The sequence below is a fragment of the Archocentrus centrarchus genome, chromosome 1 (genome assembly GCF_007364275.1).
Source record: "Archocentrus centrarchus isolate MPI-CPG fArcCen1 chromosome 1, fArcCen1, whole genome shotgun sequence".
Taxonomy (NCBI): Eukaryota; Metazoa; Chordata; class Actinopteri; order Cichliformes; family Cichlidae; genus Archocentrus; species Archocentrus centrarchus.
Window position 1 is genome coordinate 3,311,110 of NC_044346.1, and position 139,585 is coordinate 3,450,694.

The following is a 139,585-nucleotide window of genomic DNA, read 5'->3' on the forward strand; positions in this document are numbered from 1 at the left end:
ACTTTGTACATCTTTCAGTACAACTCCAGGTCAAACATCACTGGTTATCAGTGATGAGCAGGAGAAGTACAGCACACTATAGTGGATGATTTATTTATGTAGCGCCAAATTACAAGAAAGAGTCGACTCAAGGCAAATCATCTACTTCTGAACACAAATAAGACCACAGAGATGATCAACTTCAGAAGGAAGACGATGACTACGTGGTCTGTGTCTGTCCTGGGACTCGATATTGATGTGGTGGACGAGTGCAAGTACCTGGGTGTCCACATCAGCAACAGACCAACACAGAAGCTGCATTTCCAAAGGAAGCTGTGATGTTGGAGACTGACTATCGCTCAGTTGACAAGCACAGTAGACTTTACTGTGGTCTGCTGGGGGAGCAGCATCAGAGCTGGTGTCACCAACAGACTGAATAAACTGATCAGGAGGCCTGGCTTTGTGATTGGCTGGAAACTGGATACTTTTGAAGCTGTGGTGAAGAGGAGGTCACTGAACAAACTGTTATCCATCACGGGTAATCCTGACCACCCTCTGCACCACTTACTGGCAGCAGAGCATGATTCAGCTCTGCTGCCCCAAGGACAGATACAAAAAATCTTTATACTGCATGTAATAACTCTCTACAATGTAACACATCCAACAGAGAAAAATCACAACACTAAGACACTATTAATATTTTATATTTATTTTACTGCCTTTATTTTAATTAGGGTTTAGTCAGACTACTTTATTTGATTGAGGTAAATATCCTGCTGCTTGTTATGTTTAATTTTAAACTGCTGTAACAATGGAACTTCCCAATGGTGGGATAAATAAACTATGCAGTCCTAAAGCTGTGGCAAAACTGTAACCTGTACCAGGCTGAAACGTTTCAGAGTCGAGGATGACCTTATCACTCCATTATCAGTCTTTTATTGCACGCTAGATAGAAAAAAAACACCCTCCACCTTTGAAGTAGTTTCCTTCCTAAACACTGTTGGATGACATACAAGATGAGGGATTGTTTACTGACGATCGCATTACCTTCACCTCTTGAGACACTCGAGGCTGCATGAAGGTAACTGATATGAAAGAATATGAGCCCACGTAGAACAGATAAGACAACAGGAAGAATGGCAAACGCTAAACTAGCTCCACCATACTCTAGATTATTCCTGATCTCTATTATAATACTGCAGTGCAAGCCTGAATAGACCAATGGGTAGTGTTGTAGTCAAGACCACCTAACCCGAGACCGAGACAAGACCAAGACCAGAGGGTATCGAGACCGAGACAAGACCAAGACTTTTAGGGTCCGAGACCAGTCGAGACCAAGACCGAGGGGGGGCGAGACCGAGACAAGACCAAGACCAGTGCCTGACACTACATGACACAATAAAATGTGAAACATGATCAAAATCACTTCTCAAATTGATCTGAAAGATCCGCATTCCCATAAAATCACCCTGATATTAAACACTCACAGCTCAAATAAATATAACCATCTTTATTTAATACTCCTGGGTGACTTCCATCATTTATCACAGAATGTAAAACAATTATTCATAGTTCATCACAATAGTCTTAACTTTTCTCTGCCTTTCATAAACTATGCATAAAGTTGTGTTGTTTTTAAACCAACAACCTTTGTAAAAATGGGTGCTTTTTCAAAACCACATAGCTAAATGTGTAAAACTGAAAAAATGGCAAACACTCATCAACAGTAAGAACTAAAGCCTTTAATCTTATACAGATTAAAGCTGCAGGATGTAACTTTTATAAAAAATCTGGTTTTTACATATTTGTTAAAACTGTCACCATGTCAGACAGTATGAGACCGATAATCTGCGAAAAAAATGGAGCTCCTCCACCTCCTCCCTGAACCGCTCCCAGTCAAAAACAACCAGTCAGAGCCAGGAGGAGGGTCTTAGCACTGTCAATCACTCCTGGTGTATGCTGCTCAGTGTAGTTGTGTGCAACACTTCATAATTTGGTATCGATCCTTTGCCAAGTAAACACAGGGCCATTATCACCGATACTGATACCAATACTTTTTAATAATTATGAAGAATTTCCATGAAGTTTAACTGGTTTGAGATTTTTTTCCTTTGGATCATTAATTAGTTAAAACCCAGGATAGAATTGGGCAAAGTTTATATGTAAGTAGAAAATACTTTATCAAAATAAAAGTTATTGTTCTGAAACAATAGAACAAAACAATTTTCCCCATACATTGATGTCTGGATTTTTTTTTCATAAATTAAGTGTACAAAATCACTCAAGAACAAATGCAAACTTTTTTCCAGGTAGATTTTTCATAAAGTATAATAAAAAAATTTAATAAAAAATGTTCCTTCTTTTTTTTTTTTTTTTTTTTTTTTTTTTTTTTTTTTTTTTTTAATTAAAAAAAAAAATGTTCCTTCATTCACTAATTTTCTACAAATTTAAATTTAAATTTGATTTAAATGTTTCATAGCAAAATCCTTTTTTTTCCCAAATAAAATATGTTATGCATCACATGACAGTATAACAAAACACTGTGGGGAGGGGAGGAGCAAAGTGCTCTGTGCTGTGACAGGAGCGACACTTAGTCAGCTCGCATCTTTGATGAAACCTCAGCACTGCATACAGGAGAGAAACTGAAGCCAAAGTATCGATCTCATTACACTGAAATTGATCAATACCAATACCAACATTGTCATCCATATTATTGATATCAGGATCAATCTGCCCACCACTAGCTCAATGTATGAATGGCGGAGAAACAACTTACTTACTTCTCTGCTGTTACCATTGGTGGTGGCCATGGTAACTTCCGGGTTCTAGCAAGAAATATTCCTCACCCCAGCACTAATGCTAATGCTAATTAGTAAGCTAATACTAACCACCAAATGCCGCTCCCACTTGTTAATTGAGTGATGGGGCCTAAGACATAACCAGAAAGCAGTAATCAGTTTTTTTGGACGTGTAGTTACATTTCTCGAGGTGCATGTCAGGTTTGCTTCAGAGAGGATTTTCAGTTATACACAAAGGATCAATGCAGAACTCTAAATCAGGCCTTATTAGATCGATAGAATGATCATTTTTGCATATAATCCAGAAAAGTTACATTTATACATCAAGCATTTAATGTGTCCCAGAGTGCCGTTTCCTTCCACTGTGTTTGCAGAAATCACATAAAAAAATACACAACAAAAACATAATCCAGATTCCTCAGCTGCTAATAGCATTTCCTACATTTGAATATCAGCCACCATATTGTGAGCATAAACTATCACGTTTTTAATGCAACAATAGGAAGTGACATCATCTTGCTGGGAACTGTAGTATTTTATTCTTGAAGGCCTCTCATAGCTCTACTGGTGCTGAAAACTAATGTTTGACTATGGCTTTCTGAATACAAGTAGGGCTGCAACTATCAATTATTTTAGTAATCAAGTATTCAATTGATTACTCCGTCAATTAATCAAGTAATTGGATAAGAAATAATTTTTCATTTTAACAACTCATCAGCTTATTTTAACTTCCGTACTGCAGATGTTTCTCTGTGTGAAACAAACAGGGTGGATGGAACAGCTACAAAGTTCTCTGTTCTTCATGTTGCTGATCAGGTGGTTGATAAAAACATTTTGAAGGAGCCCCTCTGTACTGAAGGGGGTGGAGGGGGCACCGAACGATTGCTAGTGCTAATGGCAGCCCCCCTTTCCCCAGTACACTGTGGTTATAGATCTGTTCTGGTGGCTACAGCTGACGTAAAGAAAAAAATAACAGCTGACATCCTCTGCACAACACGTGCGCACATTCAAACATGCGCACTCACAGCACAGAGAAGTGGGGGCGTGAAAAAACATCTCAGGGATCCACTCGTGTTAAAGGGTCGTTTTTGTTTTTTTTGGAAATGCTCCGCATACACGGAGACACCTGAGCTGCAGAGCTGAAACGAAACATCAAAGCAACAAATTTGTGTCGAGGATTTTTAATAATCGAATTGCGTTATTCCAAGAATCGTTGCAGCCCTGAAACTTGCATTAAATTTTTAGTTTGTGTATCAAAATACATGAAGGTTGGTATTTACCTTTCATGCTGGGATTTTTTTGTTGAATCGGAAGCCTGAAATTTTCCTTTGATCTTCATTTTCCCTCTTACTTCTCTTCGTGTTCATGCGGTTATTTCGATTTATGCAGCACACGCGTGACCATAGTGAGATCAAACGTACACATTGTGAATGAAACTGTCCGTGCTCTGTGGTAGATTGCAAACTGCGGTGAAATGATACAGGCGTAAGCAGCGATAATAGCAGCGACCTAGCCGGGGCGGAGTCTGTGAGGTGCGCTCCTTTGAGAGGCAGAGGAGCGCAATATTTGTTGGATTTGAATCAGTACGTTTTGCATCCAATAAAAGCAAAGATGTTAACAAATAAATTGGACAGTATTCTGGCAATTTAGTGATATTTCCACAGCTGTGGTCTTGACTGGTCTTGAAATAAAATCCCGAGTCCGCAAGGTCCGAGTCCATGACAAGACCGAGACCAAATGCGGTCGAGTCCATGACAAGACCGAGACCATCAAAAAGCGGTCTCGAGACCGGTCTCGAGACCAAGACCGATCTCGAGTACTACAACACTACCAATGGGTGATACATTCACTGGGAGAAAAGAGCAGTATCCAAGCCACACTGCTGGTTTTTAATCATCTTAATACTTTGAATTGCTTTCTATATGTCTTAGTATGGATTCTTTTATAAATGCACATTAATATAAAGACATGTTTGCGTGTTTACATATATAATGTGTAGTCAGAGGCCTTTATCATGTCTTACATGCTCATGTTTTTAAGTACCGCTTTATATTTTACAAACAGCCGCAGGTGTGCCTGTGATCTTCTCTTTCTTATCGTTCATGTCTAATAGATCTTAGAACTACACACAACACTGCTCCCCTTGAGGACAGTGTTTTACTTGATTGAAATGTTTCCCATGCAGCTACTGCAGCTGTATCCAGTGTGTAGTGCACGGAAACACTATAGTTTTTCTCCATTATTCAGCTACTACGAACGCAAGGCTTCATTAGCTCCTTACAGCACAACTCTAACAGTGAACTGCATTTGTGATGTGACAGTGGTACAAAAACACTGACATCCTGAAGGTTTTTGCTCCTTTTAAGAGTGAACGAAACACCAGATCTGCTCAGGACTGGAGTCTGTCAGCCACGTTCTGAAGAGGCAGCACAATCTGAACTCATTAAAAGAGCTCAGCTCTTATCAGTAACCTGGACTTTACCCTTTACTCGAGGACTCTTCTGTGTTACTGTAGATAACAAACGATCCCATCTCATATATTTTACATGGATTATAAAAACTCTACTGCAGTCATTTTAATTGTCAGGGATGTGCTAATGTTTTATTACATGTTTTGCTCCAGTTGTTTGTTTGCAGTCAAAGAGCCATGAGAGAACAGCAAAGTAGTGGGAAAACATCCTCCTTGCTGACAGCTACAATAAATTATCACATTCATTCATGTCAACACTGAATCCATCTGAGGAAGTGGGACGTTTGCTGTTTAGTTCTGTCTTCACAACACAGCTGATAGATTTATTAAGCAGTTCTGATTTCTGCAGGATAAAAACCTGCCAGCTATCGTCTGATGACTCAGCCTCTGGCAGCAATAGTTTAAGCTCTATATTACACTTGGTGATACTGGGTAACACTGGTCAACAACAAAAAAAAAAACTTTTTGTCTGCTACCTGAGGAAAAACTGATTTTTACTCATTTGGGTATGCCGATTCCAAATATGCAAACAGAATTTCTCCAGCACATCAGGATCTTGAGTTACGTTATAAATGCCAATCGCCAAACTCGACATCAATGATTTTATTAGAAAAGTACACCATAAACATACAACTGGTTAAAAAAAAGACACAGATACTGGCGCCCAGGTGGCTGATTATAGATTTGGACTCAGCATACCTGAAATGTCAGGTATTTTTCTCCCAGTAGCAAAATCATTGTTGACCAGTGCAATTGATCATTAACAGTCACTCTATGGAAAAAGATGCATTTTTAAAAAAAGTCAAAATAAAATCATATTATCATCAGGCTATTTCCACAATCTGTTTTTCTGTTTACTTGTGTTGGATTTTGTGCAGTTGGTCCCATCCAGTTATTACCTCACATTTAGCTTAAACACACATTTATCCATGAGAATGATGATGGGGGGGTTCAACTCATAGGGTCCCTGGAAATAAAACAACAACCTACTCTTTCTAAATAATAATAATTACACACGGGAGACTTTTTATTTTGTTTTGCAATATCTAAAATGATGTCGCATTATATTGCGATGCTTTTTTTCACCTTTAATTTCATCGGGTTGTGTTTTTTGTTCATAATCATAATCCCTGGTTACGTTTCGCAGACACTGCAGAGGTCAAGATGCTTATTTCCTTTCTCTCAGCGCTATAATGGAAAAACAGAATCCTCCATCCGGTGGAAAAACCACGTCTGATGGATGTCAGCGAGCCCAGATCTGAGCCACTCCTGCTCAGAGGAGAGCAGGCTCCCCGTCACTGTTCCGTCTCTGCTGTTTGAGACAAGCTCTCAGGAAGAGTTTCAAGTGCTGTGAACAATTCTGTCGATGCTCTCCTGGATGTCGGCCATCTTCTTCAACACCTGGTTGACTCTGGTTTCATCGAACTCAAGACACACGAACTCTGAGTCCTGAGAGAGACAAAGGAAGGCAGCTTTTAGATTCTGGGTCAGTGAGTAATGAGATTTCCACGATCAATTTGATATTAATCAATTATTCAGTCTACAACTGTGGACAAAGAGGAAAACAAACAGTTACACTCACCAAACCAAACTAACTATACTGCACTTAAATGTCGAGGATCCAGATAATGGTGAAAAGCCTTTTTGCCCTGAGTGGAATGAATAAAATGGTATCTGAATTATCAATGAGTAATTTGATTAACTGATTAATCACTAAATAACTGTGTGAGGTGGAAGAAAAACAGGGTGTTGCACTGTGATGAAGGACATCCTGTCATTAGTCCTCTTAAGGACACCTTAAAATTCACCACCTACTTCTTCAGCCTGAACTGAATGGACTAATAATAGTGCTGAAAAGTAGTTCAATGGCACACTGAGGGAATGTGCTGCTCTGGTCTGCTGACCTGCCTCCTCTGAGCTTTGGGACCTGCAGACTGGGTCAGATTCATGGAGAGAAAAAAAATGACACCATGAGACTCCTCAGTGTCAGAACCCCCCCCCCCCCCCCCCCCAATCCTTCATCCAAATGACATGACACTCATGTAGGAATCATCGCTGATTCATATTAAAGTGTGCCAATAACACTTTTCCTACTGCATTACACAAGTCAGGCTGGGATTCATGCTGTTTATACCAAATTATGAGTTATTGTAGCTTATTGTTGTCTTCTGTACAGCAATGGGGACACAGCACACTTAGATTGGTGCCAAATGTAACAAAAACTATACCTAGACAGGTACTTGATACAATAAATAAATAAAGATTTTTAAAAATTCTTGCAGGTAGAAGAATCATAGCTGCAGTTAAAAAAACAAAACAAAAGCAGTATATAATAATGTATATTTTACAGAAACTCTGCAGACAGGAAATCCTGCTAGTCTGGACATCGCTGATTAAGGCCAGAGCACGGGGGGGAGGGTTGACATACACAAGCAATACACAATACACACACACAGACAGACAACCAGACAACAAAGGTTAATCTACTTTGGACATCTGGGCTCATAGCGTCCACATTATTTTTAAAACCAAAACAATGAAAATGTGATTTCCAATGATTTTTACTAACAAATGGATTTTTTCACAGAGCATTTGGCTGTGTCATAACACAAAAATAGCTTTTTTGTTCAAAAATCCATCAACGTGATCCGATGTTTAGAGTTTCTTGGTGTAGTGGAAGGACCGCCTGTGGCAGTATAGATTTGGGATTTTTCCATTATTACAGGACTGATTAAAAATAATTCAAAATGTTTCACTCTCTGTGTGTTTATCCAATTAACTGCATTTAATCTGCATGGTGGGCTTCCTGGCTGAATAGGCCTGATCTACTGACATCTTCTGTAGTAGAAGCAGAGTCTGGGGACGACTCGCCCATCACTGGGGCTGAGGTCACTGAGGTACTTAAACAGCTCCTTGGTGGCAGGGCCCTGGGGTTGGTAAGGGTTGGTATAACAACAAAATAATTATGCAATATTCTACACAAATCTACAAAAACATCATAATATCTGTGCAGCTTAAGAACCCCTACAATACAATACAAGACCCTACAATAACACAGAGAGAACCCCAGAAATCACATGACCCCCTATGAACAAGCACTTGGCAACAGCAGGAAGGAACAAACTCCCTTTTAACAGGAAGAACCAGGAAGAACCAGGAAGAACCAGGAAGAACCAGGAAGAACCAGGCTCGGGGAGGGGCAGTCATCCACCGTGACCGGATGGGAGTGAGGGAAACGAGAAGAGAGCAGAGAGATGAGACAAAAGACACACTGTGGGAGAAAGAGTCAAAAAGCAGGAATTAAGAGTTTATTCCTTGCACAGTTGTGCCAGTGTGTGTCTATTCTACTTATTTTTCTATTTGAATACAGCACGGTGGCGCGGTGATTAGCACTGTTGCCTCAGAGCTAGAATGACGTCTAGAAGGTCTGGGATAGGCTCCAGCCCCCCCAACCTTGAACAGAATAAGCGGAAGAGAATGGATGGATGGATGGATGGATGGATGGATGGATGGATGGATGGATGGATGGATGGATGGATGGAGTTTCAATTGAATTAATTAGCTTCTGATTTGCTTTACTCCACTCTGAGCAGATTCTTCTCCCCGAGTTAGGTTACTTCCGCTGTTCCATTCAGATACAGTAATACGACTTGGTTATCCAGATAATTCAGATCCTTAATTCAGATAAACATGATAAACAAAATGGGTTTTATTTTGAAATACTTTACCAGGAAAAAGCCTTAGTGTTTTCTATTAAAAGGAAACACTGAGGAGGAGGAGGAGGAGGAGCTCTGAAGCTGTTTTGAGCTCCGGGCACAGATTGAGTAAAATTAATCCTCTCATGAGACTGGGGCTCATTAAAACCAGTCAGCAATCTGGCCACATCCAGACCCGGGCCTGTGGCCACATTTAAATCTGCTCTGTTTCCAGCAGTGGTTAATGCAACTTAGACAGTATAATACCACACAGGTGGTTAGTTTAAAAATTGCCACACTGTTTCACCCCAAAGGGTCCACAGCATCACTTAAGGAATGGATATCAGTCCAATCATGAATGGGGATTTGGAGCCAATGTTGCACAACAGTAAGTGACAAAGCTAGAGCTGTGAAACTGCACAGAGACAGAGTCCAGTTACGTTCCATCCATATCAGAGGGAGGAAACAATTCCTGGCTTTGTTTGTGTGTAAATGTGCTTCCATGTCCAGTCTGTCTGCTGGCAAGAAAAACTCATAAATGTGTGGAGGGATGCATTAATGGTGGTGTGCTGGTTAGAGCCGTAGCCTCACAGCAAGAAGGGTCCAAATCCAGTGTGAGGCCTTTCTGTGTGGTGCTTGTTTTGAGCTCCCGTGTCCCCAGAGTTTTCTGGTTTCCTCCCACAGTCCAAAGACATCTGTGGGGTTAGGTTAGTTAAATTAACCACAGGTGTGAATGTGAGCGTGAATGGCTGTCTCTCTCTCTCTGTGGTAGTCCTGTGGCAGGCAGGCACACTGTTCAGGTGTACCCTGCCTCTTGCTGTATGACAGCTGGGATAGGCTGCAGCCTCTGAATTGGATAAGTGGAGAAAATGGATGGCTGGGATCCTCTAACAGCAAGGTAAAGCACCCAGAACTAAGTAAAAAAAAAAAAAAAGGCCTCGACTGCAGACACTCAGTATGCCTATAGTTACACCAGGCATAGTATGCCAGCCTGCCACAGGACTACCACTACCCTTAGTAACGTATCACAGGGCTCACTGTTTCCCCCTTGAGGTGGGAATATGATCATTTGTGTACCTGAAACATCATTAATTGGCACATAAAACATTTTGGTGTAAAGCTCACCAGTAAGATAGTTGGTTTATTTTATGCTTAATCTATATTTAATGTCACTATTAGCATTTAGGAAAATGAAAACAGGTGAATGTAAATGAGGAGCTCAGCTTAGAAGCTACTGTTATTACTCTCTTGAGCAAGGCACTGATCCCTCTTACTGCTTCAGTGGCAGACTTTGTTTGCACAGAGTTTGTGTTAGAGAAAACACTGGTCTTACTTGTCCAGCTCGGCCGAGCTCCAGCTCCACCAGAGTGACCGGGCCGCTGTAAGCTGCGTCCCCCCGGCTGGCTGCGGCCTGGAGATCCACCCTCCAGGAAAGGCCTCTGAGGCTGGGCTCCCAGCGGCTCTGAGCCACCAAGCTCTCCTTCACCCGAACTCGTTGGCTCTTCCAGAAGCGAGAGAGGGCAGCGGCCTGCTCAGCGCTCACTCCGCCACCACCCTGCTTCTTGGTCTGAGCTGTAAGGAAGGCCTCGAGCTGGGCGTGGTCCATGTCTGCTGTGGCGATGGACTGAGAGATGGATGAAGAGATCATGAAGGTTCAGTTTATTTTTTACCACCTGATATGTAAAACCTTAGAATTTAAAGAGGGTGTACTTTCTGACTGTACACAATACAAATAGTATTTTCCCCAATAGATCTATTTGGAAGCTGAGTGTAACCAAAGTAAGACTAAACTCTCGGTGTCTGGGTGCATTTTAACAAGCCAATGTAGATGGTCTTTCTATATAGTATGAATGCTGTCTGTATTATTGCCATTTGTAGTTTTCCTGACCAAATTTTACCTGAAAATTTTATTCCACAGGTACTTTAGTCTTAAAAAAAATAAAAAAGAGGAAGAAAGCAGAGTTCTTATTTTAGGCACTGCAGGCACTGAGCAGGTGAGTAGGATATTCATGTTAGTGCTGCCCCCTACTGACAACAGAGCAGAACCAGTGGAAAAAAGTTCTAGAGCAGGGATCCCCAAATCCAGGCCTCGAGGTCCGGTGTCCTGCAGGTTTTAGATGTGTCTCTGCTTCAACACACCTGAATCAAATATAGAAGTCATTAGCAGGACTCTGAAGAACTTGACTGCATCCTGAGGGGGTAATTCAGCCATTTGAATCAGGTGTGTTGGATCAGGGACACATCTAAAACCTGCAGGACACCGGACCTCGAGGCCTGGATTTGAGGATCCCTGTTCTAGAGGAAATCCCTGATTTGTTCCCTCTTGTCTTTAACATTTAAGACAGTCCAGCCAGGATTTAGCTCTGAAATCACTGTTGTTAGTTGTTATTTAATGGAACATTTCTGCCTAATGTAGAGTCCAAATCTTTCAAGTCTTTAAAGACACGGATACATGGATACAAACAGAACAAGATTCACGTGTTCCACGCTCACCATTATCACAGGGGGACAGAAAGAGCAACGACAATAGTCCACGCTGCAGTTTGTTTAAACTGAATTTGTGCTGCTCATGAGGAGGCCGGAGCGCCACCTTGTGTGAAGGATCGAGAACACATGAAAGATTCAGAGGCTCTAAAAATGTTTCCTGCCACTGAATGCAGAAGGTCATCACTTTGGGGAAGCTTTTAATTTGTAATAATGGTCTGATTATTATTATATCCAGCATGTGATTTGTCCAGTGGGGATAAAAAAAAAAAAAACTACAGTTGTAGTCAGAAGTTTCCAGCCACTCATCACGGACATGGATAACATGCCATTTCCCATTTATGATCATGACTGACTACAACTGGTAGTTTCTCTTTGGGAAATGGGAAACAATGGGATAATAAATAGATTTAATAATAAACTCTGCCAAGAAGAGTGGTCAAATACTCAGACAGAGCTTGGCCAGAAGCTTGTTGATGGCTACCAAAAAGCATGTTTTTAAGCTGCACTTTGCTAAGGGACATTTAGCCAAATCTTAGTTTGGTGAGGTATATATTTGATGTATGTATTATTTTGGCCCTGCGTGGATTAAAAAAAATTCTAAATAAGTTCAAACTTGTGCACTCAATTCTTATTTTTTAAAGTCATTAATGATATATGCTGTATAATAATTCCAGCCTGGAAAAAGAACTCATTAAAAGCCCAAAATGATCATGATATTCATGCCTGTGATGAGTGGATGGAAACTTCTGACCACAATTGTATCTGATTTTCCGCACTGGTACTGCTTTCAGTCTGAAAACTACCGTTAACTAAATGAAAGAGAAAAACGACCCAGATTCAGAGCATCAGGAGACTCACACACCTCTACATATAAGCCTGCTGTGTGCCGACCACTTGCCTGATTGTTGGCACCAGAATTCCCTACAAAGGTGAACTGTGCAGCTTCTTCTTTCAATTTGCTAAATTGCAGCTATGCACCAGGACTGCTGTCTGTGGCGTTCTGCAGCTATGAAAGTGATGGGCTGATAGTGAAGAACAGCCACAGTACTGCGTGTAAAGATCAGCCCTAACAAGACCATAATTAACTGCATCATTCACAAATTAGACCTTGTGGTCCAAGATGCCGTAGAATATGTTACAGAGATGCTGACAGAGAGACCCGAGGCCAAAATACCAGAACTACAGAACACCGGATCGTAGGCCCTACTTTAAATGTTGGGAGCCTGAGGTTTCCACATTTAAATATAAAAACAGTGAAAGCCTACAGCCCAGAGGGGGTCCAGTTCAGATCTTCTTCTTTCGGCTGCTCCCTTTAGGGGGCGCCACAGCGGATCATCTGCCTCCATCTCACCCTATCCCCAGTATCCTCCTCTGTCACACCAGCCCCCTGCAGGTACTCAAGAAATCACCTGAGAAGGTCGTGTTAAATTCATAGAAGGTGCGCGGCTCTTACTTGTGTCCTGGTGCCTCAGTGCAGCATTTAAGAGGGCAGCTGTAGCGTCCTCTGTTCCTGACTTTCCCCTGTAAGTAATACAGACTTCTCCGTGCCTTTAATACGACCAAGAGCCTCAGCTACAACCCCTTAATCAGTGCTAACCGTACAGCCTCCTTCTCTTATACTAAAGGGTTTATTAGTGAACTCAAAGATCTCAAAGCAGAATGTCTTTTTCTCTTTTGCCAGTTCAGCATCAGGATCTACAGGGTGAAGAGCTGTGTTACCTTTAACAGGCCTTTCATTTTATGGTGCAAAGCTGTGAACTCGTCCTGCGACAGCTCGGGGTACAGCTCACTTTTCAGCAGCTCCTCTGTGATCTCGCTGTTGCCGTAATACACCTTCTGAGCGATCCCGTTTAACAAACCGCTCAAAGACTTCACCGCGTCTGCTTCCGCCATATTGGCTCTTCTGATCACGTGAAGGGTGGATCACGTGTCATGTGAACTCCGGTGTAACACGGCATTGTGGGACTTGTAGTTTCAGCTTTACTCGATGTTCCTCTTTCGACATTTCATGTTTTTTTTTGTTTTTTTTTCTTTTTCGTTATTTTTCTACTATAAACTACGAGGTGTTTTTATCCTTCAGTGGGCCCAATACACAGTCGGACAAAATCAGTAAGTACTAATTTGTTTAAATGAATAGATGGTCCCACACAATCCCTTGTGAGCCAGGAGAGAAGAGAAAGCAAAGGAAGGAGACAGAAAGGATGTCTGCAGGAGTGGACAAAAAAAAAGTCAATTTTAATTATAATGGGCTCGACACACGGGGAGCGACAAACGACAGCGACAAATGGGCCGCATCGCCACTGGGGTGAAACCGAACACACGGGAGGCGATAGCGACGGCAGCTTTGCGAATCGCGCTCTCATGTCACTCATCTCCAAGAAATGTGATTGGTTAGACATTTTCAAAGCAGTCCGTGTCAGACACGGCAATAAAGATGAGTCCGAAGATTTTATTGGAACTGACAGAAATCTTGCTGTTAAGTCTCCTCTACAAAAGAAAAAGACAACCTTGGGTTCATCCTATATTAGCACAAAAGTCCTCTCTATGCGTCTGTTTAACGTTGGTCTTGAGCCAACACGTTCCCATACGGCTGCCTTTTGTGTGCAAGTCGATAATCACTGTGTGAAGTGTCATATAACATAGGAAAGTCAAACACAGATAAAATGATGCTTTCCTTTGTGCTGAAAGTGGTTGCAGACTGCAACATGTAGCATTCTCTCCGCTCATTGGTCAGTCAATGAAACCCTCGCTGATTGGTTTAGTGCCACGCGACAGCGACAAAAGTAGAACATTTTTCAACTTTGTTGTGTCGCGTCGCCTGGTCGCGTGTGCACGTCTACGTGTACGAGCTCGAAATTTCACATGCACGAATGTCGCCGGTCGCTTAGCTGGAGGAGGGCAAGCGATTGTCGCCTCATCGCACAAGCTCCATAGGAAATGAATGGAGAGCGAGCGACGTCGCTCCCCGTGTGTCGAGCCCCTAAGAATGCAGATACATGTGATACGTGTTTTTTTTTTCTTAGTGTCCCAAATGATTAATCAAGAAGGGGCCCAACCTACCCGAGTTCACCCTGCTGTACACTAAACCTGGAACTTTAGCCGCTGTATGTCATGAGCAAAAGTTCAGAGAATTTGGTTTGTGGATATACAGGAGGTTCTAGCCTGTGCGCTCCTTTATTAAACTGAGTCTAAATAATGAAATGTAAATCAGAATAAACGCAAATAATAGTGAGACAAAATGATTGACACAGAGAGCAGAATGCATGCCAAGCCAAGCTTTAATCAGGAAGATCATAACAATAAATGTTTGATAATATTTCATCTTTGCCACTGAATTAAAAGTTCAAACTCCCTGCAGTCGGTCAGGTGACTGTGATTCAGGAGAAGACACAAGTCCCAGTTTCAATGTTTCTACTACAGATTTCTAAGAATGCTTTTATATATATATATATATATATATATATATATATATATATATATATATATATATATATATATATATATATATATATATATATATATATATATATATATATATGCACACACAAACACACATACATTCTTTAAATGCCACAATTATAGAATTATGCTAGCATTAAAATAAAAGAAACCCAGAGCAGGGCCTCATCAAATCTATGAAAAGGAAAAGCATTAAAGGCATTTTAACTTCACAGAGGACCTTTTGTTTGTAATCTTCATTGGGTTGCTGGTCTGATTCTCCGGTTGTGACAGACAACTGTTCTACCTGAATCACGCCATTCCCCACCTTTTCTTCCACCTGCGTCTCCCTGCGTGTCTTCTACGCTTGTTGCGTCTTTTACCCCTGCTTCCTCTACGAGTCTTACTCCGTTTACGTCCTCCTCTAAACTTACGTTTACCTCCTCTCCTAAGCTTGTTGCCTTTCTTACGTTTACCTCCTCCTCTCCTAAGCTTGTTGCCTTTCTTACGTTTACCTCCTCCTCTCCTAAGCTTGTTGCCTTTCTTACGTTTACCTCCTCCTCTCTTAAGCTTGTTGCCTTTCTTACGTTTACCTCCTCCTCTCCTAAGCTTGTTGCCTTTCTTACGTTTACCTCCTCCTCTCTTAAGCTTGTTGCCTTTCTTACGTTTACCTCCTCCTCTCCTAAGCTTGTTGCCTTTCTTACGTTTACCTCCTCCTCTCTTAAGCTTGTTGCCTTTCTTACGTTTACCTCCTCCTCTCCTAAGCTTGTTGCCTTTCTTACGTTTACCTCCTCCTCTCCTAAGCTTGCTGCCTCCCCTGCGCCTGCAGCTTCCTCTGCGACGTCCTTTGCACTCGCTCATTCGTCCCCCTTTCTCTTTTGGCCTATCTGAGCCTGCAGTTATCTCACTGCCTATGCCAGTGTCTATGTCATTACCTATGTCAGTGCCTATGTCATTGCCTATGTCAGTGCCTATGTCATTGCCTATGTGGGTGCCTATACCAGCACCTATACCAGCGCCTATACCAGTGCCTATACCATAGCCTAGACCAGTGCCAAGGCCTGATTTAGGTGTTTCTGCTCGTGTACCTTGTTCTTGACTTGATAGGGCCGTGTTTTGAACACATGAGGGGGCAACATCTCCACCTGAGGAGCATGTGGTACACTGAAAAGTATCATCTCCAGGTTCATAACAACGAAATATGTTGTTAAGCCCAAGTTTGGCAATATGAAGACGTTTAAAGGATTGGGTGAGCTGAGATGTGTCTGAAGCAGGAACATCAGCTACATTAGAAAACGCAAACGCATAACCGCCCCAGTTGTGTGTGATATCGTTAATGCTCGAAGTGATTCCATTATCATTTGAACCTGGGGATCCTTCAGAGTAGATGACGAGGACATTACCATCACTGCTTTTTATGAGCGGCCGTATGTTTTGAAGAACACGAGTCAGCGCGTGCGGCTGTGTTGCTGCTACCACCCTGGTGCCTTTGTACATGCTGGCCTGTGAAATGGCTTCTTTCACTCGGTCTGCTGGGTCGTTCTGAAGGACTTGTTGGAGACTGTCTGGATCTTGATTCCGTGGGATGTTCACAGCCACACTGAAGCTGTCACCTAGTTCATACCTGTCGATGGCAAACATTACATTCATTTACACTATTTTGAATTCATTTCCAAATTTAGGTTGCAGATGATATTGCAGAGTGGATTGCATTGTCTAGAACAGTGGTTCCCAAAGTGTGGGCCGTGGTTTCCTGGTGGGCCGTGACAGTACTGCAGGGGGCCACAGTAATAACAGACACTCAGTTTGAAATTACTCATAAGTATATACAGTTACATGTTTATAAAAATGTATTTATTTATATGAAAAGTGAATTAAAACTGGTAATAGGAGGTGGTTAGTTTGTGATACTGGTCATTACTCTGACCTAAATTTAATGCTCTTGTATTGAAGTTTGTGTCCCAGTCGCAAGTGGGTCACATATAGACATTAGCACTTTACATAAGACTGGGTAGCTGCCACTATCAGATGACAGAGGGGTGGGTGTTTCCGTTTCTGCTTTCTGGTCTAGATTATGTGTACATGTTACAAAGGAAATTTAAGAAGTATTTAGACAGCGCAGTGAGTTTTGAATATGACCTGATGATCTTGTCAGTGGGTGGTAATAATACATTTGAGTGATACTTTGTATCAAATTAGAAAACAAGCAGTCGAAGACTCGTTATACCTAAATGATTGTCTAATTAGAAACTGCCTATTGTGCTGTTAGGTTAAATTTTTTAATAAAATACTGTGAACTTGGGCAAAGTACTATTGCAAATTATACTGCAATTATATTATTACTACTATTATTATTAGTAGTAGTAATTGCAATTATTAATTATAATAATTAATCATTTATAATAGCAGCCAAAATACTAAATTTAGAGGCTCATTAGAGGAATGCTGTACCATAAATTCATATACTACTACACGTGTCTCTGGATCTGCCTATCGCTCACAGTCCTGTTATCTAGTCCTGTTTTTAGGCAGCAGGCTGCCTCCTCAATGCTCAGCTACTGCAGGTTAAGCTATATTATATCACTAGCCTAACATCAGCTTAGTATTATGCTACAAAAGCAGCCAGAACATTAGCTCTTTATTTCTCACTATTTAAAGCTCACTACAATTTAGACAACAACAAACTGCACTGTAAAATAAAGTCACACCATTTGTATTCTTCACCAGTATCACATTCACAGGTATCACATGAGTGAACACTAGCAGGTTAGTAGAGCTGAGATGAGATACAAGACGACCAAACAACAAAAAAACAAAAAACACAAACTTTTTGTGGACTCACTCGTTCTTGATGCCTGCAACGATGCTTGTGAGCCAGCTCTGGTCTACAGCAGCCAAAATGTTTGGAGGAGACGGGAACAAGGCCAGCACCAACAGCAGCCAGCACAGGCCGCCCATCTGATCAGATTTAACAACAGAGTGGTTTTCATGCTGTGAATTATCCAATAAACTGTGGAAATCGTAAGAATTAAACCAAGTGCGCTAAACTTCAAATGCAAAGTTTAAAGATGTTAGGTTTCAAATTTAAAGTTTAAACAGCTCCAACATTTAACCTAACATCAAGATGACTGACCTTCACATGTATTCCCAGCTGGATCTGCTGGTTCTAAACCCTGCAGAAATAACACAAATAGGCCTTTTTATGTATGTAAAATGCAAAAATTAACAACTGATTCATTGTTCAAATCCATCTTTATGCAGAAATACAAAGCATTCAGTCTTTCATCTTCTTAAAGATGGGATTTATCAAATTACTGTTCAGATTTTGGACTGTCTTTGGCGGTTTATTTATAAAACTGTTACTCAAGGAAATTAGAAGTAGCCCCACGATTTATTAATTTTCCCCAGCAAAAATTCATGAAAAATTATTATAAATTAGCAGCTTAATTGCTTTTACCTTTTTCATAAAAAGATGTGAGAAGCTGCCGACTCCTCCGGGTTTATTTAAGCGCGTGGACGGAAGAAGCTGCTACTGTTGATCCCAGGGAAGCTTTTGATTTTTATAGAGAACAGAGTGCCCCCCCACCCCCACCCCCAGAAGACACACCATAACCATATTTGAACATGTCTTCAGAAAACGATTAAACTAGTGAGTGGTGATAGATACTAAAGATAACAGTAATTTGTCATCTTTGTTGGGGAGAAAAAGCAGAAGAAACCATTTAACTTTGACCACATCGTGACTAAGATGTTTGTACAGATGCAGAGAATAATGTACAGTAGATACAGAGCATCTTTTTTCAAGAAACATTTATTTTATATAAAGCTTACTGAAGTCATTTGCACAAATGTTTTAAAACTATGCAGTTCAGGAATAGCAAGGGAAAAGTTTAGTTTCAGAGAGAAACAGAAACGTAATCAGCCAGTATTTTTATACAGTAACAAAATCATTTAGCAAACTGGAGCTATATAACTGAAAAATTGCCTGTTGGCACCACTGCCCTCAAACCGCTTGTTAGACTGTTTGTTCATAATACAGCCCATAAACAGAAGAACCTGATTAGGAGAATACCTACACTAACCAGCACGTAATAAACCTCAGTGACCAATATTCTGTTGGATGCAGACTGATTTTCAGACATGAATGGAAACCAGATAAATGAATAAAGGAGACAAAACTTAAGTAGATGTGCTAAATATTAATGTGTTTTACAATATGTTTATGTGTTTAGGGGAAACAAACTGCTGGGTGAGCTGAAGCTTGCTCAGTCATTTAGAGATGAAGATAAGATGAAGACTTCTGCTTGATTGCTGACTAGTTCCTCTTTTCATTTTGCCTTTTCACAGCTTCATCAAATAAAGAAAAATAAAGAAGTGTGCTTTGGGCACAAGTTATATGCTACAGTTTTATGCTGCTGGATCTCATCAAAGCATCCAGAGCGAGCTGCAGATCACTCCTTACAGGAACATTTTGTAGTGAAAACTCTGATGTTCTCTGTAAATGGAAAACAAACACCTCAATCAGGAATACATGAAGAAACTTTGATCGGTGCCTCTGAGCTCCCACTTCCACCTTCTGTACCCATTTATTCAAGTTCAAAGTTAGACATTACAGGCACACTGGTATATTTCTCCAAAGGTTATTATTTTCAACCAGAATTTGGCAGACAACAATGCAAAAAGATCTCTCCTGGAAGATTTAGTCAGAAGCAGCTTGTGGCTGGGGAGGTGAGAAATGAAAGTATCCAGAATTGTTGATGGTAGCCTGCCAGATGATACATTGCAAAGTGCAGGGCTCCAGACCAGTGACGTGTGGTGAGGTTTGTGGCGGGTGAGGCACTGACTCGTCTGGAGTCGGATGTTCACATTAGGGATGCGCCGATCCAATATTCAGTATCGGTATTGGTCCGATACTGGCCTAAATTACTGGATCGGATATCGGAAAGAAATAAAAAAATGTAATCCGATACATTAAATAACGTTTCGCTCACATTAGCTGCATTACAGGGCTCAGTCGTCTTCTTCTTCTTGTGGGTTTGCAGTTGACCAAACCAGCTTAGAGCTGCATTACCACCACCTACTGGAATGGAGTGGATCAGGAGTTAGAAAACAACCCCCTCAGATGCTCCGTCGCTGCGATGGATTCCCTTTGACACTGAGTGATCATCGCTGACATGTTTTTCCGCCTCCACCGCTCTCTGCTGTGTTCCTGTGTTGTGCTCGCGGTGCTGAGAATCAGCTGTTATTTTTTTCTCTATGTCAGCTCCCGGACTTACTGCTAGCGAGCGAAGCTATTAGCACTGGTGACTGTCCGGTACCGGAAGAACCCCTTCCCCGTCAAAATATTTTTGATACTTTAATCCCTGATTTGTGACTAAATATAGACCTGCAGTAGAAACGTATTTAGGAGAATGATTGTAAATATAAAGCATTACAAGATTGCGCTCACGCAGCTCCTAGTTTTTCACGTGAACACTGATGAGGCAACAGCAGCAGTCAGCTGATTTAGGTGCAGTCTGTCTGCACAAGCGGAAAGAGGCGGAGCCGGTGAGCTCAGATGGAGCAGAAGGAAATGATTTTCTAGTGTCCAAAAGAAGCCTTTTCGTCCCTGTAACCTCCATTAAACCTTTACTGGGAAACAGCTGGAGGTCCTTCATCAACCACCTGATCAGTAAGTGAAGAAATCCACCCTGTTTGTTTCACACAGGGAAAAACTGCAGTACGGAAGTTAAAATATGCAGATGAACTGTTAATATGAAAAAAAGTATTTCCTATCCAGTTACTTGGGTAATCAATATAAATAGAATACACCATTGCTAAAATAATCGATAGTTACAGCCCTAATGAAATTTGCAACATGCTTCTCACACAGAAGCAACAGGATTCAGGTGATAGTTATTGTTGTAAGTAAGTAAAGTTTATTTATATAGCGGTTTTCAGAGACAGAAAAGTGCTGTACAATAATTAAAACACAATATCACCCCCACCCCACCCCCAGAAAACACTATGTTAAAAACATAACATTACCATATTAAAAGAAAAAGAATAAAAATAAAGTCGGAAACCAGAAAGACTGGTTAAACAGAAAAGTTTTCAACTATTTTTAAATGACACCACAGAGTCAGCTAAATGGAGCTGGAGTGGTAAACAGTTCCAGAGCTTTGGTGCCACTGCCTAAAAAGCTCTGCCTGCCCTGGTCCTTAGTCTTGTGGGACAACTAAAAGACTTTGATTTTGTTGTGTGAGACTGTTGACTTCTTTTTTTTTTTTTATGTTTTTTTAAATGCCTGGATCAATTTTAAATATCGGATTTATATCGGTATCGGCCGATATCCAAATGTAAACTATCGGTATCGGACATAAAAAAGTGGTATCGTGCCATCCCTAGTTCACATATATGAACCCAAAATAGAAGCTTAATTAATTAATAATTAATAATTAATTATGCTTTAATCAACTGCATACTGTTCAACAATGATGGCAAGAAAAACAAAATATTTAATGTAAGGTCAAAAAAAAAAAGATGTATTACCTTACCTTTATTTGAAGATGAAGTCCATGCGCCTGTTCTTCTCCCTATGGGGCAGCGCTGCTGCAGCACTGCCCCCTATCAGTGCGGCACGGTACTTTCTGCCTCCCTCTGTGTATTTTCACCGTGCATTTATGGCCGATCACAAAGAATAAACATGTCACACACATTCATTCAGTGTATTAGACAAACTGTGGAACATCAGCATGTGCAACACGTGTAATCAAACATGTATATTGGCGATATAAAGAGAGACAGCATGCGCCAACCGCCTGCTTCATTTACTGTATGTGACACAGCACCACCAGAGGTGAGCCGCAGCACTGCACTGCCTCTCACCGCATTTCTTACATGTGTTTGAACAGGCAAATACCTAAATTCCCCGATTTTGACCATTAAAGTGTTGAAATAATTCAGAAAACAGTTTTATAAAACAGTTTTATAGAACAGTCAAGTGGACAAATGTATTTTCTCTTATCACTGTTAGCATTTTACTTGTCATGATAACAGGGAGGCACTGCCTCACCTGCCTCCCTGACTGCACGTCACTGCTCCAGACAGATACTGAGCTGGAACCTGTTAGAAGGGACTTCAAAACCCAAAGCACTCTTATGCAGGTACATAGTTTAATGCTGTTTTGTCACTGAACTATGTCTTCTCCCTATTACGCACAAGGTGCTTTTTACTATAAGCCTCATTCACCCAATCACACACATTCATGCAAGCACTTTTTTCCATACCTAAGCACAGAGCCGGCCCAAGCCTTGAAGGGGCCCTAAGCAAGATTTAAGGGGCACCCTTCAAACCATTTCACTGTCCCCTGAACTTACTTGTTATTAATCCTGGAGTGTTAAAGTTGATTATTAATTTTTTTAGGATTTATTACTGTTTCAGCCTTTTCAATTCAATTTTTCAATTCAATTCCATTTTATTCATACAGAGCCAACTCACAACAAACAGTCGCCTCAAAGCATTTTATACTGTAAGGTCTTTACCCCATAATAATTACAGAGAACCACAAGTAAGTCAGCAGTCTGAGAGCAAAGTGCTCTATTCAGGTGATACGGTACTATGAGCCAGTGAAGAGAAGCCAATATGGGAGAAATCTGCTCTCTCTTTCTAGTCCCTGTCAGTACTCTAGCTGCAGCATTTTGGATCAGCTGAAGGCTTTTCAGAGAGCTTCTAGGACAGCCTGAAAATAACAAATTGCAATAGTCCAACCTAGAAGTATTAAATGGACGAATTAGCTTTTTAGCATCAGTCTGAGACAGAAATATTAGCGTGTAGCCTACTCATTAAATTAGTGTTGTTACAAGTGTACAAATCTGGACAGTTAGAATAGTCTGTTCTTTCTTTTAGGAAATTGGCATTTGTAAAAAATTAAAACAAACCATAAAAGTTTCATGACAAATGTGGGCGAGCTTGGGGACCCCCTGGTGGTCAGGGGGCCCAATGCAGCCGCATATGTCGCCTATGCCTCGGGCCGGCTCTGCCTAAGCACCTTGTCTAACATTCTCACACACACACACACACACACACACACACACACACACACACACACACACACACACACACACACACACACACACAGACAGACAGACAGACAGACAGTGGGCAACACAGGGTTTAGCATTTTGCCCAAAGATACTTCAAGAGACTGGAGGAAATTCCAACTGGTAGTCAGTCTACTCAACCTTACTGTGAAATCAAAGTGCAGTCACAGGATGGATAACAATGAGCTTTGAAATGAAATAGACACACTGTCCTCACTTCACTTTCTTCTCATGAATATCAAATCAGCTCCGTTGGTTTCTTTTCTGACTGTGGTTTCAGCACTTCCAGGAGGATGGAGGTCTTTCTCTCTGAGAGCTTCATGAACCAGACTGCAGGAGCTGACTGGAAAACTGATGGTAATGATAAATGGATGCTTTGGCCTGTCTGAGTCTCACAGTCCTTCACATGGGAGTACAGACCCAACAGGAAATCACTCTGATATTTGTGATCATAATCATCATGAAGAGGAAATGTTGGCTAAGAAGAGACCAATGATAACATCTTTAGCATTTTCTCTCCTGTCTTCTGTCCTCTCTCTGCTGCTCCAATGATGAGATTCATCAAGACGTTTGATCTGAGAGGTTTTCTGACCAACAGAAATTGGAGAATGAGAAGAAAACATGATGTAATGTTTTGATCTGAGCACAATAAACCGAAACCAGCAGCAAAACAAACAAAACATACAAACTGGAGGAGCCGGGAAGCAAACCTCCTCCTTCCAACTGGTAGGCAACCCACTCAACCTTCTGAGCCACAGCCGCCTCCTGAGGCTTTAATTGTGGTACACCTAGCAGTGTATGACAATTGCTATTTAATATGAGCTGATTCTTCTCTGCAGATCAGATGTTTTGGTGGACCTCCTGACTTTGGCAAAGACTCACATAACTGGATGGATTAATCTCTGAGTCTTACCTTTTACAGTTTTTTGTCTGAATGGATATAGGCAAACTGCTTATTGAAGTTTCTCACATGACTTCACATGCATATTGTTCAACAGTTGTCTGCCATATTGGATGTGATACAACCACCATTTGCTAAAGACTGGTTGGCAGTCCTTAGCTGGCAGTAGATCCTGGTTTCTGGCTATTGGTGGATGAAATCAGTTTAAAAAAAGGTGCTGCACCACAAACCTCATAGTGATTTCTGTGGTTGCTAGTGGATTGCCATGATTGTAATTTTTCATGTTTGTCTGCAAATACTAACTACTGGCCCTGCGGTAGTAAAACTTTAAAACATGTGACACAAACCAGAAATAGGGAAGGTTCACCTTTGAAGTAAAAGTTATGCCTCAGCGCTGCAGCTAATGTGTTTCAAACGGTGCAACTTTTACTTTGAAGACAAATGGTTCTCCATTTCCAGTTTGTGTTGCACTTTTCATGCTTCCTTTAGGCAGTATACTCAGAATGCATAAGATACTCTTTCATTGCTATGCAGATGATACCCAGCTTTATTTAACTATGAGGTCAAATGACCAGGATCAATTAGTTAAACTGCAGGAATATCTTAAAGACATATGGACCTGGATGACCTCTAATTTCCTGCTTCTAAATTCAAATAAAACTGAGGTTATTATACTCGACCCTAAAAATCTTAGAAATGTGGCGTCTAACCGGAACTCTGGATGGCATTAACCTGGCCACCAGTAACACTATGAGGAATCTTGGAGTCATTCTTGACCAGGATATGTCCTTTAATGTACATATTAAACAAATATGTAGGACTGCTTTCTTGCGTTTGTGCAATATGTCACCCCCAACCAGATGACTCCCCCTCCCTGAGCCTGGATCTGCTGGAGGTTTCTTGCTGTTAAAAGGGAGATTTTTCCTTCCTGCTGTCACCAAGTGCTGCTCATAGGAGTCCTGTGATCGTTGGAGTTTTTTTTCTCTAATATTGTAAGGTATTTACCTTACAATATAAAGTGTCTTGAGGTGATTTTTGTTGTGATTTGGTGCTCTGTAAATAAAACTGAATTTAACTTAACCGTGTTTCTGAGCTCAGATAGTAGCTAACCAGGGTTTGGAGACAAATTAAGTAATTTCCATTCAAACTATGACTGCAGCATATGCCATCAACCAAAGCAATCACAAGGAGGCTTTTGCCAACTTGTTGGAGAATACACATTTTTCCCTACAGACAGATGGTCACTATGGGTTCACTAACCAGTCTGTAGGCCTGCATCACTGGGCTTAAGCAATTATTTTCCAGAGACAAGAGATTAATGTCTCATCTCTGTCATTTTCCAAGCAACTACCATCCAGCTCCAGCAGCCACTCACGATTCACCTTGACATTATCAAAGAGTTAGTGTATGTGCAGTTTCTGGGACCTCATTGTGTTTTCAATTCATTCAGAAAACAAGATTTATTTCAGAGTAGGATCTGCCCCCTCTCTGATTACTGTAACTGTAATCAAAATAACTAATGGATAGAAAACTCAGGCTCACATCTTTCTTCAGTTTGAGTCCCCTGGAAGTTCCAGGGCTGGACTGGGACAAAAAAATCAGCCCTGGCATTTTTGGCTTAGACCAGCCCGCAACTATGTCTTTGAAGCATTTGACACTGTTTTACTCTTATTCAGTGTGGGTATACCTTTTGCTAATATTTTTTTTTTAACTTACTTTAGTAATGCTTAAATTGCAAAGTTTTGACATATCATTTAGTTTTTTAAAATCTGTTATTTCACCTGCTTGAGTGCTTTTTAAAACATGTTTAACCAGCACAGAGGCTACAAATTCAAACTACTGTGCAGCCTTTCAACACACCTTTAACCTAAATATCTAAAATGCTATGATGCAGCCTAAAATGGACACTTGCTGCTCATCCAACACTTCTTGGCCTTGACCGTTTGCTATTTTATCAGATTAAGGTGCCATGGCTGCCAGATTTGGGGAAGTATGCAAATGTAAATAAATATTGATATTAATCAATCGCCATTGCTCATCACACTGCTGCTGTCTTCACCTACAGCAGAGTCTGCCCAAGCCTTGAAGGGGACCTAAGCAATATTTGATTTGGGGCCCCCTTCATACCACTTCATTGTCCTGGGACTTAATTGTTATTAATGCTGGAGGGTTAAAGTTGATTTTTTTTTTTTTTAGGATATATTACAGTTTCAGCCTTTTCAATTCAATTTTTCAATTCAGTTACATTTTATTTATACAGTGCCAACTCACAAAAAACAGACATCTCAAGGCACTTTATACTGTAAGGTAAAGACCCCACAATAATTACAGAGAAAACCCATCGTTCATCCTAATCTTAAAAATAGAGAGGGTGTCTGTCTCCTGAATCCAAACTAGGAGCTGGTTCCACAGAAGAAGGGCCTGAAAGCTGAAGGCTCTGCCTCCCATTCTACTCTTAAGTATCCTAGTAAGTAAGCCAGCAGTCTGAGAGCAAAGTGCTCTATTGGGGTGATATGGTACTATGAGCCAATGAAAAGTAGCCAATATGGGAGAAATCGGCTCTCTTTCTAGTCCCTGTCAGTACTCTAGCTGCAGGATCTTGGATCAGCTGAAGGCTTTCAGGGAGCTTTTAAGACAGCCTGATAATAATGAATTACAATAGTCCATCCTAGAAGTAACAGATGCATTAATTAGCTTTTTAGCATCAGTCTGAGACAGAAATATTAGAGTGTAGTCTACTCATTAAATTAGTGTTGCTACAAGTGTATCTGGACAGTTAGAATAGTCTCTTCTTTCTTTTAGGAAATTGGCATTTGTAAAAAATTAAAACAAACCAAAAAAGTTTCATGACAAATGTGGGCGAGCTTGGGGGCCCCCTGGTGGTCAGGGGGCCCTATGCAGCCGCATATGTCGCCTATGCCTCTGGCCGGCTCTGCCTACAGCCTGCGGTTGCTGCAGCGTTACAGAGGACGTGGAGGCTACAGCAGCGAACATGTCTGTGATCTTTACACATTTTGTAGCATCTACAGTGACACGCTTCAATTTCTTCGCATGTAACTTCTCCGCACCTCCTTTCTGCCGCTTCGGTTTCTCCATATTGCCTCTCCTTTAACACACGCGCTCAAAACTACTCCCGCTAGTAGTTTCAGTGTTCTGCACCACGCAGAGAAAGGGCGGGGCCGCTTTCATCCTATATCCTGATTGGTTCTGTCCACTGTCTATATTGAAGATGGGCCAATGGGCCGCCCCCTCTAAATTGCGGGCCGGTCTCTTACAGAAAAAAAAAAAAGCAAAGAAAAAAAAAGATCCAACAGCATCGGCCCCTGAGGACTGTCGGCCCACCGGGCAAACGCCCGGTACGCCCGATTGCCAGTCCAGCCCTGCCTGGAACTCATTCGTTCAGTGGAAAAATCATCGCCTGTTAGAGCAACGGGGACAATGGTACCACAAGAGGTCACTAAAGGCCTTCGCAACACACAGCATATAGTATGTGAACACAAACTAACATTTTGAAAAGGACATATCCTCAAATTTAACCGGGACTTTACTAATGGCTGCTACTTTGCACTGCTGCCTGAAGTCAGTGAACACACTGAGAGTCAGAGAATTATTGGTGTACATTAAATCCCCCACGTAGAAGAGGTCCAAAGGGTGCAAGTGAGCTGGGCTCAAATACTGGCTCAGGAATAGAGAAAAGAATGATCAGCAGTGATACTGTTTTTAGAAATATTATTACGGACATGAAGAGAAGGAAAACTACTGCACAGACGAATAACAGCCCTCTTCCCTAGAGCCTTTAAACATTTTAAATATAATGTAATGTGTTGATGTGTTTTATGTTTGTGTGCCAAATATTAATAAAGGCTTTAAAAAAAAGAAACAATGAAGCTTCACAGATTCAACAATGATCCATCTGTGAGTCAAACTCTGCGCTGTTGCTCCTCTTGAAGGGAGCAGCTCTCACGCAGGTCTGGCTGCTGCTCCAGCAGCATCGCTGTGCTTGCTGCCAGCTCCACAGCTTCACTTTGCTCCACAGCTGCCTTCATCACATGCGGCTTTGAACTCGGACTGTGTCAACAAACATGCGGCTCAGCTGGAAAACGTCTTTTCACGGCGCTCTGCGGCGCCGCCGTCTTTTTAGCGGACAAAAGAGCGGAAGAAGCCGCCGAGCAGCGCTGAGCTCCGCGCTGAGCCGCTCAGCTTCGGAGGCTCCAGCAACAAAGCGCACAGAGCCGCAGAGCTCTACATGAGGCCCACACGAGGAGACACCAGTCCGCTGTGGACCGCTTCACTGTCGCCCTGCAGCGCCGCTCACACGCTCACTTTCAGCTCTTTGATCCCGGACACAAAACACAAAACGGACACACGTTGACGCCGCACAAGCGAGCCCCGCGACACGCCTTCACTCTCCACGGTTCTCATGGTGTGTTCAAGTGCAGCGTCTGGCTCCGAGCTTCCGTCATTGCGCTGTCACTCTCACTGCACTCAGATCAGAGCTCAAAGCTAAGCAGAAAATGTCGGAAGAAGCTCCAGCACCTGCTGCCGCTCCGGCCAAAGCGGCCAAGAAGAAGGCTTCCAAGCCCAAGAAGGTCGGCCCCAGCGTCGGCGAGCTCATTGTCAAAACTGTGGCCGCCTCCAAGGAGCGCAGCGGCGTGTCCGCAGCCGCTCTCAAGAAGGCTCTGGCCGCCGGAGGCTACGATGTGGACAAGAACAAGGTTCGCGTCAAGACCGCCATCAAGAGCCTGGTGGCTAAAGGCACTCTGGTCCAGACCAAGGGCACCGGGGCCTCCGGATCCTTCAAGATGAGCAAGAAGGCCGCCGAGACCAAGGACAAGAAGCCCGCAAAGAAAGCCGCTCCCAAAGCCAAGAAGCCCGCAGCGGCCAAGAAACCCGCCGCAGCAGCAGCGGCCAAAAAGCCCAAGAAGACGGCGGCAGCCAAGAAGGCCGCCGCAGCCGCTAAGAAGTCCCCCAAGAAGGCCAAGAGCCCCAAGAAAGCGGCCGCAGCCAAGAAGCCCGCCAAGAGCCCCAAGAAAGCGCCCGCCAAGAGCCCCAAAAAGGCGCCCAAGAAGGCCCCCGCAGCAGCCAAGAAAGCCCCCGCTAAGAAAGCAGCCAAGCCCAAAGTCAAGAAGGCCGCGCCAGCCAAGAAGAAGTGAGCTCCCCTCACATTCAACCTCCACAAAGGCTCTTCTCAGAGCCACCACACCATCACACAAGAGCTACATCCTCAACAGCATTATTAGTAAGAGTGGAACGATAGTTTAGACTGATTTTTACATTTTAAACGGATTAATAATTACAAAATCTCAGTCATACTTCATGAAACTCAAGGGAGACTAAACATGAACAAAGCTTTCATACAAAGCACTTACACAGCACCAATAATGCTATTACACATCTTTCAGAAAGCAACCATTTCTTCTCATCGCGCTCTGAACAGGAAACATTGTCCAACTACATCATATCAAAGGTGAGGAGAAACTTGAGTGAACAGTACACAAAACATTGATACTGACCACCTCATTCAGAGTGGTCAGAAACATTTTTCACACTTCAAACTCTCACTCAGGAATCTGGTGCTTGAGGCAGCAAATCTCTTGGAATAAATGCAATCAATCCCATGGAGGACTACAGGAATTAGCCTGTAATCAAGTCCTTGATAAGTTTATGAAGCTTAAAACCAGCTGATGAAGTATTTTAATGCTGCTACAAGTGAGATGGTGCTTTGTCATGAATGTTTAGCCAGGATAATTGGTGTGTGAGCATTTAATCAATTTGATCTCTGAAATATTTCTGATGGACTAGTTTGTATATTCACTTGATTTCACACAAGCTTGAGTTGAAGTCCACACACACACACACACACACACACAGAGGGGGGGGAAATCATGCAACAGCACTAATTTCCAGCTGAGTGAACATGTGGGATTGTGAGGTTTGCTGTGAGACGAGTGTGACCGTCACACCTGAAAGCTGCCTTCCTGAGATTCAACTGTCAGTATTTCCATAGTGATGCTCTAGTTCCTGTGATAGCAAAATTGAGAGTAGCACAGAGCAAAATGAACGCATTGTTATTTAGCTGCATTGAGTGATGTGATCAAGTGTGAGTGATCCATGTAAGTGTAGTGATTGTCTACATTGTTAAGCTGAATGAGAGTGAGGACATGTGCTCTGAGAGGAGTGTGTGGCTCTTAAAAGAGCCTTTTTTTACAGCAGGTAGGCAGAGCAAGTAGTTTGTCCGGTGCTGCGTTTACTTGGCCTTGACGGGCTTCTCGGTCTTCTTGGGCAGCAGCACGGCCTGGATGTTGGGCAGCACGCCACCCTGAGCGATGGTGACTCCGCCGAGCAGCTTGTTGAGCTCCTCGTCGTTGCGCACAGCCAGCTGCAGGTGTCGGGGGATGATGCGAGTCTTCTTGTTGTCGCGGGCAGCGTTGCCGGCCAGCTCGAGGATCTCAGCGGTCAGGTACTCGAGCACGGCCGCCAGGTAGACGGGGGCGCCGGCACCAACGCGCTCAGCATAGTTGCCTTTGCGCAGCAGCCTGTGCACACGGCCCACGGGGAACTGCAGTCCAGCACGGGACGAGCGGGTCTTGGCCTTAGCTCTGGCTTTGCCTCCGGTCTTGCCGCGTCCGCTCATGTTTAACGCTTTTCTTCTGTGTAGTATCGACACTCAAAGAAAACATGAGTCGAGCAGCCCCAAAGCCTCGCTTATATTTGCGCACAGCGCGCGCCGTTTGGTCGCGCACCAATCCCACAGAGGCTTCCAGCAGCGCCGCAGGGGGCGGGCCGCTCTCGCTGTAAGCGCGCACTTTGAACGCACTTCCGTCCAATGAGCAGCCGACACTCAGGCGGGCCGTCGCTCCTTTGGGCGGTGCTGAGCGCCGCCACGAGCTGCTCACCAATCACGAGCCGGACTTGTCGAGCAGCGGCACCGCCTCGCAGTGTCTCACACGCTTTAAGAGCAGCGACTCTCCTCCATTCATTACATTTTCTCCTGTTCGCAGCACAAAGAGAGAAAGCACGTAAACATGGCAAGAACCAAGCAGACCGCCCGCAAGTCTACTGGAGGCAAAGCCCCCAGGAAGCAGCTGGCTACCAAGGCCGCTCGTAAGAGCGCCCCGGCCACCGGAGGCGTCAAGAAGCCTCACCGTTACAGGCCCGGCACCGTGGCTCTGCGCGAGATCCGCCGCTACCAGAAATCCACCGAGCTGCTCATCCGCAAGCTGCCCTTCCAGCGCCTCGTCCGTGAGATCGCTCAGGACTTCAAGACCGACCTGCGCTTCCAGAGCTCCGCCGTCATGGCTCTGCAGGAAGCCAGCGAGGCTTACCTCGTCGGCCTCTTCGAGGACACCAACCTGTGCGCCATCCACGCCAAGAGGGTCACCATCATGCCCAAAGACATCCAGCTGGCCCGACGCATCCGCGGAGAGAGAGCTTAAGCTGCCTGCCTGCCTGCGCTATACAAACAACAACAACGGCTCTTTTCAGAGCCAACTCACTCACTCTGAGACAGTATTTCTCATCTCTTACATTCATTGGTAATCACTGGAATAATAGATTGGATTTGTAGCTAAATTTAAAACAGTCTCAGTTACAAAGCATCTGTTAGAATAGATCAGCGGCGACATTTAATTTTATTTATTTTTTTTACTTAGAAGCTGCTTTTCACTCATTCTTTTCACTGTTCTATTCAAGGCTCCTGTCTTCTGTGCACTGAGCTCAGAGCACTTCTGCACAGACTGATTTCACTCACTGAAACATAAACATGATCAAAGCTTCATCTCTGAACCACTGAAGCTTCTTGTGTCACTCTCTCCCCTCACACACTGGAGCCACAGCGGGTCTGTGACAACAGCATCTGTCCTTTAATGCTGAATCATGTTTCTATGAATATGATGCAGGAGTAGATAGAAATTATAGAATGTCCTTGTCCTCACCTGTCTTAAATCAGCCACATCACTGTCACTTTTCAGTCTCAGTTAAAGTAAAAATTCTGCTTAGTCTCTCTGATTGCAAACCTCTGACATTCCAGGTATCTATTTTGAGTAAGCCCATAAAGAAAAAATATTCCCTCTGTTTTTCCTACTGTGTTAACTGTGTTTCCACCTCCACAAAAATCCACTGTGGTTCCAAGTTTGTGTGGGGGACAAACCGCAGAGATCTTTAATGTATAAAAGCAAAATAAATGGTGGTTTAGGAACGATTGATCTCAGTATTCTTTTAAAAATACCCGTTACTGAAAAATCTTCCTATAACGATTATAGCATAAGTGTCTGTGTACCCTACCTCCTCCTTAAGGCCTGATTTAGACTTTTGTAGTGAATCTTTATGGAGCCGATGGCGTAACCCGAGTAAGCGGCTGCAAAAAAAAAGTGATTACATACAGTGGTGTGAAAAAGTGTTTGCCCCCTGCCTCATTTCCTGTTTTTTTGCATGTTTGTCACACTTAAGTGTTTCGGAACATCAAACCAATTTAAACAATAGTCAAGGACAACACAAGTAAACACAAAATTCAAGTTGTAAATGAAGGTGTTTATTACTGAAGGTGAAAAAAAATCCAAACCATCATGGTCCTGTGTGAAAAAGTGATTGCCCCCCTTGTTAAAACATACTATAACTGTGGTTTTTCACACCTGAGTTCAATTTCCTTAGCCACACCTAGGCCTGATTATTGCCACACCTGTTCCCAATCAAGACATCACTTAAATAGGAGCTGCCTGACACAGTAAGGTCCCCCAGAAGATCCTTGAAAGCTACACATCATGCCGCGATCCAAAGAAATTCAGGAGCAATTGAGAAAGAAAGTAATTGAGATCTATCAGTCTGGAAAGGGTTATAAAGCCATTTCCAAAGCTTTGGGAATCCAGCAAACCACAGTGAGAGCCATTATCCACAAATGGCGAAGACATGGAACAGTGGTGAACCTTCCCAGGAGTGGCTGGCCGCCCAAAATTACCCCAAGGGCGCAGCGACGACTCATCCAAGAGGTCACAAAAGACCCCACAACAACGTCCAAAGAACTGCAGGCCTCACTTGCCTCAGTTAAGGTCAGCGTTCATGCCTCCACCATCAGAAAAAGACTGAGCAAAAATGGCCTGCTTGGCAGAGTTCCAAGAAGAAAACCACTGCTGAGCAAAAAGAACATTAAAGCTCGTCTCAATTTTTCCAAAACGCATCTTGATGATCCCCAAGACTTTTGGGACAACATTCTGTGGACCGATGAGACAAAAGTGGAACTCTTTGGAAGGTGTGTGTCCCATTACATCTGGCGTAAAAGGAACACTGCATTTCAGAAAAAGAACATTATACCAACAGTAAAATATGGTGGTGGTAGTGTGATGGTCTGGGGCTGTTTTGCTGCATCAGGACCTGGAAGACTTGCTGTGATAAATGGAACTATGAATTCTGCTGTCTACCAAGAGATCCTGAGGGAGAATGTCAGACCATCTGTTCGTGTACTCAAGCTTAAACGTACTTGGGTTCTGCAGCAGGACAATGATCCTAAACACACCAGCAAGTCCACCACTGAATGGCTGAAGAAAAACAAAATGAAGACTTTGGAGTGGCCTAGCCAAAGTCCTGACCTGAATCCTATTGAGATGTTGTGGTATGACCTTAAAAAGGCCGTTCATGCTCGAAAACCCTCTAATGTAACTGAATTAGGACAATTCTGCAAAGATGAGTGGGCCAAAATTCCTCCAGAATACTGTAAAAGCCTCATTGCAAGTTATCGCAGACGCTTGGTTGCAGTTGTTGCTGCTAAGGGTGGCCCAACCAGTTATTAGGTTTAGGGGGCAATCACTTTTTCACACAGGGCCATGATGGTTTGGATTTTTTTTCACCTTTACTAATAAACACCTTCATTTACAACTTGCATTTTGTGTTTACTTGTGTTGTCCTTGACTATTGTTTAAATTGGTTTGATGTTCCGAAACACTTAAGTGTGACAAACATGCAAAAAAACAGGAAATGAGGCAGGGGGCAAACACTTTTTCACACCACTGTATAAAAACATCAGAATTCACTTTTTGGCAGTCGATCACTTTTTTTGGCACAATACCACCAACCTTTATTCTTGTGTGTGGTGCATTATTGATGATTTATGCTTCAGCACAAAGTCTGCATCACAGGCCTGAAAGGCTGCTGGAACACACTTGTGCCTGTGCGAGGTGCCTTGTGTGTGTTAATTACCGTGTGGTCGTGTCCCATGCAGTGCCAGCTGACAGAAACGTAAAATGCTGGAACTTTTTTCTCCCTCTAGTTTTTCCACCCTGACGTCCATTCAGTGACGTGCAGTCAGGGAGGCAGGTGAGGCAGTGCCTCCCTGTCATCATGACAAGTAAAATGCTAACAATGATAAGAGAAAAGACATTTGTCCACTTGACTGCTCTATAAAACTGTTTTCTGAATGATTTCAACACTTTAATGGTCAAAATCGGGGAATTGAGGCATTGCTTGTTCAAACACATGGAAGAAATGCGGGCCAGTGCAGTGCTGCGGCTCACCTCTGCTGGCGCTGTGTTACATATAATAAATGAAGCAGGCGGTTGGCGCATGCCCATTGCTGTCTCTCTTTATATCGCCAGTATACGTTTGATTACACGTGCTGCACATGATGATGTTCCACAGTTTGTCTAATACACTGAATGAATGTGTGACATGTTTATTCTTTGTGATCGGCCATAAATGCGCAGTGAAAATACACAAGGGGAGGCAGAAAGTACCGTGTCGCACCGATAGGGGGCAGTGCTGCAGCACTTTACATGCCAAAAAATGTTAATTTGGATACGGCATGACAGTCCAAAATCAGCCTTTGCCTTCTGTGTAAACAGTGACTTTTAAATTCTTTGTATTGTTTCACATTTTAGGTGCATCACCTGGCAGTCATTGGAGGAAGGGAGCTGCAGAACAGCACAGCTTCCAAGGACGGAAGGGCAAAAAAACATTCTCTGCTCACAAGCACTTGGTGGCCATGATATTTAATAAGTACTAAAAGGTGAGAATTTAGACTGAAGCTTTAGCCATTGTACACTTTTCTCTACAGCCCATGAAATTATATTGTCTCGCCTCCTGACACCAACCTCAGTGCATGATCGCATTTTTCTTGATAATGCACACTTCCAAAGACTTTTTTTGTCTGTATATTTTTCAGGGGCTGTGTGAAGGGTCAGATACTCTGACAGATACTGAGATCTAGGCTGCGGTGGGAGATTGGCTGAAACGTGCCAAGTGTCGTAAAGACAAGTTGGCCAATCCAGAACATGATAGGACTGATGAGGAGGAGGAACCCTAAATCAGACTATGCAGCATTGCTAGTTTGGACTGTTTCTCTGTACACACAACTGTCTTCTACTCAGTTTACTGGTGGTCCAAAAATATTGTTTATTCATCCAAGAAAAAGTGCATGTGTATACAGTAAAAACAAGATTAGAGTATGATTGTTTATCATATCAATACTTTTCCTCGGTTGTTATTAATGCTTTGATTTCATCTTCAGGCCTCCACCTCACACTAGTTTCAGGTAAACACTTAGAGTCTAGGGTACTGTAACCTGAAAAAACATTTGCAAGCATGTTGCAGTCTTGATTTATGTGCAGTTAAAATATTTTTACATAGATTTTTCTTTTTAAATGGAATCATGGATCATTGCACAAAATTAAAATGTGCACATAAATGTAAAGATTTTGTGGGAAATGGCTGATTCTGCAAATAAACTGCAGCAAACGTCTTCCCCATTATACCAGTAAAATTCATTTGTTCTTTGCCAAGTGTGAAGTGGCTGGAATCAATTTTGACATTTGTTACAAGTGTGTATAAATCTCACTGGAAAATAGAGAACATAAGTTCACAGGAAAACCTTAAAAATACATGAAACATTTCTGCCATGTTGGAAATATCCATACAAATACAAATACAGGTCTCTCCAATATACTGGTCTTGGTTTGGACCCTCACAGAGCAGACCAACTGTTCAGTATTGCCTCCACTTCGCAAAACAGTGTGTGGGGACCTTCTTCATCCAAAACTTGTTGTCCAACAACAGAGGTAAGTACACTTCTGACAGAACTTATAAGACATTCCCAAACACCACCTTGTTGTGAGGCTGATATTGGTGTATTGAAGCTCCACTTTATCCTTTCCTGTGCAAAGCTACTCTCTATCTTCTGTTGGTTAAAATCAGCTAGAGCCTGCTCCAGCTCCTTCTTGGTTCCAATGAAATTTGTGATTTGTACCCTTGTCTGTTCTTACGTTTGACACAGGACCTTGTCTGCAGACAAATCTTCACACAGCATTGATGTAGGAATCTGTGTTGAGGGAGTGTGTGACTTCCAGGTGTACAGCACGGCTGCTTGAACAGGTAAAGATCACTCCATACCGCTTTAGACTTGTCCTTCCTCTTTTACCATCAAGTGGGCCAAAATAATCAACCCCCATGTCAGGAAATGGTGCTTTGTCTGGCAAAACTCTCTCCTCAGGTAGGTCTGACATTTTCTGCTCACCCAGCCTTCCTCTGTACCATCTGCATATGATACATTCGTTGATCAGCTTCCTGGCTGCTGCATTAGCATTAAAGATCCAATACCTCATAATGTCTTGTGCAGCATATGGTTTCTGCCCGCATGTCCAAGTTGTTGATGAATATGATGCAGAATCAGCCGTGATACAGGCAGGTCATTTGACAGGATCACAGGATGTTTAACTTCTAGCAGCAGTGCCGATTTAGACGACCACCAACCCTGATGATGCCATCATCCAGGAAGGGCCCAAAACAGCACAGAGGACTTTCTCTGGGCACGTTCTCAGAGCCTTGTTTCAACAAGGCTGTTTCACTATGGAACTTTTGTTTCTGTACAAAATGGATGATTGCTCTTTCTGCTTTATTATAGTGCTGTGGTGTTAAGCTGGATTTTCCAAGTGTGGTCTTAAATCTCTTGGTTCACTTCTTTGCTGTTTCCACCTATCAGTTGTTTCCTTTTTTGACTGAGAAATAGAAGCTGATGTTTGAACTTGAGCAACCAGGCCACTGATGTTCTGACTTTCCTCCGGGAGGCGAAATAGTGAATGAGTTGGTCTGTGGGATCTTCACTGTTTAACAATGGCATTCACTCTTGGCTCTTTGTTCACCTCTGGATCGTCAGCAGGAACCAAAAATGTGTCCAAATCAAATGCAGGCCATTCACACTCAGGCCATTCACAAGAGAGAAAGGCAGCGCCTTTCAACCATTTTCCATATGTCAAAAACTTCTTAACTTTCATTCCACGAGATGCTTCATTTGCAGGGTTGTCCTTAGTGTATACATATCTCCACTGTGGGATGCCTATGGCTGTGGGATGTCTATGGCTCGGTTGGCGACACAGGTGTGGAATCGTTTCGTTTCATTACAGATGTGCTTGAGGACAGTAGTACTATCAGTCCAAAATACTGACCTTTCCAGTTGTAATTGAAGTTCCTTTAACAGCGTCCTGTCCACACATACAGCAAGCACATCTGCAGCGAGCTTGAGGCGAGGAACGGTGATCTGCTTCAAAGGTGCAACTCAGCCTTTTCCATCACAAACGAGACGTGCACACTGTCAGCATCTTCAAGTCTCAGGTAAGATACTGTGCCATAGCTGACTTGGTTGGCATCTGAAAAATGATGAAGTTGTGCTTTCACAGGTGTTCCAAAGTTGTGAGGCTTGATGCACCACTCCACTCCAAATCCACCCATCTGCTGGAGTTCAATGAGCCACTCAGACCAGTGCTTAGAGAAGGAAGATGGAACTGGTTCATCTCACTTCAGGTTCAGCCTACAAAGCTCTTGTAACAATAACTTGGCCAGAATAATAAAAGGGCACAAGAAACCCAGTGGATCATGAAGGGAGCTCACCATAGATAAAATGCCACTTCTGGTGTGTGAGCATTCCTCCACTGATGTTCTGAAACTGAAGGTGTCATCTTCAACACACCATTGCATCCCAAGAGCTCTTTCTACTGGCAGCTGATCCCTGTCCAACTTTATTTACTTTGCGTCTTTTGCTCTGATGTCACCAGGAATTGATGTCAATGCTTTACGACTATTAGTGACCCCTTTTTGAAGATGGAAGTCAGGCCATGTATCAGCTGTACTGCATCTTCCTCTGATGCTGTGTATTTAAGACAGTCATCCACATAAAAGTTGTGTTTCACTGTACCGATGATTTCAGCTGAGGATGTCAGTGCATTGTCCTCCGCTGTTCTTCTCAGGGCATAATTAGAGCAGCTGGGTGAAGATACAGCTCCAAACAAATGTGCTCTCATCCTGTATTCTTCTGGTTCTTTGCTGACATCTCCATTAGGCCACAGATAAAGCGCAAGAAGTCCAGATATTTGTGAGGAACCCAGACCTGGTAGAACACGGCATGGATGTCGTTCATAATGGCAACTGGCCTTTTCTAAACCGCAGGAGGACCCCAGTGAGTCAGTCTGTTAGATCTGGGCCCTGCAGAAGTAGGCTGTTTAAAGATGTTCCTTTGTAAGTACAGCCACAATCAAACACAACTCTCAGCTTCTGTTTTGTGGGGTGATGCACTCTGTGGTGGGAGCTGTACCACACTTTTCCATCCTCTGGAGCCAGCTCATCCACGGGAACCTTTTTTTTGCATATCCTTGAACGGGCATGTTGTTCAAAAAGTCAGTATATTCCCTTTTAAATGTAGCATCTCTATTAAAATCCAACTTCCGACCTTGTAGTCTTTGTTGGACAATGCAGTAGTTATTTGGCAAAACAGGATCTTCAACTCAGAAAGGTAAGTCAATGCAATAGTGTCCATCCTTTAGCTCTGTTGTATTCTTCATAATGTTCATGAATTTAATGTCCTCTCTCAACATCTCCAGCTGGTTTTCTGATGCCTTTTCATTAAAATCATGATTGTACTGCTGTATTAACATGCTTTCCAAGTATTCAACAGCTATGCGGTTTGCTGTTAAAACAGTGCAGCCTGTTTGAACAGAGTCTCCAGTGCAAAGAGGTCCGTTTATTACCCAGCCAACTCTTGTTCTCACCGCATAGGGTCCATCACCTTGGCTATTGATCAGCTACCATTGCTCCAGCACTTTGGGAGCATCTGTCCCAATGAGCAAATCCACACCTGCATCCAAGTCATGCAATGTAACTGTGCTCAGATAGGGCCATTTAACACGATCCTCTTCAAGTGGAATGTTTCCTCTCGACACTGGCATTGTGGTTTGTGTCAGAACAGACGGCAGTCCAATAAACCTTTTTGACTACTCATGGTATCTGTGAAGAGTTTCAGTCTGGTTTTAGATCCCATCACAGCACAGAGACAGCACTTTTAAGAGTTTTTAATGACCTTCTTTTAACTCTTGACTCGGGTTGTTCTGCTGTTTTGGTTCTTTTAGACTTAACTGCTGACTTTGACACGGTGGATCACAACATTCTTTTGTCTAGACTTGAACATGCTGTTGGTCTTAAAGGCACAGTTTTGTCTTGGTTTAGATCCTATCTACCTGAGAGGTCTTTTTCTGTAGCCCTGGTGGAATATTCGTCTCCCTCAGCCAATATTTGTTGTGGTGTGCCTCAGGGGTCCATTTTGGGTCCAGTCTTGTTTTTATTATATATGCTGCCTTTAGGAGAGATATTTAGGAAGTACAATATTCCATTTCATGCAGATGACATCCAAATTTATCTCCCTATTAAATTGGATGCTTCTGTCCCGCTGCAGCCTCTGTTTAACTGTCTTCATGATGTCAAAGACTGGTTAACACAGAACTTTCTTACTTTAAATGAAACCAAGACAGAAACTATTGTGTTTGGAAGCCGCATCCCTGTGGATAAGCTAACTGGTATTCTTGGCCCTCTTGCATCTTACTGTTCCTCGGCTGTCAGAAACCTTGGAGTGTTTTTTGATAGTTCATTTAAATTTGAGAAGCAAGTGAATACAGTTTAAAGACCAGTTTCTATCAGTTACGGCTGATTGCCAAAGCTAGACCCTATCTTCCTCCAAAGGACCTTGAAAAAATTATTCATGCTTTCATCACCTCTAGATTGGACTACAGTAATTCTCTGTATTTGGGTCTTGAAGCATCATCTCTCCATCGTTTGCAGGTAGTCCAAAATGCTGCTGCACGTCTTTTAACAGGTACTAGAAAGCATGAACACATCACTCCAGTTTTAGCAGGTCTACACTGGCTCCCTGTCCAGTCTCGTATTGATTTTAAGATTCTTTTACTTACTTTTAAAGTCTTAAATGGAACGGCGCCCAGCTATTTGACTAAGCTGCTCAAACTTTATAACCCCAAGAGAGCACTGAGATCATCTAGCCAGATGCTCTTAGTGCAACCGAGGTCTCATTTTAAACATAGAGGGGATCGGGCTTTTGCAGTCGCAGCCCCTAGACTGTGGAATAATTTGCCACGTTATATTCGTACTGCAGAGTCCGTACAGTCTTTTAAATCCTCTCTAAAAACTCACCTTTTTACCTTGGCTTTTAATTCGAGTTCAGTTTGAGTCCCATCAGATTTTATGTTGTGGTGTCTTGTTTTAGTGTGTCAGTTTTAGTTTTCTTTTATTGCATCATATTTATTTTATTCCTTGTTTTATGTTTATGTCTTATTCTATTTTATTCATCAATGGAATTTCTTTGTTGCTTTGTAGTTGACCTTGTGAAGCACTTTGGTCAACAATGTTGTTTTTAAATGTGCTCAAGAAATAAAATTGACATTGACATAAAGTCATCTCTATCAAACCTCGACACTTCTGATCCAGGTATAATAGTGGTTTTAACATCTTTAATTTACCCCATTGTCCTTAACAGAATGTTGCTCGTTTGCCTGTCATTCCCAACCTTTTTGCCAAGCTAGCAGTGCAGAACGCCCCTGAACTCCCAGGGTCCAGAAAGGCATATGTATGCACATTGGCCAGTTGAAGATGTATCCTGGATGTTGCCATACAGTGGGCCTAAAACAATTTTGACTTGTTTTTCAATAAAGTTCACCAAATTCAAAAACACTGCCCTGCTTCCAGTTTGTTCATGAATGTTACATGCAACATCTCTGCAGTTATCCCGCAGCTTGTAAGGGAGTTTCATTACCATCGTCCTGAGGTTTGCCAGCATATCCCACTCCTTCATGTACTTGATGTGCTGTGCTAGATTGGAACAACCTCGAAGGAACAAAGAAAATGATTGCAGTGCATTTCCATCCTCAGGTTTCATTGAGAGCCAGTTGCAGATTTTATCCATATAAGCAGAATAAATTTTATGTTCGCTGCCAAAGCGTTCAGTGAGGAGTGATTTTGCTCTCTGGTATCCTTCTCCAGGGGAAAGATGCTGACGACCCCGAACCAGATTCCTTGGCTGCCCCCTCGCATATTGTTCCAGGTAATACAATCAGTCACTGAAGCTACTGGTTTTATCCTCCACACAATTTTCAAAGGCTCTCAGAAAAGACTTGAACTATAGAGGGTCACCATCAAACAGAGGAATATTCCTCATGGGCAAAGCAGATGATGAAATTTGCTGGACTAACAAAGCGGTGATCTCATTTTGGCACTGCATGATTCTCAAAGTGTCCTGAGTGGGACGGGATTGCTGTTCCACATTTTGGAGCATCATATGTCATTTGTGTTGTTGATGTCCGGCTTTGCAGAGCATCTGTAACTGGTAGCTGTAATATTTCAGGGTGTTTTAGCTTGACAGTGTAGTGGAGGTTTAGATTGGCTTAGAGATGGTTCAAACTGGACAGCATATGGATAAAGTCCAGGTTTCCTTTGTGACTCTGCCTTTTCAACATAGGAATTCATCCATCCAGACCAGGGGTCAGCAACCTTTAATACGGAAAGAGCCATTTAAACCCGGTTTCCACGGAAAAGAAAACACTGAGAGCCTCAAATACTAGCAGAAGCCGGTAGCAGCTACCGCAGGTGATGCATATATTGAGAAACAAAAATAAATAAATAAATAAAATGATTTTATTTTAATATTTCAAGATTGCAATAATGTTCCAATTTAGAACAACAACAAAAACCGAACTGACAAAAATAAAATGTACTTCAATTGGATACTTATAATTTACTTCCACAAGCCGCACAGCCTGAAAGAGGTTGCCGACCCCTGATCCAGACAGTCATTCACACTCACATTCACACCTATTGGCAATTTAGAATCACCAGTTAAAGTAACCCCAGTATAACCGCATGTCTTTGGATTGTGGGAGGAATACGGAGTACCTGGAGAAAACCAATGCAAACACAGGGAGAACATGCACACTCTGTACAGAAAGGCTTGGGCCAAGGTGGATTTGAACCCAGACTTTCTAGCTGTGAGGCAGCAGTGCTAACCACTGCCACCATGCTGCCTCCATATGAATTCATATCATCTGAAATTTTAGAGCTGCATTTGGAGCTTAGCTTCAGGACCTTAAATTTTGCATAAATCTCCTTTAGTTCAGTTTCCAAGGCCAGTTGTTCCTTTTCTTTCCTTTTTCCAGTCTTATTTTTCCTCCTTTGCCTCTAAAAGATGTTTCTTTTTTCAGGCAGCCATGCACTCCATTAGCACCACCTTTTCACCTTGACATTTTAGGTACTTGGGAGCTGGCTTTAGAACTTCCCGCTGGACAATAGATATTAGAAACGCTGTCCTCCAGCTGGATATCATCACAAACATTGCAGGGTTATCATTTGACTGTTCATGTGAATGTCCAGCATTAGACAACCAGCTCTTCACATCTTGAATAAAGCTTGAAAGTTATTTTTCGATCAAAATATTTTGACCGTTTCTCCACCTCAGCCTCCGGCAAATCCACTGATAAAAAGGTTTCATGTAATTCTTTAGCCTCATCAAAGCATTTTATTGGTCAGTTCAATAGAAAATTCATTAACATTGTCTGTGGATTGCATTAATTCATGCAGCTGGTTCATACATTTTAGCTTCTTTACACATATTGGCTCTATTTTCCTGACAGGATTGTATAAAAAATATTCATCCTTTAGCTGTGAAGCTGGTGCACCATTTAGACAAGGATGCAGCCTGTGCATCACCAGCAGCTGCTGATGCAGTTTTGGTGTCCGACATAGCCCCTTTTTAATCTGAATACAAAACTGACTTTAAAAAGTTCATGCAATGTCAAGGAGACACAAGTAAGTTGCAGCAAGTTGCTTATAGAGGCCCGGTGTGCGCCAATGTGCACCAACAGAGTCTCGTAAGCTGTGTGGCATCCAATATAGTCCAATACTGCAATAGAAGACAACGCAATGAAATATTCCTCCAGTGCTCCAATAGCATCACTGTTATCCTATATGATGTCCAGGGAAGGCTTTCTAGTGCAGGCAAATTGGATCATATTGAGTGTGCTGCATGTAGGCTGCAGCTCATTCACTCGTGGCTCCTGCTGCACTTCCTTAAGCATCCAAACTCACACAAATGCTGCTCCAATAAATGGTAAAGTCCTCTTTCACAGTAATCCAAAAAAATATATATATATCCAATAAAGGGGAGTTTTTTACTTAATGTAGTGACTATTTGTCCACACTAAAAACAAATCAAATGGCCACTATAGGACTGGATCTTACACAGGTCAATAAACAAGACAGAGTCTCTATCACCAAATGCATTTGTGTCGGTTTATTCACCATAATGCAGCAACCTTACAGACATAAGAGCGTTTGAAGCCACTGTGGCGTGGTAAAAAACCATATGCCCTGATGCCCGCCTGACCCCTCCCACTTGACTTACTTATATAAATTAAGTGCACACCTGATCAACCAGAACCCCAAAAAGTCAACTCAAATTTAAGAAAAATAAACTACAAATGTATCCTTAGCAAAAACAAACAGCATTTTAATACAAAATAAAAGTAAACCACAAATAGCTCCAACAGCTAATATGGGTGGTATTTCAGGGGTTTTTTACGAACCACTATTGTTTGGATTTGAGGACTTGTAATGAATAGATGATGTTCTAGATTTCGTTATTTTACAAGTTAGTTAAAGAGTTAATAAATGTGGGATAAGGGGAAATCACTCACACCAGACTTTTTTCTAGGTTTACACCAAAGGCAAGCCTTTGATTAGGTTTCTCATGATATGCACAGCTGGCATCCCTGATCATTTTATTAAACTGGTGCAGTACCTCTATGAAAAATCTAGAGTGTAAGTTAAAGTAATGGAGTTTTAGGTGAACCCTTTAAAATCTTCTGAGGCATGAAGCAGAGCTGTCCTTTGAGCCTGATCTCTGTGTTCGTGCCATCAGTCCTTTACTGAAAGAATGAATAAAGATCCACACAGAGAGGCCGCCCTGGCTTATGCTGATGGCACTGTGATAAACCAGGAGGTGATGGAACTCACTTATAAACCTTTTTATCAGCAACTGCAAAATTTCTAAAACAAGCCCAGTGTTTTTATGTAAATATGAATTCAGTGCTAATTGATACCTTTAATTCATGTGACACACTGTTTCCAGTAGCGGATGGATGATGGGAGAAGAGTTCAGACCAAATGTAGTAAAGAGCTTGTGTTAACTGTACCTCATGTTCTAAATGACGCTGTGTGACTGCGCAGCTCTGATTGGGGTTAGTGTGCAACGTTTGCGCCTCTCCACAGCACAAACAGCGCAGATGCAAACATGGTGGCTCTGTGGTTTTAGCTTGAGCGCTCCTGCAGAGCAGAAAAGCGCAGTGGAAGAACTGGTTTCCATTTACCGTGAATTTACAGCGCAGTAGCTGCTCTATCTCTGCTGACGTCAGGCAGTGACGTTCTTTGTCTATATGACAGTAATCACTCGAATGTGCCATTAATTACGTTATTACACTTTGGACCTCGGTGTGTGAGTGAATGGATTGCCTATATTGGTCTTCACAATCCACAGCGACAACAATGAGAGACCGGGTGCTGTTTTCTCTCATTCATCCGCGTGTCCGCTTGTAATAATAGAAGTGGAACTATTAAAAAACATTCAAGATGACTGAAGTCCGTACAAAGTGGGAATCCGGCCATGAAGCAGCAGGTAAGCGAGCTATGGAAACTGGACTGAAACGCACCAAACCCTCAATTAGACGTGATGCGAGCGTCACGATGGAAACGCCGTTGTGTGAAAAGACTGCAGCTCACTGCTGATGCTGTTCACATCCACGTCACACATACTTCAGTCACAAAGTAACCAGTTTAGCGCTTTACCGCCGTCTGCTTCCTTTGAGTCACCGTCTGTCTAACTCCTCCATATTTACCACAAAGATCGACACATTTACTGCTCACTAAGATCAATCCCTGTTTACGAGTCTGTTATTAAAGCCTGACAAATATGGCAGGCCGTTTAAACATAAAATCAGTTTGTCTGACTATCCGAAATTACATTTCAGATCTCTAAAACTGCATTTTGACTAGACAAAACTACATTTTGACTATCCAGAATGGTAATTTAAGATATCCGCAATTACATTCTGACTAGTAAGAATAATAATTCAAGATATCTTCAATTACATTTTGACGATTCAAAATTCCTTTCAAGATATCTCAAATTACGTCACCGGATTTGTCATTCACACAACCGTAATTACAATTTAAGATATCTAAAACGTAATTATGACTAGTCGAAATTACCTTTTAGATATCTGAATTTATCGATTGCGTGAAGGCCCCCTTGTGCTGTACTGAGCTGTCCAAACAATTGCCTGTGTAGAATTTCAGGTGCCTGCAATGGCGCTGGCCGTTATCGACAAAATTATAATAAAATGCAACAATATAGAAAGAGCTCCTCAGTATGGGAAATGTGGAGAGCGCGAGAATTGTGTACTTAAAGACTGCTTCAGAAATCTGCACAGAATCTCTGATTTTATGGCAGGCCGTTTTAACAAACTGCCTTATAAACATTCCGCCAAAAGGCTCCGTAATTCAAGATATCTGAAACGTCATTCGGACTAGTCAGAATGTTAATTTAAGATATCTTAAATAGAAAAGCCGTCTTATTCAAGATATCTAATTCATTTTGAGATATCTGAAAAGGCATTTTGACTAGTCAAAATTACAGTTCTAGATATCTCTAATTTAGTTTTGCCTAGTCATTATTTGCTTTCAAGATATCTAGAATTTAATTTGGACTAGTCAAAACTATTTATCGCCTATCTAAAAATACATTTAAGATATCTTGAATTAACTTCATGACTAGTCATAATTTAATTGTAGATATCTAAAATGTGAGTTTCAGATAGTCAGTAATTCACTGAAGATATCTTGAATTGAAGCCGCCATACAAATGAATGGTAAATCTGACGTCATTTCGACTAGTCGGAATGTAATTAGAGATATCTCAAATAGGTATTTTGTCTAGTCAAAACATAATTAGAGATATCTTAATTTACTAATACGTCTAGTCATAAATCAATTTCACATATCTGGAATGTAAGTGAGGTGAATCGGATTTTATGTTAAAACGACCTGCCATATGACAAACACCTACAGCATCACTGACACGCGCAGCAACGACTCAACAATCACAGGAAGCTTGAGACGCGCCCCTTTTAACAAAAGACGCAGCTTTGCTCCAACTCCATGTCCAACCCACTGCGCAGCTCGACCAATGAGAGGCGAGGGCCTGCGCAGTGCGATTAGCATACAGGCAGGATAAGAAGAGCAGCTCTCCGTCAGCACTTCATTCGTGTCTGCAAAGCATCGAGGAAACAACATGCCTGAACCCGCCAAGTCCGCGCCCAAGAAGGGCTCCAAGAAAGCCGTGACCAAGACCGCCGGCAAAGGAGGCAAGAAGAAGAGGAAGACCAGGAGGGAGAGCTACGCCATCTACGTGTACAAGGTGCTGAAGCAGGTGCACCCCGACACCGGCATCTCCTCCAAGGCCATGAGCATCATGAACTCGTTCGTCAACGACATCTTCGAGCGCATCGCCTCCGAGGCCTCTCGCCTGGCTCACTACAACAAGCGCTCCACCATCACCTCCAGGGAGATCCAGACCGCCGTGCGTCTCCTGCTGCCCGGTGAGCTGGCCAAGCACGCCGTGTCCGAGGGCACCAAGGCCGTCACCAAGTACACCAGCTCCAAGTAAACTCTCCCGCTCTCTCCCATCAACACAACGGCTCTTTTCAGAGCCACACACCTCAATCTAAGCGCACGCATTCAACCTTAAACACCTGCATGGCAGCTACTTCATACACCTGCAACATGACTCCACAGAATACATTTATTCATAAATAAATGTATACTACTGACCTCGACTACTCTCATTTTTAAGTTGTGGAACAGGAACACTGGTACTACATGCACTTGCTGAAAACCATAATGCCATAATAGACTTAATCTGAATATTTGACCCAAGTCTCACATTGTAGTCAGAACCTCCGGAAACCTTCAACAATCCAAAAACACGTTTTTGTCTCCATCACAATAAATCACGACACACTCGGTTAAGCACACAGCAGCTCTAACAGGATCATTACTCGAAGCTTCGGTCACAGCGCCCTCTGCTGGACAAATGCAAGGCTTTAATTACACCAATGATCTGCTTCACCTTTTGTTCTGAAGCAGCTTTGCGTTCTTTGTCACACACACACACACGATGACCGAATATGGATGTGTGTTGTGTTATTAAGGAGAGTGTGCTGGGAAAACATGGCACACACACTTTGTGCTCTTGTGGAATCAGGTTTAGAAAAAACTGAACTTAGTTACAGATTTGTTATCAGATGGAAAGTTAAACAGAGGACTTTGGAGATCCTGCAGATAATGAAATGCACTACAGTACTTTAGACTGAGCTCTGCTATCCACGACATGTTGAAATCTTCAGGAAGCACAGGCTCTCTGTCCTCTACTCACTGACAGAAACAGTGGACCCTGATTATATTACAGCAATTAAAAAATCTATTTTGGCTGGACAGTAAACCTCAGAGCAGCAGCTGATCACAGCCTGTACACAAAGAGTCTACTGTAGCTCACAACAGACATTATTGTGAGCCCCACACACACACACACACTGATCTCAGGCTCCCCCACCTGCTGAATCCCACTTTAACCCCTGACTGTACAAATGTTCCTCTTTAGAGCTGAGGCAGAATTACACGACTGGAATAAAAGTTGTGTTCTCGTGTGATATTATTATTTAATTATTGTGTTATTACAGCACAAGGTTCAGTTAGTTTTGCACAAAAGTAGCTTTCAGTCCATCTCAGAGTCTCTACTTTTTCACTTTTACTTGGGTAAAGAAGTTGAATCAGTACTTCAAGTTTTACCACAGTATTTTTAACACAAGTACTTCACACTCTGTACTTTTGCCACCTCTGATAACCAGAGTCTCTGGACGATCAGCAACATTTCAAGCCCCGCTTCACTCATACAGGCTGATGGAAGTGAGCTAGGCTCAGATACTGGCTCAGGACAAACATGAAGCTTCACAGATTCAACAATGATCCATCTGTGAGTCAAACTCTGCGCTGTTGCTCCTCTTGAAGGGAGCAGCTCTCACGCAGGTCTGGCTGCTGCTCCAGCAGCATCGCTGTGCTTGCTGCCAGCTCCACAGCTTCACTTTGCTCCACAGCTGCCTTCATCACATGCGGCTTTGAACTCGGACTGTGTCAACAAACATGCGGCTCAGCTGGAAAACGTCTTTTCACGGAGCTCTGCGGCGCCGCCGTCTTTTTAGCGGACACAAGAGCGGAAGAAGCCGCCGAGCAGCGCTGAGCTCCGCGCTGAGCCGCTCAGCTTCGGAGGCTCCAGCAACAAAGCGCACAGAGCCGCAGAGCTCTACATGAGGCCCACACGAGGAGACACCAGTCCGCTGTGGACCGCTTCACTGTCGCCCTGCAGCGCCGCTCACACGCTCACTTTCAGCTCTTTGATCCCGGACACAAAACACAAAACGGACACACGTTGACGCCGCACAAGCGAGCCCCGCGACACGCCTTCACTCTCCACGGTTCTCATGGTGTGTTCAAGTGCAGCGTCTGGCTCCGAGCTTCCGTCATTGCGCTGTCACTCTCACTGCACTCAGATCAGAGCTCAAAGCTAAGCGGAAAATGTCGGAAGAAGCTCCAGCACCTGCTGCCGCTCCGGCCAAAGCGGCCAAGAAGAAGGCTTCCAAGCCCAAGAAGGTCGGCCCCAGCGTCGGCGAGCTCATTGTCAAAACTGTGGCCGCCTCCAAGGAGCGCAGCGGCGTGTCCGCAGCCGCTCTCAAGAAGGCTCTGGCCGCCGGAGGCTACGATGTGGACAAGAACAAGGTTCGCGTCAAGACCGCCATCAAGAGCCTGGTGGCTAAAGGCACTCTGGTCCAGACCAAGGGCACCGGGGCCTCCGGGTCCTTCAAGATGAGCAAGAAGGCCGCCGAGGCCAAGGACAAGAAGCCCGCAAAGAAAGCCGCTCCCAAAGCCAAGAAGCCCGCAGCGGCCAAGAAAACCGCCGCCGCAGCAGCGGCCAAAAAGCCCAAGAAGACGGCGCCAGCCAAGAAGCCCGCCGCAGCCGCTAAGAAGTCCCCCAAGAAGGCCAAGAGCCCCAAGAAAGCGGCCGCAGCCAAGAAGCCCGCCAAGAGCCCCAAGAAAGCGGCCGCCAAGAGCCCCAAGAAGGCGACCAAGAAGGCCCCCGCAGCAGCCAAGAAAGCCCCCGCTAAGAAAGCAGCCAAGCCCAAAGTCAAGAAGGCCGCGCCAGCCAAGAAGAAGTGAGCTCCCCTCACATTCAACCTCCACAAAGGCTCTTCTCAGAGCCACCACACCATCACACAAGAGCTACATCCTCAACAGCATTATTAGTAAGAGTGGAACGATAGTTTAGACTGATTTTTACATTTTAAACGGATCAATAATTACAAAACCTCAGTCACTACTTCATTAAACTCACGGCAGACTAAACATGAACAAAGCTTTCATACAAAGCACTTACACAGCACCAATAATGCTATTACACATCTTTCAGAAAGCAACCATTTCTTCTCATCGCGCTCTGAACAGGAAACATTGTCCAACTACATCATATCAAAGGTGAGGAGAAACTTGAGTGAACAGTACACAAAACATTGATACTGACCACCTCATTCAGAGTGGTCAGAAACATTTTTCACACTTCAAACTCTCACTCAGGAATCTGGTGCTTGAGGCAGCAAATCTCTTGGAATAAATGCAATCAATCCCATGGAGGACTACAGGAATTAGCCTGTAATCAAGTCCTTGATAGGTTTATGAAGCTTAAAACCAGCTGATGAAGTATTTTAATGCTGCTACAAGTGAGATGGTGCTTTGTCATGAATGTTTAGCCAGGATAATTGGTGTGTGAGCATTTAATCAATTTGATCTCTGAAATATTTCTGATGGACTAGTTTGTATATTCACTTGATTTCACACAAACTGGAGTTGATGTCCACACACACACACACGGGGGGGGGGGGGGGGGGGGGGGGGGGATGATGCAACAGCACTAATTTCCAGCTGAGTGAACATGTGGGATTGTGAGGTTTGCTGTGAGACGAGTGTGACCGTCACACCTGAAAGCTGCAAAATGAATGCATTGTTATTTAGCTGCATTGAGTGATGTGTTGAAGTGTGAGTGATCCATGTAAGTGTAGCGATTGTTGAAATTGTTAAGCTGAATGAGAGTGAGGACATGTGCTCTGAGAGGAGTGTGTGGCTCTTAAAAGAGCCTTTGTTTGTAGCAGGTAGGCAGAGCAAGTAGTTTGTCCGGTGCTGCGTTTACTTGGCCTTGACGGGCTTCTCGGTCTTCTTGGGCAGCAGCACGGCCTGGATGTTGGGCAGCACGCCACCCTGAGCGATGGTGACTCCGCCGAGCAGCTTGTTGAGCTCCTCGTCGTTGCGCACAGCCAGCTGCAGGTGTCGGGGGATGATGCGAGTCTTCTTGTTGTCGCGGGCAGCGTTGCCGGCCAACTCGAGGATCTCAGCGGTCAGGTACTCGAGCACGGCCGCCAGGTAGACGGGGGCGCCGGCACCAACGCGCTCAGCATAGTTGCCTTTGCGCAGCAGCCTGTGCACACGGCCCACGGGGAACTGCAGTCCAGCACGGGACGAGCGGGTCTTGGCCTTAGCTCTGGCTTTGCCTCCGGTCTTGCCGCGTCCGCTCATGTTTAACGCTTTTCTTCTGTGTAGTATCGACACTCAAAGAAAACATGAGTCGAGCAGCCCCAAAGCCTCGCTTATATTTGCGCACAGCGCGCGCCGTTTGGTCACGCACCAATCCCACAGAGGCTTTCAGCAGCGCCGCAGGGGGCGGGCCGCTCTCGCTGTAAGCGCGCACTTTGAACGCACTTCCGTCCAATGAGCAGCCGACACTCAGGCGGGCCGTCGCTCCTTTGGGAGGTGCTGAGCGCCGCCACGAGCTGCTCACCAATCACGAGCCGGACTTGTCGAGCAGCGGCACCGCCTCGCAGTGTCTCACACGCTTTAAGAGCAGCGACTCTCCTCCACTCATTACATTTTCTCCTGTTCGCAGCACAAAGAGAGAAAGCGCGTAAACATGGCAAGAACCAAGCAGACCGCCCGCAAGTCTACTGGAGGCAAAGCCCCCAGGAAGCAGCTGGCTACCAAGGCCGCTCGGAAGAGCGCCCCGGCCACCGGAGGCGTCAAGAAGCCTCACCGTTACAGGCCCGGCACCGTGGCTCTGCGCGAGATCCGCCGCTACCAGAAATCCACCGAGCTGCTCATCCGCAAGCTGCCCTTCCAGCGCCTCGTCCGCGAGATCGCTCAGGACTTCAAGACCGACCTGCGCTTCCAGAGCTCCGCCGTCATGGCTCTGCAGGAAGCCAGCGAGGCTTACCTCGTCGGCCTCTTCGAGGACACCAACCTGTGCGCCATCCACGCCAAAAGGGTCACCATCATGCCCAAAGACATCCAGCTGGCCCGACGCATCCGCGGAGAGAGAGCTTAAGCTGCCTGTCTGCCTGCGCTATACAAACAACAACGGCTCTTTTCAGAGCCAACTCACTCACTCTGAGACAGTATTCCTCATCTCTTACTTTCATTATCACTTGGAACCTTCTGTTAGTAGACTGTTTTTATTATGGACAAAAAGTTCGTAATGTATACTCCTGAGAAAACAAATGATTTTAAGAAATTGAAACAAAGGGGGTGTCTTTGTAAGTTTAGGTCATTTTAATACTAGTGTGTTCTGAAGCTTCCTTCAGACTTTTAGGATCTTAAATCCCCACAGTACATTTCACCAGGTCTGACCCCAACACCAAATAAAGAGGCAGAACATATATTCTCAAATTCAAGTTTTACATTACAGTATTTTCTGATTGGTCAGTCCACATGTTGGTCGAGGTTAGGATCATGTTTCGCAAACATTTAAAAAATTATTGGAAACTAAATACTAAATGTCATGTGGATTTGATAACAGTTAAAAGTGGAAGTTCAAAACATTTCACAATTAAGGGATTTGGTCAAATCTGATCTAGAATTATAGGATTTATTAAAAACTAGATTGAAAGATCTATTTAAATGTAAACACTGAAATAATTCAAGTCAAAAGTTTAAAATATAATGAATATGTTAAATATATGAAGCTGAAATGTATAAAAACAAGAATTGAACAGGAACACCTGATGAATGACAAAGAATACTATAGATTTGATAAATAATGAATTACCATATAATATACAAAAGTCCACCGGATGCAATGAAAATTGCAACATTTATTATGTAATGTCCTCTAGCCAGAAGAGACGTAGCAGCGATTTTAGCACCGTAATTAAGGATTTTACAGAAAAAGCATTTTATGAAGAAAATGACAAAAGCAGCTACTGTGGGGCTGACTCAAACTCCCTCCTCAGCTAACAGTTCTGATAAGACGTAGAGTTCATCAGGGTCAGGGAGATCAGTCCAACACAGGTCAGAAGAAGACAGGACAGCGGGGGTGTAGAGCATCTGTTTACAAACATCCCCGAGATAATTTGATAAGCGGCAGTTCAAGGCCGCCAGGGACTGTTTTGGTACAGACTGTACTGATTCATTTGTTGACAGCCTTCAGTCTTACTGGCACCTCTCTAAAGCAGCAAAGCAGGGGAAAAAGGAAGAGCTGGGGAGAGAAGAAAAGTGTGACCATCTCTGCTGAGAGCTGAAGAGGAAAAAAAAAAAAGAAAAGATCCTAATTTTGAAGGTTACACCCTTCATGAGACATATAAAGTGACTGCCATGGCTTATGCCGATGATGTCACTGTAGTTATAAAAAAAATCAAGAACTAGAGAGATTAAATAGATACCTGAAACAGTACGAATCAGCATCTGGAGCCATGCTAAACAAAGACAAAACTGAAGGTGTGAAGAACAAAGCCCAAACAGGCCCACGACAGACATCCAGGTTAAGAATGAAATCAAAGTTTTAGGAATATGGATTAATGGAAATGATAGTTGCCACACAAATTGGTTAAAGAAGGAGTGTGAGGTTAAAGAATAAGTCTTAAGATGGGAAAATAAAAACACAAATTATAAAGCACGCATTAAAATTGTTAAAACTCACATCATTTCTAAACTTCTTTTTCTTGCCACTGTGTTTCCTCCCCGACAGAAGGTCATCATGACACTCAGTAAATTATGTTTAAAACTGAAATGGGGAACAAACTGTGAGGTAACACAAAGAATATTGATGTATAAAAGTAAAAGAAATCCCATTTATTAAAAATATCTGTAATGCAATAAACAGAGGAGCATTTTGGATTAAAGGAAATGAAAATCAGTGGATTAAATTGAGAGCAAGAGCAAGATCTGGTGCTCCCTTTTATAAACTTCTGTTTGGAGATTTTATGGCAAATTGGGATTGTTTAAATTTGAATACTTTAAGCACAAAGCAAATCTACACCATAATTAATGGAAAGAACAATGGGGGACTGATAAAATATGAACATGCAAATAATGATGAAACTCCTCAACTTATTAGAAATGTAAATGATAGAATTATATCAGAAAACTTAAGAGATACTGTATGGCTCATTTCTGTAGGTAGACTTCCTGTTAGAGCAATTGTACAACAGAAAAAAGAAGCAAAAAGGTTGATGTTGGGTTTGATGTGGATTTTAATGAGAGATCTGTAATGTATGGATTATTTAAAGAAAGAATGGTCGACAGCAAAAGAAGGTTGTTTTGGTTAATCATGTGTGTTATTAATACCCACATTTGGAAAACAAGAGCCAAGTCAGTTATTGAACAAAACATGATCAACAGTGATGTTGCTTTTAGGAACATTACCGCACATCTGAGGAAGAAGAAAACTATTGGACAGATGAACAACAGCCCCCTCCCCTGGAATATTTTAAAGCTATAAAAAGTGTAATGATGAAAATGTACTGTGAATTCATGTTGTGATGGAACTATTTATTTGCCAAATAATCTGAATAATGGCTTTAAAAAAAAAAAAGGAAAGAGCAAGCACGAAGTGAGATGGTGTGTGTGTGTGTGTGTGTGTGTGTGTTGTTGGTACCTCCGTGTTCCTGAATGCAGCCTTCAGTCTGCATCTTCAGCCCATCAAGTTTCCTCTGAGCCTTGGAGAAAATAAATTCCACTTTTCCTCAGAGTTTCAGAGTTGCTCTTTCATACAGGAACTTCAGCAGTCTGAGTGAATGTGTCACTGTTTGTTTCCCCATCTGAGCCTTTGGGCCTGGTCAATGAGACTGTCGCAGCTGTCATAGGGCGAGAGGCAGGATTCACCCTGTACAGGTCGCCAGCCTGTCGCAGGGCCAACACAGAGAGACAGACAACCATCCACACCTGTGAGCAATCTAGAATCACCAGTTACCCTAACCCCACTAACTGCATGTCTTTGGACTGTGGGAGGAAACTGGAGAACCCAGAGAAATCCCACACAGACACAGGGAGAACATGCAAACTCCACTGGATTTGAACCCAGGAGGCAACAGTGCTAACAGCTCACCACTGTGTGGCCCTCTAAAGTAAAGGTAAAATCAATCATAACATTAAACTCACCTGGTTTTCATCCTTTTTCAATCAGTGACGTCTTTCCTTTTCTGCACCGTTGCTCTGCAGCTTCCTTTGAACTGGAAAACCAGCGCAGGTTTAGATGCTTCATTGTTGATCTCCTTTCCAAATAATCTCTAAGGGTCTGAATGTTGAAGACAGATGCACACATATCTCTGCTTACTGTTGATAATAATTTATAGTATGTCAGCAGCATCCCCATAACTGCTGCAGATAATGTACTGTACACACCAGCACTGTGCTTATATTATAGTTTTATCACAACATAGTTATGATTTAATCACATAAACTCAAGCATAACGCTGCCTGAAACCCTTTAGGTCTAAAGTAAAGGGAACTGTAAAACATAAGTTTAATCACAGAACTTGGTCTCAGATTATTCTTTTCTGTCTGTAGCTTAGCAGAAAAATTTTCCCCTTTTGCAGGCGTGTGAAAAACCAGCAGCTAATGATGAATACTGGTCTTTGTTTGACCACCAGCGGCCAAAAACTGGTGATATAAAAATAATTTTAGTAGTCACTGAACTGTAAAGCAGTGGGTAGGCGTTTGCCTTGCGGCCGGAAGGTTGCAGGTTCGAGCCTGTCCCTGTGCTGCATTGTGTCCTTGGGCAAGACACTTACACCACATTACCTAACGGTAGCGCCGGTCTCTGGTTGCATGACCGCAGATGCTCGTCTCTGGATGAGTGATCTGGAACGATCATTTCGTTGTGTGCCTTGTGTCTAACATCTAAATCATATTAAATCAAAATTATTTTCAAAATGAAAACAGATTCCTTCACAGATACAGTGTACTGTACATTTATACGACTTTTCTTTTGCGGTACGTGTAATGTAAACAACGAGGGAAAATAACAGCAGAGACTGTTACTGATGGAGGTGCATTCTGGGTACCGTCACCTCATTAAACAGTTCATATAAAATGTGTTACCATCTTTTTCACAGATTTATAAACTCATAACAGTTTCATTCATTGGTCTTCAGCTGTAACATGTTTTGTGCGTTTTTACCTTCTGCTCTGGATAATCCGGCTCTTTAAAAGCAGCAGAGCAGCCAGAATCCTCCCCACCTGTCCGTGCCAGCCAATGGTCCTGAGGATCTCCCGACACAGATGAGCTGAACACAGATGAAGCAGGTATTTCTGTTCTAAATACTGTTTTTCTAACATTCATCAGTTTATATTTTTCTTCCTATTTCTGCTTTTTGAAAAACATCGCTGCTCTGTCCTGAAAAACAGAAACATTGGTCGTATAATTGATTGTGTAATAAGCAAAACTGAAAGGTTGTTTCATATAATCAATATTGTGAACGAGCACAATCTGATCTGGGCTTTATTGAGAAAGTCCTTCCTACTTTGACTTGACACATTCATAACTTCTCTTGTTATTTTTTAAATCATATATCAAAGAAGCTATATCTGTTTATATTTTGTGACAACATTTTATCTATATTTTTGCTAAAGATAAACAATTACTTGAGCTCTAATAATATGGTGGGGTTAACTAATCTGTGCCAAATGTTTTTATTAATTTCAGGTGTAGAAACTTGAAGCCACCTTGGTACAGCCTGTTTTATTTCAAATAAATGGATCCCACACTATTGTAAATTAATTAAATAATAATTGGAGCCTACCATGTGTTGGGATATTCATGGTATATGCCACATATATATCTTAAGTACATTTACTTGCCTGAGAAATTTGTTTTTGATTGGAAGATAAACATAACGATTAAAAATACAGAAGCTTATAATGTTCTGTGTCATCATGAACCACACAATGAACCACACTGATGGAGACTACACAATGGAGACTTCGAGGTCATCTGAATACCCTGTTGCTGAAATTCTCTGGTTTCCACATTCTGTTTTGTATAACGATGTAACCAAGTTAGGTAAGCTGTGACTACATGAAACTGTAAGCTGAATTAGAATGTGTCAGCGCTTCATGTCATCTCACACGGGCGTGGCATGCAGTCTGACCCAGATATCTGTAAACTGTTTGAAATGGTTTTATTAAATTTAATAATTGGACTCCTTATTCTTGTTTTGTGTCATTCCTGTTCGATAAATGAACACGCAGAAACCTAAAGGCTTAAGCAGCACACACTCTTGTTATTTAAATTCCTTCACATGACTATTAAATACAATCTCTTTTCTTTGACATGTACAGATGTTTTCTGAAAGTAAATGTTTTTCCATAGGAACCTCGACATCAGTGCAATCCTCAGCCCTCACACAACAGCAGTGTGTGCACCCCAACAATGCCAGTGAGATGCCCACCAAGGAGCACTGTGCTGATGAACAGTCCCTCATCGACGAGCGGGCAAAGACCGTCACCAAGGAGCATCCAAAGATCCCGTCTGATGAGCAGACAGTGTTTCTGGTCTTCAGCTGGTTCCCATCGGCCCTCCTTCTAGTCCATGATCCCAGTCTTTCCCAACAAAGAAAAGAGAAAGCAGCACCTCTCCAACAGTCTCTACCATTTCTCCATCAGTGTTACAGCCACAGACCAACCAGCTCTTCATCCACCTGCTGGACATGACATCTCCCAGTCTTTAAGTCAGCCATGTGAAAATAAGAGGAGAGACTGAGTTTTGTTTAGCATTGCATGTCTTAACATTATTAAATTCACTCCCAGATGAACTTGGCTTCAGAAAATTAGGCATGTCTTCCAAACCAGCACACATTATTATATTCAGCAGTTATTTAACTGTGGCCTCTCTAAAATGGTTATTGGTCCTGGATTTAAAAAAAAAAAAACTCAAAACTCGCCAGTTTTGGGGGTTTTGGTAGAGGGTTAGGGTTAGACTACCACTCATTTCCATGTCAGATTAGTGGAGTGGGTGCTGGTGCGCCCTCACTGTCACGTCAACTTGCTGCAGAGTGAGAGTCATACAGGTTATGTGTGTAAGAGGAAGCAAGGGGGGGGGGGGGGGCGAAGGATAAAGGTATGCAGATTTCTGTGAGTGATGTGTTTGACATTAGATAAAATAATTATAGTGGGTGATTTTAACATCCATGTAGATGCTGAGAATGACAGCCTCAACACTGCATTTAATCTATTGTTAGATTCAATTGGCTTCTCTCAAAATGTAAAGGAGCCCACCCACCACTTTAATCATACTCTGGATCTTGTCCTGACATATGGCATAGAAACTGAAGACCTAACAGTATTCCCTGAAAGCCCCCTCCTGTCTGATCATTTCTTAGTAACATTTACATTTACTTTAATGGATTACACAGCAGTGGGGAATAAGTTTTATTACAGTAGAAGTCTTTCTGAAAGTGCTGTAACTAAGTTTAAGGATCTAATTCCTTCATTGTTATGCTCTTCAGTGCCAACACAGTGCAGAGCAGCTACCTAAACTCTGCTCCCAGTGAGGTCGATTATCTCATCAATAGTTTTACATCCTCACTGTGTACGACTTTGGATACTGTGGCTCCTCTGAAAAGGAAAGCTTCAAATCAGAAGTGCCTGACTCCGTGGTATAATTCACAAACGCACAGCTTAAAGCAGATAACCCGAAAGCTGGAGAGGGAATGGCGTCTCACTAAATTAGAAGATGCTCATTTAGCCTGGAAAAAGAGTTTGTTGCTCTATAAAAAAGCCCTCCGTAAAGCTAGGACATCTTACTATTCATCATTAATTGAAGAAAATAAGAATAAGCCCAGGTTTCTTTTCAGCACTGTAGCCAGGCTGACAAAGAGTCAGAGCTCTGTAGAGCTGAGTATTCCTTTCACTTTAACTAGTAGTGACTTCATGGATTTCTTTACAAATAAAATTTTAGACATTAGAGAAAAAATTATTCATAACCATCTCAAAGATTATTCTTCATGTTCAGCTGCTTTCAGCACTGCTGGTATTTAGACTCTTTGGCTCCAGTTGATCTTTCAGAGTTAACTTCAATAGTTACTTCCTCCAAACCAGCAACATGTTTGTTAGATCCCATTCCTACTAGACTGCTCAAAGAAGTCTTTCCAGTTATTGATGCTTCAATCTTAAATATGATAAATCTGTCTTTATTAGTTGGCTATGTACCACAGGCCTTCAAGGTGGCTTAAACTACTACTTAAAAAGCCATCACTTGACCCAGCTGTCTTAGCTAATTATAGGCCAATCTCCAACCTTCCTTTTCTCTCAAAGATTCTTGAAAGAGTAGTTGTAAAACAGCTAACTGATCATCTGCAGAGGAACGGTTTATTTGAAGAGTTTCAGTCAGGTTTCAGAATTCATCACAGTACAGAAACAGCATTAGTGAAGGTTACAAATGATCTTCTTAGAGCCTCTGACAGTGGACTCATCTCTGTTCTTGTCCTGTTGGACCTCAGTGCAGCTTTTGATACTGTTGACCATAACATTTTATTACAGAGATTAGAGCTTGCTATAGGTATTAAAGGTACTGCACTGCAGTGGTTTGAATCATATTTATCTAATAGATTCCAATTTGTTCATGTAAATGGGGAGTCTTCTTCACACACTAAGGTTAATTATGGAGTTCCACAGGGTTCTGTGCTAGGACCAATTTTATTTACATTATACATGCTTCCCTTAGGCAGTATTATTAGAAAGCACTGCATCAATTTTCATTGTTATGCAGATGATACTCAGCTTTACCTATCAATGAAGCCAGATGACACACATCAATTAGTTAAACTGCAGGAATGTCTTAAAGATATTAAGGCCTGGATGACCTCTAATTTCCTGCTTCTAATTTCAGATAAAACTGAAATTCTTGTACTCGGCCCCACAAATCTTAGAAACATGGTGTCTAACCAGATACTTACTCTGGATGGCATTACTTTGGCCTCCAGTATTACTGTGAGAAATCTTGGAGTCATTTTTGACCAGGATATGTTTTTTTATTTTGGCATCTTACACAAGCTTTTCACCTTGTTTTCAGCCTCCACTCAGAGTACTGAAAAAAACATGTGGGCATCACTTTGAAGATGTAGACTGACACAAGGTGGGAAAGTAAAGTGAAGAGTGTTGAGCCCCTGAGATATCAGGCAGCTACTGTGAGAGAGGCACTGATTGAGGTGAGAGATCACACTAAAGACCCCACCATTAAGGTTGAGGCCCAATCCCTGTCAGAGGAGGTGGGACCCTACTGCTTCAGCATCTGTACAGTGGTGTGGTACGACATCTTGAGCCAGACACACCATGTGAGCAAGCTGATGCAGTCTCCCAGCATGCAAGCTGATGTTGCCGTCAGTCTTCTCAATAGGATTGAGAAAGATCTTCAAAGCTACAGGGCAACATGCTTTGTGACAGCGCAGATGTCAGCCAAGGACATCTGTGAAGAAATGAATGTTAGGGCTGTTCTGAAACAGAAGAGACTGAGGTCCACAAAGCATCACTTCTCCTATGAGGCATTTGATGAGCCTTTAAGTGATACTCTGAAGAAAAGTATCACAAATTATCTTAAAGACAGAAGCCACGCTGTCTACTTAGAGGGTGTTTCCTCTGAGGTTCAGTTTGTCCACAAGGGGGTGCCCCAAGGTTCAGTACTAGGCCCTTTGTTATTTACCTTGTATATAAATAATGTTGGAAAGAATATTTCAAATGCAGCCATTCATTTTTATGCTGATGACACAGTCATATATTGCTTTGCGCCTACGTCTGCAGAAGTGTTTGTACATCTGCAGAATGCATTTAATAGAGTGCAAGAACAGCTTTGCCAACTGCAGCTTGTTCTAAATGCTGATAAAACAAAACTTATGTTCTTCACTAACTCTAAATCAGCAAGATCAAGTCAGTCTGTCATTGTCACCAGTACTGGTCAACAAATTGAACTTGTATCTATTTTTAAATATTTGGGGTTTTTGATTGATGACCAGTTGTCTTTTAAGGCACATATTCAGTATACTGTAAAGAAACTGAAGCTTTTACTTGGATTTTATTTTAGAAATAAGTCTTGCTTTTCTTATAGGGTGAAAAAGAAATTAGTGGAGTCAACTTTTTTTCCGGTCATTGATTACGGTGATGTGTTATACATGAATGCCTCTGCTCAGTGCCTCCACATGTTGGATACTGTGTATCATGGTGCTCTGAGGTTTATTACAAACTGTGGAGCTTTAACTCATCATTGTGTCTTATACAGTAGAGTAAATTGGCCATCTTTATATGTACGCCGCCTCAGCCATTGGTATGAGTTAATTTATAAGGCTGTTCTTCAAATTACTCCACTTTATTTATCATCCCTTTTAATCCAGAATAATAGAGCCTACAGTCTCTGTTCCCAGGACTTTTATCATTTTACTGTTCCCAAGGTCAGAACAGAAATGGGGAAGAAAGTTTTTAGATTTTCTGCTCCAAGTACATGGAACTTTTTGCAATCAGAGCTTAAGCGCCAAAGTCTGGTATCACTGAAGGTTTTCAAATCAATGATAAATTCCATTACAACCAGGCTCCAAGAGTGCAAATGTTTTTAATGAGTGCAGTTGTTTGATTAGGAATTCAATTATTTGTTTTTTTTTTGGTGTATATTTTATGTAATTTTGTGTTGAAACTTTATGTGCTGCCCTTCTTGGCCAGGTCTCTCTTGCAAAAGAGATCTTGCATCTCAATGGGACAAACCTGGTTAAATAAAGGTTATAATAATAATAATAATAATAATAAAGAAGCTGGAGGTCACATTTTTCAATGTTTCAATGCACATATTAAACAAATATGTAGGGACCGCTCTTTTGCATTTGCGCAATATTTCTAAAATTAGAAACATCCTTTCTCAGAGTGATGCTAAAAGCTAATTCGTGCATTTATTACTTCTAGGCTGGATTATTGTAATTCATTATTATCAGGCTGTCCTAAAAGCTCCCTGAAAAGCCTTCAGCTGATCCAAAATGCTGCAGCTAGAGTACTGACAGGGACTAGAAAGAGAGAGCAGATTTCTCCCATATTGGCTTCTCTTCATTGGCTCACTGTTAAATCTAGAATAGAATTTAAAATTCTTCTCCTCACATACAAGGTCTTGAATAATCAGGCACCATCTTATCTCAAAGACCTCATAGTACCATATCACCCCAACAGAGCACTTCGCTCTCAGACTGCTGGCTTACTTGTGGTTCCTAGGATACTTAAGAGTAGAATGGGAGGCAGAGCCTTCAGCTTTCAGGCGCCTCTTCTGTGGAACCAGCTTCCAGCTTGGATTCGGGAGACAGACACCCTCTCTATTTTTAAGATTAGGCTTAAAACTGTCCTTTTTGATCAAGCCTATAGTTAGAACTGGATCAGGTGACCCTGAACCCTCCCTTAGTTATGCTGCTATAGGCCTAGTCTGCTGGGGGGTTCCCATAATGCACTGTTTCTCATTCACCTTATTTACTTTGTTTATACTCCACTCTGCATTTAATCATTAATTGATATTAATCTCTGGCTCTCTTCCACAGCATGTCTTTTTTTCTCTCCCCTCAGCCCAACCGGTCATGGCAGATGACCCCCCCTCCCTGATCCTGGTTCTGCTGGAGGTTTCTTCCTGTTAAAAGGGAGTTTTTCCTTTCCACTGTCGCCAAGTGCTGCTCATAGGGGGTCGTTTTGACTGTTGGGTTTTCTCTGTATTATTGTAGGGCTTTTACCCACAATGCAAAGCACCCTGAGGTGACTGTTGGGATTTGGCGCTATATGAATAAAATTGAATTGAACTGAATTAAACAAAGAACTGAAGTGAAAATGAGTGTTAAAAACAATGAAATGTGTCCACTACAGTCACTGTTTGTATGTGTCATTCTGGAGTTTTTTGGTCTTTGAAGGTTTTTTTTCACAGTTCTCCAGTTCCAAGTGAACTCCACTGCCACTCCCTTTCTTACTCTGACAAAAATGGCAACAAATCAGCATTCAACGAACACATAAATCATCTGCATCCAGTGGGCGCAGTTAGGATCTTGGCAAGTGTGTGTGGTGGATCTGAACAGACGTGGACACAGACAGACATTTGTGGAAACAGAAAATAGGCTTCAAGGGCGTAGGAATGAGTTTACTATTGGGGGGGGACACATATTGGAAACCTGACAGATCCGTAAATACTCTGAGGTGAAAATCCAAAAAACTGAAATTTTTAATAAATTGTTTAGAAAAAACATATTGATATTAATAATTGCTGTGTGATGCAGCTTGAGCAAATTTACTTTCAGATCATCCAACCTGTGAAGGAGTAGACAGGGTAACACACACACACACAAAAATCATAGTAAGGTTAATGGGGTGACATGTAACCATACAAAGAAATTTGGACACTTGACCTTTCATAATGATCAAGATAATTACATAATTTCCAATGATGGTGAGCTCTGATGAACATTAGCACAAGCTGAAAACAGGCTGTAAGCAGGTAGGTGATAAATAATTTATACTTCAGTATGTGTAGCAGATAATGGGAAGAAAGTCAGCAAGGACTACAACAAGATGAGAAATTGAAGCACAGCTCTGTAATATTAATCTGTGGGATTGTTTTTGGGTATAAATCTGAATCTTATTCATAAAATGACCCTTTAGTCTTATTTGTACAAAATTCTACTAAACAGCAAGGGGTATACTGATTAATTACGATGGAAACGTCTCAGAGTGAGTGAGTTGGCTCTGAAAAGAGCCGTTGTTTAGTTGTTTGTATAGCGCAGGCAGGCAGGCAGCTTAAGCTCTCTCTCCGCGGATGCGTCGGGCCAGCTGGATGTCTTTGGGCATGATGGTGACCCTCTTGGCGTGGATGGCGCACAGGTTGGTGTCCTCGAAGAGGCCGACGAGGTAAGCCTCGCTGGCTTCCTGCAGAGCCATGACGGCGGAGCTCTGGAAGCGCAGGTCGGTCTTGAAGTCCTGAGCGATCTCACGGACGAGGCGCTGGAAGGGCAGCTTGCGGATGAGCAGCTCGGTGGATTTCTGGTAGCGGCGGATCTCGCGCAGAGCCACGGTGCCGGGCCTGTAACGGTGAGGCTTCTTGACGCCTCCGGTGGCCGGGGCGCTCTTACGAGCGGCCTTGGTAGCCAGCTGCTTCCTGGGGGCTTTGCCTCCAGTAGACTTGCGGGCGGTCTGCTTGGTTCTTGCCATGTTTACGCGCTTTCTCTCTTTGTGTTGCGAACAGGAGAAAATGTAGTGAGTGGAGGAGAGTCGCTGTTCTTAAAGCGTGTGAGACACTGCGAGGCGGTGCCGCTGCTCGACAAGTCCGGCTCGTGATTGGTGAGCAGCTCGTGGCGGCGCTCAGCACCGCCCAAAGGAGCGACGGCCCGCCTGAGTGTCGGCTGCTCATTGGACGGAAGTGCGTTCAAAGTGCGCGCTTACAGCGAGAGCGGCCCGCCCCCTGCGGCGCTGCTGGAAGCCTCTTTGTGATTGGTGCGTGACCAAACGGCGCGCGCTGTGCGCAAATATAAGCGAGGCTTTGGGGCTGCTCGAGTCATGTTTTCTTTGAGTGTCGATACTACACAGAAGAAAAGCGTTAAACATGAGCGGACGCGGCAAGACCGGAGGCAAAGCCAGAGCTAAGGCCAAGACCCGCTCGTCCCGTGCTGGACTGCAGTTCCCCGTGGGCCGTGTGCACAGGCTGCTGCGCAAAGGCAACTATGCTGAGCGCGTTGGTGCCGGCGCCCCCGTCTACCTGGCGGCCGTGCTCGAGTACCTGACCGCTGAGATCCTCGAGCTGGCCGGCAACGCTGCCCGCGACAACAAGAAGACTCGCATCATCCCCCGACACCTGCAGCTGGCTGTGCGCAACGACGAGGAGCTCAACAAGCTGCTCGGCGGAGTCACCATCGCTCAGGGTGGCGTGCTGCCCAACATCCAGGCCGTGCTGCTGCCCAAGAAGACCGAGAAGCCCGTCAAGGCCAAGTAAACGCAGCACCGGACAAACTTCTTGCTCTGCCTACCTGCTGTAAAAAAAGGCTCTTTTAAGAGCCACACACTCCTCTCAGAGCACATGTCCTCACTCTCATTCAGCTTAACAATGTAGACAATTTCAACAATCGCTACACTTACATGGATCACTCACACTTGATCACATCACTCAATGCAGCTAAATAACAATGCATTCGTTTTGCAGCTTTCAGGTGTGACGGTCACACTCGTCTCACATCAAATTGATTAAATGCTCACACACCAATTATCCTGGCTAAACATTCATGACAAAGCTCCATCTCACTTGTAGCAGCATTAAAATACTTCATCAGCTGGTTTTAAGCTTCATAAACTTATCAAGGACTTGATTACAGGCTAATTCCTGTAGTCCTCCATGGGATTGATTGCATTTATTCCAAGAGATTTGCTGCCTCAAGCACCAGATTCCTGAGTGAGAGTTTGAAGTGTGAAAAATGTTTCTGAACACTCTGAATGAGGTGGTCAGTATCAATGTTTTGTGTACTGTTCACTCAAGTTTCTCCTCACCTTTGATATGATGTAGTTGGACAATGTTTCCTGTTCAGAGCGCGATGACAAGAAATGGTTGCTTTCTGAAAGATGTGTAATAGCATTATTGGTGCTGTGTAAGTGCTTTGTATGAAAGCTTTGTTCATGTTTAGTCTGCCGTGAGTTTCATGAAGTAGTGACTGCGATTTTGTAATTATTGATCCGTTTAAAATGTAAAAATCAGTCTATACTATCGTTCCACTCTTACTAATAATGCTGTTGAGGCTGTAGCTCTTGTGTGATGGTGTGGTGGCTCTGAGAAGAGCCTTTGTGGAGGTTGAATGTGAGGGGAGCTCACTTCTTCTTGGCTGGCGCGGCCTTCTTGACTTTGGGCTTGGCTGCCTTCTTAGCGGGGGCTTTCTTGGCTGCTGCGGGGGCCTTCTTGGTCGCCTTCTTGGGGCTCTTGGCGGGCGCTTTCTTGGGGCTCTTGGCGGGCTTCTTGGCTGCGGCCGCTTTCTTGGGGCTCTTGGCCTTCTTGGGGGACTTCTTAGCGGCTGCGGCGGGCTTCTTGGCTGCCGCCGTCTTCTTGGGCTTTTTGGCCGCTGCTGCTGCGGCGGGTTTCTTGGCCGCGGCGGGCTTCTTGGCTTTAGCAGCGGCTTTCTTGGCGGGCTTCTTCTCTTTACCCTCAGCCGCCTTCTTGCTCATCTTGAAGGACCCGGAGGCCCCGGTGCCCTTGGTCTGGACCAGAGTGCCTTTAGCCACCAGGCTCTTGATGGCGGTCTTGACGCGAACCTTGTTCTTGTCCACATCGTAGCCTTCGGCGGCCAGAGCCTTCTTGAGAGCGGCTGCGGACACGCCGCTGCGCTCCTTGGAGGCGGCCACAGTTTTGACAATGAGCTCGCCGACGCTGGGGCCGACCTTCTTGGGCTTGGAAGCCTTCTTCTTGGCCGCTTTGGCCGGAGCGGCAGCAGGTGCTGGAGCTTCTTCCGACATTTTCCGCTTAGCTTTGAGCTCTGATCTGAGTGCAGTGAGAGTGACAGCGCAATGACGGAAGCTCGGAGCCAGACGCTGCACTTGAACACACCATGAGAACCGTGGAGAGTGAAGGCGTGTCGCGGGGCTCGCTTGTGCGGCGTCAACGTGTGTCCGTTTTGTGTTTTGTGTCCGGGATCAAAGAGCTGAAAGTGAGCGTGTGAGCGGCGCTGCAGGGCGACAGTGAAGCGGTCCACAGCGGACTGGTGTCTCCTCGTGTGGGCCTCATGTAGAGCTCTGCGGCTCTGTGCGCTTTGTTGCTGGAGCCTCCGAAGCTGAGCGGCTCAGCGCGGAGCTCAGCGCTGCTCGGCGGCTTCTTCCGCTCTTTTGTCCGCTAAAAAGACGGCGGCGCCGCAGAGCTCCGTGAAAAGACGTTTTCCAGCTGAGCCGCATGTTTGTTGATACAGTCCGAGTTCAAAGCCACATGTGATGAAGGCAGCTGTGGAGCAAAGTGAAGCTGTGGAGCTGGCAGCAAGCACAGCGATGCTGCTGGAGCAGCAGCCAGACCTGCGTGAGAGCTGCTCCCTTCAAGAGGAGCAACAGCGCAGAGTTTGACTCACAGATGGATCATTGTTGAATCTGTGAAGCTTCATGTTTGTCCTGAGCCAGTATCTGAGCCCAGCTCACTTCCATCAGCCTGTATGAGTGAAGCGGGGCTTGAAATGTTGCTGATCGTCCAGAGACTCTGGTTATCAGAGGTGGCAAAAGTACAGAGTGTGAAGTACTTGTGTTAAAAATACTGTGGTAAAACTTGAAGTACTGATTCAACTTCTTTACCCAAGTAAAAGTGAAAAAGTAGAGACTCTGAGATGGACTGAAAGCTATTTTTGTGCAAAACTAACTGAACCTTGTGCTGTAATAACACAATAATTAAATAATAATATCACACGAGAACACAACTTTTATTCCAGTCGTGTAATTCTGCCTCAGCTCTAAAGAGGAACATTTGTACAGTCAGGGGTTAAAGTGGGATTCAGCAGGTGGGGGAGCCTGAGATCAGTGTGTGTGTGTGTGTGTGTGGGGCTCACAGTAATGTCTGTTGTGAGCTACAGTAGACTCTTTGTGTACAGGCTGTGATCAGCTGCTGCTCTGAGGTTTACTGTCCAGCCAAAATAGATTTTTTAATTGCTGTAATATAATCAGGGTCCACTGTTTCTGTCAGTGAGTAGAGGACAGAGAGCCTGTGCTTCCTGAAGATTTCAACATGTCGTGGATAGCAGAGCTCAGTCTAAAGTACTGTAGTGCATTTCATTATCTGCAGGATCTCCAAAGTCCTCTGTTTAACTTTCCATCTGATAACAAATCTGTAACTAAGTTCAGTTTTTTCTAAACCTGATTCCACAAGAGCACAAAGTGTGTGTGCCATGTTTTCCCAGCACACTCTCCTTAATAACACAACACACATCAATATTCGGTCATCGTGTGTGTGTGACAAAGAACGCAAAGCTGCTTCAGAACAAAAGGTGAAGCAGATCATTGGTGTAATTAAAGCCTTGCATTTGTCCAGCAGAGGGCGCTGTGACTGAAGCTTCGAGTAATGATCCTGTTAGAGCTGCTGTGTGCTTAACCGAGTGTGTCGTGATTTATTGTGATGGAGACAAAAACGTGTTATTGGATTGTTGAAGGTTTCCGGAGGTTCTGACTACAATGTGAGACTTGGGTCAAATATTCAGATTAAATCTCTAATTATGGCATTATGGTTTTCAGCAAGTGCATGTAGTACCAGTGTTCCTGTTCCACAACTTAAAAATGAGAGTAGTCGAGGTCAGTAGCATACATTTATTTATAAATGTATGTATTCTGCTGAGTCATGTTGCAGGTATATGAAGTAGCTGCCATGCAGTTGTTTAAGGTTGAACGTGTGCGCTTAGATTGAGGTGTGTGGCTCTGAAAAGAGCCGTTGTGTTGATGGGAGAGAGCGGGAGAGTTTACTTGGAGCTGGTGTACTTGGTGACGGCCTTGGTGCCCTCGGACACGGCGTGCTTGGCCAGCTCACCGGGCAGCAGGAGGCGCACGGCGGTCTGGATCTCCCTGGAGGTGATGGTGGAGCGCTTGTTGTAGTGAGCCAGGCGAGAGGCCTCGGAAGCGATGCGCTCGAAGATGTCGTTGACGAACGAGTTCATGATGCTCATGGCCTTGGAGGAGATGCCGGTGTCGGGGTGCACCTGCTTCAGCACCTTGTACACGTAGATGGCGTAGCTCTCCCTCCTGGTCTTCCTCTTCTTCTTGCCTCCTTTGCCGGCGGTCTTGGTCACGGCTTTCTTGGAGCCCTTCTTGGGCGCAGACTTGGCGGGTTCAGGCATGTTGTTTCCTCGATGCTTTGCAGACACGAATGAAGTGCTGACGGAGAGCTGCTCTTCTTATCCTGCCTGTATGCTAATCGCACTGCGCAGGCCCTCGCCTCTCATTGGTCGAGCTGCGCAGTGGGTTGGACATGGAGTTGGAGCAAAGCTGCGTCTTTTGTTAAAAGGGGCGCGTCTCAAGCTTCCTGTGATTGTTGAGTCGTTGCTGCGCGTGTCAGTGATGCTGTAGGTGTTTGTCATATGGCAGGTCGTTTTAACATAAAATCCGATTCACCTCACTTACATATCTGAAATTGATTTATGACTAGACGTATTAGTAAATTAAGATATCTCTAATTACATTGTGACTAGTTGAAATGACGTCAGATTTACCATTCATTTGTATGGCGGCTTCAATTCAAGATATCTTCAGTGAATTACTGACTATCTGAAACTCACATTTTAGATATCTACAATTACATTATGACTAGTCATAAAGTTAATTCAAGATATCTCATTTGTTATTCTGACTAGTCATAATTCTAATTAAAGATATCTTTAATGACACCATGTTTCAAGATATCTTAAATGTATTTTTAGATAGGCGATAAATAGTTTTGACTAGTGCAAATTAAATTCTAGATATCTTGAAAGCAAATAATGACTAGGCAAAACTAAATTAGAGATATCTAGAACTGTAATTTTGACTAGTCAAAATGCCTTTTCAGATATCTCAAAATGAATTAGATATCTTGAATAAGACGGCTTTTCTATTTAAGATATCTTAAATTAACATTCTGACTAGTCCGAATGACGTTTCAGATATCTTGAATTACGGAGCCTTTTGGCGGAATGTTTATAAGGCAGTTTGTTAAAACGGCCTGCCATAAAATCAGAGATTCTGTGCAGATTTCTGAAGCAGTCTTTAAGTACACAATTCTCGCGCTCTCCACATTTCCCATACTGAGGAGCTCTTTCTATATTGTTGCATTTTATTATAATTTTGTCGATAACGGCCAGCGCCATTGCAGGCACCTGAAATTCTACACAGGCAATTGTTTGGACAGCTCAGTACAGCACAAGGGGGCCTTCACGCAATCGATAAATTCAGATATCTAAAAGGTAATTTCGACTAGTCATAATTACGTTTTAGATATCTTAAATTGTAATTACGGTTGTGTGAATGACAAATCCGGTGACGTAATTTGAGATATCTTGAAAGGAATTTTGAATCGTCAAAATGTAATTGAAGATATCTTGAATTATTATTCTTACTAGTCAGAATGTAATTGCGGATATCTTAAATTACCATTCTGGATAGTCAAAATGTAGTTTTGTCTAGTCAAAATGCAGTTTTAGAGATCTGAAATGTAATTACGGATAGTCAGACAAACTGATTTTATTGTTTAAACGGCCTGCCATATTTGTCAGGCTTTAATAACAGACTCGTAAACAGGGATTGATCTTAGTGAGCAGTAAATGTGTCGATCTTTGTGGTAAATATGGAGGAGTTAGACAGACGGTGACTCAAAGGAAGCAGACGGCGGTAAAGCGCTAAACTGGTTACTTTGTGACTGAAGTATGTGTGACGTGGATGTGAACAGCATCAGCAGTGAGCTGCAGTCTTTTCACACAACGGCGTTTCCATCGTGACGCTCGAATCACGTCTAATTGAGGGTTTGGTGCGTTTCAGTCCAGTTTCCATAGCTCGCTTACCTGCTGCTTCATGGCAGGATTCCCACTTTGTACGGACTTCAGTCATCTTGAATGTTTTTTAATAGTTCCACTTCTATTATTACAAGCGGACACGCGGATGAATGAGAGAAAACAGCACCCGGTCTCTCATTGTTGTTGCTGTGGATTGTGAAGACCAATATAGGCAATCCATTCACTCACACACCGAGGTCCAAAGTGTAATAACGTAATTAATGGCACATTCGAGTGATTACTGTCATATAGACAAAGAACGTCACTGCCTGACGTCAGCAGAGATAGAGCAGCTACTGCGCTGTAAATTCACGGTAAATGGAAACCAGTTCTTCCACTGCGCTTTTCTGCTCTGCAGGAGCGCTCAAGCTAAAACCGCAGAGCCACCATGTTTGCATCTGCGCTGTTTGTGCTGTGGAGAGGCGCAAACGTTGCACACTAACCCCAATCAGAGCTGCGCAGTCACACAGCGTCATTTAGAACATGAGGTACAGTTAACACAAGCTCTTTACTACATTTGGTCTGAACTCTGCTCCCATCATCCATCCGCTACTGGAAACAGTGTGTCACATGAATTAAAGGTATCAATTAGCACTGAATTCATATTTACATAAAAACACTGGGCTTGTTTTAGAAATTTTGCAGTTGCTGATAAAAAGGTTTATAAGTGAGTTCCATCACCTCCTGGTTTATCACAGTGCCATCAGCATAAGCCAGGGCGGCCTCTCTGTGTGGATCTTTATTCATTCTTTCAGTAAAGGACTGATGGCACGAACACAGAGATCAGGCTCAAAGGACAGCTCTGCTTCATGCCTCAGAAGATTTTAAAGTGTTCACCTAAAACTCCATTACTTTAACTTACACTCTAGATTTTTCATAGAGGTACTGCACCAGTTTAATAAAATGATCAGGGATGCCAGCTGTGCATATCATGAGAAACCTAATCAAAGGCTTGCCTTTGGTGTAAACCTAGAAAAAAGTGTGGTGTGAGTGATTTCCCCTTATCCCACATTTATTAACTCTTTAACTAACTTGTAAAATAACGAAATCTAGAACATCATCTATTCATTACAAGCTTCACAGCTAAAGGATGAATATTTTTTATACAATCCTGTCAGGAAAATAGAGCCAATATGTGTAAAGAAGCTAAAATGTATGAACCAGCTGCATGAATTAATGCAATCCACAGACAATGTTAATGAATTTTCTATTGAACTGACCAATAAAATGCTTTGATGAGGCTAAAGAATTACATGAAACCTTTTTATCAGTGGATTTGCCGGAGGCTGAGGTGGAGAAACGGTCAAAATATTTTGATCAAAAAATAACTTTCAAGCTTTATTCAAGATGTGAAGAGCTGGTTGTCTAATGCTGGACATTCACATGAACAGTCAAATGATAACCCTGCAATGTTTGTGATGATATCCAGCTGGAGGACAGCGTTTCTAATATCTATTGTCCAGCGGGAAGTTCTAAAGCCAGCTCCCAAGTACCTAAAATGTCAAGGTGAAAAGGTGGTGCTAATGGAGTGCATGGCTGCCTGAAAAAAGAAACATCTTTTAGAGGCAAAGGAGGAAAAATAAGACTGGAAAAAGGAAAGAAAAGGAACAACTGGCCTTGGAAACTGAACTAAAGGAGATTTATGCAAAACTTAAGGTCCTGAAGCTAAGCTCCAAATGCAGCTCTAAAATTTCAGATGATATGAATTCATATGGAGGCAGCATGGTGGCAGTGGTTAGCACTGCTGCCTCACAGCTAGAAAGTCTGGGTTCAAATCCACCTTGGCCCAAGCCTTTCTGTACAGAGTGTGCATGTTCTCCCTGTGTTTGCATTGGTTTTCTCCGTATTCCTCCCACAATCCAAAGACATGCGGTTATACTGGGGTTACTTTAACTGGTGATTCTAAATTGCCAATAGGTGTGAATGTGAGTGTGAATGACTGTCTGGATCAGGGGTCGGCAACCTCTTTCAGGCTGTGCGGCTTGTGGAAGTAAATTATAAGTATCCAATTGAAGTACATTTTATTTTTGTCAGTTCGGTTTTTGTTGTTGTTCTAAATTGGAACATTATTGCAATCTTGAAATATTAAAATAAAATCATTTTATTTATTTATTTATTTTTGTTTCTCAATATATGCATCACCTGCGGTAGCTGCTACCGGCTTCTGCTAGTATTTGAGGCTCTCAGTGTTTTCTTTTCCGTGGAAACCGGGTTTAAATGGCTCTTTCCGTATTAAAGGTTGCTGACCCCTGGTCTGGATGGATGAATTCCTATGTTGAAAAGGCAGAGTCACAAAGGAAACCTGGACTTTATCCATATGCTGTCCAGTTTGAACCATCTCTAAGCCAATCTAAACCTCCACTACACTGTCAAGCCAAAACACCCTGAAATATTACAGCTACCAGTTACAGATGCTCTGCAAAGCCGGACATCAACAACACAAATGACATATGATGCTCCAAAATGTGGAACAACAATCCCGTCCCACTCAGGACACTTTGAGAATCATGCAGTGCCAAAATGAGATCACCGCTTTGTTAGTCCAGCAAATTTCATCATCTGCTTTGCCCATGAGGAATATTCCTCTGTTTGATGGTGACCCTCTATAGTTCAAGTCTTTTCTGAGAGCCTTTGAAAATTGTGTGGAGGATAAAACCAGTAGCTTCAGTGACTGATTGTATTACCTGGAACAATATGCGAGGGGGCAGCCAAGTTCGGATCATGATTTTAATGAAAAGGCATCAGAAAACCAGCTGGAGATGTCGAGAGAGGACATTAAATTCATGAACATTATGAAGAATACAACAGAGCTAAAGGATGGACACTATTGCATTGACTTACCTTTCTGAGTTGAAGATCCTGTTTTGCCAAATAACTACTGCATTGTCCAACAAAGACTACAAGGTCTGAAGTTGGATTTTAATAGAGATGCTACATTTAAAAGGGAATATACTGACTTTTTGAACAACATGCGGGTTCAAGGATATGCAAAATAAGGTTCCCGTGGATGAGCTGACTCCAGAGGATGGAAAAGTGTGGTACAGCTCCCACCACAGAGTGCATCACCCCACAAAACAGAAGCTGAGAGTTGTGTTTGATTGTGGCTGTACTTACAAAGGAACATCTTTAAACAGCCTACTTCTGCAGGGTCCAGATCTAACAGACTGACTCACTGGGGTCCTCCTGCGGTTTAGAAAAGGCCCAGTTGCCATTATGAACGACATCCATGCCGTGTTCTACCAGGTCTGGGTTCCTCACAAATATCTGGACTTCTTGCGCTTTATCTGTGGCCTAATGGAGATGTCAGCAAAGAACCAGAAGAATACAGGATGAGAGCACATTTGTTTGGAGCTGTATCTTCACCCAGCTGCTCTAATTATGCCCTGAGAAGAACAGCGGAGGACAATGCACTGACATCCTCAGCTGAAATCATCGGTACAGTGAAACACAACTTTTATGTGGATGACTGTTTTAAAAATACAGCATCAGAGGAAGATGCAGAACAGCTGATACATGGCCTGACTTCGATTTGTAAAAACAGTGGCTTCCATCTTCAAAAATATAGTCGTAAAGCATTGACATCAATTCCTGGTGACATCAGAGCAAAAGACGCAAAGTAAATAAAGTTGGACAGGGATCAGCTGCCAGTAGAAAGAGCTCTTGGGATGCAATGGTGTGTTGAAGATGACATCTTCAATTTCAGAACATCAGTGGAGGAATGCTCACACACCAGAAGTGGCATTTTATCTATGGTGAGCTCCCTTCATGATCCACTGGGTTTCTTGTGCCCTTTTATTATTCTGGCCAAGTTATTGTTACAAGAGCTTTGTAGGCTGAACCTGAAGTGGGATGAACCAGTTCCATCTTCCTTCTCTAAGCACTGGTCTGAGTGGCTCATTGAACACCAGCAGATGGGTGGATTTGGAGTGGAGTGGTGTATCAAGCCTCACAACTTTGGAACACCTGTGAAAGCACAACTTCATCATTTTTCAGATGCCAACCAAGTCAGCTATGGCACAGTATCTTACCTGAGACTTGAAGATGCTGACAGTGTGCACGTCTTGTTTGTGATGGAAAAGGCTGAGTTGCACCTTTGAAGCAGATCACCGTTCCTCGCCTCAAGCTCGCTGCAGATGTGCTTGCTGTATGTGTGGACAGGACGCTGTTAAAGGAACTTCAATTACAACTGGAAAGGTCAGTATTTTGGACTGATAGTACTACTGTCCTCAAGCACATCTGTAATGAAACGAAATGATTCCACACCTGTGTCGCCAACCGAGCAGCTGTTACAAGAGAAGCCATAGACATCCCACAGTGGAGATATGTATACTATAAGGACAACCCTGCAAAAGAAGCATCTCGTGGAATGAAAGTTAAGAAGTTTTTGACATATGGAAAATGGTTGAAAGGCGCTGCCTTTCTCTCTTGTGAATGGCCTGAGTGTGAATGGCCTGCATTTGATTTGGACACATTTTTGGTTCCTGCTGACGATCCAGAGGTGAACAAAGAGCCAAGAGTGAATGCCATTGTTAAACAGTGAAGATCCCACAGACCAACTCATTCACTATTTCGCCTCCTGGAGGAAAGTCAGAACATCAGTGGCCTGGTTGCTCAAGTTCAAACATCAGCTTCTATTTCTCAGTCAAAAAAGGAAACAACTGATAGGTGGAAACAGCAAAGAAGTGAACCAAGAGATTTAAGACCACACTTGGAAAATCCAGCTTAACACCACAGCACTATAATAAAGAGCAATCATCCATTTTGTACAGAAACAAAAGTTCCATAGTGAAACGGCCTTGTTGAAACAAGGCTCTGAGAACGTGCCCAGAGAAAGTCCTCTGTGCTGTTTTGGGCCCTTCCTGGATGATGGCATCATCAGGGTTGGTGGTCGTCTAAATCGGCACTGCTGCTAGAAGTTAAACATCCTGTGATCCTGTCAAATGACCTGCCTGTATCACGGCTGATTCTGCATCATATTCATCAATAACTTGGACATGCGGGCAGAAACCATATGCTGCACAAGACATTATGAGGTATTGGATCATTAATGCTAATGCAGCAGCCAGGAAGCTGATCAACGAATGTATCATATGCAGATGGTACAGAGGAAGGCTGGGTGAGCAGAAAATGTCAGACCTACCTGAGGAGAGAGTTTTGCCAGACAAAGCACCATTTCCTGACATGGGGGTTGATTATTTTGGCCTACTTGATGTTAAAAGAGGTAGGACAAGTCTAAAGCGGTATGGAGTGATCTTTACCTGTTCAAGCAGCCGTGCTGTACACCTGGAAGTCACACACTCCCTCAACACAGACTCCTACATCAATGCTGTGTGAAGATTTGTCTGCAGACAAGGTCCTGTGTCAAACGTAAGAACAGACAAGGGTACAAATCACAAATTTCATTGGAACCAAGAAGGAGCTGGAGCAGGCTCTAGCTGATTTTAACCAACAGAAGATAGAGAGTAGCTTTGCACAGGAAAGGATAAAGTGGAGCTTCAATTCACCAATATCAGCCTCACAACAAGGTGGTGTTTGGGAATGTCTTATAAGTTCTGTCAGAAGTGTACTTACCTCTGTTGTTGGACAACAAGTTTTGGATGAAGAAGGTCCCCACACACTGTTTTATGAAGTGGAGGCAATACTGAACAGCAGGCCAATCACTAAATTGTCAGATGACCCCAATGACTCGGAAGCGCTCACTGTAAACCATATTCTCCTATTGAAAGGGAAACCCCTTTAGCCACCAGGTTTGTTTGAGTCAGCTGGCTTATATAGCAAAAGGAGATGGAGACAAGTGCGGTATATTGCTGAGCTCTTTTGGAAGAGATGGACATTGGAATATCTGCTTGTGATGCAGGAAAGACAGAAATGGATATGACCAAAAAGAAGCTTCTGTTCAGGAGACATGGTCATCAATGCTGATGCCACAGCTCCAAGAAGATCCTGGATGATGGGCAGAGTTTTGAACACTACCTCAGACTCCAAAGAGTTGGTCTGCTCTGTGAGGGTCCAAACCAAGACCAGTATATTGGAGAGACCTGTATTTGTATTTGTATGGATATTTCCAACATGGCAGAAATGTTTCATGTATTTTTAAGGTTTTCCTGTGAACTTATGTTCTCTATTTTCCAGTGAGATTTATACACACTTGTAACAAATGTCTAAATTGATTCCAGCCACTTAAAATTCACACTTGGCAAAGAACAAATGAATTTTACTGGTATAATGGGGAAGATGTTTGCTGCAGTTTATTTGCAGAATCAGCCATTTCCCCACAAAATCTTTACATTTATGTGCACATTTTAATTTTGTGCAATGATCCATGATTCCATTTAAAAAGAAAAATCAATGTAAAAATATTTTAACTGCACATAAATCAAGACTGCAACATGCTTGCAAATGTTTTTTCAGGTTACAGTATCCTAGACTCTAAGTGTTTACCTGAAACTAGTGTGAGGTGCAGGCCTGAAGATGAAATCAAAGCAAAGAGCTTTGTGTGATTTCACAGTTTGTCCCTGTGATCAGTTTGCCACACAGGTTATTGAGTCATGATGGATTTTTGTGGAGGTGGAAACAGTTGATAAGAACAGTAACCTGGACATAATGTGCGTTTAATAATCTTCACACAACCTTTAGAATCAATGATTTTGTTACCCGACTTCAATTTCATGTACCGTATTTTCCGGAGTATAAGTCGCACTTTTTTTCATAGTTTGGCTGGGGGTGCGACCTATACTCCGGAGCGACTTATATGTGACATTTATAACACATGAACCAAAGTACTCCAGCCACTTGACATCTCCGTGAACCGGAGCTTTAAGGCAGTCTTGCGTAACCTGTGGGCGCAGTGGATGATTGACGGAGAGCACAGCTTAACGGCAACTGGGAGAATGCGCCACCCAACTTTCCTGGAAGTCATTGGATGGATCAAGAAAACATGGGCTTCAGTGACAACCAAACCATCCTGTTGGGATTCAGAAAGGCTGGAATAATTGGAACTGCAGCTGACGACGAGTCTGACTAACGCGACACAGAAGAGGAAGCGGCGCTTCGTCTACGGAGTGTACGGAATTGTTTAGAAGTGACACCGAGGATGAAGAATTCAATGGATTGATGGTTTGGTTAACTTGTTAGTATGTTCTTTATGCTATGGTTATCTGAATAACTTAATGTTACATTAACATACCGAACACGTGTTCATTGTGCGTCATGTAGCTGAATGTGTTACGTTAGCATAACGTAGGCGTAACCGTGTTCGTCCTGTTCTTTAATCCATTATTATTTTAAATTGCCGTTCAAGATGGAATTTCTGCTCTGGGTCTCGGATTCTATCAACACCCCCCCCCCAAAAAAAAAAAAAAGTGCGACTTATAGTCCAGTGTGACCTATATATGTTTTTTTCTTCTTTATTATGCATTTTTTGGCTGGTGCGACCTATACTCCGGAGCGACGTATAGTCCGAAAAATACGGTACCTTCTTGGACCAGTTTCATTCACAGCAGTTTTTGACCCACAACTTTAATTTAATTTTTAACCTGAATATTAATATTAGGTTTGTCACGCTGTCCTGTCCTGGTTTCATTTGGCCTCTGATGCCAGTTCATAAAGTTTTCCAAATCTGGCATGGTGTCCTCTCATCTTCAATGAGCAGCAGATCATCCTTCATTAAACTGATAGTGGTTCTCACCAGCAGATCTCAGCTCCAGTAAGTACTTTCTTCTCCAGTGAGTCCAGAAGTCATTAAGAAGACACTGGCGATACTTCCATGTCCGTGTTAGTTCCTCACTTGTTGAACTGACAGTATGGCTGTCAGTATGGGAGGGATTAGGTGGTACGGAGTACAGTCGCCTTCCAATCAGAAAGTGAGCCGGGGTGAGGGGCTGAGGCTCATCAGGTTCATCATAGACAAAGGTAAGAGGTCATGAGTTCATTATTACTTCTGTCTCTGCTAATAAAGATGATATCCCCTCAAAGTTCATTGAAGCTCTTCCCATCACCTTTCTTAAACATGATTTAACTGATCTCACCAGTCCCCCAACCACCACCAGGCAGCCCGTTCTATGGTGTGTCTCCATGAGATGCTCTTTTCTGTGAAATACTTCAGGAGCTCTGGCTCCTTGATGGGTTTCCACAGGCTCTTAAAATCTTAATCAGCTCGTTTGAAGGCACGAGCATTATCTGAATAGACTGTTCTACAAAGGCTCGTCTAGCTATAAACCTCTTGAAAGCCTGGAGGAACGTCCCTGTTGATATGTCAGACACCACCTCCAGGTGGACTGCACATGTCACAGCACCGGTAAACAAGGTTATTAAGCCGTTCCCTGTGTTTTCTTGATCCTAGCATACAGAGGGCCTGCAAAGTCCACTCCAACAGTCCCAAAGGGAGCTGATTGTGTAATCCAGTCTCTTAGCAGGGGTGCTGCTGACTGCTGCATGGCTTACTCTGAATCTTTTACAAGTATTGCAGGCTGCTATGATTTTCTTGGCCATTTGCCGGGCTTGTGGAGTCCAAGTTGTATTAAAGTGTTTCTCATGCCTGAATGCATCACTGAGTCTGTGGTCTGAAGTATGGATGCTACTCACCAAAGCTCATCTCTGAGTGTTGCATTCTTCCTCCCAGACAGATGACACCGTGCTCATCTAGAAATGGCCTCGGGTGTCTGATTTTCAAGTCCTTGTGAATGTCTTTTTCCACTCTTAATTCACTTGTCTCCCTCTGGAAACCTTGTCTTTGTGCCTCCATAACCCAGTATCTTTCAGCTTCAGCCAAGTCCTCGGCAGTCAGCTCAGCTTTCCTCCTTTGACGGGTGTGAGTGTTGTGTGTGAATCATTTAATCCACGCTGTGACTCTGAGAACTGTCTTCAAATTACTGTAATTTTCCAGCTTTAACAGTAGTGGTTTGTTCTGTGTTACTGAATTGGACCATAATATGACTTGACCTAAGTTCAGCCTTTACCTCCCCTTCACAGAGCCTTTCATCAGTCAGTTCTGGCTGTATTGCTGAATTCAGAAATGGTGGCCCTGACCACCAAAGCTCCTCTTCCTTCAGCCTTGTGACTGTCTGGCCTCTTGTAGTGCGATCAGCTGGGTTAACGTTTCCACTACAATGGGACCACAAATCTGGTGTGGTCAAAGACTGAATCTCCATAACTCTATTAGGGATCAAATGTTTCCATCTGTGTGGCAAGTTAGACTGAATCACAATCATAGAGTCCGTCCACAGGCAGATTTGGTTTGGCAGCATATTCAGAGCATGTAGCAGATTGCTACCCATCCTTGCAGCAGTCACAGCCCCCATGAGTTCTAGACGCGGCAGTGTGAGTTTCTTAATGGGTGCAACTCCGGACTTGGACATTACTAGTCTTGTTATAGGCTGTCCCCCAGGGATCGGTCCTTGGAGATAAGCCACTGCACCATAATGCCTTCTCACTTATGCCACTGGACATGTGAAGAACTTGGATATTGTGCATCCCTTCCATTCCATACCACCTGGGAATGACAATCAGATTAAGCTGAAGGAGTTCCATACCCCACTGTTTCCATCTTTGGGAGAGATCATTTGGCAGGTCCTCGTCCCAGCTGACACCTCTTTGCCGCATGTCCTGGAAGAGACATTTCACTCTCAAACGGTTTGGCTGAAGATTGCAGAACACTCTTCTTTGTGTTCCCTTTGTCTTTGAAAATGTCCATGAAGTGCTTCAGATTAAAAACAAAGTCATCAGTTTCTGGCCTTCACTCTAAGCTGAGCACCTTTAACACACAGCCACGTGTTTCAGGTCCTTGGGAAAGGTAAAATGATAAATGGACTAGTTCTTATACTGTATAGCACTTTTCTACTCCAATTGAGCACTCAAAGCACTTTACAAAAAGTTTGCTTTCGCCTGTTCATACAAACACTTCCATGTGTAACTAAGCTAAATGCTTACTGTCTAACATTCACATACATTCATACTCCAACATTTGCATCAGAGAGCAATTTGGGGTTCAGTATCTTGCCCAAGGATACTTTGGCATGCAGCCCGGAGCAGCCAGGAATCAAACCACCAACCAACCAACCTTCTGATTAGTAGGTGACCTGCTCTACCTACCGAGCCGCAGCCACCTTGTTGCTGCTTGGTCTTCAGTTCAGGAGAGTTTGTAGTCCATTTGCAGAGGTTCATGCATCAGACATGATTTCTCTTGCATTTGTTGTCAGTGTATAAGTCTTTTTAACATTGTTTAAGCTAGCAATTAAGTCGGTGACATACAAAGAATCTTTAATAGTGTTGATGGCCTGTGAGTGACTTCTTTGGCATTTCTCTAGGTGATTTCTAATCGTGGCTGCCAGCAAAAAGGGACTTGATGAAACACCAAATACCACATGAGTCATTCTCAGCACACGTTTTGTGTTCTCAGCATCAGGACAACCAGTGAGCCACAGGAACCTCAGCACATCCCTGTCCTCTTCTGTGATGGATATCTGAAGGAACACCTTTTTGATGTCTGCTATAAATGCAGTGGGATGCAGCCTGAACTGAAAAGTCTCCTTCCTCGCAACAGGTAATCCTAAGGCCTTCACCTGCTTCTCCAGGACAAAGCTGACTTCCTCCATCCATGAGGCAACGCACTTTGGTCGTTCCCTTTGCTCCCTGTGCCAATGCAGTCACTGCTTGCAGGAGACCTGTGTTCTTCTTTACTGCACTTGTCTTCACTGTGCGTGGGGCCACAGATGAGACTACAGCTGCACTTGTCTCTTGAGCACTGTTTTGGGTCTCCCCAGTTTCACCCTTGTCACACATTGTGGTGATGTGTCTCTGTCCACATACACTGCATGAGATCCCCCTAGTTTTGCAGAATTTGGTCAGATGTCGCTGTCCCAAGCATATTAAACACCTTCCCATTTTCTTCAGCCTTTCCTTTCTGGTGTTGAGGGTGTCATCTGTACAGAGTTCAGATTTGTGACCTGCGCTATCGCAGAATATACATCCTGGAGGGGACTGTGAGCTGCTCATGGCAGACTTCACCTTCTGAGTTTTCCACTTGCTGGATCAGGTTTGCATCTGTGCTGGATAGGGGACTGTGGTTCTTTGTTCTGGCCCCCTGCTTTGGTCAAATGCATGGCAAGCTCTCTGTTATCAACTTCTTGTTTTAGAAGGACTAGGAGCTCTGGGACCCTCAGCTCATGTTGTGAACCTATCTTGCATGTTTAAGCAAGAGCAAGGTCATCTGGGATCATATGCACCAACATAGGGCACAGTAATCCTCCACATGTGTCTGGCACTACTCCCATTGTTTCCAAACCTCTGATCTGGACTTCACACTCATATGGTGTTTTGAGAGCAACAATGTCTCATGATCTAAAAGAAACCTGGGGTTGTTCTTATTTTCTTCAATTAATGATAAATAGTAAGATGTCCTAGCTTTACGGAGGGCTTTTTATAGAGCAACAAACTCTTTTTCCAGGCTAAATGAAGATCTTCTAAAGTGAGATTTATGGGTTATCTGCTTTAAGCTGCATGTTTGTGAGTTATACCACAGAGTCAAACACTTGTGATTTGAGACTTTTCTTTTCAGAGGAGCCACAGTATCCAGGATATAAGCATTGAGGATGTAAAAGTATTAATGAGATAATAAACCTGTGGGAGCAGAGTTTAGGTAGCTACTCTGCACTGTGTTGGCACAATATAAAAATGATAATTAAGGAATTATATCCTTAAACTTAGTTACAGCATTTAAAAAAAAAACACAAAAAAAAACATCTACTGCAATGACATTTATTCCCCAGTACAGTGTATTCCATTATTTTACATTTAAATGTTATTAAGAAATGGTCAGACAAAAGATGGTTTTCAGGTAATACTGGAAAATATGAAGTTCAGAGACAAGCCTCAGAAATTCTGGGACAAAATTTTATGAACTGATGGGACAAAGATGAACCTTTACCCGTGTAAGAAAGGATCTGCTCATGATCCCAAACATATGAGCTCACCTGTGAAACACAGTGGAGGTGATGTCATAGTTTAGGCTTGCATGGCTTCTTCTGGGACGAGCTCATTATTCTTCACTGATGATGTCAGCAGTATGATGAACTCAGTCTATAGAAATGTTTTATATGTCTGTTTACAGAAAGATGCAACCAAACTGATTGGGAGATCCCTCATCATGCAGCAAAACTACAAAGGAGTTCATCAGAAACAGGAAGTGGAAGGTTTTAGACTGGCCTAGTTAATCTGCAGACTTAAACCCTACAGAGCATTTTACCTGCTAAAGAGGAGAAAGCCTGGAAAAGCACCATAAAAGAAGAATGCAAAAGTTTTAGTGATGTCAGTGGGTCCCAGGTTGATGCAGTTACTGCAAGCAAAGAATTTACAGCCAACTATTAAGTCTTTTTCACTTTAATCTATTTTGAGTTTAACTGTTCCTGTACGTTTACTGACAAGGAAAACAGGTGTGTTCAGACCAAAGGTGCTGTCTTCTGAACTGTGTATCAGATCCAGGTGTAAATACCTGGAAACAAAAGCTGAGATTGAGGTTGTTTTCTGTCCACAGTAAAAAATAAAGGGATTGGCCTCATTGTTCCAGTAATTTTGGAGGGGAGTGTATATAGGGACTATATCCAGCATTGTAAAATATCTTTGTCAATGTTATTTCAAAGGTACTGGCAACTTAAATATTAGTCAAGTAAAACATATCTAATGTATAAGTTAAATTCCAGAGTGGCTCTTATGAGAGATCCATCCCTTTCACAGCTGTGTATTTTACTTGGGCCATGTCATTCACTTTTTAACATAAAACAGTGACTGTGCCTGATACAGTCACACATCATATATTATACCTTTCCAAGAGACCAAATTTGGTATTTCTGGGAATATCACAGGAAAAACTATTTTTAAAAAAACATAGTGATGGGACTGCTGTGGAGTCTTCGGAGCACGTGTCAAGAAATCCAGAGACTCTTTCATTAAGGGTGTATCGAGGGCTGGTGACGTCATTGGTGAAATGTGAAGCCTCGCTGGTTCAGGTAGTGGTTTGAATGTTGGCATGATTTATGAAAACATAATGGATCCCACAAAATGTGTTATTGTGCTGGAGTTTCACCAATTTGCTGTGACACGAGCCACTTTTTTTTCAAAGCCTTTATTCAAATTATTTGGCAAACAAAACAGCTACATCACAACAAAACACAACAACATGAATTCACATTACATATTCATCATTACATTTTTTTTTTCATATCTTTAAAATATTCCAAGGAAGAGGCTGTTCATCTGTCCAATAGCTTTCCTCCTCCTCAGATCCACAATAATATTCCTAAAAACAACATCACTGTTAATCATTTTTTGTTCAATGACTGACTTGGCCTTTGTTTTCCAGATGTGGGTATTGATAATGCACATAATTAACCAAAACAACCTTCTTTTGCTGTCGACCATTCTTTCTGTAAATAATCCATACATAACAGATCTCTCATTAAAATCCACATCAAACCCGACATCAACCTTTTTGCTTCTTATTTCTGTTGTTCGGTAAGACTCCAGGAGTAAATGCTGCCGGGTTTCATCTTCATCACAATTATCGATATTATCTTTGTGGTGACATAACAGCTCCACTGTATAACTGCTCCAACAGGACATCTGCCAACAGAAATGAGCCGTACAGTATCTCTTAAGTTTTCTGAAATAATTTTTTCATTTACATTTCTAATAATTTGAGAGATTTCATCATTATTCACATATTTATATTTTATCGGTCCACCATTGTTCGTTCCATTAATTATGTTGTAGATTTGCTTTGTACTCAAAGTATTCCAATTTATATTTAAACAATCCCAGTTTGCCATACAATCTCCAAACATAAGTTTGTAAAAGGGAGCACCAGATCTGGCTCTTGCTCTCAATTTAATCCACTGATTTACATTTCCTTTAATCCACGACTGTACAGGCCTGCTATGGGATACTTGCGCACTCCTGCCTCCTCAGTATCATGAGAAGATTTTCCTCCAAAGCCGGGGAGGTTATTTCCAAAAGGAGAAACAGACTGAGTCCAAGCACAGTGGAGAGATAAATATACATTTTAATTAAAAAAAAAAAAAGTCACCATCACCTCAGTAATCATACAGTCACTCATCTTTTGAAAACACTGCAACAACTTTAACACAAACATCTCAGGTCCTACTGGAGGTATTTAAACACGGTTACCATCACCCACACATCACAAACATGAATAGACCACAAAAAAAAAAAAAAAAAAAAAAAAAATCAGGATTAGGTGTACTTCCCCCTGACACTTCGTATATTCACATTATACATTCCTGTTACACAACTGTTCCACAAAAATAAATATATTCAGAGCACTTGAGGTCTGTACTTTATATTAAATACATGTATTCTGCTGAGTCATGTTGCAGGTGTATGAAGTAGCTGCCATGCAGTTGTTTAAGGTTGAATGTGTGCGCTTAGATTGAGGTGTGTGGCTCTGAGAAGAGCCGTTGTGTTGATGGGAGAGAGCGGGAGAGTTTACTTGGAGCTGGTGTACTTGGTGACGGCCTTGGTGCCCTCGGACACGGCGTGCTTGGCCAGCTCACCGGGCAGCAGGAGGCGCACGGCGGTCTGGATCTCTCTGGAGGTGATGGTGGAGCGCTTGTTGTAGTGAGCCAGGCGAGAGGCCTCGGAGGCGATGCGCTCGAAGATGTCGTTGACGAACGAGTTCATGATGCTCATGGCCTTGGAGGAGATGCCGGTGTCGGGGTGCACCTGCTTCAGCACCTTGTACACGTAGATGGCGTAGCTCTCCCTCCTGGTCTTCCTCTTCTTCTTGCCTCCTTTGCCGGCGGTCTTGGTCACGGCTTTCTTGGAGCCCTTCTTGGGCGCGGACTTGGCGGGTTCAGGCATGTTGTTTCCTCGATGCTTTGCAGACACGAATGAAGTGCTGACGGAGAGCTGCTCTTCTTATGCAGCCTGTATGCTAATCGCCCTGCGCAGGCCCTCGCCTTTCATTGGTCGAGCTGCGCAGTGGGTTGGACATGGAGTTGGAGCAAAGCTGCGTCTTTTGTTAAAAGGGGCGCGTCTCAAGCTTCCTGTGATTGTTGAGTCACAGGAATATGCGCGTGTCAGTGATGCTGTAGGTGTTTGTCAGGCTTTAATAACAGACTCATAAACAGGGATTGATTTGCGCAGACATAAACTGAAGGAACATCCAGTCTGTGGAAAAATTAAGAAATGAAAAAATGATTCAGTGAAAGCCAAAATAAAAATGCAAGAAAAACAGCATCCATTAATTGAATAACTCCCCCCACAGATTAGGTTTGTTTGTTTGTTTGTTTGTTTGTTTGTTTGTTTGTTTGTTTGTTTTCTGGTGTAAAGGTCTCGCACGGGAGAAACTCATGCAGGTTCCATTTAATCAAAGCCTCTGACAGAGTGAATAAAACGTCACGTCTGTGTCATAAGATATGGCATCCAGAGCGGCATACATTACAAATAATGTTGAAGAAAGTTTCTTCACCCTCTGCTGATCAGCCTCTGAATCATGACGTGTTTGCTCAGATTTAAAAGAGACGGCTGCTGATAAATGCACTGATGTGTCCCTGATCCAACACACCTGAATCAAATGGCTGAATTACCTCCTCAGTATGCAGTCAAGTTCTCCAGAGTCCTGCTAATGACTTCTATATTTGACTCAGATGTGTTGAAGCAGAGACACATCTAAAACTTGCAGGACATTGGGCCACGAGGCCTGGATTTGAGAACCACTGAACTAACTCGTGGGGTTTTGCAGGTTTCCCTTTTTGTAAACATTACGTTTTTTTTTTGTTTTTTTGACGGATACAATAGCATTTAACATTTAACATAGCATTTAACATTTTAATTTATTAATTTAATATTGTCTGTTTTCATATTTTCAATTTATGTAAGAAAATAACTTTTAGCTTTGTTAATTTGGTTGTGCCTGTTCTGCCCTTTTGCACACTTCAAAAGCAACTAAAAAGTCAAGTTTTTTTAAATGCATTATCTAACAAAGTAACGGATAGCTGTACAATGCACAATCAAGCATTGATCATTTATAGTTAATATTGACTGAGATGGGTAGTTAAATCCTGCTCAGGACCTCATTACACTTGATGGGAGTCCTTCCAGAGAGGCAAAAAATACTGAGAAAGCTCAGAGTGGTCAAAGCAATGTGATGATCATCATCATCATCATCATCATTAATGTTCAAGTGTTATTGATCATCATAGCTCTTACTGTAGCAGACTGATTACCTGTACAATATATTCAGACATTCAAATAATCTATAGTCAGCTCAGTGAACTGTGTTGGGACTGAAAAACCTCAAACATGAACTATGAAAAATGTCTGAATGGAACCTTTAAAACAGAAGCTGAGATGGATGCAAATTGAGCATTCATCATCTTAATCATGACACATGCTCACATCTATAAGCTGTATTTATAGGTTCAAAGTATCAGCACTTAAGTAGTGATGCTGTAGTTCGTGTGATAGCAAAATTTAGAGTAGCACAGAACAAAATGAATGCATTGTTATTTAGCTGCATTCAGTGACACAGGATGATGTGAACAGCACTAATTTCCAGCTGAGTGAACATGTGGGATTGTGAGTTTTGCTGTGAGACGAGTGTGACCGTCACACCTGAAAGCTGCCTTCCTGAGATTCAACTGTTAATATTTCCATAGTGATGCTGTAGTTCCTGTGATAGCAAAATTTAGAGTAGCACAGAGCAAAACGAACGCATTGTTATTTAGCTGCATTGAGTGATGTGATCAAGTGTGAGTGATCCATGTAAGTGTAGTGATTGTCTACATTGTTAAGCTGAATGAGAGTGAGGACAATGTGCTCTGAGAGGAGTGTGTGGCTCTTAAAAGAGCCTTTGTTTGTAGCAGGTAGGCAGAGTAAGTAGTTTGTCCGGTGCTGCGTTTACTTGGCCTTGACGGGCTTCTCGGTCTTCTTGGGCAGCAGCACGGCCTGGATGTTGGGCAGCACGCCACCCTGAGCGATGGTGACTCCGCCGAGCAGCTTGTTGAGCTCCTCGTCGTTGCGCACAGCCAGCTGCAGGTGTCGGGGGATGATGCGAGTCTTCTTGTTGTCGCGGGCAGCGTTGCCGGCCAACTCGAGGATCTCAGCGGTCAGGTACTCGAGCACGGCCGCCAGGTAGACGGGGGCGCCGGCACCAACGCGCTCAGCATAGTTGCCTTTGCGCAGCAGCCTGTGCACACGGCCCACGGGGAACTGCAGTCCAGCACGGGACGAGCGGGTCTTGGCCTTAGCTCTGGCTTTGCCTCCGGTCTTGCCGCGTCCGCTCATGTTTAACGCTTTTCTTCTGTGTAGTACCGACACTCAAAGAAAACATGACTCGAGCAGCCCCAAAGCCTCGCTTATATTTGCGCACAGCGCGCGCCGTTTGGTCACGCACCAATCCCACAGAGGCTTCCAGCAGCGCCGCAGGGGGCGGGCCGCTCTCGCTGTAAGCGCGCACTTTGAACGCACTTCCGTCCAATGAGCAGCCGACACTCAGGCGGGCCGTCGCTCCTTTGGGCGGTGCTGAGCGCCGCCACGAGCTGCTCACCAATCACGAGCCGGACTTGTCGAGCAGCGGCACCGCCTCGCAGTGTCTCACACGCTTTAAGAGCAGCGACTCTCCTCCACTCACTACATTTTCTCCTGTTCGCAGCACAAAGAGAGAAAGCGCGTAAACATGGCAAGAACCAAGCAGACCGCCCGCAAGTCTACTGGAGGCAAAGCCCCCAGGAAGCAGCTGGCTACCAAGGCCGCTCGTAAGAGCGCCCCGGCCACCGGAGGCGTCAAGAAGCCTCACCGTTACAGGCCCGGCACCGTGGCTCTGCGCGAGATCCGCCGCTACCAGAAATCCACCGAGCTGCTCATCCGCAAGCTGCCCTTCCAGCGCCTCGTCCGCGAGATCGCTCAGGACTTCAAGACCGACCTGCGCTTCCAGAGCTCCGCCGTCATGGCTCTGCAGGAAGCCAGCGAGGCTTACCTCGTCGGCCTCTTCGAGGACACCAACCTGTGCGCCATCCACGCCAAGAGGGTCACCATCATGCCCAAAGACATCCAGCTGGCCCGACGCATCCGCGGAGAGAGAGCTTAAGCTGCCTGCCTGCCTGCGCTATACAAACAACAACAACGGCTCTTTTCAGAGCCAACTCACTCTCTCTGAGACAGTATTCTTCATGCAATTTCAGTAACAAACTCCTGTTTAACAAACATTTGTCGTTTGAAGCTGACATTTTGCTTCCTCTCGCACTGAACTATAACCTGCTTTCCACATCACAAACCTGTTACATGCAGGGCTTATAATAAACTGTTATCTGCAGCTACGCTCTCCACACTGACATCTGGTGGCTAATTTGGTTATTGCTACATCTTGTTAACCCTGCAGAAATCCAAAGCTTGATTATCAATAATTATGATCAACACATGTTTAGGACAAACGAAGAGACTGTTGAAAAGCAGGCTGACTGCAGTGAACAGAGCACTACAACAAACACAAATTTCTGTTAACATATTTGAGGCTGTTTCAGTGGTTTCTATTAATTAAAAATATAAATGTAGGAATAAAACTCTTCCTTCTTTAAAATAAAGGCTGACATTTATTAACTTTTCACGAGTTAATTCTGACCAATCACAGCAGTCATTTTCACATCTTCACACTAACCAACACCTTCATAAATCTGAGGAAACACGTCATCCTCTGCTGAGCGACCTCTGAACCATGAAGCTTTACTTTATCTGCAGCTGCTGTGGATGTCACATCTGTGACGTGGACGTGATGTTTGACTCAGCCTGAGGCTTTGAACCTGCAGCCTTTCTCCTGCTGTTTGAGACATTTACTCCAGAAACCTCAGTGGGAATTTAACAAAAAAACAAAAACCTCATTTATCATGAGAATTATTAAGAAATAGAGCCTGGTGGTTTGTCTTGATTTATTTTAATTATTTTTATGTTTTGTTTTTTTACAGTAAGAATCCTCCTGCTGTGCAGTTTGCTGGTCACAGTTTAGCAGACGGGCTTCGGGGGTCCAGGCCCATCACTGTGCCCCCTCAGCTCAATTCTACTGATACACTTCAACTATAAGTTACACAAATTCATTTTGGTAATTTGGTAAACTTAAACACTGATGTCAAAGATAAGTTACTGCAGTGCAAGCTCAGTTTAATTATTTGGCTCATCGCTTCTGCAGCGATCGTGGGAACCAGCATGACTGAGGAGGACACTGAGCGGAGGGTGGATGCAGGTCAGACTTTGGGAGGTGCCCCTCATGTCTCTGTGAAAGTAAAGCAGCTACTTTAAAAGCTTGAAAATTGTGAAACAAATGGAGGACTGAGAATCTTCAGCGCTCAGTCAGCTGAAGGCTTGTTAGGTTTTCCCCAGTTTAATGGCAGTACATTTGATGATTTATTAAAACATCTTAGCAAAATGAGGTTAATTTGCAGATTTTCATCGGGAAAGCTGAAATCCAGGTTTTCCAACCAGGACGCAGCCTCAAAGGGAAACAGTCACAGGTCACAATGACTCTTCTTCAAACTTTGTCTGGCTGATCATTTGTGGATTCGGCTCTTTAGATCTCATTACAAAGTAAAAACACACAAAGAAAAGAAAAGAACCTCTGGAGAAAAGCAGAGTTCAAAGCAAAGCAGTTTATTGAGCTTTTACAAAAAGTCAGTACACAAAACGCTGGCGTGTCCACTGGGTGTAGACCATAAACAAACACAGCGACAGGAGACAAGGACAGAAAGACAAAATGAAGACAGAACGAAGACAGACAAAAGCAGAAAAACACAGAGACAGAGTGTCTGGGCATGACGAGGTCATGTATTCATTACTTTTGGACTATTGTGATTCATTATTATCAGGTTGTTGTAAAAGTTCCCTGAAGAGTACTGACAGAGATGAGAGCATATTTCTGCCATATTCACTTCTCTTCAAATCCAGAATTGAATTTAAAATTTCTTCTCAAATACCAAATCTTGAATGATCAGGCCCCATCTTATCTTAAAGACCTCATAGTATCATATTTTCATAAAGAACTGCAGGTTCCTAGATTTTCTAAAAGTACAAAAGTCTTCAGCTTCCTCTTCTTGTGGAACCAGCTCCCAGGTGATTCAGTTCAATTCAGTTTTAATTATATAGCTCCAAATCACAACAGTCACCTCACGGTGCTTTATATTGTCAGGCAAAGACCCTACAATAATTACAGAGCAACACCAACAGTCAAAACATCCCACTATGAGCAGCACGTGGTGACAGTGGGAAGGAAAAACTCCCTTTTAACAGGAAGAAACCTCCAGCAGAACCAGGCTCAGGGAGGGGCAGTCATCTGGGTTGGATTCAGGGGAAACACACCGTCTCTACTTTTAAGGTGACTCAAACTTTCCTTTTTGATAAAGTTTATAATTAGGACCAGCTGGATCAGGTGACCCTGAACCATCCTTTAGTTATGCCACCTTAAGTTCAGACTGCTGCTGGACTTTATGTGACACTCGGTGTTATAAGTAAGGAACATTTAGATTATATAGTTTGTCCAATGTTTTTTGTCTTTAATTTTGGTCACTTTCAGTAAGTAAAGTTAATATCAGGTTAGTTTAGCTTGAAAAGGCTTACTTCCGGTAGAGCAGCGTGTTACGCTAGAGCAGTGGTTCTCAAATCCAGGCCTCGTGGCCCAATGTCCTACAAGTTTTAGATGTGTCTCTGCTTCAACACATCTGAGTCAAATATAGAAGTCATTAGCAGGACTCTGGAGAACTTGACTGCATACTGAGGAGGTAATTCAGCCATTTGATTCAGGTGTGTTGGATCAGGGACACATCTAATACCTGCAGGACACTGGGCCACGAGGCCTGGATTTGAGAACCACTGCGCTAGAGAAACACAGAGACGATAGACGGATTGCATAAGCAGGAGCAACACAGTTTTTGAATGTATGCGGTGTTTTGTTGAAAGAAAGAAAAGGAAATTCTAACAAGTGATAGTGGATCAAAACTTTTTGTATTTGCCTTTTTTCTTGATAAAGATTTTTCGGTTAAATTCACGGTTGCACGCGTCCTTTACTTTTCCAAGAGTGCTTAAGGAATGACACAGATACTGGATCTGCTGCCATAACACTCAGCACTTCTTCTCCACTTTCTGTTTACATACATCTGGAGCATGTCATTACATGTGTGTCTTCTCTCTCCCTCACTCTGTGTTTCCCTGTACCCTCTTTTTCCCCTCACCACCCAACCAGTTGCATAGATGGTGGCTGTAGCTGTGGCTCAGGTGGCTCAGGAGGTAGAGCAGGTCATCTACCAGGGGCGTGGTGGCCATCGGGAGGTTCCAGGCCGAACCGGCCGGTGATCAGATTTTTTTTTTTTTTTTTAACCCAATTAAGCACAGCAGCGCTCGCGCGACCGCACGTGCAGTCAGTGATGGTCGGTCGCGAACGTTTCGGCTCTAAGAGCTGGCTCTTTTTTCATCAGGAGGGGCTACAAACACAACAGCCCAGCAGCGTTAATCCGGTCTTTAAGTCTGACGTCATTTCCGGGTCCAAATGCTCCTAAATAAACAGCAATGGCATAACCAATGACTGTTCACTATTAAAGATGATTGTAACATATCTTATCAACTGCAATTATTTCCGTTTCTCTTTCTCATCGGTAAAATGACAGCTGAGTGTGTTTTTTTTTTAAATAAATATTAGTTTTCGTCAACAGCCCTTTTTTTCATAATGAAAATGGGTGTTGATTCACTTAAACTAATATATTCATCCTGCTGTAATGAAATGTTACTCAGTCTCTGTGGAGAATTTGGTCCAAAATTCTGCTGAAGAGCTTTTCTTTATAAATATTTTAGATTATTACAATTTTGATTTCATATGCAAATCATTTAAATTCTTTTCCATTGTGAGCATTTGCTCGGTTTGTGTGTGGCCAAGAAAATACTTTTTTTTTTTTTTTTTTTTTTTTTTTAGTGTTCTGGTTGTCACATTTTCTGAATCTTGCTTTGTGGCTTCTGTTTCCTGTACTGGAGTTTATCTCAGGTGGTGTTTCTGAATAAACAGGAAGTAACAGGTAGATTTTATAAGACAGCAACAGTTGAGTTTTGGGCTTTGGAAAAGAAACACTATTCTGTAGGAATCAGATGCCTGTTTAGGTCACTTCACATTACTATAAAAATATACTCTCACACAAACATGATGCAAAGTAATATTTATTGAAAGATTCCCCCCACCAAGAAAGGAAAGAATGCTTCATAATGTTTAGTAGAAAATGATCCACGATCACAGCTCACTGGAGGCGGATCTGATGAAGAGACTGTTGTGATCCTGCAGGTGGAAGCTGTGATCTCAGCCATTTATTTACATCCTTTGAAGAAATTCACTGCACGACGGCACGAGGCAGAGGCTTCCTTCTCAATCACCCTGTTTGATTAGGGGGAAAAGCCGTTATTAGGCAACACCATTTGTTGTCTTTAGTTTTCTTTAGATTAACTCATTTGTGTTGTAGTCCATGCCTACACGTGTTTATCTTCTTTTTTTTAAAACAATAAATCAATATAAACTTTCTGGAGAGAAGGCAGGAAAGCTGGGAGAAAGATAAGCAATAACTGATATATTCAAAAGTCATTAGCCTTATGGCACATGGCTCGTCTGCTCTGCCCAGTGAACTAAACTGGGACCCGTATTTGTACGTGTGGATCTTCTGAATGCTGCACTCAAATATGAGCTGGAGTCTTAACTTCATACACAGAAATGCTGATCCCCCTCAGAAAGTCTAACCAGCATGTCACACAGTGGTCTCTCCACCATCATCAGAGCAACAAATGAGGGGACGTGTTTGGAACGATGGTGTTCAATCCTTACGGCAAAGTTCCAGAGACTTAAAGTCTGAATGCCGGGAAGCACTGAAGCTGTGGTGGTCCAACTTCTTACTGAAACACTTACTGGATTTTCTTTTCATTTATCAACTCAGTATATATACAAGTATATACAATTAGTTAATATAACACACGACATATAATACACTGCTCAAAAAATTAAAGGAACACTTTCTATTTTGCTGAAACTACTGAGGACCATTTTGGTCCTCAGTAGTTTGTGTGGCCCCACATGCTTGTATGCATGCCTAACAACATCTGGGCTCCTAATGAGACCTCTGCTCTAATGAGATGGTGTCCTGGGGATCTCCTCCCAGAGCTGGACCATCTGAAGTCCGACCTGTTGATCCTGGAAGGACCAAAAGATAATGTCCCAGAGGTGATCTATTTTGTTTAAGTCAGGCAAGCCTGGGGCCAGTCGATGGTATCAGTTCTTTCATCCTCCAAGAACTGCCTGCAAACTCTCACCACATGAAGCATTGTTATTTACCAGGAGGAATCCAGGACCCACTGCTCCAGCACAGGGTCTGACACTGGGTCCAAGGATGTCATCCTGATACCTGATGGCAGTCAGGTAACCTGTAGAGGGCTCCCCAGACCACCAAACTGGTCATTCTCAACAATGTTACAGCAGCATAAAGTTCTTGATGGCTTTTCCAAATCCTTTCATGTTACAGCAAACCTTCTGGCAATGTCACAGTTTTATGTGTGAAAGCATTCCTGTTTTGGGTTGTCTCACTGCTGCCCCTCGAGTCCACCTGTTTCTAATTTCATTAACACCTAAACAGCTGAGACTGGTTAATATTCACAGAAGTTTAATAGACTTGATGTTATAATTAAAAAGTGTCTTTTTTTCTTTTGAGCAGTGTATTTATTCAAAGTTGATTTATTTGATTGTGTGTATTTTGTTATACAGAAACTTACTTCCAGTACCCGGTCTTGATAACACAAGCAGTGTCATCAGTTATGTCATCATTAGTGAAGGCTTCAAGGGAAGAAAAATGAAATAAAATGTTTAATATGCAAAATATAATGCAAAACAAATGAGTCTCTGTGTGCTTCTGGTGCAGGTACTCACACGTGCAGGAGATTTTGCACTCATTTTTGGACGAGTAAAGCCCCGAATCACAGAACTGCCTGTCAGACAGCTGGAAGAGCCCATAAAGGCTGTAGAACGAAGGCTTCTCCCCGCTGCTTACTTCACCCTTATGTTCTGTGCTGGAACCATGCTCCGTCTCCTTATGATCCGGCTTGGCAGAAGCTTCAGGGGTCAATTTGTTGACCCTTGTTGGGGAGGGGCCTGTGATCCCTGGTGGCTTGGATGTGGCAGGGATCGGCTTACCAAACACCGTCACCAAGGAGGTGTTCAGACGAGATCTCCTTTCCACTTCACAGATAACTGCAACAAACCAGTCACACATGCAGAGAGAGAGAGTTACAAACAAATGAATAGACAAACTGGTCTCAGCTCTCCAACACGCGTTCATGGACAGAAGCAAAATGCACACTGAAAGAAACTGAAAGAGACGCTTTATTGTGTGTTTACATGGAGCTCTTTGTAGCTGTTTCTTCACTTTTGAAGCAGAGTGAATATTTTCCTCTAATAGAGAAGAAGCATAAAGCAGAAACCAGCTTAAATACCTCAGAGTCATACTTCTGTACAGCTCAGGTACAGGTTTCTGATTTTCATCAGCACATTTGTGTTTGTGTTGGAAGTCAGTTAAACACCAAAACCACGTGTAAGTTCACCTGTTGCCAAGGTTTTGTCGTCCACTTTCCCCAGCATCTTCTTGAGATCATCTCTGACCTCACATCTGGAGACAATCCGGCCCTCAGCAGAGCTGGGCAGCAGAACTGCCACAGCCACCATGATCAGCAACCCAGACTTCATATCAGCGCCTTCTGTGGGGGAAAGAAACACTGCTGTGAACAGAACCCTCATTTTATTTCTTTATTCTTTTATCTGTACTTCAAGTTTCTTCACTAACGACCTGAGTTATTGCTAAACATTGATATGGTTGTTTGCCAGTTTAGCTCAGTGGTTGATCAGGTGATCGTTTGCCACGAAGGCAGAAATGCAGCAGGTTGGGTTTGAGTCTATTCTAAGCCCCCCCCCCCCCTTTATTGTTTGCTTTTAATAATATGGAAATATTACTTTATAAACAAGTGAAATATCTGACAGATTTTGCATTCATGCACAATCCAAGCTCCATTTTTTTTATCAGTCGAGCTTTGTTTCTTTTCTTGATGATGCTAAAGGATATGTACAAACAAGTTATGAAAGTGTGTTTGGTTTCCCTGGTTTATTAAATATAATAAGCCATAAAAATAAGACTGATTTGCATATATCAGGTTAAAACGGTTTAATAAAGAGGGCTCTGCCTTTGAAGCGTTTTTCATGAACAGTTTGCTGTGAAATTATTTTTTTCTAAGCCTACAATGAAGTCATTGTTTAATTAAAAACAATAGTGAAAGAACAAAATGTACATTTTTTTTGCATAACATAAGAAAGAAACATAATTAAAATAAGAGAATCTTCCTTACCACGTTGGTCCACCTGATTGTTGTCTCAGTGAAATGTCCCTGTGTGTATGTTTGCAGATGGAGCCTGTGGCTTTATATATGATGCCTGTGACCACTGGACCAGCCTGTTTCACTGCTCTTTGTTCTCTGGATACGTTCCCCCGGCACAGAAAAACAATACACAAAGGTTGTTGTGACCATCATGATGCACATGGTATTAAATACTCAACCAGCACCTGAACATGATATCCAAAACTTTAATGAACCTGAATATCAAATGACCGCACCCAGGAGGATCATTCAGGGGTGGACAGGGAAACCAGCCAGAAAATACAAAACTCCCACCTGGGGACCACGCCAACTGCAAAGCAGATCCCTGGAAACCAAAATCAGTTCATTCTCGACTCAAAGTGACTGTTGATGCCAAATTTGAAGAAACTTGTAACTCAGCAATGCAGACGAATAAATCAAGTATATTATTCTTGTTCACGGTCAAAGTTCACACGTGTCAAGACTCAGATTGTAGAAAGGGTACAGCTGGATAATCTGTCAGCTGCATTGTTTTCACTGTTAGGATTTTTAAACATTGGATGACATCACAGGTTTCCAGGAAGTCTGAAACAATGTTTAGTGTCAGAAGAACCCATTTAAATTACTCAATTATTAAAGAACAGCCTTGTTATGGTGACATGAAAGAGGGCCTTTAGAGATGTTTACTCACTGATTTAACTCCACAGCAAACAGAAAAGTTATCTATGCAGATTTGCAGTGAGTTATTCTAAAAATCGCAAGTGCGTGAAATTTATGTAAAAGGTTGATTTAATTAATTGCTGTAATAGCAACAGATGAGGAATACTGTCTCAGAGTGAGTGAGTTGGCTCTGAAAAGAGCCGTTGTTGTTGTTTGTATAGCGCAGGCAGGCAGGCAGCTTAAGCTCTCTCTCCGCGGATGCGTCGGGCCAGCTGGATGTCTTTGGGCATGATGGTGACCCTCTTGGCGTGGATGGCGCACAGGTTGGTGTCCTCGAAGAGGCCGACGAGGTAAGCCTCGCTGGCTTCCTGCAGAGCCATGACGGCGGAGCTCTGGAAGCGCAGGTCGGTCTTGAAGTCCTGAGCGATCTCGCGGACGAGGCGCTGGAAGGGCAGCTTGCGGATGAGCAGCTCGGTGGATTTCTGGTAGCGGCGGATCTCGCGCAGAGCCACGGTGCCGGGCCTGTAACGGTGAGGCTTCTTGACGCCTCCAGTGGCCGGGGCGCTCTTACGAGCGGCCTTGGTAGCCAGCTGCTTCCTGGGGGCTTTGCCTCCAGTAGACTTGCGGGCGGTCTGCTTGGTTCTTGCCATGTTTACGCGCTTTCTCTCTTTGTGCTGCGAACAGGAGAAAATGTAGTGAGTGGAGGAGAGTCGCTGCTCTTAAAGCGTGTGAGACACTGCGAGGCGGTGCCGCTGCTCGACAAGTCCGGCTCGTGATTGGTGAGCAGCTCGTGGCGGCGCTCAGCACCGCCCAAAGGAGCGACGGCCCGCCTGAGTGTCGGCTGCTCATTGGACGGAAGTGCGTTCAAAGTGCGCGCTTACAGCGAGAGCGGCCCGCCCCCTGCGGCGCTGCTGGAAGCCTCTGTGGGATTGGTGCGTGACCAAACGGCGCGCGCTGTGCGCAAATATAAGCGAGGCTTTGGGGCTGCTCGAGTCATGTTTTCTTTGAGTGTCGGTACTACACAGAAGAAAAGCGTTAAACATGAGCGGACGCGGCAAGACCGGAGGCAAAGCCAGAGCTAAGGCCAAGACCCGCTCGTCCCGTGCTGGACTGCAGTTCCCCGTGGGCCGTGTGCACAGGCTGCTGCGCAAAGGCAACTATGCTGAGCGCGTTGGTGCCGGCGCCCCCGTCTACCTGGCGGCCGTGCTCGAGTACCTGACCGCTGAGATCCTCGAGCTGGCCGGCAACGCTGCCCGCGACAACAAGAAGACTCGCATCATCCCCCGACACCTGCAGCTGGCTGTGCGCAACGACGAGGAGCTCAACAAGCTGCTCGGCGGAGTCACCATCGCTCAGGGTGGCGTGCTGCCCAACATCCAGGCCGTGCTGCTGCCCAAGAAGACCGAGAAGCCCGTCAAGGCCAAGTAAACGCAGCACCGGACAAACTACTTACTCTGCCTACCTGCTACAAACAAAGGCTCTTTTAAGAGCCACACACTCCTCTCAGAGCACATGTCCTCACTCTCATTCAGCTTAACAATGTAGACAATCGCTACACTTACATGGATCACTCACACTTGAACACATCACTCAATGCAGCTAAATAACAATGCGTTCGTTTTGCAGCTTTCAGGTGTGACGGTCACACTCGTCTCACAGCAAACCTCACAATCCCACATGTTCACTCAGCTGGAAATTAGTGCTGTTGCATCATCCCCCCCCCCCCCCCCCCCCCCCCGTGTGTGTGTGTGTGTGTGGACTTCAACTCCAGTTTGTGTGAAATCAAGTGAATATATACAAACTAGTCCATCAGAAATATTTCAGAGATCAAATTGATTAAATGCTCACACACCAATTATCCTGGCTAAACATTCATGACAAAGCACCATCTCACTTGTAGCAGCATTAAAATACTTCATCAGCTGGTTTTAAGCTTCATAAACTTATCAAGGACTTGATTACAGGCTAATTCCTGTAGTCCTGCATGGGATTGATTGCATTTATTCCAAGAGATTTGCTGCCTCAAGCACCAGATTCCTGAGTGAGAGTTTGAAGTGTGAAAAATGTTTCTGAACACTCTGAATGAGGTGGTCAGTATCAATGTTTTGTGTACTGTTCACTCAAGTTTCTCCTCACCTTTGATATGATGTAGTTGGACAATGTTTCCTGTTCAGAGCGCGATGACAAGAAATGGTTGCTTTCTGAAAGATGTGTAATAGCATTATTGGTGCTGTGTAAGTGCTTTGTATGAAAGCTTTGTTCATGTTTAGTCTGCCGTGAGTTTAATGAAGTAATGACTGAGGTTTTGTAATTATTGATCCGTTTAAAATGTAAAAATCAGTCTATACTATCGTTCCACTCTTACTAATAATGCTGTTGAGGATGTAGCTCTTGTGTGATGGTGTGGTGGCTCTGAGAAGAGCCTTTGTGGAGGTTGAATGTGAGGGGAGCTCACTTCTTCTTGGCTGGCGCGGCCTTCTTGACTTTGGGCTTGGCTGCTTTCTTAGCGGGGGCTTTCTTGGCTGCTGCGGGGGCCTTCTTGGTCGCCTTCTTGGGGCTCTTGGCGGCCGCTTTCTTGGGGCTCTTGGCGGGCTTCTTGGCTGCGGCCGCTTTCTTGGGGCTCTTGGCCTTCTTGGGGGACTTCTTAGCGGCTGCGGCGGGCTTCTTGGCTGCCGCCGTCTTCTTGGGCTTTTTGGCCGCTGCTGCGGCGGCGGGTTTCTTGGCCGCTGCGGGCTTCTTGGCTTTGGGAGCGGCTTTCTTTGCGGGCTTCTTGTCCTTGGTCTCGGCGGCCTTCTTGCTCATCTTGAAGGATCCGGAGGCCCCGGTGCCCTTGGTCTGGACCAGAGTGCCTTTAGCCACCAGGCTCTTGATGGCGGTCTTGACGCGAACCTTGTTCTTGTCCACATCGTAGCCTCCGGCGGCCAGAGCCTTCTTGAGAGCGGCTGCGGACACGCCGCTGCGCTCCTTGGAGGCGGCCACAGTTTTGACAATGAGCTCGCCGACGCTGGGGCCGACCTTCTTGGGTTTGGAAGCCTTCTTCTTGGCCGGAGCGGCAGCAGGTGCTGGAGCTTCTTCCGACATTTTCCGCTTAGCTTTGAGCTCTGATCTGAGTGCAGTGAGAGTGACAGCGCAATGACGGAAGCTCGGAGCCAGACGCTGCACTTGAACACACCATGAGAACCGTGGAGAGTGAAGGCGTGTCGCGGGGCTCGCTTGTGCGGCGTCAACGTGTGTCCGTTTTGTGTTTTGTGTCCGGGATCAAAGAGCTGAAAGTGAGCGTGTGAGCGGCGCTGCAGGGCGACAGTGAAGCGGTCCACAGCGGACTGGTGTCTCCTCGTGTGGGCCTCATGTAGAGCTCTGCGGCTCTGTGCGCTTTGTTGCTGGAGCCTCCGAAGCTGAGCGGCTCAGCGCGGAGCTCAGCGCTGTTTGGCGGCTTCTTCCGCTCTTTTGTCCGCTAAAAAGACGGCGCCGCCGCAGAGCTCCGTGAAAAGACGTTTTCCAGCTGAGCCGCATGTTTGTTGACACAGTCCGAGTTCAAAGCCGCATGTGATGAAGGCAGCTGTGGAGCAAAGTGAAGCTGTGGAGCTGGCAGCAAGCACAGCGATGCTGCTGGAGCAGCAGCCAGACCTGCGTGAGAGCTGCTCCCTTCAAGAGGAGCAACAGCGCAGAGTTTGACTCACAGATGGATCATTGTTGAATCTGTGAAGCTTCATGTTTGTCCTGAGCCAGTATCTGAGCCTAGCTCACTTCCATCCTTTGGACCTCTCCTATCAGTCTGTATCAGTGCGCTAAAGTGGGGAAATTGCTTCTATCACGTACTCTTATAATCAACATGCAGTACTTAGAGCACTGAGCCGAAACAGTTTCAGAGTTGACTGCAAATGTAAAGAATTAACTATATCAGGATGCTGATTGTTCACAGACTGTATTAATCTGAGGTTCAGATGTGTGTGAGGATACCTCACTCTCACAGATGAAAATATATAGGTTCTGTTACCGTTTTCACATCATATAACTAGAGTCTATAGTGTCTCCTTATATCAGCACAGTTATCATAGATAACAAACCTCCATCCAAAACAGTCCAACTGATTTGTTTGTAATATTGGATAACCTTTATATTTCACAACATAATCATCCTTTAAATATTTGCAATTCAAATATACAAACATTGTTGAAACAGCAGTGTTAACTCCCAGGTCAAAACTGGCATTAGATAAATGGTGAAGGAATATAAGTAAGTTGAACTAGAAGTGGTTGGAACTTCATGCCATCCCACACAGGGATGAGATGCAGTCCTGACCCAGATTAATCTGTAAAACTGTGTGACGAAATGGCTAATTAAATTTAATAATTGGACTCCTTTTTCTGTTGTGTTGTCTCATTCCTGTTCGATAAATGAACACGCAGAAACCTAAAAGGCTTAAGCAGCAACACACATTTTTAAAATTTCTTCAATAGAGTTGCTGCAGATTTGTCAGCTGCTCATCCAAATTTCACTTTCAACCACATCCCAAGGATGCTGTCCAGCATTTTTCCAATTTTGTTGAGTCTGTGTGACCTTTAGCCTCAGTTTCCTGTTCTTAGCTGGCAGAAGTTGCTCTCAATGCGGTCATCTGTTACGTTTCTGCTTCAAGATCCCATGTGTTGTGCTTTCAGAGATGCTCTTGTTTGTAACGAGTGGTTGATCGAGTCACGGTTGCCTTCCTATCAGCTTGAACTAGTCTGTCAACCTTCCTCTGACATCAACCCCAGCGATGGTTGTGTGGGAAAATCCCAGGTCAGCAGTTTCTGACATGCTCAGCCCAACAACCATAACACTTTCACTCACTTGTCTCCCTGCTGCTCGCTTTGAACTTCAGCAGGCTCGCCTGACCATGCCTAATGAGCATAATGGGCAGGTGAACTGTCCAATCAGTTTGTTCAGAAATGGTGTAGTTCAGTAAGATGCATCTTTGGAGTTTTGATGTCCCAACCCTCACCCATGGTCACAAAATCTGGGTAATATCCAAAAGTGGAAGAGTAAGCAACTAAAATGAGTTTCCTCAGCAGGGAAGCTGGGTTCAGCCTTAGAGATAGGACCAGAAGCTCCGACAGCAGAGCTGCTACTCCTGCATGTCAAAAGGAGCCAGTTGAGGTGCTTCGGGCATCTGGTCACAATGGTGAGGTACATCCAACTGGGAAAAGGGGTAGACCCAGAACCTGTTGGAGAGATTATTTTTCTCATCTGGCCTGGGAATCACTTGGGATCCCCCCAGGAGGAACTTGAAAGTGTGCCTGGGGAGAAGGATGCCTGGAATACCCTGCTCAGCCTGCTGCCACCGCGACCTGACTTCAGATAAGCAGAAGATGATGGATGGATCCTGCTAGTACTTCATGGCACAGACGTGATTAACCTCTGGCGTCAACAAGGCATCTTCACCCAGACTCGCTCACTGGATATTTTCTCTTTTTTGTATCATTCTCTGTAAACAGCAGAGATGGCTGTGTGAAAAAATCCCAGCAGTTTCTGAAAAAACTCACACAGGCCCATCAGGCAACAACAATCATGTCATGTTTAAAGTCACTTTAATCACCTTTCTTGCTCGTTGTGATGCTCAGTTTGAACTCCAGCAGGTCATCTTGGCCATGTCTACATGCCTAAATGCATTGACTTGATGCATATTTGCATCAGTGAACAGTTGAACAGATGTACCTAATAAAGTGGCCAGTGTGTTTAGCTATCACATAAGGTTGCTTAAATGGATCGTCACCCTAAAAGACACATTGTGAGTCATGAAAACCTCAGCATTGTTAAAGAGATGAGGACGTGACTTCTTTGCTATCAGCAGCAGATTGAAGATAGCACAACTTTTATATTCAACCACTTTGTCCTGTCCCCACCCATCTGTCTGTTCATCATATTGGGTATGAATCTTTAATTGGCATTTGATGCGCTTGAACAAACCACCATATGACCATCTCTCTTGTGTACAAAAACTGAGGTTCATTTCTAGGCAATAAGGAAACATTTGCAACATTTTGTTGTTGATCAAAAGTTTCTAAAAGAGTGATTGAACACTGTTTGTTTGTTTGTTTGTTTGCTTGTTTGTTTGCTTGCTTGCTTGTTTGTTTGCTTGCTTGCCTGCTTGTTTTTGCCATCTGGGCAAAATATTAATAAATATAAGATGGTTTTACTTGGCAGCTTTTGGCAAATTTTGATAGATGCCCCTACAAAGGCAAGGGCAGGGTTTAATGTATACATGAAAAAGAGGAAGAAAAATAAGAAAAGGTTTGAGGTCAAATAAAAGCCACAAACATCTTTTACACATTTTAGTGCAGTGAAAACACACAGAAGGAAGCAGCATTTAATGCTGGGAAGGAAGTTGGGTAGGGATGAATACTCACCCACAACATTTAGAGGAAAGACATGAATGCTGCAAAGGAATGTAAAACATCCACTAAGATGCACAAAACAAGTACAAAAAGACACAAAACTTCCAAATGCCCAAAATAAACACAAAAGTGCCACCCAACATGATGCTTACTCTGTTTTAAGGGTGTAACTGATAATGTAGCTACAAATGTGAGAGATTTTGAATGAGATTTCCCAGATTCTGGAGCAGAACTTGGTCAAACCAGCTGAGCCCCCCATTCTGTTCCATGGAAAAAAACATTGTTACATGACTGGAATTTATTACGATTAATGCAAAAGTGTTGTGGCAGGCTGTGTGGCAGGCACATGAGGAACTAAAGGCACTAAATATGCAAAACTCAAAGCAACAAGAGGATATAGATCAAACCGCTAACAGAAGACTATAAATTCTCTCAAAACACAAACAAACCATGAGTCCACAAAAAAATCAGAACCCTGAGTGCAGCACTCAGGGACCACGACAAAAAGGGGACACACAGAAATAGTTAAATAAATACCTGTCCAGTAAAGTACCTGTCTGTTGTTTAGCAATTCACTTTCAACCATTTTCATGTTTGTGTTTGAAAAGAAATGCTCAATGACAACCTTTAATATGTTTTTATTGCATTGTTCAGTGTTAGCATGTTAATTAATGCCCCGTTTAAGCCAAAAATGAAACTCATACTTGGTCGTGATCTTTGGCCCGGTCCACCATCAGTGAAACACTTTACAACCTGCCATAAAACATGATTGCTGGGAGCAAAGGAGGGCGCGGTATACTGCAGCTCTTCTTAGCACCTGCCATTCGTGGGATGAATTCAGTATCGGTTTTCAGGGTTGGGGAAAACACAGCTGTACGACATGGACACCACAGCGTTGTTTAGGATTTGTCTCGTCCTCACTGTATCCGTTTTTGCTCGTGTCATCGTTGGAGATCCAATAGGTGAGTGCTGCCTGAGTAGATGGATCATCTGGAGTTAGAGATGGACAAATGTGGCTCAGATGTTATTTTATGTAAACAAACAGCTGGAAGAATTAAGCAGATTGTTTTCAGTCTATGTTGAAGGTCCTGGTTTTAGTGGCATTATGCTGCTGATTGTGTTACTAATCTGGTTTTTTCGATGTTCCCAAAAATCAATCAGAAATACATGATATTTGTGTATGATGAAATCTGCCAATGGGCAGCCTGTATTCATAATAAAGGGATGTTTTGAGGGTATCAGGCTATATTAAGCTACAGGTGACACTTTAAAGCCTCCCCTAAACTCCACTCTCACCAAAGAAAACATGTTTGCACTTGTTAGCTTGACTCATTATATTTGTAATACCGATTGTCGATGTCAAATCATGCTGACGGCGCCTGATTTCAAACCCATAAGATTTGAACATTTGTGTTTCAAAGTCCACATCAGACAGGGTTGTGCAATGATACAGAGCTTGTATTGCAGTGTAATGGTGGACACACTGATCACAGCAATAAAAATTAGATTTAAGATGGTCAACAGCGACACAAACAGCATATTTTCAGTTACTTTGTCAGATATATATATTTAAGCATCACTGATACTGAAGTTGTGTTGTACTGTAAAAACATGTTTCCAGTAATGAAAAGTAAGCAAAGTTCAAAGTGCATTGGCCTTTGTTCTTTTGAACAGACACAATCTTGGGCCAGCCAGTACTTCAGTGTGGGCATTAGGCTTATGATCAGGACTTTTCCATAACACATAATAGAGACCATGCAGCAGCATAAGTGATAGGTTAACCTTCAAATTGCTACATGGACTCCAAAATCAGTCAAACCTGAGAAAAGATTTGAAGGTTGTCAGCTTCACAAACATGTCCCGCTCCAAACACTGAATCACTGGGATAGCACATGGGTCCTGTTGTCCATGCCTATTTTTCCAGGTTTAAAAACTTGAGCTAAAATAACTCAGTCGGGTGAGTGATAACGGGGAACTGAGCGGACAGACGATGGTCAAAAATTGTGCCATATATTCGTGTATCTGGATTGTATCCCAAATGCAAAAATAGTGAAAAAACAGTCAGAAAAGATGAGGAGGGGAAAATGTGAGTGTCCTCCACCTGTAAAACCATTCCTGTTTGGGGAGTTGTCTCACTGTCGCCCCTCTAATGCACCTGTTGTTAATTTCATTAACATCAAAGCAGCTGATTAAGAACCCCCTCTGCTACTTACTGACCAGATCAATATCCCAGAAATTTAACTGACTTGATGCTGAACTCTGATTAAAAAGTGTTCCTTTAAATTTTTTGAGCAGTGTACAATGTGAAGAGTCAACATACTACTTAAAACATTATAGACCTCTACAGTTGTGCCACAGGACAACCTGTTACAGAGAACAGCCATGGCAAAAGCCTTTGTGATGGAACTGGAGGAATTATTAAATATGTTGCTGTAGAGCCAGTTTGTGAGAAACCAACAATAATCACATCCTGATCCCACAACAACTCTTTGAATGGCCTAACTCACACATCTCTAGAATCACATCAGCCAGCAATGTTGACATCAATTGGAAAAGGCTGACGTAATGCTTTTAATCCAGCCAAATATAGAAGTCATTAGCAGGACTCTGGAGAACTTGACTGCATACTGTGGATTCAGCCATTTGATTCAGGTGTGTTGGATCAGGGACACATCTAAGACCTGCAGGACACCGGACCTCGAGGCCTGGATTTGAGGATCCCTGGTCTAGATGTTGAGAACAAAAGTAGCAACTTAGAGTTCACAAAGTCAAAATGATCATTTTTCTTGTAGTGTAGAAAAGACAAATGTTAGACACCAAGGTTACAGATCCTCACTCTTATTCACGCTGTTGACAACAGAAACAAGCCAACAGCACAAAATGAAAGAATTTGAGTAGAATTTGAAAGCTTCTCAAACAAGCACTGAATGCTCAAAATTCACTGAATGCTCCAATAATGCTCATATTATATATTAGGTCAAATTAGCACATTATTTTTAACACAGAAGGAATCAAAGCTGAAAGTATCAGAATCAGAATACAGGTTTTAAAAAATAATAATAAAGTAATCAGAGGAGAAATGTAGAAATTATACAACATCTGCACAACAATATACATCTGCATACCAACTGTTAGAAAGAGTGTTTTTTTTTATTTTTATGTCATTTGGATAATCTGTTCCCTCTATACTAACTCCTATTGGGGCTTTTTTTAAGGTACTTCAACCATAAATTGTGCTGAGGTGACCAGCCCTGTAAATCTGGGTGCAATCGATGAAGGATATTCAGGTACAAGTGTCTTTTTTAATCCTTATTTATTCATAGTTTAATTGCACATTAAACAAATATAGTACATTCCTGTGTTGACAATCATTATATAAAATTAATGAAACTCTGATCTCTATTTTATTTATATAGAGCCAAATCACAACAATCACCTCAAAGGGCTTTATATTGTAAGGTAAAGACCCTACAATAATAAAGAGAAAACCCAACAATCAAGAAGACCCCTTTTGAGCAAGTACTTAGATACAGTGAGAAGGAAAAACTCCCTTTTATCTCCCTTGTGGTAATGCAGTACTATGAGGTCTTTAATATAAGTTCTGGCCTGATTATTCAAGACCTTGTATGTGAGGAGAAGGATTTTAAATTCTATTCCAGATTTAACAGGGAGCCAATGAAGAGAAGCCAATATGGGAGAAATCTGCTCTCTCTTTCTAGTCCCTGTCAGTACTCTAGCTGCAGCATTTTGGATCAGCTGAAGGCTTTTCAGGGAGCTTTAAGGACAGCCTGATAATAATGAATTACAATAATCCAGCCTAGAAGTAATAAATGCATGAATTTTCAGCATCACTCTGAGAAAGGATGTTTCAAATTTTTTGAAATACTGCGCAAATGCAAAAAAGCAGTCCTACATATTTGTTTAATATGTGCACTGAAGGACATATCCTGGATGGCATGTTTCTAAGGTTTGTGGGGCCGAGTACAATAACTTATAACAATAACAGTTTTATCTGAATTTAGAAGCAGGAAATGAGAGGTCATCCAGGCCTTAATGTCTTTGAGACATTCCTGCAGTTTAGCTAATTGATGTGTGTCATCTGGCTTCATGGATACACAAAGCTGGGTATCATCTGCATAGCAATGAAAATGTAAGCAATGCTTTCTATAGTAATACTGCCTAAGAGAAGCATGTATAATGTAAAGAAAATTGGTCCTAGCAAAGAACCCTGTGGAATTGGAGTCTATCAGATAAATATAATAAATATGATTCAAACCACTGCAGTGCAGTACCTTTAATACCTATAGCATGCTCTAATCTCTGTAATAAAATGTTATGGTCAACAGTATCAAAGCTGCACTGAGGTCCAACAGGACAAGCACAGAGACGATCAGTTAGCTGTTTTACAGCTACTATTTCAAGAATCTTTGAGAGAAAAGGAAGGTTGGAGATTGGCCTATAATTAGCTAAGACAGCTGGGTCACATGATGACTTTTTAAGAATTGGTTTAATTACTGCCACCTTACAAACCTGTGGTATGTAGCCAACTAATAAAGACAGATTGATCATATTTAAGATTAAAGCACCAATTAATGGAAAAACTTCTTTGAGCGGACTTGTAGAAATGGGGTCTAATAAACACGTTGATGATTTGGAGGAAGTAACTACTGAAGTTAACTCAGAAAGATCAATCAGAGAGAGAGACGCTAAATAAATATCAGTAGTACTGAAAGTAGCTGAATGTAAGAGATGGTTATGAATAATTTTTTCAGTGTTAAAATTTTAATTGTGAAGGAATTCATGAAGTCATTAGTTTGTTATGTAGAAATGCAAGATTGTGATGTTTCTTCTTGGAGTACTATCCGTACTTACACAGGTACTGTACGTCTAATGGCAGTTATGGTATTATCTTGTCCTTTTGACAATTCTCCATGATGCTGCAGGGGATGTGGAGGTGATAAATGGTATTGATCCTGGAATCAAGGTGAAGTTAGTGGACTACATCTTTCCTCCCCACCTTGAGTTTCTGGAGCTCATTTTCACGCCTGGGGACACCAGCGCAATTGTCCGCACCAAGAAGCCTCTGGATGCAGACGTACTGATGTCTGTGAGTTTGGGCACCCATGTTTCCCAGTAGTTACACAAGTATTATAAATACTGCTAATTTAAAACGGCAAAAGGAATCATTCTCAGTAACTGCCAAATGTTTAAAGGTAACTTATCTCCAAATGTGTTCCCATTGATTCCAATACGGTAACTTCCCATTGCAGCTGAAGACCAAATTACTCATAGACTTCATGGGAGTCTGTGAAAAATTAGAAAAAAAACATGAAAATATATGTAAATCAGGGCAATAAATAACCACAACAGTGAATATTCTTAGAGGTTTTTATGGGATACAGGAAACCATGTTAATACATAATTTTGCCATGAACTGCAGCCATGCAATCAGGTTTTATTATAATGCTGGTGTAGTTTTTATTTTTATTTACTTTTTTACACTTTTGTTTTTAGTTTAGTTCAATGACACAATTGAAAGTTCACTCATGCTAAAATAAGAGTAGGCTTATAGTCTTAGTTGATCCTGATCTTTCTTTATTAAAAGTGCAAAATTCCATCTGCAGGCATAAAACAGACGGATTTTTTTTAGGCTCATAACGACTTTAATTGTATTTAACGCATCTTAACTTCCAGTTTTGCACTATTGTTCCTCAAGTCATCACCACAGACTTAATGTCAGCCATGTTCATGTGTTACAGAGTGATACCACCCTGTATTATTCTGTCATGTGTGACAGCACTGTTAAGGTGGGTGATATTCTGCGGTCGGAGTGCAAAGTTTCAATATTTATACACAGACATTACAAAATGAAATATGTCAAATACATTCTTTTTTAAACTTTGCAGTATAACAACACTCGGACTCTGAAAGTCAATGACCTCAATGACAACTCTCCAGTATTTTCACCGAATCTCTACTCCAAAACTGTGTCTGAGGTGAGCCACTGAGGGCGGGGTGGGGTGGTGGGGTGGGGGGCTATCCCAGCTGTTGTAGGGCGAGAGGCAGGGTACACCTGGACAGGTCGCCAGCCTGTTGCATAATTTAAATGTTTGCAGTCGTATTGTTCAGACTGAAGCTGATTTCACTGATTTCTCTAAGATCAAAGAAAAGTGTTTCATAGACTAGAGAGGCAAAGTGGAGCTAGTTCTTATTGCAAGGCAAATAATATTGAACGTACCATCTTCAGCTAAATGTCTGACCTGTAGAAACTACAGTACCAAACATGCACGTGTTTCTCTGGCTGTGTGTCATCTAGTTTTCCTTCTTTCAGGCACACACTGTGGATACTGAGGTCATTCGAGTCACAGCTACAGATGCAGACGGCACCACAGCAAACAACAGACTGACATACTCCATTGTAATAAGATACATGATTTCTTTAAAAGCTGCATGTTTAATGTTTCCATTAAATACTGAAAGTATCTGAAGTGACTGACAGGCTGACGTGGAGACACAGTGGTAGCTGAGAGTGAAGCTCTGTTCTGTCACCTTCACTCTCTGATTGCATGATTCTGATTCTAAAATGAGAATAACTGTGTGATAAGTAACAATAAAGTGTATAAAAATCTGATGCTAAGTTTGTTTGTTTTTCTCATAAGACCCCAGCCACAGAAGACTTTACTGTGACCAACTCAGGGGCTTTAATGCTGATGAGACATTTGAACTACAACGCAGTGCAGAAGTACACCTTCACTGTGACAGCCCAGGTAAGGTTTTAGAGCAGCTGATATTTATCAGAACTGAAGTACTTGAATCTCTGATTTGTCAACCTTCTCCTGCCATCCTTCACTTCAGGACAGTGGAGGGTTGAATGACACGGCCTCTGTGGTGATTAACGTGGAGGACTTTGATAACTTGAACCCGTATTTCAGCCACAATCTGTACCAGGCTTTTATTGCAGAGAACCAAGTAAGTCTCTGAATCTAAACTCTGTGCATATTTCTTATAGTTAATGTCAGATTTCATAGTGATGCAATAACAAAGTCTTAAAATACTGAATCTGGAAATTTCCCCCCTTTTTTTTGTAAACTTTGTGTTTATGTTGAACTTGATGCCCTAAAAACTTTAAACTGTTTAATGTTGTGTTTAATGCTCAGAAAAGATGCTTTTCCAAACAGACTCGATTCTATAGTCATGTCTGTGCGATGAACACGGTGCACCAGAGAATCCAAAATAAAACTCTGTGCTGTAAACAAAAAGATTCAGAATTGACCTCCGACCTCTCTGACCTAAACTCAGCCCAGCTGTTACACCCCGCACAGGTCGCCAGCCTGTGGCAGGTTGGATCAGAAATGCAGAGTGTAACTGTCGTGTGTGTATTTCAGGATGGATTTTTCCACACCATCCAACCAGAGGCGATAAAGGCGCAGGATGGAGACACTGGGATCAACATGACTTTAACGTACAGCATCAGTGCTGGTATATAAAAGTTTTTGGTTCAGCTTTATGCAGACGCAACTTTAAACATGTGAAAAACACAAAATGATTTCTGCTTGTTTAGTTTCTCCGGACAAATATCAAAGGAACTTTGCCATCGACCCCAGCAGCGGAGTTCTGTCTGTGGTAGCTGCCATCGATAGAGAGGAAATGAACAGCAATGTGATCTCTGTCAGCATCAAGGTACTGACCTTTGACTCTGTGCTCATTCAGGAGGAGGCAGCATATCTAATCCCAGATCATTCCAGAACGTGCAGATTAGCTGTCTTTAGTCTGTGTTTGATCAGAGAAATGAAACTCTCGTTCATGACTGAAGGTTTGTGAATGATTTGTAGTTTTCTGAAAGTGGATGTTTCAAAAATTCAGGAAAAAATAGCATCTTTCTTTGTGTACTTTCACCTTTATTAGACAGTCTTGGCTGAAGGTTCACCAAAATGTGCTTAAAATACTTTTGTTTGTAATAATAATTTTAAGTACATGTTAATTTCATACAGAAATAGTGCAGTGGGTAAAACATGGCTCACGTGATGAAAAGCATATTCATGGATCATCTGAGATGATATCTCTGCTCTGACCCGCTGCAGGCTGCCCAAACAGATGACAGCATGAAGATAGCGGAGGCAGTAGTGTCTGTGACTGTTGAGGATGTTAATGATAACCCTCCAGAGTTTGATGAATCCAGCTATGCAGTAACACTTCTGGAAAACTCTCCCACGGATGCTGTTCTATTTAAAGCTGTTGTCACTGATCTCGACCAGGTAGCCCACACTCAGAGAGTGTTAGTTGATCCTGTTAAGAAAATATATCTATAAATAAATGGGATGTACATTTTCATTCTTTTCACGTTCATATTCCTTCCTAGGGAGGATTTGTGGGAACGATGAGGATCATTCCTGAGTCTGCTCCTTTCTCTATCAGCTCTGATGGGACAGTCAGAGTGAAAAACTCCACAGCTCTGGACAGAGAGACCACTGAAACATTCACATTTCAGGTCAGTTAGATTTCAGATCAGCTGTGATCCCCAAGGTTCTTATTCAATACATCATTTTTATGGTTTTGTTAGGCTCAATTGGCACTTACTGTAAATACTATAAGTTCATACATGCACTTCCAAAATATCGGACACTCGAGCTCCAGTGGATGTGTGTAGATCGGAGGGGTTGGGAATCAAACCACTGACCATTCGGTTGGTGGAAGTCTCGTTGTACTTCTTTAGCCACAGCCACACAATAATGAAAATAAAACGTCTTTGAAGGGGACATATTATGACTATGACATAATGACTTTTCCTGATTGTTTTACATTAATAGTGTTTCATTTTCGTATGTTCAACATTTCCAATCCAGAACAAAGAATAACTTCATCAGAAGACATCCAGCTTTTAGAGAGGATCCTCTTAAAGTGTTTTCATGGACTCAGGGGTTGCTTTTTTTCATGCAAAGCTCTTCTAACTGTACATGAGCTTATATGTATTGTAATTCATTATTATTCAAAGCAGAGCACCTGTCAGAGCACGCCAGGGCTTAATCCCATGTTTACACTCATTCTGAGAAATTCAGTCTGTACAAAGCCAAAAAAGATTAAAAGAACTGAAAAGTGGGAACAAAACTGTTCATGGAGCTCAAATTTGTCCCCACTGTCATCTTAACTTTGTTCTTCTAACTAATCTTAAAGGTAGAGGCAAGGGAGCAAGATGACCCCAACAATGTTGCAACAGCGGAAGTCACCGTAACTCTTCTGGATGAGAACGACAACAGTCCCAAATTCACCAGCAGCAAGTACGAAGGAAAGGTGTTCGCAAATCAGAGCGTGGGACTGCTGCTGGTGCAGGTAAGTGACCAAAACAGGTCCAGTCAATAATACAAACCCATGCACTGTGTTCAGTTTCAGTCATGTAGTCAGTGTTGCCGATCAATAGATTCAATAACTGTATTTCTTATAACTTTATCTTTTATTTTTGTGGATTTTCTCAACATTCAGTACACTTTTTTGTTTGCAGTGCACGGAGTGGAGACACATTTCTCCTCCAATGCTTTTACCAACCCAGAAAAATAATTTTTTTACAACCAAAAAAATATACTTACTTTCTCGTGTCACTACTAAATCATCTTTTGTGTGGATCGTCTTATGATATTTTGGTTTTTCTTGGAATTTTCTTTGTGCAGTTGAAACAGTGATTTGTATTCTGTAACTCAAAGGTTAGGGCAGAAGATCCAGACGCTGATGTAAATGGGCAGATCACATACTCCATTAACTTCGGGAACAGTGAAGGATACTTCGCAATCAATGAAAACACTGGAGACATCTCAGTGGCTAAACTCATTCCCCTGGAGGAAAACAGGATTCTGGAGTTCCCTCTCTACATAACAGCAAGAGATGGTAGGCTGGATTATTCGGCATGTATACAGCACGACTGCACCCTGTTCACACGATTTCTTGGCCTGCTCTCTCTTAGTTGCTGCACCTCAGTATGTGATGTCATGTCAGTCGCTCCACCTTTGGGATAAAGCTGTTACCTCGTGTGTGTCCAGGTTGCAGTCTGTTGCACTGTCTTACTGAATCTTAAAATCCCCTTTTTTAAAGCAGTCAAACTGGAAAAGCCTGCATCCAAGTTTTTTCTGTTTTCTTTTTTATTAATATAATTTTTTTAAAAATCCTTCAGTTATATAAATTTTATGAGGCATTCTGCCAGAGATGCAGTGGTTTTAAAGTCAGTCTCAACCAAGAATCACCACCACAGTAGCCTGGCAAATACCCCTGATGCCTTTGAGAGAGCTTGGTAACCAGAGGAAAAGGGAGAGGTAGGGGCATGGAAACATGAACAAATGGGTGTGTCACATCGGGGAGTGTTTGGGGTGTGGTCCAGCTCCTGAATTTCAGATGATTTATCTCCAATTGCGTAGTTGCCTTAGGAACTTTTCTCCAAGGCAGAAGTTCTTGAAGACAAATTGGCAAGGCAATAATGTCCAAAGAGCAAAGTAGTAACCAGTGATGGTGAACCTTTGTCAGCATGACTGTTCAAAATTGTCAAACAGGTATTGTCTAAGATGGCAGTAATTACTGCTACATTATTACATTAAAGTAGACCAGCTGCTTTCTGAATGCTCTCAATATTCTTCTCTATATCTCCTGTAGGTGGCAGCGTACCTCGCTCCTCCTCAGCACAGGTGAACGTTCGCGCTCCTGGTGATTCAAAGCCTCAGTTTTTAAACAAACTCTACCATGGCACCGTAGAAGAAGAGCAGGAACCAGGAGCTGCAGTTCTTAAGGTGAGTCTTCCAGTGAATTTGTGTGCAAACCAATATTTTTGCCATCCAGATGTTCATCTGGCATCAAATGCCAATTTGTATTTAGTTACTCACTGTCACTCAGAAATTCATATAGTTAACTTCAATTTTCACAGTAGTATTTAGTTGGTTCAGTTAACCTCCTTATATAAACTCTTCTGTATTTTTCAGGTTAACTTCCTTGCAGTACCTAGTGAGATTCCTGTGACTCTGGAAGTTACAACAGAAGGTGACAAATTCGCCATCTCCTCCAGCGGGGAAATCACCACCAAGGTGAAGCTTGACTGTGACGAAGCCCCTCAAAACTACTCAGTGGGAATTACCATCACTGACGGCACAAACAGTGACAGTGCAGTGGTTGAGATCCAGGTCACTGACATCAATGACAACAGTCCAGTTTTTCCCTCCAGCTCCATCACCAAATCTGTTCTGGAGGATGCAGAGGTAGGATTCAATGTTACTGCGGTGTCAGCCACAGACAAAGACAGTGGCTTTAACAAGGAGATCAGATACTCACTGAGAGGAGAAGGGAGCTTTTCTATTGATCCTCTGTCTGGGGTGATCAGTGTGGCTGGTGCGCTTGACAGGGAGACCAAAGCAGAGTACAGCCTGCTGGTGGTGGCTGAAGATCAGGGTCGTCCCTCCAGGTCGGCCACAGCCACTCTGGTGGTCCAAGTATCTGACGTCAATGATAATGTGCCAAAGTTCTCTGAGGTTGAGTATGAGGTTGAAGTGTTGGAAACAGCATCAGTGGGTACAAGCTTACTCACCTTATCAGCTCTAGATCCTGATGAAGGTGCAAATGGAAATGTTGCCTACAGCATTTTTCAGCAAAGCCCTTCATCAGAACCTGCTGTTTTTGAGTTGGAGTCCTCCACTGGAATCCTGCAGCTGGCACAGCCTCTGGACTACAGTGAGGTAAAGGTGTACACCCTGAAGGTTCGTGCCTCTGATGGGGGAACTCCCTCACTGGTTGGGAATGGTTCAGTGGTAGTGAAGGTGAAGGACGTGAACAATAACCCACCTGAGTTCAGTCAGGAAAGCTACAACGTGGCCATCTCTGAGAACTTGGCCAGCGGTGCATCCATACTGACGCTGGAAGTCACTGACAAGGATGAGGTGAGTTCCATCAGGTGGTCTGACCGCGAAAGGTTTGGTTCTTATTTGGTCTGGTGTGCAATAAGAGAAGGGTGTTTTTATGTAGAGTGTTTTTATGTTGAGCTTAATAAAATAAGATTCAACCTCCTTATTACAGATTGGACTTTGGCAGTTTATTTCTGATTTGTTATTAATGATTAACTCTGGTTATGAAGTCCTTTGATATTTTTAACATACTTACCTTACTTTTCAGGGCGGATTCTCCAATGGATACTTCCTCTTCACCAACGACACCTTTGACATCAACAAACAGGGTATTGTCTCACTGAGAAGAGATGTAACCTTGGACAGAGAGACAAAAGACAACTATGTTTTACAGGTATTTCTATATAACTTTATAAAGCAAAAAAAAAGAATAAATATAAAGGGAATTCGGACAGATGCTGCATACCCAGTGCACAGGCTAAAGTTTTTTAGAGAAAAATGTATCTCAATGAATAAGATCTAAAATGTGTAAAATCTTGTTTATCTTCTCAGTGACTTTGTGTTGTTTTCTGTGTCTCTGTTCAGGTTGTGGCAGTGGATCAGGTAACTGATGGACTGAGTGCCACAGCTGAGCTCAACATCACGATCCTTGATTACAATGACAACGCTCCACAATTCCCAAGCATCCCTGACCCCCTAGTGATCAATGAAGGCGATTACTCAGAGGAAAGCCCTGGAAAAATTTTCACCATCATACCCACAGACGCTGACCTTGGTCCTAACGGAGAGGTCACCCTTTCCCTTGTCTCCCCACACCCACTCTTTAGATTCAAAGAGGTGAGGCCAAAAAAATTAGCACTGATGCTAATAAAGCTTTTTTAAAATTTGTCTGTTACACAGTTGAAACATGACAACGCTGATCTCACTGTTTGAAATTCATATATAAGAGTGTACAGAAAATAAGGAAAAGCTTGATAGGTCCACTTTAATTACAGAGGTTGTGGGCTCTACATGCACTGTACTGGGAAGCAGTACAAAACAGTAAAAGTATAGTAGTTGTTCACAGTGCTGCATATTTTAGGAGAGCGTGGAAAAATCTGTCAAAAAGGAGCAAAATGATGATGGTGTGCTGTAAGCATGTTGTAGTAATAGTATAATTATGATGGTGTTTCATGTGTTGCAGGATGGGACATTGCTGGCTATTGGCCCTTTGGATCGGGAGAGCAAGGAAACATATGACCTGACTGTGAGGGCTTTAGACAAAGGCAACCCTCCGAGAGAGGTAAAGCTTACAGACCCTGAAGCAGCCAGAATTCAAGAACAGTTGTTGAGTTTTACAAAGTAAGGTCTACTTTTGATCAAGTAGAGTATTTTCAATTCATGTCAATGCAACGTTATTTATATAGCACCAAATCACAACAAACTGTTGCTTCAGGGCGCTTTATATTGCAAGGTAAAAATCCTCCAATAATTACAGAGAAAACCCAACAGTCAAAACGACCTCCTATGATCAAGCACTTGGCAACAGTGGGAAGGAAAAACTCCCTTTTAACAGGAAGAAACCTCCAACAGAACCAGGCTCAGGGAGGGGCAGCCATCTGCCATGACCGGCTGGGGGTGAGGGGAGAGAGAGACGGGACAAAAGATCCAAGAGAGAGCCAGAGATTAATAATAACTAATGATTAAATGAAGTGTGGGCTATAAACTGAGTAAAAAGAGGTGAATGAAGAAGAAACACTCAGTGCATCATGGGACCCCACTCCCCACCCAGCAGCCTAGGCCTATAGTAGCTTAACTAAGGAGTGGTTCACGGTCACCTGATCCAGCCCTAACTATAAGCTTGATCAAAAAGGAAAGTTTTAAGCCTAAGCTTAAAAATAGAGAGGGTGTCTGTCTCCTGAATCCAAGCTGGAAGCTGGTTCCACAGAAGAGGCGTCTGAAAGCTGAAGGCTCTGCCTCCCATTCTGCTCTTAAGTAGGAACCACAAGTAAGCCAGCAGTCTGAGAGTGAAGTGCTCTGTTGAGGTGATACGATACTATGAGGTCTTTGAGATAAAATGGGGCCTGATTATTCAAGACCTTGTATGTAAGGAGAAGTATTTTAAATTCTATTCTAGATTTAACAGGGAGCCAATGAAGAGAAGCCAATATGGGAGAAATCTGCTCTCTCTTTCTAGTCCCTGTCAGTACTCTAGCTGCAGCATTTTGGATCAGCTGAAGGCTTTTCAGGGAGCTTTAAAGACAGCCTGATGATAATGAATTACAATAGTCCAGCCTAGAGGTAATAAATGCATGAATTAGCTTTTCAGCATCACATCAGAAAGGAACTCATAAATAATTGTAAGGAATCGTATATCATCTTGTTTTTTTTTTTAAACTGTCCTTTATTCACACTAGAACTTCACATCTATCAGAGTGAGCCTCACTGACATCAACGACAACAGACCGGAGTTCAGCTCCAGGATTTACGTCAGCAGCATCCTGCTGAAAGACGCAGAGGAAGGGAAACTGTTGCTCACACTATCAGCAACTGACAGAGACACTGGGAACAACTCCCTCATCACCTACAGGTCAGTTCTGATGGACAGGACACTACGGGCATCTGACTGCAAATTCATTCCACATCTTTTAGGCGTCAAATTCAAAGTGTCTTTGGGAAATTTCAAGGACTCGGAAAATGTGTTCTTTTTTCCTAACATGATGATACAAGTTCTAAATACTAGAGGAATTCCTCTCTTTAAGTAGCCTCTACACTAACACCTGTCTGCAAGACTTTGAATTTTCAGTTTGATTACATTTTTATCACACCAATTCACAACAACAAAGATCTAGAATATTAGAGCGAAACCACTCAATCAGACAATCCCAGTTAAGCAAGAACTTGATGACTGTGGAAAAGACAAATTCAGGGAGGGGCAGCCATCTGCTACAGCAATACAATGGGAGAGAGCTGTCAAAAGTTAACCACACAAGGAGTCAAAAGGGGAGAATGCTCAGTGCATCACTGAAAGTCCACCAGCATCCCTGCAGCTCCACTAAGGGAGGGTTCAGGGTCACCTAATCCCCGAACTATCAGCTTTATCAGAAAGAAAAGTTTGAAGCCTAATCTTGAAAGTAGAGAGGATCTGTCTCCTAAATCCAAGAGGGAGCTGATTCCACAGGAGAGGGTCTGATAGCTGAAGGCTCTGCCTCCCATTCTACTCTTAGGAACCGCACGGAAACCTGTGTTGGAATGGAATGGTACTGTGAGATCCACAAGATATTGCTAAAGACCAAAGGCATAGCTTTACACTGCATACGTATGTTCGATGTGTTAAGTTAAAGTTGGACAGATTATAAAACTTTAGGTCATGGTTCTATCTAGTGAATGACAGCCCAATTTTATTTACGCAGTATAAATATTTTCCTTATGAATTAAATTTTTTATTATATTATTTTTGTGCGGTAGCACAGTGGCACAGTGGTTGGCACTGTTGCCTCACAGCTAGAAGGTCTCGGTTTGAATCCACCTTGGCCTTTCTGTGTGGAGTTTGTTTGTTCTCCCCGTGTCTGCGTGGATTTCCTCCCACAGTCTAAAGACATGCAGTCAGTGGGGTTAGGTTAATTGGTGGTTCTAAATTGCCCATAGGTGTGAATGGTTGTCCATCGCTCTGTGTTGGCCCTGCGACAGGCTGGTGACCTGTCCAGGGTGAACCCTGCCGCAAATACCTATGACTGTGATAGGCTCCTTTGAATTTAACCACAGACATGTCTGTGGTTAAATTAATCGGCAACACCTGGGTTCAAAGATAAATATATACATGGGTGTTATCTGCATACATTTAAAAAGGTATCCCATATTTTCTAATAATATTGCTAAAGGGAAGCATGTATTTCACCAATAGTATCAGTCACAGACTAACTCATGTGTGAGGAAGGCTCCTCATTTACATGAATTTTTATTGTTGAATTATTAAAGTATGTGGATTAAACATATTTCTGTTATACTGTTGATGTGGTTTGGACTGTAGTTTGAATATTTCTTAAGGTTCCTAAAATGTTCATGTCTTTATTTTTGATGTTTTAGTTTCTCTGGAGGAACTTCTCCATACTTGGCTCTAAACAGCACGACTGGAGATGTGACTTTGACCTCTAAAATTGCTGATTTAACTGAAGATACCACAGTGATGCTGACAGCCGAGGCCACAGACCATGGCCAGCCTCCTCTGAGCTCCACAGGTCAGTCTCATGGCAAACTGGTAACACTTAAAATAAAAAAAGTAATTTGCTCTTGACATCAGTTATTTGAGTTTTAGTTTATTTTTTATTTTATTTTATTTTAACTGCTTAAGAATTCCATCAAAGTAAACTGCTCAAAAAAAAAATAAAGGGAACACTCAAATAACACATCCTAGATCTGAATGAATGAAATATTCTCATTGAATACTTTGTTCTGTACAAAGTTGAATGTGCTGACAACAAAAAATCACACAAAAATCATCAATGGAAATCAAATTTATTAACCAATGGAGGCCTGGATTTGGAGTCACACACAAAATTAAAGTGGAAAAACACACTACAGGCTGATCCAACTTTGATGTAATGTCCTTAAAACAAGTCAAAATAAGGCTCAGTATTGTGTGTGGCCTCCACGTGCCTGTATGACCTCCCTACAGTGCCTGGGCATGCTCCTGATGAGGTGGCGGATGGTCTCCTGAGGGATCTCCTCCCAGAAATGAACTAAATGGTAAATGGTAAATGGACTAGTTCTTATATAGCGCCTTTCTACTCAGTCTGAGCACTCAAAACGCTTATACAACATCCGCCAACTCCTGGACAGTCTGTGGTGCAACGTGACGTTGGTGGATGGAGCGTGACATGATGTCCCAGGTGTGCTGAATCGGATTCAGGTCTGGGGAACGGGCGGGCCAGTCCATAGCTTCAATGCCTTCATCGTGCAGGAACTGCTGACACATTCCAGCCACATGAGGTCTAGCATTGTCCTGCATTAGGAGGAACCCAGGGCCAACTGCACCAGCATATGGTCTCACAAGGGGTCTGAGGATCTCATCTCGGTATCTAATGGCAGTCATGCTACCTCTGGTGAGCACATGGAGGTCTGTGCGGCCCTCCAAAGAAATGCCACCCCACACCATTACTGACCCACTGCCAAACCGGTCATGCTGAAGGATGTTGCAGGCAGCAGATCGCTCTCCACTCTGCTCTGTGAAGAGCACAGGGCACCAGTGGCGAATTTGCCAATCCTGGTATTCTCTGGCAAATGCCAAGCGTCCTGCACTGTGTTGTGCTGTGAGCACAATCCCCATCTGTGGACGTCAGGCCCTCATACCATCCTCATGGAGTTGGTTTCTAACCGTTTGTGCAGACACATGCACATTTGTGGCCTGCTGGAGGTCATTTTGCAGGGCTCTGGCAGTGCTCCTCCTGTTCCTCCTTGCACAAAGGCAGAGGTAGCGGTCCTGCTGCTGGGTTGTTGCCCTCCTATGGCCTCCTCCACGTCTCCTGGTTTACTGGCCTGTCTCCTGGTAGTGCCTCCAGCCTCTGGACACTACGCTGACAAACACAGCAAACCTTCTTGCCACAGCTCGCATTGATGTGCCATCCTGGATGAGCTGCACTACCTGAGCCACTTGTGTGGGTTGTAGAGTCCGTCTCATGCTACCACGAGTGTGAAAGCACCACCAACATTCAAAAGTGACCAAAACATCAGCCAGAAAGCATAGGTACTGAGAAGTGGTCTGTGGTCCCCACCTGCAGAACCACTCCTTTATTGAGTGTGTCTTGCTAATTGCCAATAATTTCCACCTGTTGTCTATTCCATTTGCACAACAGGATGTGAAATTGATTGTCAATCAGTGTTGCTTCCTAAGTGGACAGTTTGATTTCACAGAAGTTTGATTTACTTGGAGTTATATTGTGTTGTTTAAGTGTTCCCTTTATTTTTTTGAGCAGTGTATATACACACTTTAACCTTTCCAAGTTTAGGAAAATCTGTCTATTTCTACTTTGCAGTAGGAACAGAAAGCAAAGAAAAAAATGAAACCATTTCTGACTAAACAGGACTAAAAGTAAGACCCTCACCCTAAATTCTGAGGTCCTCATATAAAGATTATTGGAGGTGCTGATGCATGTAGAATATTCTGGACCAAAGATCACATCAGTTTTTACTCAGGGTTGTTTTTAGAGTTGAGTGAGGATGCTGTATGTATGTGTTTTCTTTAATAGAAAGCTGTATGAATGGGTCAGACTCTGGACACATTTGTAACAGTTATTTTGTTAGACATAATGAGTTTATTATTTTCTTATTCCTAATTTCTGGTCACAGTTTGGTCAGCTTTGGGCATAAATAAATAAATAACTTTTTTTTGGGGTGGAGATTATCATGTTTTTACTTTAAAAAAATATTTTTACAATATTAATCACACACAACAAAGTCTGTAAGGAAGGCAAACTTCTCCTCAAGAAAAATTAGGTTTTTGTGTGAACTGAGCAGTGAAGAGGAAAGTTTACTGCTGATGTGAAGACACTGTTGGCTGCATTTGAAAAGTGAGCTTGAACTATGTGGGAGCTTAAAACATGAGTACTCTGTGCTCTGATATTTCCCTACAGCTCGTGTTGAGGTGAATCTGAGGACTGTTGGTCTGATAGAGACCGTGGCCTTCCAGTACTCCTCCTACAACTTCAGCCTACCTGAGAACCAGAAAGCAGGGGTGACGGTGGGCAAGGTCTGGGCCTCCTCAGGGAGTAGCCTTTACAGTGTCACCTACTCACTGGAAACACACACAGACCTGTTCTCCATCAACTCTGACGGGGACATCTTAACCAAAGCACAGCTGGACAAAGAACAGCAGGAGTGGTACTTCCTGGATGTGAAGGCTGTGGACACACGGAGCCCACCTACATCAGCAACAGCAATGGTATTGCCTTAAAAACTGTATCTGCAACTTGACTGAGAGCAGAGGAGGAACTAGGGAACTAAAACAAACAAATAGTATGTCCAGATTGCACAGTGGATGTGTTTTCTTTGTCTATCAGATGCAAAATGCAAAGAAAGGTACATGACTCTTATGAGCTAATATGAACCAGAGCGTCTGATGGCCTGATTGAATGAATGAAGTTTGAATGAATGAATGAAGTTTTATTGCCATGTGGGTGAACAAGTTCACACATTGGAAATTGCAGTTACAGAACACCATCCAAATACACAAACACAACACACATAGGGGGATATGTGTCCTCGGGTCATGCAGCCGACTTGCAGCGCTACCTTTGGCAGGAGGAGAAAACAACACATCATGGGGAAGTTAGGTTAAAAAAAAAGTCATCTGGTACAGTGCTCAAAAAGAGCACTATACCAGGGTCCAAAAAAACCACCTTAGCAAAGCAATTGCACATGTAAAGCAAGGACAGCGGCGGTAGGTGAGGTCAGGGCAGGAGGGGATGCAGAAGGAGACGAGAGGTGGGGGCATTGTGGAGCCAGATGCCAGGTTCCAGCCAAAACAGTTCGCTGATAGTGGTGGAATTTCATCAGCGGCCGTGATACACCAGACCCAGCTTCACAAATCACAACGCGGAGTGGGGGGGAGAGCAGCCGCACACAGTGCCCTGGAGAGAGATATGGTTGCCAACCCAAGGCCGGCAGGGGAGCCGAATTCCTGATAACAGAAGTTGTTTTGGAACAGGCTGCTTGTTTTTCCAACAGCCTTCAGTCTTACTGGGAAACCATTCAAAAATCCAATATTCCAAATTAGTTGATTGCCGTCCTCACTGTGCAGAACCGAACTATATCTCCTGATCTAACCCCTCTCGCCTGCGAGCTCGCTAATCTTGCGGCTCAGGTCCACCAGGCTTTGAGTCTGAGTTTGTGCGGCTCTGCTCAGCCCTTCCACCTGGATCGGCAGCCTCTGCAGATGTCGAACCGCCGTCCAGATTTTCTTAATTTGCCAGTAAAGCAGGTATCCACCGAGCCCAAACAGAGAAGATACTGCTACCAAAAAGCCGAATATGTAGGCGTCTTCCACGTCTTCCACTCCAAGGGCCGAGAAGCACACAGGTCTCCACGAGCTCCAAGAGTCGATGACGTATCCAACCGGGTCTGTTCCACTGGGACACCCAGGCTCCCCTGTCCCGGATCTCATAGTGGAAAAAATTCGATCAATGATGGAGAATGCCCAGTTTGCCAGATCCATGGTTCAATCTTGTTCTTATTTGGACAGTGTGTAAAAAGACGCTCTCACAGCAAGCAGCAAGCGGAGAGATGGGGAGGGCAGGGAGAGAGAGATAGTGCGACCGTCTCCGACAAGAGCAGGAAGAGAATGACTGTATATATTGGGTCTGAAAAGTGAAGCTAGTGAAGATGAAGTGTCACAGGGTGCGTTTACACCAGACACACAGTTGTCGTGCATTGTGCCTCCATCCTGCAAAGATGCAAATTTATAGTATAAGTGAATACCCTTCCACATGGGTTAAAAATATTTTATTTTTGTGAAAAAATACACTTCATCAGCAGCGTGACAAATGCATGATCTTCTGACTTTACCTGTACTATCATTTCAAGGTTGAATACCTACATGCTTTCACATCATGCTGGGCTTTGGTTATCACACCGATGTTAAGCTCCAGGCAGGGTCATCAAAGCATTAAGAAACCCAGAGACTCTTATTCTTGTCTATTTTACAAACAAGATGAATATGAAGTTGTCATACTTTAAGTATGGCACAGAAATTCTCTTCAGCGTCCTGATTTATTTTCTTTCTCTCTCAGGTCAGAGTTCAGGTGGAGGATGTGAACGAACATCCACAGTTTCCCTCTGAGGTGTATAAAGCCTCTGTGTTCAGCATTGCCCCGTATAAAACTTCTGTCATCCAAGTTAAGGTAAATAATAAATAACACACTCAACTTCTATCAGTTTCCATGTGTCGGGAAATTATATGACTGTGAGAATGTTTTTTCCTTGTTTTTATGATTGCCATGGTTTTACTATCATGTAGTCACTCACCTTGAACTGAAGCCCACTCAGTGATCTGTTCATGGTTAATGTGTCTGAGAGCAGTAATGAAACCTCATTGGGTATCAGGTGAGCGCTTATCTGAGCCTTCGCTCGGACACTTCACATATCTTCCAGTATATCAGGCCTCCTGGCCGAGTCGTCGACAGCACCAATAAAAATGATGAATGCATCAAGGATTTAGTGCTTTATCGCCACTCCCAGTGAGCAGAGCCAAAGGAAACATCTAGAGAAGTTTTACGTCTGCTGTTATGAATGGGAGAGCAATGTGTTCATGCACTTTGGGCTCAGCAGCCGTGGGGCAGATTTTGCTCCTGACTGCGGTGACAAAACATCCTGAATATCCATGAAGGCTTCACACCTTTGGCTAGATTTTATTCTTAGTATTTAAGACGTATTGTGACCTTCGATATGGAACAAGTATTAAGCTCAGAAAATGATGTCAGTGTAATTGTATAAAATTATGACAGAATTATTGGTAGCACTTAGAGTACCAAAGGACAGCATTTTACTGTTGTCACTCATTGATTCAATTCACTTCAAAGTTTATTTGTCACTGACTTGGTCATACAAGGTACAGCTAGCAGTGAAATGCTTTGACGGCTGCTCTTACACATTAACGTGAAGATGAAAGATATGAAAGGGGGAAATTTAAAAGGAAATAGAATAATTTACAAAATCGATCAAAAAATAATTAAAAAATATAATCAGAGCTTTTTGTTGCCCTCTCTGTCCACCTCCAGGCTTCAGACCCTGATGTTGGAGATGAGGGTCGGCTGACCTACAATCTGACAGGAGGCACTTCTTACTTTGACGTGGACCCGTCCTCAGGTCTGCTGTATGTGGTCTCAGCAACAGGTCTGGCTGGGCAGACAGCTGAAGTGGAGGTGAAGGTCACTGACTCTCAAGACCTTTCTGCTACAACCAAAGTGGAGGTCAGTGTTTCAGACCAGATGAAGACAAATAAATCTGATGATACGATGATTATATGCTTTTTATATTCAAATATCTTTAATGATATCATCATTGGAGGAAACATTCAGATCTTTTACCTACAGTAAGTAAAAGTAATGCCTTTTGAAATGTGGTTATTAGCTCAGTGAGTGAGTTCCATTTTTGGCAATCTCATAGCCTCCTGTTTGTGCTGTAGTTTACAATGTTCTTCCATTGTCATGCTCTCAGGATTGTACATATTGTTCAATAAAAAAGATAAATAATAATCATAAATGTTGAAGTTAAATTCTAAATTAAATTAATCTCTCTTCTGTCCTCAGGTAACAGTTCAGGAAAGTGCGAGCAGCAGCGACACTGTGACCATCTCACTCAATCAGCCTGCTAATATTGTGGAGAAAAAAGTTAAAGATTTAGAGAAGTAAGAAAGGTTAAGCTGGTGTTTAAGATCCTCCACAATCCACTTCTGCTGGTCTAACAGATTTTGCGTCTCTCAGGGCTTTGGGCAAAGCTCTGGGCTGGACTGTGAACGTCATTCAGGTGTCCAGCGCTAACGATGGATCCACTGAGACCCGAAACCTCAGAGAGTCTGCGAGGACTTTGGTCAGATTCTTCGCTGTAGATGGAGGGCAGGTTGTTTCCGCTGAAGAAATCATAAAGTAAGAGCCTGATTTTTAATGTGCTCTATGTTCGGCCTGTCTGTCGCAATACTGTTTTGTTTAGTTTTTTAACAAACTTCCCTAAAATTCACTGGTATCAGTTCTTAGTAATGTTGATTTTGAGTATCTGTGCAAGGGCACCTCCAGAATTACCCACTGTGACCAGTTTGAAATCTACTCACAGTCTCAGAAAAAAACTTTAACTTCAGTATTTTATTTATTTTTATTTTTTTTATTTTTATTTTTTTTTGGGGGGGGGGGGGGGGGGGGGGGGTCACCTTGTTGACTTGAGGAAAAAGGTGACCGTCATGTGATGGGTCTGTTTTGACCTCTTTCTGTCTGATCCACCAGGAAACTGCAGAGCCAATCGGATGCCGTGAAAGCAGAGCTGACTCAGGTGTTTGAAGACGAGCTTGATTTTGATGTTGTGACGGTTGAGCCTCAAGTCTCCACCTCCAACCAGGCAGTGGTCATTGCTCTGGGTGTTTTGCTGGGCCTGAGCATCCTGGGATTGATTGTTGCTGTTGCTTTGTTCATCAGGTGAGAGTGGGGAGCATCAACTGTTTATACACATGTGCTCTAAGCTGGTTGAGTTGTTGTGTGGCTGCTATTAGCACACAGGCTGGCTGCTTGTGTAATTTAACCAGCTATTAATGTTTATCAATGTAAATTGTATATAATTAAATTCAAGGCAATTTTATTTACATACCGCCAAGTCACAACAGTCACCACAAGGTGCTTTATATTGTAATATATTGCAATATCAGAAAGAAACTCCAACAATCAGACAACCCCCTACAAGCAAGTGCCCATTCTACTCTTAAGTATCCTAGGAACCACAAGTAAGCCAGCAGTCTGAAGTGCTCTATTACAGTAAAGTACTGCAAGGTCTTTGTGGCACAGCCTGATTATTCAAGACCTTGTATGTGAGGAGAAGAATTTTAAATTCTATTCTAGATTTAACAGGGAGCCAATGAAGAGAAGCCAATATGGGAGAAATCTGCTCTCTCTTTCTAGTCCCTGTCAGTACTCTAGCTGCAGCATTTTGGATCAGCTGAAGGCTTTTCAGGGAGCTTTTAGGACAGCCTGATAATAATGAATTACAATAGTCCACCCTAGAAGTAATAAATGCATGGGCTTGTTTTTTTTCAGCATCACTCTGAGACAGGATGTTATAAATTTTAGCAATGTCATTCAAATGCATGAAGGGAGTCTCACATAATTGCTTAACATGCATGCAGAAGGACATATCCTGGTCAAAAATGACTCCAAGATTTCTCAGAGTGTTACTGGAGGCCAAGGTAACGCCATCCAGAGGAAGTATCTGGTTTGACACCATGTTTCTAAGGTTTGTGGGACCGAGTACAAGAACTTCAGTTTTATCTGAATTTAGAAGCAGGAAATTAGAGGTCATCCAGACCTTTATGTCTTTAAGACAATCCTGTAGATTAACTAGTTGATTTATATCATTTGGCTTCATGGCCAGTGGGAAGGCTGTGAATATTTTTTTCTCTAAAGGTTAAAATTTGATTTGTGAAGAAATTCATGAAGTCATTGTTAGTTAAAGTTAGAGGAATAGTTGGCTCAGCAGAGCTCGCTGACCAGTGTTGGCTACAGATCCCTGTGATGGGACACCTATAAGTTGAAAAGCCCATTGTTCATTATGAATTACCAGTATCCACATGGAGGGGTTAACAAAGGTAACCCCCATATATTTGTTATGAATGGGGAAACAATACATAAAGGTCAAAAACATTGTACCAGGCAGTCAACATCAATTTCAATGCTGTGATGTGCATTTTAACATAGGACTGACTTATTTTTGGAACAGTATCAAGTGGCCATTAGCAGGTTGATGCTTGTTAAACTTACAGTTGTGCAGTCATGTGAAAGAGAGTTTCACAAGGCTCTGTGCGGTTCTTGGAAAACTGTACAGCTTCCATAAGAGTTAAAAGGGTAAAGTCCCAGTGTACCATAACATCAGCATACAGCCACATCTGTTTGTACTCACTGTCACAGTGCAGGTAGCCACTGCAGTATTCACCTGAACAATAGATGTTGCTACCACTTTGTCATACAGTGCTGTTTGCAAGGCCCTAATGGGACCCTCAGATGAACTTGATTAATTCACGTCTTTATCCTGATAGGTTCAAGAGGAAGGGAAAAGATCGGGAGGAGCTGCTGGACGCTGATGTAAGACGTCTGAAAAACTCACTTAATTTCACAGTTGTCCATGTGAAGCTCTTTTTTTTTTTAAATGTTGACTTCCTTCTATATTTCAGGAGATTGTGTTACAGAAAAAAGCAGAGGACCAGCAACAGAAGATGGACAGTGAGAACACTCTGCGTCTTTAATGCTGACAGCGTTAAATGGAACGCTGAACTCTTTTCTGATTTAAACACAGCAGCTGTGTGGACCAGAATAATTACATGTTTTAATTCTAATAAAACTTCATAAAGACATGCTAAGATTTCAGCGTATGTGTACTTGTACTCTTTTTCATTTTACTGTTTCTCCAAATTCTGCTTTGACTCATAAACTCTTTTTTTTTTCCTTTAAGTAGATCAGAAACATCTTTATTTATTGTCTCCTCACACATCCTGTCTGCCTGTGCCACTTTTAGCCTGAAATTACTTTTTTAACCACTTGGGGGCAACATAAAGAAACTGAACAGACCGGTGACACTAAATTTGATCTGATGATCTTTGTTCTACATTCATTACATGATCATGATCCTGTAATGAATGATCATCTTTTATTGAGTCACTCTGTTTTTAGTATCTGCTGACAAAGAGAAGTGTCTTTGCTAAATGTTCTTGTGTTTCCCTGTGCTGTTTGATGCTGAGCTGACAGTTTCATATTTTACACCTTGTCATTTATTTCATACACTGTAATTGTAAAATATCAGTAAAACTGTGATTAAATGAAGGAGATCACAAAATGGAATAAATTGACATTTGGTGATTTTTTTTATTACAAGCTTAAAGAAATAAAATGACTAATTATCTATTATCAATGCTCATTCCTGACTTTGTAAATAGTTTGACAAAAACAACAAAAAATGATGCTTCTGTGTTTTGTGAAATTGCGTTGCTACTATTTCTTACTTTATGAACACATAAAGAAATGAAAGAAAAACATTCATTTGCATCAATAACATTACTGTTCTTTAGTATATCTCATGAAATGAGTAAATGTACAAATGTGTACAAGTTACACATTTTCTTCTCATTCATTTTTCCCAGTTTTTGGAATGATTTTAATAGATGGGATATTAAACTCCAAGCCTATAGCAGATCTTACCTTTAATACTCTCAGCTGTCAATATTAGTGAATGTTTTTTAATACAAAAATCATAAACATTCATTTACTTTGAAACTGATAATATTCCTCCCACTAACAGTGACAGTAACCTAGCAGGCGACAGGTGGTTACAGTACTGATTTCTTTATTAGCAGTCCCTCAGCCGATCACTGTTTGCCACAACATATTCTATCAATCAGCTTCTTTCACCATTATAGCTCACCTGGAAACATGAAAACTGCACATTAGCAGAACTTGGCTGCACTCAGCAGGCTGCCTGTGTACTGACAGTTAATACGATAGCCAGCCTACAATAAATATTTTAGTCAAGACCCTCAATTTAAACAATGGCTGGAGAAAGGTTTAACAGCCCTGTGTGTAGTTCTTACAGACAGCCACTTCAAAAGTTTCCAGGAGCTAAAACCAGAATTTGCTCTAAAAAACCAAGATCATATTAGATACCTACAACTGAGAGATTTCTATAACAAGGAGATTAAACACAAAAAGTCAGTAAAAACGGGATTGTCAGGATGCTGGTTGATATCTACAAGAGTAAAAAAAACAGAATTATTTCCCCACTGTATAAACTCCTGGTGGAAAATAAAGGCACTACCACACTGGATATCAAAGCAAAATGGGAAAAGGAACTGGGAATTATCCTCACAGAGGGAGATTGGCTGAATATTTGGAAGACCCAAACTACAACATCCTCCTCTAGAATTTGGAGAGAGCATTGCTGGAAGAATTTAATTAGATTTTTTGTCACACCTAAAATTACCAGTAAATTTAAATCCAGAGCTCAGCCATGTTGAGTTTCTGGGATGAGGTACATAAGGGGATTGTAACAATACTGGGTTGTGCAATATCTAAGACCTGTCTGGCTTATATTTGGGTCTTTTGGGAAATGCTGTGGTTAAAAGTGACTGCTATTTGTTTGGAATTTTGCTGGTAGCTGCTAAGAAAGTAATCACCAGGAGATGGTGCCAAGCAGTACCGCCTACGATTAAGGAGTGGATACAGACTATAAACTCAATATATGGGACTGAGATTTTGACACATAGACTAAGGACACAGAAGAACAATGCCAGGATAAATGGGAAAACAACAATGATACAAGACTGAACAAGGTTATAAAGGTTCAACTTATGAGCTGTTGGATCTGCTCTTGTTGTTTGGCGCACTTGACCTCAAGGTCAGCCTCTTTGGCAGATTTCAGTCTGTGAAGCCTTCGTGGCTTGGCGGGAAGGCTCCGCACTGAGTTCTGCAGAAGGTTGGCTACTTTGTTCCTGCAGGTTTTGTGGTAAACGAGCCTCTGCCAGCTGTTTTTTCAGGTCATTGATGGTTTGTTCTGAAATTGTTTTGGTGTCATTGAAATGCTTGTGAAGCTTGCGTTGTGCCACCTCGTCAGAGGCAGCTACCCATTTCTCATGAAGTTCCTTCCTTTTAAGTTCGGAGTCCTGCAGTTGTGTTTGCAGCTCATTAATGGTACTCTCTGAAGTTATTGTGTTTGTGTGGAAGTGCACTAAAAGCGTATGATGGTCTTCTTTCAGATCATTAATCGTATTCTCTAAAATTGTTTTGTTGTCTTTGAGCACCTTTACTTTCTTCTCAGATTCAATCAGTTGGTTTATCAGATTGGTTGTGTTCTCTGAATTATTGGTGCCAAAGAAACGCTTCTGAAGTTCTTTTACCTTATTCTCAGATTCCTTCAGTTTCTTTGTGAGACTATTAATTTGTGCCTTTGTAGCTGTTGTGTACCTTATGTGAGTACAGTACAACTCCCTGTACTCCGACCGGACATTGGAAACAGTGTTAATGGAACTGCTCCATTTCTGCTTAAGCTCTTCTGCCTGTTTCTGGGGTTCCAGCAGCTGCTGCTTCAGAGCTGCGATCTCCTCCCTTGCATTATCATTTTCATGCATCTGCACGTTGCTTGTCTTTGGTCTTTGTGTGCCTGACATCGTAGATGCTGCAGAATTCTGCCTTCTCGGGTTTGCTTCTATGTTTTTAAGCGTCTGCCTTGCTTTGGATCTGACAACCATCTTGCTTTGTGTTTCTGCCGTCACTAACTTTGAATGTCGAGCCTATTTATACCTTATTCCTTTCAAAATAAAAAACCCAGTCCTACTGTAAGGAAGGGCCTTTATTTTGTAGTATATGTGAATTGCCACTATGAAAACCACTCTACCAGAATTATAGTAAAAAAACAAAGTCAAACCATAACGCTCAATAATTGGTTCTTAAACAAACCTAACCGAAGTAGAAGAGTGTTTAGTGGAAAAGAAATATCAAGATTCAGACATCAGAGACAGAGAGTTATTATGAGTCTCAGAGTGCTTACTCATAGTTGATTGTCTCCTTGCACCGCCCGCCTGCCACACAGCCGTCCTCGACAGCATTACAGAACTACAAACAGGACAGCTAATCATGAAAGCAACTGTCCAAATGTAGCTGAGGTAGTAATAAGATTCAAATTAAACGTGTGTCCTGTCTAATCTTGTCTTTCGCACTGACACATTCCATGTTTGTCATGGGAATGTCTGTATGTGTTGAAGACTGATGAAGCCTTATGTCTGAGTAGAGGCTTAAGTAAGATATTACAAGAAGCATCTCATCTATTTTGAATTCATAGTAATAACGTTGTTTGCCAGATTTACATTACAGGGGTCCTGATGTTTTTGGGGACAATAAGGCCACATGACATCAATAATTCAACTTGAGGGCTTTAGGTTTAGGGTGTGTTTAGGTGTAGGTTTAGGCTAAGTGGTAGAGTCGGGTTGGCAAGAAATTTGATGCCCTCTGAAGTAATGGAAACATAACTGTGTACATGCTTTTGTGTGCGGCTCCTGAGCTGTTTATATGTTCCTGGAAGCAGTCGGAGCCCCTGGGAATGAACACCTTGGATCCCAAGTAACAGCTCACTGCTGTGATACCAGCTGTTTTTTTCACTTTGAAGGCTTTGAAGACTACAAGAGAACTAAGTAATTAAATGTATAACTTAAAGATCCACGGTGTGTTTTAATCCTGAGCATTCATTCTATCAATGATCAGAAATATGCTGGACTCACTAAAGTACTGAAGTTTCTCCCTAAGGCCAGTTAAGGAAACACCACAGAAGAGAACAAGGATCCAACAACAGCCTGTCCTAAGTGAACCACATGCTCTGTTTGATCATCCAGGAGTCACACATTTAGCAGATCACTAGAAATAATGGCTCACATTAACCATGAGTTTCAGCTTTGAAACTATGTGCCACCTTTTTCAATAATGTCCTCTTTTAGGTCACCTTGGAACGGCGTGAATGTCCAGCACTCCCCCTTTAGCTGTGCAGCCGTGCCTCATCCATCCCACCATCATGGAGATGCTACATGAACTTTAAACCCTAAACTATTCCAATATTCTAAACACTGACCATATTTGTCAGTGTTTAGACCACTGCTCTAAGCCTTTTTACTTTTTCCAGTTTTTGAAAGTGTAAAAATTGAAATAAAAAGTGATCTTGTTTGAAATACTTTAGCTCATATTTTACTTACTTATAAGGAAGTAAAATATTCAAAGTAAAATAAAAATAAGTGTGAAAAGAGAACATGAAATAGCTGTATCCATGAGAGAGCCAAACAGAGACTCTTATTGCTACTAAGTTACCAAAAAAATCCTGAAAATCTGCCAAGTCATGGTGAAGTCATGAAGATGACACTGAAGATGACACTGGCACTCCCACTTTAGTCTCCAGAGGGCCGACGGTGTTGTGTTCCTCACGCTCAGTGTTTGGCACACACTGCAATAATGAGTCGCCTGGAAAGTGATGGTTTCTCTGCAGCAGACCTTGTTGTATTGCTGCTGGTGTGTACCGGTCCGCTGGTCCGGGGCTACCCCTCGGGGCTGGTTACGGACAGCTGTGGAGACATGCGACCCAGTCACTCCGGGGCTAGCCCGCAGACAGCACCGTCACCCTTCACTGTCACTACAGGGCAAAGGAGCTACAACCTGGGAGAGGATGTCAAAGGTGAGCTATTAAATCTGATAAAAACACTGCCAGTTAAAATCTGCTGTAATCTGCTCAGAATGAATCCAGGAGCAGCTGAGTGCACACAGGATGGAGAGGATGGTGCAGCTGTGGCGCTCACCGTCCTCACATCACAGCAAAGTGTGTGGGAAGAGCAATAATGTCACAAGTTAAACTAGTTACATTTGTAAAGTAAAACTGGATAGTGAAGCTTTGATACAATGTTCTAATTATAAAGCACCAGGATACAAATATCCCTGAAAAGAATGCTGTCTCCTAAAGTCTGTACCAAAAAGAGGGAAAACATTTTCTTCACTCTTGTGGAATATTTTCATGGACAATTTGGGATGTAACTGGTTTGCTTCTAAGACAGTAAAGCTTAAAAATACAAATGAAATACAAACAGATAAGATTAAGATTAAACAGACTGTTAAGATAAGATAATCCTTTATTTGTCCCACATTGTGGGAAATTTACAGTGTTGCAAACAGCAAAGGGACAGCAGAACAAAAACAAGAATAAATAAAAAGAATAAATATAATATATAAAATCTGAGCGCTCCCATTTATGTAAATGATTTTTACCATAATGCATTTCTTCAGTTCATTATGTGCTCAGCTCTGCACCAGTGTCACTAAACATCTTGTTTTGTATAATCACACTGACAGAACCATCAACACCACCACTTACATTCCTCCAACGTCTGTGTTGGATGAAGTATCCTAATGTCAAAATTCACTGTCAGTAGGATTTTCATGGATGGGAACCCTGGACTAAATTTTTGGTTTTCCATGATTCCAAGTTGAGCTCCTGGGCCCGGCCTCCACGCTATTCACTGGTTTCCTGTTAGAGGCTAGAGAAGTGGGAAGCCAGACTCCTGTGGGTTCCTTTGCCATACCAGCAGGGGCTGCTCAACTCCTCAGCTGCAGCCAAAAACCTGTGAGTTTCCCCTCTCTCTGTACAGCAGGCAGCACCCTCACAGTCTCACTCGCTACTGTGATGTGTACTTTTACATGTTTGCTTGATGGTCTTTGTTCCACTGTAGTTAATGAAGTGTAGAAAACAGACATATTCTCAGCTGATTACAGTAGACACAATAAGAGCTCCTATAATAGAAAGGTGCTGTTGACACTATGGACACTATCATATGATACACCTCACCTCTGTTAGTTTAATGCCAGTGACAGAGCAGTGACAGAGCAGTGATAGAGCAGTGATAGAGCAGTGATAGAGCAGTGACAGAGCAGTGATAGAGCAGTGATAGAGCAGTGATAGAGCAGTGACAGAGCAGTGATAGAGCAGTGATAGAGCAGTGATAGAGCAGTGATAGAGCAGTGACAGAGCAGTGATAGAGCAGTGATAGAGCAGTGACAGAGCAGTGATAGAGCAGTGATAGAGCAGTGATAGAGCAGTGACAGAGCAGTGATAGAGCAGTGATAGAGCAGTGATAGAGCAGTGACAGAGCAGTGATAGAGCAGTGACAGAGCAGTGATAGAGCAGTGATAGAGCAGTGATAGAGCAGTGACAGAGCAGTGATAGAGCAGTGATAGAGCAGTGACAGAGCAGTCTGGTGTTCTCCATTTTTTTGTGTTATCTAAATTTAAGAGACAAAAAAAGGTTTGTCCACTTATTACGATTAAATATGAAATTCAGCTGCTCATTCATCGTTGTGTGCACAAGTTCTACAACTCATGTAAAATAGATGGAAAACTGTTAAAACATTCAATGCTTGACTTCTATAAAATAGTGAAATGCCCAAAATGCAGTACTTACACCATGTATACACAGTCTTTGTGTAGCTTGTTAGCAATAAGTACACAGTTCAGGACCAATACTGAGACTGTAAAATGAGAAAATAAGAAGATATACAGTATATTCGTAATCTGTGTGTGTGTGTGTGTGTGTGTGTGTGTGTGTGTGTGTGTGTGTGTGTGTGTGTGTGTGTGTGTGTGTGTGTGTGTGTGTGTGTGTGTGTGTGTGTGTGTGTGTTTGTGTGTGTGTGTCTCCAGAACTCAGCTGTATCCCACACGTCACGCTTTAGGAGCAACTACATTCAGGTGACGTGGAGATCAGAACCATCAGGAGACATGAAAGCCGTTCAGTTCCAGTAAAGTCTATTAATTCTCTCCTGCTGCCTTGCTCAGAAGCACATTTCATAACCCTCATATTCCACCTTGGCCCAGGCCTCTTGCTGTGTAGAGTTTGAAATAGTAGATATTTGGTATACCTCAGTTCACAATGGTTTTGTTGTCCCTGCAGTGCATCCTTTGTGCGGAATTACCAGACCTTTTGGGTTGACGTCACAAGCCCTGTCCTGACCTTCACCAATGGCAGTGCTGTTGGATCTACAGGTGCCTCCAGTACACCCAGTTCCACTAGTACACCAACAACAACAACACACAATACTGGCAATGGCAATATACAACCGTCACCACTTGCTGTAAGTAACACTGTTTCAGACACAGTTTGAAAGTAGGTACCAAACTACAAACCCAGCAGTTCTTGTGGCTCAATCATCAGGCTGATTTGAAAGTGTTCATTGGCTTTGAGGTTGATGGCAGTCCACCATCTCCCATCTATATTCTGCACCTCATCTCATCCTGGGGGAGACTGTGGCTCAGGTGTGTGTGCGTGTGTGTGTCTCCAGAACTCAGCTGGATCCATCTCTAGTGCTGACTGTGGAGTCACCAAAGTGTGCTTCAGTCGGCCTTCAAACTGTGACCCTGCAGTCAGTGCTGCCTGTTATTTCATGTCAGCCACGTTGTTACCCGGTGGTGCAGCTGTCCGCTATGAGATGACCGGTCCCTTTGAAGGATACGTCTCTTTTGGATTCTCTGACGATCGGATCATGGTAAAGATAAATTTCTGTTACAACAATAATTGTGATGCACGTGTTTAACAGCACCTACAAACTTTGTGAGCAAAGCAAAATGGGAACCACAATTCCCTGCTTTAAAACTGATTGGAATATTGCTTTATAAATAATATCGTTGTTTTTACTTACCTCACAGTTCATGTATTTTAATTCCCATCTTGTCTATGTGTGGCTCCACTTTCTGAGACCTCATACATCTAACACACTGAATGATCACAGGATGGACAGATTTAGTTAGTTGGAACTGGAGACTGTCAAAATAAAACAGGAAGAGACCAAACATGATACACACGCAGACCTGACACCACACAGGGAATACAACTAAATATAGAACACATGAGACGGACAACACTGACACTGGAACGCGGAGACGCGGGAAAGACAAGAAGAACAAAGAGAAACAGGAGTGAAATAACTATAACAAACTAAGGATCAAACCCATACGCAAACACAGGAGAAATCCACCAGTGACAGAACCTCAGAAGGACGAAACAGAAACAGTGGGGAGAGGACCTTGGCAAAAACACACTTCACATAAAAGTTTGATTTGCATGTCATTGAGAAAAATGTATCTTTTCCCATGCTCTTGGAAAAGAATTAAATAATGTGTGTGGACAAAACAAGATGGTGGCACTTTAGGGGGGTGACATCACTTGCAAACCAGCCCAAAGCGAGGTTGTGCATTCTGTTTGGTTTATAGTCTGTGGGTCCACCACCTTTCTCATGATCATCCTCACCCCATGAGGATCATGCATGGAGACCGAGGGTGACTGATGATCATTTAATATTTCTTCCATTTCCAAATAATCCCTCCAACAGCTGTCACCTTCTTATCAAGCTTCTTGCTGGTGGTCTTGTAGCCCATTCCAGCCTTGTGCAGGTCTACAGACCTGAGGTCCTTTGGCAGCTCCTGTTCACAGAAACTAATTCTGTGAACAGGTGTGCTCTATAAGCATGTGTTGAGGTCAGGAGGATCTGTAACTGACTGATTGTAATCTGTGTGCTACGTGGGCACACAGAATTCTGGCTGGGTTGACACACAAATCAATGTACAATTCTCTCCATTAAAATGAAATTAGTATAAAAATGAGAGACTGTCCATTTCTTTATAAGTGAGCAAACTTACAAACTCAGCAGATGATCCAATAATTATTTATTATTGTGCACAGATCCCATTGAGTATATATTCTATATATTTTTACCTTGCAAAGGAAAATGGCAGAAATGTTGGATTATAGTTGGTCAGTATTTTGGTCTTGGCCACATTTCACAAGACACATGAAAGCTGTTTACATCACAGTGAATCTATGTCCACTGTGAGCAACCATCTTTGAACAGAGGAGGTGGATTACATCACCGACTTTCCCCGCTTACAGTGTGAACCTGAGCTCCCTTCCCAGACGTCTCAACCCCTCCATTGTTCCAGTAACCTCAGTAGGTCACATGGAAGAATGGAGCGAAGTCCCAAATTGGTTTCATCTGAAACCAGTGACTGTAATGACCCACGCCTCCTTTCACACTTTGGCACATGAACAACAGAGGATTACAACCACCTCCAGGGGACTACGTCCACTGGGGTTTGAGAACTGAAGAAACCTTTCAGATGAGAGGTGAAACGTCTTCAAGAAACAAGAAGAAGTGCAGTTGCCTCTTTCAAGCTTCAGAGAATACTATGACCTGGATGACAATGGCATATCACACAGACATATCACAGTGAATGATTTTTTTGTGATATCTTTGACTGAATAACTGCTCTTACAGTAGCAACTTCAGAAAGAATATCAAGTTTTGGCTTGAATTAACATCAGACTTGACTGCCGTGGCACAGCAGTGCTCTCCAACTGATGAACCGAATCTGGTTCTCTGTTTTCAAGAGCCCAGAATATGATTTTGAGCTGTGTTGTTGTTCAAAACAGCCTTTTGTCTAATATCAGCAAGTTTGGATTTTTTTGCCCCATAACAAATGGTTAAAAAATATTCACTTGTGTTAAAAGCATGCAAATTCATTCTTCTTTTTGTCTTTCCTCAGGGAAATGATGATATTTATATTTGTGGCACAGACAGTAATGGACTGGTGGGAGTGCAGCACGCGTTTTCAACAGGACAAAAAGCTCCACTGATCCTCCCTCTGGTACTGAAGCGTTTCTCTGATCTCTATAAGGCCAGAATGTTTCTGTTTAATAAAATATTTAACGTGCTGTTGCTGAGCTTGCAAAAAACAAACTGCACATGTATTTTTTGTGAATTCCAGTTTATTATAAAAGTTATGTCTGAGATTTTTTTTTCTGTGTGTATCCAACAGGGGAACGTTTATAATATTACTGCGTCAAAGCGGGACAATGTCATCAGCTGTTCCTTCACTTCCACAAACACAGTTTCTACTCAGAGGACTTCTGGTTTCAATCAAACCTACTTCCTGTTGTTTGCCCACGGACGCAGCAGCTCTGGTAACTGGATACACCTGATGGTTCGTTACACCGAACCAGACAATCTTTATAGAAAGGACACTTTCAGATGATCTAATAAGCAGTTAACTATTTGTCTAACTCAACTAATCAGATCAACCATAACAATTGGTTTTCTACAAGTGAAGCTCAAAGCCTGAAAGCCTCAGGCAACCTCCATATCTGACACATGAAGCCACTGTGGAAGCCTGGTAAGATGGGTTCTGTTGTGAACAAAGGGAGGAGTGATGGATATATTAATACCTACTAGATAAGTGACCAAACTCAGGCTGCATGGTGTGAAGGTGCCAGCACTCTCTAAATTTAGGAGCTTATTTAAAGGTGATCAAATTTAAGCACTGTGCTCTGAACAAATTAGCACAATTTTACTCCAGTAAATAATACTTATTTGGAACATTTCTGCAGGCTCTCACTGTGCTTCATCTTCCAATAGTGCCAACATTTATGTCCCTCCCAGTTTATGAAAAAGAAACACGTTCTTTTCCTAAAAATAATTACATCATAAGGAATCCTAAGCTTGTATCTAAATGGTAAATTACAGACTGAGTCTAATCCATTAGCTGAACATATTAAATGCCCATTAAATTGATGCCTTTCACACTTTGGCCATGCAGTCTCTGAGCTTTCATTACTGAGTTTCTCATCTTGGCTGACAGGTCAGGTTTTTCTTTCTTCCTTTTTTCCGGATGTGTTTCTCTCTCTTTCACATGAACTTCAGTGTCAGACCATTAACGTGTATGTGTTCGTGAGTGATGAAGCCCATTTTTAATTTCTCCCATCAGACCGGCAGGGAGTACCTCTGTGAGCACGCACGGGGGAACATAACAGCTGAAACAGAGCCTCACATGTGGGAACTTAGTCACAGCTTATTCTGTAACATTTAAAAGGGTTACATAGTGTGGGAAATGTTAGTGTGCCAAGTGTGCACCTGTATAGCTTACACATACATACATATAAGCTTTGAAACATCTTTCCTACAGGACAAATCCAAATCCATTCGGACGCCTTCAGCAGCACTGACAAGATCGACATTTCTAAACCTCTGGTTGTGGGAAAAGGTGCATGTCCTCCAATCATAAAAGCTCACGGTAAGATCCTGCACAGCCAGGTGTGTGTGTCCATGTGGGGTTTTTTTAATGGATTGGTTTGGACACATTAGATCGGTGATCTCTTGGTAATAACTCTTTCCTTTAGGGACGATTTCAGGAGACTTCATTTGTAAACAGTCATTTGTGACATAATCTACAAATGTTTAAAAACAGTTTTATACAATTTGGAAGCCATAATAATGTTTCTATGCTGTAGTCCTCCTAATGACTTACCTCTAAGAATGGCAACGTATACAGTTGCTTCACTATTTTGGTCCAAGGTTGCTGTCAAATGCTTCCAGTTATTTATAGTCAGTTGACATATACACAGACAATGTGCTGGGACCATGGAAAGAAACTGAACTCCTAAAACCAAGAGAAGTGGAGAGAATTCCAACATTAAACTGTCTTTCAGGATCACTGATGCTGATAGCCTGGATGACCACAGGATCACTGGGAATGATGGTAGCCCGATATCTGAAAAAAATGGTCAAGGGAGGGAAACTGTGCGACAAAGATGTCTGGTTTGTGGTGAGACCTCACAGACTAAACCATGTACTGTTCTGTATTTTCCACATAAAACCAAAGCTTGTGAAAATAATTTAACAAACTTAAAGTCATATATTCCAGATGCAAACACACACACTAAGAAAATATTAAGTATTATATCTCAGATATGTTAGATTTGTAAGACAGCTTGGTCCAATCCTAATCTGATCTGGGAACAGCTGATTCTGTATGTTTGGCTGGCTCAGTATGACGTTGTATTCTTTGTGTTCCTCCAGGTCCACGTTGGAGCAATGAGTGTGACGGTAGTGGCCA

General features: G+C 42.7%; 21 protein-coding genes across 28 annotated transcripts in view; 10 read left to right on the forward strand and 11 right to left on the reverse strand.

Annotated features, from left to right (window-relative positions):
* Positions 1–5,365: 5,365 nt before the first annotated feature.
* On the reverse strand, positions 5,366–13,348 carry commd1 (copper metabolism (Murr1) domain containing 1). The gene is made up of 3 exons (XM_030734676.1): positions 13,149–13,348; positions 10,276–10,566; positions 5,366–6,696 (listed from the first exon to the last, which is right to left on the reverse strand). Exons 1-3 carry the CDS (start codon positions 13,320–13,322, stop codon positions 6,589–6,591), a joined length of 573 nt encoding a protein of 190 aa, XP_030590536.1. The 5' UTR covers positions 13,323–13,348; the 3' UTR covers positions 5,366–6,588.
* A 1,625-nt stretch (positions 13,349–14,973) lies between these two features.
* On the reverse strand, positions 14,974–18,393 carry LOC115787012 (uncharacterized). 5 transcript variants are annotated; one of them, XM_030739575.1, is made up of 5 exons: positions 18,325–18,393; positions 18,001–18,040; positions 17,710–17,825; positions 15,656–16,491; positions 14,974–15,616 (listed from the first exon to the last, which is right to left on the reverse strand). In XM_030739575.1, exons 3-5 carry the CDS (start codon positions 17,823–17,825, stop codon positions 15,180–15,182), a joined length of 1,389 nt encoding a protein of 462 aa, XP_030595435.1. In that variant the 5' UTR covers positions 18,001–18,040; positions 18,325–18,393; the 3' UTR covers positions 14,974–15,179. The 5 variants fall into 5 exon arrangements, with proteins under 5 accessions (XP_030595435.1, XP_030595459.1, XP_030595452.1 ...); XM_030739599.1 differs by having other exon boundaries at positions 14,974–15,328; positions 15,602–16,491; XM_030739592.1 differs by having other exon boundaries at positions 14,974–15,367; positions 15,446–16,491.
* A 9,970-nt stretch (positions 18,394–28,363) lies between these two features.
* On the forward strand, positions 28,364–29,002 carry LOC115783079 (histone H1-like). Its single transcript, XM_030733726.1, has one exon. The coding sequence runs from the start codon at positions 28,364–28,366 to the stop codon at positions 29,000–29,002; it is 639 nt and encodes a 212-aa protein (XP_030589586.1).
* Positions 29,003–30,063: 1,061 nt separating this feature from the next.
* On the reverse strand, positions 30,064–30,507 carry LOC115783089 (histone H2A). The gene has a single exon (XM_030733737.1). The coding sequence runs from the start codon at positions 30,481–30,483 to the stop codon at positions 30,097–30,099; it is 387 nt and encodes a 128-aa protein (XP_030589597.1). The 5' UTR covers positions 30,484–30,507; the 3' UTR covers positions 30,064–30,096.
* Positions 30,508–30,853: 346 nt separating this feature from the next.
* Positions 30,854–31,312, forward strand: LOC115779233 (histone H3). The gene has a single exon (XM_030727780.1). The coding sequence runs from the start codon at positions 30,875–30,877 to the stop codon at positions 31,283–31,285; it is 411 nt and encodes a 136-aa protein (XP_030583640.1). The 5' UTR covers positions 30,854–30,874; the 3' UTR covers positions 31,286–31,312.
* Positions 31,313–46,484: 15,172 nt separating this feature from the next.
* On the forward strand, positions 46,485–46,984 carry LOC115779264 (histone H2B 1/2-like). The gene has a single exon (XM_030727825.1). It carries the CDS (start codon positions 46,501–46,503, stop codon positions 46,873–46,875), a length of 375 nt encoding a protein of 124 aa, XP_030583685.1. The 5' UTR covers positions 46,485–46,500; the 3' UTR covers positions 46,876–46,984.
* A 1,669-nt stretch (positions 46,985–48,653) lies between these two features.
* On the forward strand, positions 48,654–49,495 carry LOC115779224 (histone H1-like). The gene has a single exon (XM_030727768.1). It carries the CDS (start codon positions 48,840–48,842, stop codon positions 49,476–49,478), a length of 639 nt encoding a protein of 212 aa, XP_030583628.1. The 5' UTR covers positions 48,654–48,839; the 3' UTR covers positions 49,479–49,495.
* A 943-nt stretch (positions 49,496–50,438) lies between these two features.
* LOC115779249 (histone H2A) lies at positions 50,439–50,909 on the reverse strand. 2 transcript variants are annotated; one of them, XM_030727813.1, is made up of 2 exons: positions 50,668–50,909; positions 50,439–50,604 (listed from the first exon to the last, which is right to left on the reverse strand). In XM_030727813.1, the coding sequence occupies exons 1-2, from the start codon at positions 50,883–50,885 to the stop codon at positions 50,499–50,501; spliced, it is 324 nt and encodes a 107-aa protein (XP_030583673.1). In that variant the 5' UTR covers positions 50,886–50,909; the 3' UTR covers positions 50,439–50,498. The 2 variants fall into 2 exon arrangements, with proteins under 2 accessions (XP_030583673.1, XP_030583665.1); XM_030727805.1 differs by having other exon boundaries at positions 50,439–50,909.
* Positions 50,910–51,271: 362 nt separating this feature from the next.
* LOC115779243 (histone H3) lies at positions 51,272–51,762 on the forward strand. Its single transcript, XM_030727793.1, has one exon. The coding sequence runs from the start codon at positions 51,277–51,279 to the stop codon at positions 51,685–51,687; it is 411 nt and encodes a 136-aa protein (XP_030583653.1). The 5' UTR covers positions 51,272–51,276; the 3' UTR covers positions 51,688–51,762.
* An 11,587-nt stretch (positions 51,763–63,349) lies between these two features.
* Positions 63,350–63,795, reverse strand: LOC115798150 (histone H3). The gene has a single exon (XM_030754928.1). The coding sequence runs from the start codon at positions 63,783–63,785 to the stop codon at positions 63,375–63,377; it is 411 nt and encodes a 136-aa protein (XP_030610788.1). The 5' UTR covers positions 63,786–63,795; the 3' UTR covers positions 63,350–63,374.
* Positions 63,796–64,153: 358 nt separating this feature from the next.
* LOC115798316 (histone H2A) lies at positions 64,154–64,623 on the forward strand. 2 transcript variants are annotated; one of them, XM_030755242.1, is made up of 2 exons: positions 64,154–64,394; positions 64,458–64,623. In XM_030755242.1, the coding sequence occupies exons 1-2, from the start codon at positions 64,177–64,179 to the stop codon at positions 64,561–64,563; spliced, it is 324 nt and encodes a 107-aa protein (XP_030611102.1). In that variant the 5' UTR covers positions 64,154–64,176; the 3' UTR covers positions 64,564–64,623. The 2 variants fall into 2 exon arrangements, with proteins under 2 accessions (XP_030611102.1, XP_030611027.1); XM_030755167.1 differs by having other exon boundaries at positions 64,154–64,623.
* Positions 64,624–65,385: 762 nt separating this feature from the next.
* LOC115797933 (histone H1-like) lies at positions 65,386–66,251 on the reverse strand. Its single transcript, XM_030754560.1, has one exon. It carries the CDS (start codon positions 66,063–66,065, stop codon positions 65,427–65,429), a length of 639 nt encoding a protein of 212 aa, XP_030610420.1. The 5' UTR covers positions 66,066–66,251; the 3' UTR covers positions 65,386–65,426.
* A 1,713-nt stretch (positions 66,252–67,964) lies between these two features.
* Positions 67,965–68,409, reverse strand: LOC115798676 (histone H2B 1/2-like). Its single transcript, XM_030755649.1, has one exon. The coding sequence runs from the start codon at positions 68,405–68,407 to the stop codon at positions 68,033–68,035; it is 375 nt and encodes a 124-aa protein (XP_030611509.1). The 5' UTR covers positions 68,408–68,409; the 3' UTR covers positions 67,965–68,032.
* A 16,012-nt stretch (positions 68,410–84,421) lies between these two features.
* LOC115798593 (histone H2B 1/2-like) lies at positions 84,422–84,981 on the reverse strand. Its single transcript, XM_030755531.1, has one exon. It carries the CDS (start codon positions 84,962–84,964, stop codon positions 84,590–84,592), a length of 375 nt encoding a protein of 124 aa, XP_030611391.1. The 5' UTR covers positions 84,965–84,981; the 3' UTR covers positions 84,422–84,589.
* Positions 84,982–86,970: 1,989 nt separating this feature from the next.
* On the reverse strand, positions 86,971–87,391 carry LOC115798459 (histone H2A). 2 transcript variants are annotated; one of them, XM_030755416.1, is made up of 2 exons: positions 87,174–87,391; positions 86,988–87,110 (listed from the first exon to the last, which is right to left on the reverse strand). In XM_030755416.1, the coding sequence occupies exons 1-2, from the start codon at positions 87,389–87,391 to the stop codon at positions 87,005–87,007; spliced, it is 324 nt and encodes a 107-aa protein (XP_030611276.1). In that variant the 3' UTR covers positions 86,988–87,004. The 2 variants fall into 2 exon arrangements, with proteins under 2 accessions (XP_030611199.1, XP_030611276.1); XM_030755339.1 differs by having other exon boundaries at positions 86,971–87,391.
* A 373-nt stretch (positions 87,392–87,764) lies between these two features.
* LOC115798072 (histone H3) lies at positions 87,765–88,338 on the forward strand. The gene has a single exon (XM_030754805.1). It carries the CDS (start codon positions 87,783–87,785, stop codon positions 88,191–88,193), a length of 411 nt encoding a protein of 136 aa, XP_030610665.1. The 5' UTR covers positions 87,765–87,782; the 3' UTR covers positions 88,194–88,338.
* Positions 88,339–96,381: 8,043 nt separating this feature from the next.
* On the reverse strand, positions 96,382–96,819 carry LOC115798237 (histone H3). The gene has a single exon (XM_030755045.1). It carries the CDS (start codon positions 96,817–96,819, stop codon positions 96,409–96,411), a length of 411 nt encoding a protein of 136 aa, XP_030610905.1. The 3' UTR covers positions 96,382–96,408.
* Positions 96,820–97,210: 391 nt separating this feature from the next.
* On the forward strand, positions 97,211–97,631 carry LOC115782916 (histone H2A). The gene has a single exon (XM_030733435.1). The coding sequence runs from the start codon at positions 97,211–97,213 to the stop codon at positions 97,595–97,597; it is 387 nt and encodes a 128-aa protein (XP_030589295.1). The 3' UTR covers positions 97,598–97,631.
* Positions 97,632–98,603: 972 nt separating this feature from the next.
* On the reverse strand, positions 98,604–99,250 carry LOC115782908 (histone H1-like). The gene has a single exon (XM_030733421.1). The coding sequence runs from the start codon at positions 99,248–99,250 to the stop codon at positions 98,621–98,623; it is 630 nt and encodes a 209-aa protein (XP_030589281.1). The 3' UTR covers positions 98,604–98,620.
* A 24,577-nt stretch (positions 99,251–123,827) lies between these two features.
* LOC115790071 (uncharacterized) lies at positions 123,828–127,442 on the forward strand. The gene is made up of 7 exons (XM_030743735.1): positions 123,828–123,836; positions 124,160–124,351; positions 124,691–124,788; positions 124,865–125,026; positions 125,378–125,566; positions 127,174–127,219; positions 127,309–127,442. The coding sequence occupies exons 1-7, from the start codon at positions 123,828–123,830 to the stop codon at positions 127,378–127,380; spliced, it is 768 nt and encodes a 255-aa protein (XP_030599595.1). The 3' UTR covers positions 127,381–127,442.
* Positions 127,443–132,115: 4,673 nt separating this feature from the next.
* Positions 132,116–139,585, forward strand: part of LOC115790092 (putative ferric-chelate reductase 1) — a 13,695-nt gene continuing 6,225 nt past the window's right edge. The window contains exons 1-10 of the mRNA XM_030743765.1: positions 132,116–132,335; positions 133,138–133,274; positions 134,345–134,442; positions 134,595–134,775; positions 134,983–135,186; positions 137,240–137,341; positions 137,513–137,657; positions 138,656–138,763; positions 139,179–139,294; positions 139,549–139,585. The exon at positions 139,549–139,585 is cut by the window's right edge and continues 50 nt beyond it. Coding sequence (XP_030599625.1) covers positions 132,116–132,335; positions 133,138–133,274; positions 134,345–134,442; positions 134,595–134,775; positions 134,983–135,186; positions 137,240–137,341; positions 137,513–137,657; positions 138,656–138,763; positions 139,179–139,294; positions 139,549–139,585 — 1,348 coding nt within the window. The remainder of the gene's footprint in view (positions 132,336–133,137; positions 133,275–134,344; positions 134,443–134,594; positions 134,776–134,982; positions 135,187–137,239; positions 137,342–137,512; positions 137,658–138,655; positions 138,764–139,178; positions 139,295–139,548) is intronic.

Bases quoted from the DNA above. Each gene is read 5' to 3' on its own strand.
- LOC115798459 (XM_030755339.1), bottom strand. From the start codon at position 87,391: ATGAGCGGACGCGGCAAGACCGGAGGCAAAGCCAGAGCTAAGGCCAAG.
- LOC115779243 (XM_030727793.1), top strand. From the start codon at position 51,277: ATGGCAAGAACCAAGCAGACCGCCCGCAAGTCTACTGGAGGCAAAGCC.
- LOC115798676 (XM_030755649.1), bottom strand. From the start codon at position 68,407: ATGCCTGAACCCGCCAAGTCTGCGCCCAAGAAGGGCTCCAAGAAAGCC.
- LOC115798150 (XM_030754928.1), bottom strand. From the start codon at position 63,785: ATGGCAAGAACCAAGCAGACCGCCCGCAAGTCTACTGGAGGCAAAGCC.
- commd1 (XM_030734676.1), bottom strand. From the start codon at position 13,322: ATGGCGGAAGCAGACGCGGTGAAGTCTTTGAGCGGTTTGTTAAACGGG. The intron at 10,567-13,148 runs GTAACACAGCTC...TCCATCTCTCAG, and splicing joins AAATGAAAGGCCTGTTAAAG to TCCATCGCCACAGCAGACAT. The intron at 6,697-10,275 runs GTAAGACCAGTG...TGTCTCTCTCAG, and splicing joins AGCTCGGCCGAGCTGGACAA to GACTCAGAGTTCGTGTGTCT.
- LOC115798316 (XM_030755167.1), top strand. From the start codon at position 64,177: ATGAGCGGACGCGGCAAGACCGGAGGCAAAGCCAGAGCTAAGGCCAAG.
- LOC115798072 (XM_030754805.1), top strand. From the start codon at position 87,783: ATGGCAAGAACCAAGCAGACCGCCCGCAAGTCTACTGGAGGCAAAGCC.
- LOC115787012 (XM_030739567.1), bottom strand. From the start codon at position 17,825: ATGGGCGGCCTGTGCTGGCTGCTGTTGGTGCTGGCCTTGTTCCCGTCT. The intron at 16,492-17,709 runs GTGAGTCCACAA...TGCCATCGACAG, and splicing joins GTTGCAGGCATCAAGAACGA to GTATGAACTAGGTGACAGCT.
- LOC115783089 (XM_030733737.1), bottom strand. From the start codon at position 30,483: ATGAGCGGACGCGGCAAGACCGGAGGCAAAGCCAGAGCTAAGGCCAAG.
- LOC115779233 (XM_030727780.1), top strand. From the start codon at position 30,875: ATGGCAAGAACCAAGCAGACCGCCCGCAAGTCTACTGGAGGCAAAGCC.
- LOC115782908 (XM_030733421.1), bottom strand. From the start codon at position 99,250: ATGTCGGAAGAAGCTCCAGCACCTGCTGCCGCTCCGGCCAAGAAGAAG.
- LOC115798237 (XM_030755045.1), bottom strand. From the start codon at position 96,819: ATGGCAAGAACCAAGCAGACCGCCCGCAAGTCTACTGGAGGCAAAGCC.
- LOC115779224 (XM_030727768.1), top strand. From the start codon at position 48,840: ATGTCGGAAGAAGCTCCAGCACCTGCTGCCGCTCCGGCCAAAGCGGCC.
- LOC115779264 (XM_030727825.1), top strand. From the start codon at position 46,501: ATGCCTGAACCCGCCAAGTCCGCGCCCAAGAAGGGCTCCAAGAAAGCC.
- LOC115783079 (XM_030733726.1), top strand. From the start codon at position 28,364: ATGTCGGAAGAAGCTCCAGCACCTGCTGCCGCTCCGGCCAAAGCGGCC.
- LOC115782916 (XM_030733435.1), top strand. From the start codon at position 97,211: ATGAGCGGACGCGGCAAGACCGGAGGCAAAGCCAGAGCTAAGGCCAAG.
- LOC115779249 (XM_030727805.1), bottom strand. From the start codon at position 50,885: ATGAGCGGACGCGGCAAGACCGGAGGCAAAGCCAGAGCTAAGGCCAAG.
- LOC115790071 (XM_030743735.1), top strand. The intron at 124,789-124,864 runs GTAAGAAAGGTT...TGCGTCTCTCAG, and splicing joins AAAGTTAAAGATTTAGAGAA to GGCTTTGGGCAAAGCTCTGG. The intron at 125,027-125,377 runs GTAAGAGCCTGA...CTGATCCACCAG, and splicing joins TCCGCTGAAGAAATCATAAA to GAAACTGCAGAGCCAATCGG.
- LOC115797933 (XM_030754560.1), bottom strand. From the start codon at position 66,065: ATGTCGGAAGAAGCTCCAGCACCTGCTGCCGCTCCGGCCAAAGCGGCC.
- LOC115798593 (XM_030755531.1), bottom strand. From the start codon at position 84,964: ATGCCTGAACCCGCCAAGTCCGCGCCCAAGAAGGGCTCCAAGAAAGCC.